The 144,179-nt window shown below is 40.0% G+C and overlaps 3 protein-coding genes across 4 annotated transcripts; 2 read left to right on the top strand and 1 right to left on the bottom strand.

Moving 5' to 3' along the window:
• Window positions 1-14,042: 14,042 nt before the first annotated feature.
• On the bottom strand, window positions 14,043-99,684 carry OXCT1 (3-oxoacid CoA-transferase 1). The gene is made up of 17 exons (XM_063424032.1): window positions 99,359-99,684; window positions 95,769-95,877; window positions 94,354-94,444; window positions 83,134-83,269; window positions 78,795-78,944; window positions 76,988-77,094; window positions 70,676-70,736; window positions 55,187-55,294; window positions 52,529-52,640; window positions 51,965-52,059; window positions 51,234-51,282; window positions 48,004-48,076; window positions 47,125-47,200; window positions 32,136-32,225; window positions 27,290-27,370; window positions 25,188-25,289; window positions 14,043-17,833 (listed from the first exon to the last, which is right to left on the bottom strand). Exons 1-17 carry the CDS (start codon window positions 99,428-99,430, stop codon window positions 17,798-17,800), a joined length of 1,548 nt encoding a protein of 515 aa, XP_063280102.1. The 5' UTR covers window positions 99,431-99,684; the 3' UTR covers window positions 14,043-17,797.
• Window positions 99,685-113,932: 14,248 nt separating this feature from the next.
• On the top strand, window positions 113,933-117,680 carry RIMOC1 (RAB7A interacting MON1-CCZ1 complex subunit 1). Its single transcript, XM_063422826.1, has 6 exons — window positions 113,933-114,254; window positions 114,524-114,624; window positions 115,014-115,160; window positions 115,568-115,699; window positions 115,904-116,018; window positions 117,263-117,680. Exons 1-6 carry the CDS (start codon window positions 113,966-113,968, stop codon window positions 117,550-117,552), a joined length of 1,074 nt encoding a protein of 357 aa, XP_063278896.1. The 5' UTR covers window positions 113,933-113,965; the 3' UTR covers window positions 117,553-117,680.
• Window positions 117,681-117,763: 83 nt separating this feature from the next.
• Window positions 117,764-125,632, top strand: FBXO4 (F-box protein 4). 2 transcript variants are annotated; one of them, XM_063422825.1, is made up of 7 exons: window positions 117,764-117,941; window positions 118,097-118,290; window positions 119,912-120,132; window positions 121,113-121,185; window positions 121,696-121,874; window positions 122,734-122,909; window positions 123,911-125,632. In XM_063422825.1, exons 1-7 carry the CDS (start codon window positions 117,768-117,770, stop codon window positions 123,998-124,000), a joined length of 1,107 nt encoding a protein of 368 aa, XP_063278895.1. In that variant the 5' UTR covers window positions 117,764-117,767; the 3' UTR covers window positions 124,001-125,632. The 2 variants fall into 2 exon arrangements, with proteins under 2 accessions (XP_063278895.1, XP_063278894.1); XM_063422824.1 differs by having other exon boundaries at window positions 118,055-118,290; window positions 123,911-125,629.
• The last annotated feature ends 18,547 nt before the right edge of the window (window positions 125,633-144,179 follow it).

Raw genomic sequence — 144,179 nt, forward strand, 5'->3', positions numbered from 1 at the left:
GACCAGAAAATACTGAAATGTAGACATGTCAAAACAGGCTCTAGAAAAAAATCAATCAAACTGTCTTCTCTCTACACATTAATGACATCCTTTCCATCAGCAAAAAATTTTTCCAGCAGTGCCCCACACTGTGGGGAAATTGCAATACATGAATTTATTTTCTGAGTAGGTTATTTAAAACAATATTAAAGGAAGACAGAGTCAAATTGTTACATTTCTTTCCTCTGAAAGATTGAAGGTCAATCTTCTCTAGTGTAAATGTTTTAGTCTTTAATGCATCTATTTTCTTAAGATTTTTGTTTTCTTTTAAAATCAGATAAGCCCTTGGATAGGATAGCCTGATTTTTGCAGATAATGCTGCTCCAGGAAGCAGGTTTCCTTTGCCCCTTTCCCATGTTTTTGTAGGACTTCTGTCATGAGCAACCTCCTGCAGCACCTGCCCACCAACATGCCTGTGAGCTGCGGGTGAGAGACAGAAAAGTGATTAATGGATATAGCTTCCCCGTAGTCCATGTCTAAAGGCAGACACCCTGCCAGACAGGAATACAGCTCCAGTTCTGCCCACTTTCAAAAACCCGAGTTTATGTGCAGACAGTCCTGTTCTCAGAACAAAAGTTCTTGTCAAGCTGGTCACATCCCACCAAAGGGGAGAGCAGGCCAGGTTTGGGGCATGTGGCCATCACTCAGGAGCACGGGAGGTTGTGGAAAACCAGTAAAGTGACTACAGAGTGAGCAGAGCCTTGGAAGCAAAGACAAACTTCAGGGTGCAGCAGGGACTAGAGGGATTTTGGTGGAGGTTTTGTTTAGTTGTTTTTTATTTTAAACTCTCATTTCTAGTCTGTCTCACTTTGAGGTTTTTCATCAATCTTTCAGTTTGCTGCTCAGGTCCTGGAGTTCAAAGCCTTTTGGTGTCCTTGGCAACTGTGGCAAGGGAGTGGTGCTGCAGCTGCCCTCAGAGCTGGCAGACCCATCAAGAAAGGGAGAATCCATCCATAGACCATTCTATTTTCTTTCAAAGGAAATATGAGTGACCTTAAGAAACAGAAAGGTTCTAAAATCTCATGATTTGTAATATTACAGGCTCTGGGACTTGGAAAGGCATCTTTGGAGGTCTAAGCTTGTCTAAACCCCCTGCTCAAGCAGGACACCCAGGGCAACCCAGGTTGCTCAGAGGAGCATCTACTCAAGTTTTTAACCTCCTCAGAGACTGCACACCCTCTCTGGACTGCTGAAGGCATGAGGAAGGAGCTGATAGGCATGATATCACCATCATAGGTATTTCAGTTTCAGCTTTTCTAACATGTGGCAATGCAGAAAATAGTTTCTCTCTCTAACCTCATACTTAGCACAACTATAAAAGTCAGTTTCCACCAATTTCAGATGTGCTCAGTCAAATATATTTTCCCACTAAACTAGTGAATCAGCGAAATGTTTAGCTTGGAAAAGACCTTTAAGATCATTGAGTCCAACTGTAAGAGGCATGGATGAAAGACTACAAAGAACAAGAAAGTTCCTGTTGCTGTGAGCAATCCATAATTCCTCTAGTGTGAAGGTACTTTTGAGCAGCATTTGGTGCCTGTGCCAGGCCCCAGAGCAAGAAGGGAAGGCTGCCTTTGCCTGTGCAGGCTTTGCCTGAGCATGTCATCCTGACCAGTTGAGATTCTGGTTGTAGGTTTATTAGCAGACTACACACAACACCTTGTATTTTGCTCAAGCTTGCTCTTTCCAAATATTAATGCCCCTGTGAATTATCTTACAATGAGACTTCAATGCCAGCAAACACTTGTCACCATACCAAGCACGGAGAATCAGCTAACCAGCTGACCTCCATTGCAGGGTGTGTTTCCACCCCAGGGTCTAGCAGGAGCACTCAGGCACTGTTCCATTCCACTGCCATTGCTGACAGTGTGCTGACAGTGGCTGCAGCCTCATTGTCCTCCCCAATAAATCTGTGCCTTCGGTGGAAAAAGTCTGTCAACTTCCCCACAGCACCTCACTGTCCCTGGTGCCACACAGCAACGCCATGGGGAACCACCAGCGGAGATTTCACAGACTGCTGCAGCAGCACTCCCCCAAACACTAGGAAAGGCATCTAACACTGCTCCCAGCAGGTGCCTGCCATTGTGCCCCATCCCCACCAGTCAGCTCAGCCCCTGGGAGCAGCTGCTTGGATGGTGCAGTTCTGGAAGTTTGCAGCCTGGAAGTCAGTGCAGAGTTTGGGCATGGCCCTGGCAGTGTGTGCTGTCCAGTAAAGGCAAGACCCTCAGGTGGTGAGTTTAGGTTAGTCTTCCTTTCCCTTGGCTTTTTCACCTGCAGAGGAAGGGATGCTTGCAGGAAGGACAGCAGGGCCTGACCCATTCATCTTGCTACACCTCTCCCTGGGGCCATTCCAGATCAGCCCTACTGGACCAGTTCAGTGTCACTGAATGGTGACACCCTCATGTTACACTGCTGGTCTGCTTGACATGCTTGACATGCTCTCCAGTGTTCATTACCTCACTAACTGCCTGGGGGCACCTGTGAGCCCCTGTAGGAGTACACCAGGTAACAGCACCCTCTCCTTGTTACCACTCCTGGATGTGCAGGAGTGTGCAACTCCTGATCTGGAGAATAAAGTTGCTGACATTTAGGCATAAGTTTAAAGAAGGATCTTTTCCCTGTCTGACACAGAGGACAGCAGATGCTTTCTGCAAGGGACCCCTGCAAGACCTGGAAATACCAGTTTCCCTGGGGCAGCTCCTGCTGGTTTGGTTTGCCAAGCAGTCAGTTCCAGGGACTGGGGAGTAGAGGCTGGTGGGGAGCAATAGAATTTGGGAGAGTTTGCCTCTCTCTTCACAGGCCACTGAGGCTGAGGCAGGCCCAGTACCCTCATTAGATCCCAGCACAGTTCAGCTTTGCTGGGATCAGTTAAAGCTGATGCTTTAACCTTGGCTGTGGTTTTACTTGATCCCCTCATGTTCAAGGGAAGTTTTAATTCCAGTTTTAATTACCAGGTGTGGTGGAGAGTAGAAGTTGCAGAAGGAGACACACAAAGAGACAAATGAGAGAAAGAATTTATGTTATCTTAATTTGAATATACCAGGACAATACCTGGTACCTGACCCTCAAGTTATTCAGTTACCTGTCCTGTTTCCTTCAGGGATGTTCTACAGAATTCCTTTGAAGAAGGCTATTTGTATGTATTAAAATAAAGGAAGCATTTCCCCAGTCCCTCCTGCTCTTACACATCCAGCAATTATGGGCTGACATCTAGAGCTGGGCTTGAGTTCGTCTAGGTTCTAAAACTTACGGTTTTGGCTTTCACACTTGCAAACCTGTTTCCACAAGTCTCTTACTGTGCAGTAACTCACCTTGTGGATCTATATGAGCCCATATTTCTGTGAAGAATAATAAGAAAAATTTCTTTTTGTTATTGCTGCAGACATGTAACACCACAGCATTAGCTTGCTTCTCCTGGAGACATTTCTGAGCACATGAAGGGAGTGAAATCACAGATAACCCTTCCAACTGCTGCCTTTTATAAACCGAAAACTACTTAGTAAAAATCACCCATTACCCCTGAGATAAATGAAGACTGAGAATTTAAAGAAGAGAGGCTGAATCTCCCTTAGCAGGGATTCAGTGAAAAGCAGCCAGTTACCTTCACCAGGTGCCTGGGGTGTTGTACCCTGGGCCTAGGATCACTGCCCTGCTGTGGAGTCAGAGAAAAGAGTCGGTGAAATTCAGCAGTGAGAACTGGAAGGGAGTGAGACCAGCACTGCAAAGTTAGCCCAGTGTGTCAGAGATCACTTCAAGGTAGAAAGGGAGCAGCTGAGAAAGTCATGAATATTCCATAAAACTTTGATTTGCTTCCATCAGTCATTGTTACAGTGGATGCCACCCTACATGTCACCAGATGACATTTTTTTGCTCTGGCTGTTAACTGCATTACTGCAGGACAGTGCCTACCACTGTGAGGTGCTGATAAGCTGTACTGAACCCCGACTACTTTCATGTGAGAAATCAGGAGAACCGTGTTTTGCAGAGTTTTACACCCCAAGATGCCCATCAGCAGCTAGGTCCCTTTCAAACTCCATACTTCCTCAGTCTTAAGCTGTGCTACTTTCACCTTTGTGAAAGTACACTAAGCTTCATCGAGCAATCATGGGCCTGCTCATATTACTTCACTGATCCTGTGATAAAAAGATTTCCCTTTACTCCAAACACCACCCACAAATGAGGTACTCACAGGCATCACTGTCTGCTCAGCTGTGGACAGGTCTGCTCTCCATCCTGGTGATGGTTTCCAGCAAAACAAATAGCTCTGTTTATGTAAGCAGAGAGGCTGGCTCACGAGGCTGGTAAATATGTTAAGAGATGGAAGAACATGAGTTTGGTGAAGAAGCAGCATATCTTGTGCACAGCATTCTCCTCATGCATTTGGGTTGGCAGTGAATTCCCGAGTTCTAGTCCATTAATGTCAGGTGCTGACAGTGCTGCCAGGAAGGAAAAACTCAAGAAGAAAAATCAAGTGTGTAAGAAAAAACACAAAGTACTTCCTGTGAGGTGTTTCCTGGTGTCCAGACAATGATGTGATGTTGACCCCTTTAGGTGTCTAAACACTATCCAAGCTGTTTAAACCTCTTTCAGAGTGTTCGGCCAGGACCTCAAATCTCTGAACACGTCACTTTTGGAAATGTTGTCCTGAGTGGGATGCACTCTTCAAAGAGAGCCCAGCAAAGCAGGCAGGAGGGAGAGGGGCTGGAAGGAACCCAACCAGTCTGTCTGTCCTACCACCTCAGCACAGTGTCCAGCACAGGCTGTCCATCTGGAAAGTCCCTTTGCCCCAAACTAAGCTGCTCTTAAGGCTTCAAAACCTCAGCTACTGAATCATTACTTTCAAAGCCCAAAAGACTGGTTCTTTGTCAATGTGGAAAGAAACCTTTAAAAAGCATTTGTTCCCCTGTCTTGTAAGAGTTGATCAAAACCTTGCCAGCATTGGGGATGGAAAACTTCAGCATTTTTTGCTCAGTTATCTGAATCTTGAAAGCTGCTGTCTGGTTAGCCTTTGAAAACAACTTCTCAGAGAACATCTGGAAGCTGCTTATTTTATTTTGCAAATACATTGAAAATAAATGCTTCTGTTGCACTAAGGAGGAATATTTTTATCTTTTTCTCTTTAAGTGGATTTTTATACTGAATTGTTTTGTTTTGCATTTCATTGAAACAAAATGTTCTAAATAGTGGATTTAAAATTAATATTTATCTCTTTTATATATATATCTTTTGTGAAGGAAATTTCATGGGTTTGGCTTCCTTTTCGTTTTGCTTTGAAAACAAATAGCAACAATCTGTGGCTTTCCCAGGAAAAGGAGTACTGAATTTCAACTAGAACTGGTTAAAAAATCTCAGTTGTTATAGTCTCGGGCATATGAATTGCAGAGTTTTCTCAGTATCTCTGCAAACACTGATTTTTTTCCCCATTTTTCCTGAAGTTAACAAAGATTAGTGAGCTAGCAGAAGAGGCTAGGGAAGAGTCTAATTTGTCGCTTCTTAATGGTACAGATGTAAAACATTATCTAGATCCCTATTTACAGCTAATAGCAAGATAACATACCCGAGAGACAAATCATAGGCTCTGTAAAGTGCATGATAGCTCTGAAACACAGCACCCCACAGCATTCAGCAAATAACAAAGGCTTGCAAAGGCATTATTAAGTTTATTGTTAGAGAGTAATGATGATGTGAATGGACACAGGACTATAAATAATATAATTTCATGAAGGGCTGCCAAGATAAAAAATTGAAACCAGCACCACTGCAGCACGATGGTGGAAGTGAACAGGAGTGAAGCCCTGCTGAGGGTGATGGAGGAGGGTCCTGGACCAGCTGCTCTAAAAGCTGGTGGGAGGGTGCTCAGCCACTCCAGTGACCCTTACTTAAAGGGAGAAAAACAGTCTGAAATCCCATTTGTTTGCCTGCAGTTCTTGTTCCCAGGCTTTTGCCAGTATTGCACTTTCCCTGAGGGGGAACATTTCTTTTGCTGAAGTGTTGGCTGGAGTGGCATGAGATGCCAGGGTGGAGGGGCCCCAGGCATGCTGGGGTGGGTGGGTACCCAAAATCAGGCAGCACGGCTTCAGCAGCAAAGCTTTCATCTTGGATAAAAGGAAAAAAATCGTGATTTTTTTTGCATTTCCTGCTGAGAGCAGTCTTGTTTGCCAAACCAAAGCACCTTCCTCTCATGTTATCTTGTGGCAGAGCAGGAAACCTGCCCTGCTGATAATTCAGGAACATGTGCCTCTCCCCATGCTCCATGCAGCACTTCCCTCTGGCCCCTCAGTACTCTACACAGCATGATAAAACCCAAGAAATAGTCATGTAATATCCTCATCTTTTTCTAGGGTTATTTGAGGATTTCCATTGTGAGCAGCCTGGGAAATGGCCTTGAACAACAGCATCCTGTAAGTCCCTTTAGCCACAAACATCAGAGAAATGACCCTGTTGTAGGGGTGTGGGTGAAGGTTGCACTGCCCCTTGTGCCTGCTCTCTTGGAGCTGGTTTACCCTGATCAAAAGAATGTTTGCATTGGAATACAACATTGTTTTCCAGACTTACCACCCTGTGAGCTTTATTGTATAATTAATTATGAAAAGGGCACTTTATAGGGGGGATGTACAGATGGTCAAACCTGCTTTATACTCAGTAACAGATGATGTGAAGGTTAAGTGAAAGGATGAGCTTCTAATGGTGCTGTCAGATGGCAGGAAAAATAATAACTTTTCTGGTAAAAGGAAAACTACCACTATGGGCCAAAAGTTTCTGTTTAAAACAAGATTATTTTCTCAGCCATGAGCACAGCAAGAAACAAATTCTTCTAACTCTTCTAATGTGCTTGGGAGTAGAGGAACTACTCCTCTCCAAAACGTGTGAATTTTAAAATGAGCTGGTTCTTCTAGATTGTCTTATATTTTCCTTTGTCTTTCATTGTACCAAGATCCTCTGGGGAGTATTCCAGAGCCCGATTAAAAGCCAGAGTCCAAACTAAGCACACACAGAGCACTGTTATCCCAAGCCCTGGCCTCCAGCAGGTCCTTGCCTGGAGGCTCAGCTGCCCCAAGGGCAACAGTGGCCTCAGGCTCACACCAGTACCCTGGATCTGGCATCATATACATTCCCCAGTTTGTAACCAGAGGTATTTATTTTCACCTGACCAAGAATAACTCATGGGAGTTATTCTCTACCATCTCTACTACTGAGGTCAGATCTTGCCCTGCCAGCACTTCATGTGCTTTGCCAGTACTAACAGTGTCCAAAATACAAATTGATATAGTTTATGCTCTTCAGTGATCTAAAAAGCTCTCAGACTCTGAAAGCTGCAGTTTGACCTACTTGCTGTCTCACTCTTCCCTCATCTTAAGTGGCCACAGGATTTTAATAAGATGTGCAGTGGCTTTTCCAAGACAGGCAACAAGATAGTGACTTGGCCAAAGAGATTTTAAATTATCCTTAAATCGTCCTGTAGCATTTCTAGCCCCACGCCACTTAATACCACTGTAACATCTTTGCCTACCATCTTGTCCCTCTTTATGTTACACTCAAACAGATGTGTGCATGCTGACCATTCTGTTTGGATCATGTAGAAGAAGAGGTATTTAAAAAAAAATCTTGTTATAAGAAAAAAATGTTACTTTTTTTCCACACACAGGGAAAAGGGTGAAAAATTCTGTGTTTGTACATGACTGGGGGGAAAGAAAAACAGTGGAGGAAAGATGTGGGAGAGCCAACCCTGCCTGTGCTTTCTGGAGATGGTTCTTAGCTGCAGGGATTTTTTTGTTTACTAGGATTAGCAAATACCTCTGCAATCTTACTGTGAACACTCAAAAAGCAATAAGAGCCCTCTTCTTTGAATAATATCTCAGCCACAGCTTCATGTCATGCTTAAGCTTCTAATGTTTTCTGATGCCTTAAAAATGAGTAACAGCAACAAAGCTGGCAGAAGGTGCTCGTGGGGGCTGGCTGGCACCCTGCGACCAAGAACCTCACAGCTGAGGCAGCAACCAAACCCTGGGGCTCACACCACCCCAGCAAATCATGCTTTGGGAAGGAATTAAGCTCATGTTAGGCCATCAGCTTATTTCATCTATGAAATAGCAGCTTTGCTTCTCTGCAGTCCTGGCTTTAGTGCCAGGAACCAGTTAAGAACTGACCTTTCCTCCTGTTATTTCAGTGCATTTGGGTATTATCCTTCTGTGGGTGAGCATGTGCTGAGTGCACCATTTCCAGCTGCACCCCCACCACTCCCCTGGGTAATTGCACAGAGCCTGAGTGCAGGACGCTGACCCCTGCCTGCTGTGACACATGTAACCACATTCCCCAGCAGGGATGGCAGTGCTGATTTATTCAGCAAACCCAGTTATCTTTTTTCATTTTCCAACTTAAAGATTCTGTATAACTTGTGGGACTCCAGCTGTATTAATTTTTATTATTGAAGGCTTCATCTGCAAATAGTGGTGTTAGAGCTTGTTTCCTCTTCTCTGGCCCCAGTAATTATGAAGATGAATGTCTGCTGCTGGGTTTGATTTGACGAAGTTCTTTTAAACTGTGAAACACTGTGCAAATATACAAAATTTGGAGGGATAAGTGGCAAAAAATTCACAGGAAAGCCATTCTCTTCCTAGCCCCTTCATTTGCTAGATTTTTACAGAACCTGTTACATTAAATCTGGTTTAATATTATATTGTTATTACTAGATTATTTCAGATTATTTTATTATTAGAATATTCTAGGCTTTTGTGCAACCCTTCCTAATATTTGAAAGCCAAGTATTTAAAACGTTTACTGTGCACTCAAAGATGAAAGGCCATACTGGGGAGCAGTAATCCTGGGATCCTTGGGCCACAATCTCACTAAATTAATACACATTTAGTAGTTAATGCTTAAGTAGCTAAAATAGCTCTGCGCAACCTCCATTTCCCCATGCACCTGCCCCAGCTAAAGCATCATGCTGTGCATATTCTCTTGTACTAAGAACTGGGGTCCCTTTGGGGTAAAATTGTCAGGTACTGCCAAAATTTGTCATGTCAGAACTGTCATTCTGTATACAGAAAGCCTTCAGATGTGCCCACCCAAGCCAGGGTTCAGCTCTCAGCACCTCTGGGAAAAGATGCGAAATCTCTGCAAAGCAGGCTGAAGGGTCAGCCCTTGTCTCCTGTAGGGGAGACGTGCATTTCACAGCACTTCCCAGCTTTCCCATCCCACCATCCCTGGAAAAGCAGTGTGTCCACACTGCAGATTCCCTATCTGCTGGTGGCTCCTGTCTGGCTGCCACAAAGCCCTCTGAGGTCACAATGCCTGTTGTCTGACTTCCTCTAAGCTTCACCTGACCTTCACCTCTAAGTTCACACTACTCGAGATGCTCCTGGAGGTCCCCAAGTGCTCTCTTAAATCCAATTAAATTTGAACAAAATTATATGTTTAAACAACATGTGCACTTGTTGAGATCACCACAAAGATGATTCCATCCAAATCAAAAGCCAGGAATCATGACCTTGGTGGGTGGGTTTGCTGCCCCAGGACCAGCAGTGCCATGATGTGATGGTGCTAGCTCCCCAGTCTCTATATCCCTTTCAGCTCCACTGTGAAAATAATCTGCTGAAAATAACCCTGCTGAGTTAATACAGGGAAAGTTAAAAACCTCCATGGAAAAAAGGTCTCGTGTTGTTGCTTTCTCAGAGGGATTGTTTTGCAATAGGTCAGATAGCTTGTTTGGTAGAGATACACTCAGGAGTGATTTGGATAATTAATTATCAGCCATGACCTCTCCACTTTTGAAGTGAAGTTATCAGTGATCACCCCCCCTTCTCAGTTTCTCTGTGACAGGTTACCTCCAGGCTTTTGTCACTACAACACAGCAATGTTTTTTATCAGATTGGATGAGTTTTGCAACTCCACATCCAAAGTGGTTTGAGGGTTTTTCTGTACCTTTATCCCACTCATGAACCAGTGATGACTTTCCTGCACAACTGAGGAAAAGTACTTGGGATACTATAAACTGGCTTTTGTGAAGCTGTGGTTTATTTTATATTGATCTGCAGCTTCTTCTTCTTGCTGCAGCAGTTAACATGTCCTAAAAATGCTGAATTGCTCTTAATGAGAACATGGATATGCTGTTGCAGAATAATTTCACCATCCTTCAGTTTTATAGCTAGCAGATTTACGCAGTTGGCTTTTTTTTTTTTTTTTCTCCTTTTCCAGACCAAAGGTTGCCTGAAGAAGACAAGAATTTGAAAATGTTGGTATTAATCAATATAGCAGCAGAAAATCAGCAATACCAGCCAGTAATCCTGAAGTATTAGCACTATAATGAGAAGCATCCCCTGGTGGAACTGAGAATTCCAGCAATGGTTCTGCCGTGCAGGTCAGAAAAATGGATTTGTGCCATTTCAGTCCCAGATCTCAGCTCCTGCCTACTGTTCCATAGAAATCCTGAGCCATCCTCAGCCCTGTGCCCCACCACTGTATAAGCATAGCCCACAGGGCAAGCATCTATGATCTGAGAAGAGCCATGTCCAAGCCTGTTGTCTTCCTTCTTTCCCCAGCGGGCACAGCAGTCAAGAAAATGCCCAGGGCTTGGGTAGCCAAGCCCCTGGCTCTTCACTCAGATCCATCCTCTTCACTGGAGTTCATTATTTTATTTTTTCAAACAGAACAGCCATGTCATCTCCAAGTTGAAATAAAATTAAAAACAGAGAGGAGAATGTACCATGAATCTGGTTTGGTTTTTTTTTTCTGCCAGGAGATGTGTGAGTGGCAGTGCATAAGAAATTGTCCAGAACACCAGAGGTGCTGATGCTCAGCAGTGGCTCTCTAGCACCACTCTCCAGCACCATCTCCGCCCCTGATGTCCCCTCTGCTATTCTGGTTTCAGTTCCCCTGCTGGCATGGTTCGGCAGAACACACATTCTCCTTCCTCTCCTCCCCCTTATAACAAGCCCAGGCAAACAGGAAAACTGATGAAATTTGAGCAGTCTTCCTTGAGCAGAGGGAGCTACTTGCTTAGGATTGGTAGGGCGCCAGAAAGAGCAGAGCATGGGTGATGGGTTTTACTGGAGCAAATACAAGATGGAATTAGACAAAAATGAGTGGCAAGCCAGAGTGTCTGATTAAAGTTTATATTTTTAGGGATAGTCTTGGACAAGACAGCCTTGCCTGCAATAGCATCACATAGCTTGCCTCGTTTTTGGACAAATCTGAATGAAAGTGTTAATTGCTCATACAGCCAAATTTTCCAAACGGGAGGAAACATGATTTTGCAGGACACAGGCATCAGATCCAATTCATAGTCTTTATTCACTCACTGCTTAAACAGATGATATTGAATTCATGTTAAATTAATGCATACTTTCTTAAGTGGCATGAATGTGTTGCTTCCGCAGCTTGCCTTTGTTTTTTGCGTGGTAACAAGTGAGTTTGCCATTCATGGGTTTTTTGTTCAGTGTCTGTAAACTAATTCTCCTCCTGGCTGCAGTTTTTGCTCTTCTTGAAACAGGTTTTCCTTGCATTTAGAGAAGTTTTCAATTCTCTTTTCTACCTGCATATTATGTACTTTCCAGCTGCAGAATCAAAGGGAATATTTAGGAATTTATCCAAATAGTAAAAGTAATTGGCATGGGCATCTACAGGCAAATTTGATCAATTTAGACAATCCAGTCTTTGAAGGGAAAATCCCTCTGTGTACTGTGCTGAGATGCCACAGCAGTACATTGCTTGACCTGCCAGTTCTTTAAGAGACTTCACAGTTTTGCTGCTTGCCTGAAACCCCTTGCAGATAGGTGCCTACACACAGGGCAGCCAAAAAGGATGGGAAGTGAGTTGCTTACCCATTTGAAAGCTCATGTTAATAATAGAAGAGCCTTCCCCGAAGGGTAATTCAAGTCTTGTCACTACTGGGAGAATGACTTGCACTCTATAGGAACATCTGCTTTTTCTTGACATCATTCACAGCCGTGTGGCTTTTGTCATCCTTTCTCCAATAGAAGACATTATTCCCTGGAGCAGCTCTCTCACCCAGATTCCCAGGTAGCATGGCTCATTAGGTGTTTCTCTGGGACAATAAACATGTACTTTGAATCCTACTGGAAAGGGTTAGGAGCGGAACCTTTGTAAAAACTCTCCCTCCTGGGTTAATACAGGGAAAGAAACATCATCACAATTTTTCAAAGAACTGGGGCTGTGCTACTTCTATGTTGAAAACAGCACAAATCTACATACATGTGACAGCCTTTAGCAGCTAGGTGGGTGGACACTGGTTTGTGAACCTCATACAGACACAGGTTTGAGAGAAGCATGATGATCTGCACTGCACCAAAGGCAGCATTTCTCACCTATGCAACAGCAGCAGGGGCAATGCCCAAAAGCACTACAGCAGCTGTAGTCTAACCATCTATCAAAGATTTACACAAATTAAACCATTTTTCTCTGTATTGCATACTCAGGGGACAGTTCTAAGAACACAGAAATAAAAAATCTAGTTTTAGACTCTACTGCTCCCACAAATAAGTAATGTTCTGCTTGCTTCTGCAAGACATTATACCAATAAAATACAATCAATAGAAAGTATCATGGGAAGCAGATGGAGAACCCAATCACCTCGAAGGCAAGGATTTCTCCCATGCCCTTACTTCTTCTAAATGTTTACATAAACATGTGAACCAGGCACAGCAAGTTTTCATAACCCAAACACAATAGCCACTTTCATCTTTGCTGGAGTCTCAAAACCTAATGTTATGTAAAAGATGTTATATAAATAAATTCAGAAAAGGAATTTCTTCCCATCTTGGTGTTCTCTGAAATTCTTCCACTTAAAGCTGCCAAACACATTGTGGTATGGGTTTGTTAAGATCCCTGGTCTCCAGGAGCAGATGGCTATGTACAGAAGAGGGTTTCTGCTCTCAGAAGATTACTGCTGTGCAGCAAACAAATGATGTCCTGGCCGAGTCCCCTCCCAACTCCCAACCTCCTCACTGGTGGGGTAGGATGAGGAGCAGAAAAGGCCTTAGCTCTGTGCAAACACTGCTCAGGAGAAGGGAGACATCCCTGAGTTATCAACCCTGTGTTCAGCACAAATGCAGAACACAGCCCCATACCAGCTACTGTGAAGAAAATTTACTCCACCCAAACCCAAACCAGCACAATAGGCAAAATGGAAGTCATACAAGGTACCACAAAACTACTTAGATAAGTCTGTAAACAATTTTCTCCTGTGTCAGAGGAAAACATAACCTTCTGCATTTGTATGAGTGGATTTCAGAGCTGCAAGACTGCTGTATTATCTCCGTGGGTTTGGCACTTACCTTGTAGCCCCCTTCACAGGGATGTTGGATTTTGACTACAAATATAAATTACTGAAGAGTTTCATTTCAGAGAAAAACATCAGGGTTTTTTTTAATGACTCTAAACATTTTTCTTCACATTTATCAACCTGCTTTCTGATGATATTGAAGAGAAAACGATCCTATGACACATTTATACATGACCTTATGACAAGTATGGAAGGACGACTCCACTACACACAGACATTTTCATCCTTTTGCAATCATTTACTTTATCATTCAGTAGGTGGTTAATGGAATTTGTCTTCATGTGTCATCTAGTACAATTTTCAGAGTGCAGCCACACGCTAACATTGATGATTAACATCTCAAATGTGATCAGTTCTACAGTGGTTTTAATCAAAACGAAAAAATCACTTCTCTAAGGACTACATATGCAGTCCATTATTTAACTTGACTGAAAAACAAGTCATTTCGAAAATGAATGTGATAATTATGTTTGAGATTGACCCAACAGAGACATCAGTGAGAAGAGAGAACATGTAGAATCCAGCTGTTAACTGATTTTCAAGCTTCATTATTTCTGTTTATCAAACCCATCCACATTCAGACAAGACCTTGAGGTGCTGAGGTGTGACATGCTGGTGTGAAAACAAACTAAACTTTTACTTCTCCCAAAAGCAGAATAAAACACCACAAAAAATGGTAACAGACAAATAGATAGACAAAACCTGCAATTTTAAATCTTTATTGACTGTTTTGCAAATACATAGGAAGGACTTTGATGTTTAGTTTGCAGAGTTTACAGCACAGCTATGATTTCTATGGTTTTTTTTTCTTTTTTCAGGGACAAAAAAGCAACAAAATGAAGTAAAGTTCAGTGTGATAATATAGTAGAATCATCATCCTCTTCAAGACAAAGAGTATCAACTGTCCTTGTCTTGTGAAGTGCTGTCAAGCAGGGAATGATTTCAGTCCCAATAAACCTTCATCCCTGCAATACTGACTATTGCAACTACTGCTCAGTGTACACCTTATCTGTGAACCACACATGTGTCCACAGACAGGTAAATACTTATGACTGCTTTAATTTTTGCTTAAGAAATGAATTTAAAAGTTTGATTCAAAGCTAGTTACAGTTAGCTTGTGCGGACTCATGACATTTTCATAACAATACCAGTATTTTACCACAATCTTTCATCCTCAAGATAAAAAAAATTCACCTGTGACACACATATCTTGTCTCCTGTTGCTACAGCATCATTGCTGTATGTGGAGAGAGCCTGTTCTCCTTTTATCCCCAATTTTCAGCACCATGTACTTTTGCTCTCTTGCATTAAAACTGACACAAATAAGACACAGAACTCAAATGCACAGCACATATGACAGTTTTCAAGTACTTTATCACACTCTTGATCAGGTGAGATCCCCAAGTTGAAGAGAAACAAACAACCTCTTGCACAGACCTTAGCTTCTTATTCCTCACAACATCCCTGTGAGGTAGGAAAAAAACCATCCCCTTTTCCAGCAACACGAGACAAGGCAGAGAACACAGCTGTCATTCCACAAGGCAGTAAGTGGAGAACCAGAAAAGCTTGAAATCAGAGTTCTTGGGTCCTAATTCTTTGATTCAGAAACCAAGATGCTAAACACCTAGATACTACCAGGTCATTAGTCTTTATATAGCCATATATTAATTACAACAATGGCTTCTGTGCGTGTACCAGCAAAGCAGAGTTCTATGGCAGAAGCAGTGTACACCTGATCCTGCCCTCAGACACTTCCCCTGTACTTGACAGATGTGTAAATGTTTACTGTAATTAACTAATCAGTCCTGCAACTAATGTAGCATAGGTAATTGCAAAAGATCAACATTTTCATTTATAGATTTCTTTAAGACTTGCCCATCTCTTTAAATGTTTGTGTTCTTTGGTCTTTTTGGTTTTGTGGGTTTTTTCCACTATGGATTAGTTAACAACAAATGCCTTCCTCTGTGTAATAGTTCTTATAATTCTCCCCTAAAACCATCATCCATTTTGAATACTCTGTACAAGAGCTTTGAGTGAAGATGAACAAAACGCTTTCAGAGCCTACACCCATCCCCTCAGAGTAGCTCTGCACCCATCTCTAGCCCTGAAGGCAAAGACAGGCACCTTTTGCTGTGTACAGCAGCACAAGGGTCAGAACTGTCACTGAAGTGTCTTCATGGATTAGGGAAGAGGCCTCTGGGCTGCTCCATTCAAAAGTGAAACTGTTTACAGTGAGCTAAAATAGTCAGGTTTTATTATATACAGATTTTTAATCTTAAAACCTCCATGAGCAGAATTTGAGTCCACCTCTACAACAAAAACATGCTCAAACTTAACTTATGTGGAATGAATGAGTAACACAGGGAATACATCTAAACAGCCTAAATAGAGAAAACATGTGAAAACTAACATGAAGTGTTAAGATGTCCTGGAGAATAGTTTCAAGTCTTTGATGCAAATTACCTATCAACCAAATCACTTGTATATGTTAATCATGAAATTAGCACTGGTCTTTGTACCACATATTTCTTTCCCAAAGACTCAGCATCAGGTCTTGCCTATAGATGCAGGGTGCACAATGGCCTACCACCCACTAGCAGCTATGAGTTGAAGTCACAGCTTAGTATTATGGGAATACTTTTGTACTGGCATAACAGTGTTTACAAAGGCATTTTGTTTATTTCTTTCTGCGAAGAAGGGTAGCCTGTTATGGTACTGACAAGAGATTATCAAAGAACTCTTTAGGGTAAGTGCAACTATACGATATAATACCTCCATCTGAAGCAGTTTTACTGCTGTAAAACCTACGTGTGGATCAAGACAAATTTTGTAACTGTTTCATGAAAGAGAAGCATTTGGTATTTTAGAATAGAAAAATACTGTATAAAGGCTAGTACAAGAGCTAAATATTGCATGATTTTTCTGTCTGGTTGCCCAAGAAATGTGCTACATTCCTTCTCCAGCACATATTGACTATGGTGAATCCCTTAATCACTTAGTATTAGAATGCCTTTTTATGCCATGTGCTTAACATGCTTATTACATGTATGATAGGCATTATGTAAACTTCTTCTTGTGCATCTACATTTTACTTGGTTTTCAGTCACTTAATATGCTGCAGTCTTGATGTCACACACTATGTCAGGAATTATTTTAACTGAAGGGTTTTATATGCTTCTATTTATACAAATTACAGAAATGACAGAAACCATTACATTGGAGACGACTCTGTATTTCAGTAAATGTCGATTTCCAGTGAATTCATGCTCTGTATAATAAAAACGTATTGTACTGATTTGGTATGTGAGATTCAAAGCTGTCAAACCTTATCTGTTTGCAAAACTAACAAAACATAAAAATGGTTTTGTAATTAACAAGGAAAAGAAGGCCCTCATCAAAATGACTCTGAGATAATGTCTTTTCATTTTGATTGTCTCAAGTTATGATGAAATTGGGTTTCAAACTCTTAAGATTTAGCTGGTGCCTTGATTGGCAAGTGGTGCATATGGCTTTTACCCATAACCATCTGTATTCCCTTCAGAAGAATCTTCCATGACCTTCCACAACCAAGAAAGTGTCCACAACCTTCTCTTTCCCTGTTTCTCTATCAGACACAGGAAGGACAGACCTGACTCCAGAAACAATATTCATTTGCCTTTGACTGGGACCTGGGGAGAAGCATTATATATGGAGAATAAGAGCAGTTCATGCGGGAAATTATGCAGCTACCAGTAATCTGCATGAGGACAGACACTTTTTCATCTTCCCCTTCACACTAGCCCCATTCTAGTTTGTATGACTGAAATATGAAGGGTCACAGTTGGACTTTGGGAGGCATAGGCCTCCCAATACCAATAGACACACACTGTGGAAACAGCAGATATATTTAGGTCCCAATTATTTCCACTGGTTTAAACAATTTTGTTACAGACGGATGAAAAGGTTCAGGAAAAGGAACATCCACATTCCCAGTATCTCTCTACAGATACAAATATTTGTTACAGATCACTCCAGAAAGAAAAACCCACATCTTCACAGGAGAATGGACATGATAAGTGCTGTATTTCCAGTGCAACAGATATCAGGATACACAGAGGCAATCATAGGTTTTGCACATTTTTTTCTAATTCTGTGTAAAAAAACCACTATTATTGGCAGAGAGACTACAAGGCTTTTTTTTTTTTGCTTTTTTTTTTTACAATGATCATTAACATTTTACTATAACATGATTCAAAACTTAGAGAATCTATTCACCATTCCATTAAAGTTGAAATGTTATGAAAGCAGAATACAATTAGGCTTATAGTCACAGCCTGAGTTTATTTATCTGGAAACTACTTCAAGAGCCCTTAAAAAAAGAAAAGGAAAAAAACAAAAGTAAAATTGCAAGACAGTCATCAGTTTCTTCCATTTGGAAACAAGCCTTCTTGTGAATTAAGCCCAGTCTGTAATTCCCATTTAAATCTGCCTCATCGGTATTAGTTTCGGTGAAACCTAGCAAAAAGGGGGAAAAAAAACCACAACCGTTGTCATACAGATAAGATGTAGCAGTACAACCCACCATTCACTTCCATCTGTATCAACTATGTACCACTGAAGACTAGAGACACTGTACTTATTTAACCTGCCATATTTGCAGTATGTCAGGGATAAAAACTACCACAACTAAATTTTCTGGTGCAAGAATACAAGATATGTGTGGTGCTAGTGTCTAGACTTCAAACTTCATTTATTTTGAGATAGGTAATTGGTGTAAGAATGCAAACATATTAAACTTGGACAGATGAATCTGTACTTGCACCCTGCACAGTCTTCTGTGCAGAAACAGTCAATTTGAGTTTTGGAACAAGCGTGTTAGCAGGGGATATGCAATCAAAGTTATTCATATACAATAAACACTGCACCTGTTGTATATGAATATATTTGATGGGATTGTTTGATGATGATATAATACAATATCAGATTTATATTTCTTATTTTTTAAATTTCTTTCTTCCATTCACTTTCAATTTTGTTTAATGATTATATAGTTAATTAATTCCAATTTTGCTTTTTTAAAAAAAACCTTGCATTTTCCCATTTACATTAATTTTTATGTAAGGACAAATTTATGTATTCTATTGTTTTAATTCATTCACTCACAAAATTCAATTAGTGATATTATAAGATGTACAGCAGATCAAATATAAGTAAGACTAAATAGGAAGGTAGATGAGGAAAGAAGGTGTAAATAGGAACACTATTTACAGAGAAGACTTTGTAGAGCAGCAGTGGTTAACATTTGCTTGAGCTCTCACTCCAGGTCTACACAAAACCCCTGAAGAACAGGTCTCCACAGAAGATCCAAGCCTCTTTAATGATCTTCTCTTCTTCATCCCAATGCCCCAGGATGAAGATAAGAAATAACTCATGTGATGTTACTCTTTCAGGATGAAAAACAGTTTTGTGGATAATGTGGCTCCTAGCTGATTAACATGCCCCATGGAAGCATCACCTACTGCATCCTCCTGCCTCTTTAACCCATCTTTTTCAGTTATCAGTACTCAAGAAGCTAACTCATGAAAGAATAATACGTAAGTCCCTTTCCAAGCATTAATGCCTCCTTCTTTTAGAGGTACAGGGCTGTATTTTCTGTACCTTTTAGATTTCTATGTGATCTTTCCTCCAGCCACTATGTATCATCATTTATAACCTTATGAGAATAGCCACTGAGGAAAAGTTAGTTCATGAAGAATGTGTTCACTGTATCAAATGCTAATGAAATGTCTTCTGTAGATGGCAACAATTCACTGATTTTTTCAAAGTTGTGTGTGAACTAGAAATAATAGGTACAATGCATCAGCATTCCTGGATTAATTCCAGAAACATTTCAACATTTCAGAGGCCAAGTTACTATGTGCCTCACTTTATTTGGCCTATTTCTGCCACAGCCAGGGATGGTTCCATTGAAATAAGCTAAACACTGGAGGCTGAAGATAAAAGCACTAAAAATCTGTATTCTGCAAACAACAACAAAGGCAATTATGGGAGATATTTCTATTTTTTCTTATGTTGTAGATTTCAGTACCATTAAAACATCAAGCATTTTACATTTGATGAGCATATTACATTAAATGTGGTGTCTGCACATCTGATGCTAACAGCTGTCATTTGTGTGTAGCACTATCCACTTCAGATGGGTCTGATGCTCGTGAGTCTGATTTGGCATAATGTCTGCTCAACGTAATGGAGGTGGTGAGAGCCCAGCACCACTCGGAACTGCACCCAAATGCAACTTTTGCTCTAACTAAAATGTGATTAAATAAGAAGAAAAAATGCCAGTGGAACAAAACAAGTGGTCTGCGCTTGGAAAACAAGGAATAATCAAGTCTGAAATGTATAAAGCATTTCAGGACTCCCTGTGTCCACTGCTTGGAATCATTAGAGACAGTCAATCCAGTATCACCCTGTGCTAAGAGCACAGCATTTATACTGCAGACCTTATTCACAGTGCGCAGCTTCAGAGTTGCTACTTTCTTATGGTGCCTCCTAAGCAACACATTCTTAATATAATTTCACTTACAGGAAGAACTCCTAATCTTGGAAGTTTCAAATACTTTGCTAATGTTGGACAGGTGTTCTGGGAGGAGTTTGCCTGCGCAGTCCAGTATGTAGCCTCCAGCTGGGAGACACCTGGGCTCTAGGGCTTGCTGCAGTTCAAGTCTGTTGAATCTCTGATTCCCAACCCCAAAATACCCTTTTCAGCTACACAAACAGCCCTATGTTTATTTCACTGGATTTCTATGTAGTGAACATGCCTTCAGATTCTGATTCTGCATAAGGTTGAATTCTGTTAAGTTCCATTGATCTTAACAAGTAAGCAATAGCAAGTTACTGTTCAAAAATTTAAAATTAGCCCATCCAAGAAAAAAAAAAAGTGTAGTTTTTAAATTTATAAATGTTGCTTAACTTTTATTGATACCTATCTTTTTACTTCAGAGAAATGCCAACCACAGCTCTAACATCAAATATATATGTATATATATGATACAGGAATCTCAGTGGTTTTTGAAGGAGGGGTGATTGATCAGGGAAAAAAACCCCACAACATCTATTTAAAAATCAACTTAATCTTGCAACAGTCTCAAAATATTCCTCAAATGGAAATGTTCTTCCAGAAAATAAAATCTATATCCTGTATCATTATGAACTCAGTGGTTGTACTTGGACACACAATTCCTTTTTAAACATATACTAGCCTTGACAGATGCTTCTTCTATACTCCATGTTATCTTTGAAGAATATTTTGAAAAAACAAGCTTTAAGATTAAGGAATAAGAAAGGTTGTGGTGGGTATCTGTGACTTATCTTGATTATTTTCATAATTAAATACATCTGCAAAAGTATGTTCTTTCACGGTCTCATTAATGGTAAAAGGCAGTACAAGCCCAAACAGATTGCCTGCCAAGGTGATCTATATGCTGGGCTACAGCAAATCTTATTTAAGCATGCAAGATAAGCCAACATTTTGTCTTCACAGCACAGTAAAATTGAGGGCGGATTGTTTATTTTTTAAATGATGCCAGTCTATAATGAAGATTGTTGACTCTAAATCATGTTTCCTTTGACATTTTGTTTTGTAAATGTTCTTTAGGAGATGTTTTTCCAAGTAAGTAAGCAGGCTGTGAAATGGAATTGTATAGTCATACGTGTCTCAAATATGGCCATATAGACTATGAAACTCTCCTCTCCAAACAGCAGTAGTCTGCATGGGGTGAGACAGATACACAGCCATCTCTTAAAATCTCATTTCTAGTGAACTTAGAGAGACATTTGTTTTAGTTCAGATCATACACTGCATCTACAGAAAAAAAAAGCTACTAGAAAAAAGGAGTCAGCTCCTCATTTTCCCCTGATTAGTTCTGTTTCAGACTAGGAAAATATATGATCATGTTTTTACTGTGGCAATACAATATCACTAAAGCTCCTGTCACTGATATAAATAAACCCAAGATGTCTTACTCAGTGAACATAAATAATCACAAGCACAACTGTTACTCTTGCAAGAAAGCCCGAGGCAGAGTTTTGAAATGTAAAAAAAAAAAGGACCAAGAATGCTGCAGTCTGAATAACTGCCTATCACTGTCCTCAAATTCCTATTTTCTGAAATTCAAAACTGAGCAAAGAAGCTCTAGTTGTTTGCTGTATATGAAATTCAGGCCATCAAGGGTGCAATATTACACAACAGCAACCCAGTCTTGCTGTCAAAGATTTCAAAAGTTTTGGTAAGGATTTCAGTGACAGCAGGACTGGGACACTATGGCCTGGAAACATTCTTTACAGGATGAGGAGGGAAGAACGAACGAAAGAACGAAAGAACGAAAGAACGAAAGAAAGAACGAAAGAAAGAAAGAAAGAAAGAAAGAAAGAAAGAAAGAAAGAAAGAAAGAAAGAAAGAAAGAAAGAAAGAAAGAAAGAAAGAAAGAAAGAAAGAAAGAAAGAAAGAAAGAAAGAAAGAAAGAAAGAAAGAAAGAAAGAAAGAAAGAAGGGCTACTGTTCTTCCATGGCACAGGTTTAATAAACAAATAATTAAGGTTCATATCATGCTTTCAGTCTGCAGTGCTGTAGGGACTGTGGGCACTTTTGTAAGGAGCCATCAGTAAATCATGCTGACACACGCATGTGCTGTGGCATAGGTAAGAGGTACATACTTTGCAAATAAGAATTGCTTTGCAAGCATTTATGCAAGACACTGCTTTCAAGATAAGCACATGTAAATGCATAAACCAAGAAGCATCTACATTTTGCATGCCCACAGCTCGTGATTTCATGCATGACTGCAGCAGCTGAACAACGTAGACTGTGCTGGAGTTTGCTTTCTGGAGAGCTAGGTGCCCGTGAAGGGTCCCTTCCTGATCTTGGAGAGACATATCCCAGGGAGTCAGACAGTGTATTGCTCCAGTACCTCTCATCAACTCCTAACTTCAGGCAACATTAAGATTTGAAGCTTATATCACTCCTTTGTAACTTCTCCAGGAAAGCACTAAGGAAGAGTGGGTGGTGTTAAACTTTTCTTTGAACGCAATTGTCTTGCCCTATCATACCTGCTGCAAAGCTTCATCTCATAGCCCACTATTTTAGACTTACCACTTCTTTCTCTGAATTTTTTGTTTGCTTCTGCTTTCACTGCCTTGAACATAGGCAGCTTGTCTTTATTCTGGGAAACATCACTTAATTGAAGAAGTATCTCTTGATCATCTCAACCAAAAAAGCCCCAGATCCTTTCACACAAACACGTTTAGAACAAGTAAGGAGTGTTTTCAATGTCTTCTGAAAACCGAAGTCCTTTCCTGTAGTTTATATCTATTTAAATGCTTACTAAACCTTGCATCTTCAAATTCATAAGAAGTTACTCTCCAAATTAAATCCAAAAGAACAAAATAAAGTGACTGACTGTGATAGATATAAACCTACAAAGTTCATTTTTATGTTTTACTTCTGGATGCTAGCTGCTTGACAGGCAGATCAGCCCAAGAAAAAGAAGTCCTGACTTTATCAAAGTTCTAAAATATTGGTATTTTTTTACTAGATCAAAGTCAAAAGCTGAATGAATCATTTTATTTCCACACAGAACTGCTGTATATGGAATATACATATGTATATTGGTTCCGCTTTAAAAAATAATAACGACTTTCTTAAAATATTATATGGAAAGTTAGTAACCTAGCATAGTCAGGTTCAGCGAAGTGATTCTGTAGCACTCTGCTTGCAGGCAGGCCACTAGTCTTTAATCCAACATCTTTTTCTCAGATAATTAACGGTACTTTCAGCAATGAACAGACCTTTATTTAATATATCTAATGAGAACCACACATAATTGTATTTACTTAACAGAAATGTTCTCTTATGGACATGGGAAATAAATGAAATTTCATTGGTTCATTGCTCAGGAAGTTTCCTTACTACCAAGAGCATGCTCAAAGCCTTAGTAAAAAACCCTTGCACATACTAAATGCTCTGTGGTCTGTCAATTAGGTGCCATAACCATGCCATGAAACTCTGCAAAAAGGAGTATTTTACTTCATTACTAAATATTCCTGAACTATTTTTACAGTACAATTTGTACACTGTCATACTTGCTGCCCTTGCCAAAGGAGGGTTGAACTGCCTAGAGAGACTTCACAACAGAAGAAAAGATTTTGAAATGCTGATGTAGGGACAGGCCAAGAAGAAACCACACATGCATTCGGTTACACTCTAGAGTGCTACAGCCTTCCATTAATAAGGCAGTCTTGTGTCTGCATTAAGTGAGACTTAAGAATTAATGTGAATGTCAAAAGGCAGGGGCTCTCTGGATTAATGCAGAGCATAAGTTCCATTTGTACAAGGCAGTCTTAGAGCAGTTCACTGATTGGCACTACTAACATGGATGGGACAACTGTAGTCGCTCTTGTCAACAAGACTCACAACTACACCTAAAGACAGAATGGAAACTTAGCTACAGAGACTTAGGTGAACTAACTTACACCGTGAAAAAATAAATATTTATCCATTTCTCAGAGATTAATCAGCTCCCATATTCAAAGCATAGATGTTTCCTTTCTGTTGGGATGCATCTCTCCCTGGAGAACCCAGAGAGAGAGAAATGCAGGGATAGAATTAAAGCCTTTAGAGAAATTAATTAATATATTAAGCCATGTAAATATGAAGTAGAAGTTTAGATTTTAGTTTTAAGTCAATATACTCTAAGCATCAAGCATCTATCAGCCAGCACAAGACCGAGAGTTCTGAGGCCTGGCAACTTAGCTTTAGACATAAGAAAAGCAAAGTAGGACATCACTCACAGGTAGAGTGATGATAGACAGAGCAGGTACAATTTTTACGTAAATGAGATAGAGCTTTTTACGTTAATAGATATGCTATATGTGTAGGTTTTGATACCATCCTTCATAGTTTTTCATAGTTTTACATACTTTCAATATTAAGTTTAGATTGGTGCAGAAAGAATGTTTTAGAACTGTGTTCTTAGTTGATTGGGTAATTATAGACAGGGATATGAATATGTGTTTATGGTTTATGGATAGAAATCCCCTGGTTTGGGGGCAATGGTATTGATCCATCGATTCTTTGATGATCTATCCATCCTCCTGCCATTTACAAGAGAGAAAGGGGCTTTGCTGGAGAACTGCTGCCAGAACTTTTTCAGGTATTATACATCACTTAGGTTGCTGCCAGGGCTTTTGCTGTTGCAGTCGCTGGCACTGAGAATGCTGCTTGGGAACGGGTCTCTCTCTCTCTGCACTGGGAAACTGCCTTTGTTCTGTGATTGGGACACTCCCTCCCTCATTCCTGTGGGTTGGGAAACTGCCTCTGCTCTCGCGACTGGGACTCCTTGTCCATCTGTCACTGGGACTCCTTGTCAATTTGCTTTTCCCCATGGCTGGGACTCTCTGTCAATTGGCCGTTACACCCCACTGGGACTTTCGGCTTGATAACTTTAGTAAGACCACGTGCTTAGAACTCTTGCCTTCGAGACTGATGCATTTCTATAATAAACAACTTTGTAATAACCAGAAAATGCTCTTGGCCTTTTAAGACCCTAACCCATGAATAGCTCGATACCTTTCCACTTGCCTTTTTACTCTTAAGTATTTCTCCATCTCTCCTAATTCTCCTAGCTTCTGATGCTTCTGACATCATCCCGCTATTATCAGCCCCAAATTACCTTTCATTGTAAATCCCACAGTAATCTATTCAGTCCTGACCTATAAAGATGAAACTTACTTCAACTACAAGCCCTCATGTGATAAGTATTTGTGGAGAATATTTGTTCTGACTCCAAACTGTACTGGTTTGTAAAATTACTTACTGCAAAGTCACAGCCAGTGCTTTTCTTGATATCATCCACTGTCAGTCCTTCCCAGATTTCTATGAGGGTCAATCCCTTCTTCTTGTCCACATCAAACACTGCCTATGAAGTTCAACAAGCACATAATTATTTTATTATTAGAAGATAAAATGAGGATGCAAATGCAGTAACATTGTACAAAACGGTGTGCTGAAGTAGATAGTATTCCTTCAACAACCACTTCAGATTAAGTAAACATTTAAGCATTAAAAGATGCCACTTTTCACTCCCATGACTGACCAGTAAAGATTTCTGCTGCATTTATTTGTACCGAGAAAGATAATCTATAATGTGTTCGAGTATCTAGAGTCTCGTATATGTTAGTTTTGTGGGGAAAAAGTACAACTGCAGGAAATGTGGACCTTGCCTGCTTCTCCAATCTGGTGAGAATGGGAGGTTCTAAGGAAAGGGCTGAGATGTTCTTTGCTGCAAGACAACATCCACCAAGAGACCACAAAAGAAACAGGGGAAGAGAATGTCTCTCCCCCATTATTTTATTTCATTTCATTTCATGGCAAATAGAGAGATCATCTTTGACCGACTATAAGGTTCTCCAATAGCTATTGCATACACAATGCAAATGCTAGAATTTTTAGAAGCTAGCAGTTGAAGACAAGATTCCCTGCAGTATTTTTAAAAGAAACCCTGAGAGGAAGAGGCTAAAGGAGCAAAGGCTGTTCTATCTGATGTCTTCATAAGTTATGCAAACCACCTCTGAGACTTAAAGTGCATCAAATAAAAATACCTGCAAAACAATGTGCACTTTAATAGTGCCTACCAGAGGGAGATACACAGGTTGCAAGCTAGTTGCCAGGGAAACCATAAGGTCTAAAGTAATTTTCCTTAAAAATAAAAGCTTAGTAGCAGAAGACCAGAGAAACTTGAACTTGAAATGAAAGTGAAATCCTAGGTTCATCACAGAAGTGTCCTGAAGTGTAGTTGTCCTCTGGGCACATGAAACTCCTTTTTATGGGAGTGGAAAAAGACAGCTTCTTTAAGTCTTAAAAGAGAAGCTGAGCATAAGAAACATTTCAGGATGCTAGCTTGGAAACAGAATTTGCAACACTATCTAAATTTTGCTGCACATTTGTATCATTTCCTAATAAAACCATAAGATATGGTAATTGATGAATATTAGAGACACTTCTACTTGTTTATTTTCTATTCTCTCTAGTTCTCATTCCCTCCCATTTACTTTGTATCTTACATTTGTATGTGGCCAGTTGGTAAAAGACTAATTAAAAACCCAGAAAATGTCCATATTTTAATATATTTTCCCTTTGCAAAGAAAAATCCTTTAGATGTAGCAATATCCCACCATGAGAAGGCAAATTCTTCATCAGCACCTTTGATGCATTCTATTTGGCATGATAAATGGCTCACAGAGAGACTAAGACCTTAAAAACATAAACACCAAAAATAAAAGGAGTATGATTACAGCAAAAAACCCTAAGTCACTTATCCTTTGCTGAAAAGATCCACTAATGTACTTTGAGCAATAGCAGTATGAGATGCTCATATGTACTTCCACTGGAGAATAAATTGCTTCAAAAAATGGAATCAAGTAAGGACAAAAAGAACTAAAGCTCTGCTACAGCCACTATTTCTCTGAAATAGTATGTAGTATACATGAAAGATGCCAATTGTCCAGCCTATGTGTGCTCTGCTGGAAAAAAAAACCCGAAACAAAACAAAAGAATAAAAACAAACAAAAAAACCCTACCAGAAGCAAACAATAATATCCCTTTGCCTCCCAAGCTGTGATTGCAGCCGTATTTGAAAATCTGCACAGCAAATTTTCACTGGGAAAACAAGGAGATACACATTTTTCATGCCTGTCATACGTGACATCTTTGTTCTGAAGGCATCTAAGCATACAGTTCAGTATGCTAGATGTCAAAACTTTAAAAGGAAAAATATGAATCCCAAGTCTTCTGGATCTAAACTCCAGGGCCATCTTTTCCCTTCAGTGGTAACAAATGCTGAATATTTGCTAAGCTTTGCAATTATTATTAGGGATAGAGGACAAGATTATTAACAAAGAGTCAAGAAAAATACTTTACCTTTTCTGTAATGATGCGGTCAACACATTGTTTCCCAGTAAGTGGTAAACTGCATTTTTCCAAGATTTTATGGACATTGCCCTGTGTTTAACAACATTCAAATGTGAGTTTTTTAAGAATTCAAATATGTTCATGAAAATCACAGCTGTAGCCATTCAGTGTTATTTAAACATTCAATGTGCTTAGAACACTCTTTGAATTCACTTCTATGGGTGACTAGTAAGAATCTCACTGTACCACTGAGCAGACTCCTGAGTTTAGAAGTCCTGCATACTGCTGCTTAATAATCTGCCCTTCCTGATACAATGTGAGGACAAGAGATACATGGAACCTCATTGATGACACATGAAGGACAAAAATTAGGGAACAACATTATAAGCAATGTATCTCCCTGTTTTATCCTTTATCACAAAAGGTATGTGCAGGATCAGCCACACACAGAGGAACTTCAAATCCTCAGAGATCAAGTGCAGTTATGCTCTCAAAACAGTAAATCCAGTTTATTTACCCGTACTGTCTCTGGGAAAGTCCTGGTCTTTTTTTCCTTTTTCTTCATTTTTTAAAAAAATTAGTTCAAAAATGGCTCTAGATAATACTAAGTTAATGCAGGCTGCAAGAGCTCTGGCAGGATATAAGGCAGATGGATCATCACATTTTGGTCAGTATTTTTTAGTGTTTAACAGAAGCAGCATTAAGTGCACACTTCTCCTATTATTCCATGCCCTTTTTTTTTTTTCCTGGCTAATTGTCAATTTTCAGTTATGCATTTCAAATCTCTGAGAGTATAACATGTCTCATTCAACCATTTACAATTAGCAGTTTACCTTGATGCTTAATCAGGGGCCATCTCACAGCCAGTCTGACTCCTGAGTGATAACGCAATGAGAAATCCATGTGCTTTTGAATCTATCTTTCTGTGTGAGGAACTATTTCTTCATTCTAGTTACTTTCAACTCGTCTACTTATACCCTGTCCATCTTGAGAATGTCCTTGTGCCATTTGCCTAAGAGCCAAGATTAATCTATGCTATTTGTGATATCTTTAGTAATATATCAGATACACTTTTCAGCCCTGTGAAATGAAGCGTCTTCCTGGTACCCAATTGAGATTGAAATGCATGGACATACAGAGATGACAGCTTGAATGGCTCCTGTGACCCTGAGAACCGAAACATTTGAGCTTCTTAACACCTGAGCTAAAGATTATTGTATTACCAGCTAGCCTTAAAGATGAAACGCATTTCCTGATCTTTTCAAAGTTTGGACCCAATGATCTTAGATGGCTTTTTCAACCTAAATGATTCTGTGACTTTTGGAAGACATCCATCAGGGCACTATAAAAAGAGCAATTTAAACAGAACTGCATGATTTTTACCATCTGAATGTATTCATATTTATTCAGGATTTTTTCAGATAAAGAAAAAGACTATTGTGTAGATACATAAAACCTTAGGTGTTCCAGTCCGCTTTAAATAAAAAATTCTGCTGTTGAAGAACAAAAATGTCCTTAGTCTTCCACAAAAATCTTCCACATTAAAATCAGAACTTTTCGCAGCGTGAGAAAGGAGTTTTCAATTCAGTGATCCATGTTTCAGTCATGCCCAAATCAAGTGCTTAAAACCTGTCTCCATTCTGTTTTTCTGAACAGTGTAGACAACTGATTTCACAACATGGAACAATTACCAGCCCTTACTTTACTGTGTTTTGGATAACATGTCAATGACGGTATGGGGGTAAGAACTTGACTTCTAATTCTCTCAGGCATTATTTAGCAAATTAGACACAAATGCATAGGAACTGTTTAGACATTAAATAACAAGCTCATATTCTATTTTTCTTTTATTCGTGGCTATGAAAGAGGAGGTAATTTAGCAAAAAATACTTTAAGAAAAACTAATGAATTTGACAGAAGATCCATTTGCCAAGTATCTCTCAGTGGCCTAAGCAAAAATTGAAATATCCTTCTGCAGATATGTCCTCTTGGTTCCTGATATGCTGTAATTAACAGATTTTCTGAGGCAGAGACTGCATTCAGGCAGCTGTATTGAATTGTCATTGATGAACTGAATCTTATAAAATAGTTTAGTCCCTTCTAAATAGACTTAATTCCTTGAGATTTTTGCATCATTCTGCTATCATCCACAACTTCATTAGCTGGCTGTGGGAAGTGTTTCTTCTTGTTTTAACTAATTTTAGTCAGTTATCCCTACTTTGTTCACAAGGCAGTGGCAATTCTGCATCCACCTTCTCCATTCCCTCATCATTTTGTGTACTTGTCTGTACCCTTCCTCAAGAGCAGTTCTTAAGCTGAAGATTCTTCTACAAAGCTGATTTCACATCTATCTTCTGTACATTTTGGTTTTCATTACATGTAGAAACTTAAGTAATTAAAAATGTATTTAACCTGGGATTGAGCATATTCGTTTGTATTTGTAACATACATCATATCAGAGTTTTAAAAGAGTAAAGTTCCTTGAGTATTTATTTGAGTGGTAAGACAAGTAAGTTACTAATTCCACCATCATAATTTAGTGTAAATTATGTTCTGCCTGTGCTGCAAGGACTTAGCCTATTTCTATGTTTAAAAACTGCAACATGTGTACTGAAAGGAGAAGGGCTATTAAACTCTTAAAAAAATTACTTTAATGTTTAATAAGCCTCACTATTAAAAGAAAACAAACAACCAAACTTGAAAAGGATTAGAAGATCCGTCACAAGATTATAATTCAGGCAAACTAGCGCAAGAACTACCTCTTGCAGCACCATTTGAACATGTCCATTGAAGGCACTGCCCATACCCCATGTCTTCCACTCTATTTCCATTCATCAAATCTTGGCTGCTGTTGATTTACAGGAAATTTTCATGTCTGATGGTAGATTTCTTATTTATTTGGAGAATACGGTTACAGAAACGTCCCTTTACAAAAGAGCCAGCAGACACAAGAGACTCAGTACATGCAGGCTTTTCTTTCATTCAGCAGCACACTGGGCTTTGAGCAGGGCAAAGGACTTCTCTGATCAGACATTCAGATACAATAAGTTTTCGATAAAATATTTGGTGTAACGAATTGAAAAGCCATGAACAGAAAATCAGCTGTGGAAGATACAGTCACCCCCACAAAAAGCCTTCTGACTCTCAGAACTGGCCTCATGTATAGCCCCTGGCTAGATTTACTTTACTATTAAAAAAAAAAAAAAAAAAAAAAAAAAAAAAAAAAAAAAAAAAAAAAAAAAAAAAGAAAGAGCACCTGAAAAGTCTAACAGCAGTTTTGATCTCTAAACACTAGATTTCTATATAACATCATCTTCACATCTGAGCAAGCAAGAGCATCAATATGAAAACCCCAGAAAGTGGCTAGGAAAGAGGAAAAAGTGCCATTTAAAAATAAGAGTAAAATAAAATTATTACATATTGTTAATTTGGCAGTGCCTTCACACAAAAGCAGAAGAAATAATTTTTGAAAACCTGTAACTGGCTCTCCAGAAGCACACACCAGGTGCACCATGCACAAAAGTGCCCAAAGTAGGTATATATATGTCAAAATAAATAATTCTATGCCTGACCTGTTCATAACAGTGAACCTATCTCTGTTTTCATTCTTTTCCTGTTTCAGTACTCCTACAGACAAAACAAAAACAACTCAGCAAACAATTTCCAAACATTGTAGTACTTTTAGGAGAAAAACTGGTTTGCATAATTATATTGTGTGTGGACTCTAAACCTCAACCAAATTCCACAGTAAGTAGACATTTAGCATAAATATTTATTCAGATCACATTAATACCTGAAGTGTGTGTCTGAGCAAATGGATAACACCCTATGTTACTACAGTTTTTGGGAGGCTGTGTGATAGTGAACCAAGTCATAAAGATGAATTTATTTTATACTTTAGTTCACTTATTGATGCATATGAACATGAAAACTATCAGGTTAAACTGAGCCCTGTTGCTCAAAATGTGCCCCTTGAGATCACAGTTTAGTAAAACTATTGTGAAACTACTATATTTTTCAATATATATTTGGTTTTTTTCAAGTGAAAATTAATTCTTTAAATCTCATTAAAAAAACACACAACCGTTAATATATTTACTGACATATTTACATATTTACTATAGTTAACCATGCAAATTCTGACAAGAGATATTTCTTTGAACAATACAAAATTAATTCTTGTAGCAGACATATAAATATGGAAAAACAGAAACACAAAAATTAAACAAAAAGTAAATTTTTAAACATTCGGGATAGAGATTTTTCTCCTGTCTTAGAAGTTTCAAATGAAAAGTTTCCTATGATCTTTTGGAAGGGACTTCTATCTATAGCATATACCTATATCACTGCCCCCACAAAGAAGTCTCAAGATTAAACACTTACACATAATAATGTAAGGCAGCCTGCATCTCATTACGTCAAAATCACATATTCTATCAAGCTGCCAGTACCAATGTCACTGGCAACTTCAAAGGTAAACATCTTTCCATCATGACAAGTATTTAACCATGGGAAACCTCGTTTTTCAAATTATTCTGAGGCAAAGAGTAGAGTAGCAACTACTATAGCTTTGGCAATGGCCACCCTCATTAAAGATGCATGAAGTAGCTAAAAAAATGTGTGCAGCTTTTAAACATGAAGTTAATGTTTCATTTTTTCCCCGTGGTGAATGATTCACTGACGAGAGGAAAGGAATCATATTAACGTAGCCTCCAGTTGCATCACCATAATAGCTAACAGCAAAACTGTCAAATCCTCACAAAGCAGCAGAACGAATATGTCCTTTTTTCCTGCTTATTTTTTGTCTTTTATGCAGCACAAAACACTGATTTAGAAAGAAGTGGCAGAGCCTTACCTTGGCTGAGTGCTCCATGGTGACAACCACTTTGGTCTGCGCACTGGATACAAGGTCCATGGCACCCCCCATTCCTTTCACCATCTTACCCTAAAATGAATTTTTAAATAGAAATGTAACTTTTTAAAATTTTTTTAATATATAATATTGTGGCTGCAAGTGACAGCACAAGATAGCCAACATTTTCTGCATCAAAAGCCCATCTATTTTTTAACCACAGTATTCAAACACTAACAGAGTGAAAAGAACTGTCTCGTTCTCAGCTCTATATGATGCCAATAGGAGAAGAGTGATGAGTAGAATAAGCAGAGCCACTGCCATGGCTGTTTCCTTGGGGTGTAACCGAAATCTGAGTAGTATCATTGGCTTAGTGGAAGCACTGATACTGAGGAGCAATGAATTTAGTTCCAATGATTTTGTCCCTGGAAAAGCAAAGGATACATCCTCCTGTTGATGGATATGTCACTGCTTCCTCAAAAGAAATCTCTACTTATGAAATGCAGCAACAAGAACATCTGAACACTGTACATGCACCTGACAGTTTAGAAAGTCTCTTGCCACTTCAGTAAGCCATGCCTTATATCATTATATCAGCACAAATCAATCATTTTTGTTCCATTCCACACATCTGTAAAAGTCATTTATGAGTATGGACAAATATTTAAATGTGGCTCAGTATTCACTTCTGTTTGTCCCTCAAAACAAGCAACGCTTTCAGCCTCTGGACTCATTCTTCTCTAAAAGTGTGTTACAATTGCATCTGTTATCACAGCAGGTGTCTTGTGGCTTGGTGTTCAGCTACCTCTATTTTTACTTTCTGTAATGCTATGGTATTCAATCCTGCCTGCTTCCATAACCTTAGACTGGATGCATCTGATCTGGGAAGATAAGGAGGTCCAGAACTGACACATTACTGACAAGTAATGATCAGAAGTACAAAGTTCTGTGAGTATGAGCAGAGCAACCACTTTTGAACAAGCATTAGACCCCAATAACCACAGACAGCAACAACCTCACATACCAATCCAGAGTAGCCAAGCAGGAAAGAAAGGGGAGTGAAAGAGAGGTTAGTAGGAAACATGACACAAGGAAGCCAGTAAGGAGGGTGAAGGGCCTTGAGGAGAAGCCATATGAGGAGTGGCTGAGATAAGGTCAGCCTGGAGAATAGGAGGGGAGACCTCATTGCAGTTACAACTTCTTTGAAAGGGGAAGAGGAGCAGAAGGCACTGATCTCTGTGGTGGCCAGTGACAGGACACATGGAAAAGGCCTGAAGCTGTGTCAGGGGAGGTTTAGGTTGGATATAAGAAAAGGGTTTTTCACCCAGAGGGTGCTTTTCACCCAGGGTACTGGAACAGACTCCCAAGGAAGCAGTCACAGCACCAGCCTGACAGAGCTCAAGAAGCATTAGGACAATGCTCTAAGGCACATGGTGTGACTTGTGGGGATGGTGCTGGGCAGGACCAGGAGCTAGACTTTCACGATCCTTGTGGGTCCCTTCAAACTCAGAATATTCTGATTCTGTGGTTTTGTCAATTTTACAGATTAAAATAAATTAATTTCTGCCTCAAATGGCTTGCATTTGCTTTTGAGTGGTTAAATGGACAGTAATACAACATTTACTGTTACAGATATAAAGCCTAAAATGTTACTAAACGCCTGGAAAACTTCCTAGTACAAAGTTTTTCTCTTGTGCTTGTTTTATCAGCTATGTGATCCAATACTCCACAAGTATCAGTACCTATGGTCCATGATAAAAAAACATATGTAAGATACTTGTCTCATTAAACTGCCAGACCAGCTACTTTTACTCTCTAGATCATTATGGTCTCTTATGTAATGAAGGTAGTTGTAATGGTTTGACATGATCTCGTTTTTGGTTGCAGGGGTGCCACAGAGGTGGCTCCTGTGAGGAGCTGCTGGAAGCTTCCATCATGTCCAGCAGAGTCAAACCCTGCTGGCTCTGAAGATGGACATGCTGCTGGCCAAAGCTGGCCCAGTGAGAGAGGCTGGTAGCACCTCAGTGATGACACATTTAAGAAGAAAATCAGAACAAAGTCACAGGATTTTGCTTCCTGTCAAAGACAAGGAGGTGAAAACATGTGAGGGAAAAAAAAAAGATACACCAAGGTCAGTGGAGAGAGAGGGGCAGGAGCTGCTCCAGGCACCAGAGCTGAGATTCCTCTGCAGGCTGTGGTGAGACCATGGTGGAGCAGCTGTGCCCCTGCAGCCCCTGGGGATCTGCGGGAATGCAGAGATCCATGCACTCTCCATGGGGATCCATGGGGATGCAGAGATCCACCCACATCCCATGGGGATCCATGGGGATGCAGACATCCACGCACAGCCTGTGGGGATCAACAGGGGATGCAGAGATCCACCCACAGCCTGTGGGGATCCACAGGGATGCAGAGATCCACCCACAGCCTGTGGGGATCCACAGGGGATGCAGAGATCCACCCACAGCCTGTGGGGATCCAGAGATCCACCCACATCCCATGGGGATCCATGGGGATGCAGACATCCATGCACAGCCTGTGGGGATCCACACGGGATGCAGAGATCCACCCACAGCCTGTGGGGATCAACAGGGGATGCAGAGATCCACCCACAGCCTGTGGAGATCCACAGGGATGCAGAGATCCACCCACATCCCATGGGGATCCACAGGGATGCAGAGATCCACCTGCAGCCCATGGAAGAGGTGCCCATGCCGGGGCGGGTGGATGCCTGGAGGAGGCTGTGTCCCATGGGAGATCCAGTGGAGAGAGGGTGCCCTGCTTCCAGGCTGGAGCAGCCTGTCCCTGGAGGGCTGCACCCCATGGGAGAGAGCTGCCCAGGAGCAGATCTGGGAGGGCTCTGTGCCCGTGGGAGGGACTCAGGCTGCAGCAGGTGCGGTTTGGCTGCTGCTTGTGAGAGTGGAGCCACGCTGGGGAAGTTCACACAGAGCTGTCTCCCGTGGGAGGGACCCCGTGGCCTCACAGGGGAAGGATTCCTCTCCTGGAACAGGATGGACTCCTCTCCTGGAGCAGCAGAAGAAAATCTCACTGATGAAATGACCAAAGCCCCCATGCCCTGTATCCCTGCACTTTTGGTGGGAAGGAGGGAGGGGCTAGGGGGAAAAGGTGTTTTAAGGACTTATTTTACTTCTCATTACCGTCCTCTGATTCTGTTAGTAATAAAATTTCACTTTGCAACTTTATGTTGAGCCTGTTTTGCCCTTGAAATATTTCTCCTGGTCCTTGTCTCACTTATGAAGCCTTCACTAATTTTTTTGCCTTCTCCCTCCTCTGCCCAGCTGGAGCAGGAGAGAGTGAGCAAACAGCTCTCATTGGTGCCGGGTGTTCGGCCAGTGTCAAACCACAACAGCAGTATTCACACACACACACAAAAAAAATTTCCTATTTTCCTACTGCTGGCATAGTGAAGAATAAATTGCAACTTCCTAAATGTATAAACAAGCCCTTTGGCATTGTTTTGTCAGACTAATATTTAAAATTTATCACATAAATTATCATTACTACTAAATATTTCTTCGCAAATACAAATGTGAAAAGCATTTATCTCTGTCCTTAACTTCCTGGCACTGCTCAGATCCTTCTCCATCCTGCCTGGAAAAACACACTTCTCACAGGGACTACAGTGACCTGGCTGCCAGAAACTCCATGACAAGATAATGCAGAGTAGCTGAAGATGACATATTATCTCCACAGTAACTCAGAATATGTTTGCATTGAGAATCAGGCTATCAATACATCTATCCTGATAATGCCATTAACTAATTTTCCAGGCCTTTTCATCTATTAACTACAGAAGAACTACAGCAAAAAGTGAATTCCTGAGCAACTAAGTGCTGATGAAAGTCATCAACAAATGTACTGCTGAAGAAGCTGTCATACATAACTGAGAGAAGAGACACCATCCCTTTGTGCACAAAGAAAGAGGAAAATGCAAGCTGAAGAGAAGGACTTGGGGATTTTAAATTGCTTCATCTGCTCCTCCTCTTTAGGAAAACATATTCATCACTATAGAGTGGTGCTTGGTAAAGCAAATCAATTCAGCATTAAATGCAACTAGCCAAGTAATTGCATGTTTTTATTTTGAGGAATAGCCAAAGCAAAAGAGACTTACATTGCTCTCAGTGCACCTACCAAACTACCACAACTTGCATTTTCCTCCACACCATACTGGAAAAGGGGACAGCTGCATCCTAAATTTGAATTAAAATATTCAAGACTAAAACGTGATTCCAAAAAGACACTTCACACATTTTTGCCCTACCCTGCTCCCTCCATTTTTTTATTTAGGGTGATTTTTGTTAGTTCTTAATTACAATGGTGCTGCTAGCTTAAGAAACGTCCAGAAGGAAAGACTTAGTGAATTGGTAGAGCACTGGTAACTGGAAGTACTGTAATAAAACCCATTTCATCAGACAGAACTTGAAGTAAGAATAAATGATTTTTGAATTAGCCATGGGAGGTCCAGAGTTACCAGTTATTTACCGGAGAGTTGAGTAGAGAACAGACACAAGCTGACAATTTCCTTGCTGCTTCTCAGTTACAATACAAGGTAGAAATTATCCTTTTCCCATTGTGCTTTCATGAGCAGTTTTTTCTAAGTCTCAATCCAAATAATACTGGAGTGTAAGACATGGAAATTTTGGACCCGATGCTTTGGGTTTTCTTAACTGAGATAATCAGCTGTCCTGCTTCTTTGTGTAGGTCATAAACCTGCACACTACTAGTGGAACTTCTTATAATGCCTACTTATTGCAAAATGAATTATTTTGTCATTGTGGTAATGGGGCATCTTTAAGAAAATATGAGAGAAGAGTATGTATTTTCTCATCTAATGCGCTTATATCTGAACATTATTTCAGTGGTCAAAATAAAACATGAAAGAGCCTGAGGAATTATTATAGCCTAATAGTAATTCCTAAACAGGAACCTTCATGTTTGTTTGGTCACATGTGGCACCAAAGACGACCTGGCATTCCAGCGGAAACTTGTCAGTACTCCAGGTGGGCCAGAAAGTCAAAATATTTTTCAACAGAATGTGACATCTTGCCTGAGTGGTATTTCAAGCAAGCTAGAAAGGTGCTACAGCAAGCAGGAAACAATTTATAAGAAAATCCAAGCAAATAAACAGATAAAGAAGAGATAGCTGAGGAAAAAATAGACAAATTCGGGAGCTTTCTAACACTATTAGGGTCTTGAATCCATGCTGGTGCCTTAAAACCTTCCTCTATATTCCCAAGGGGAAGGACTTCTGTAACTGAATTTTATAATTACTCCCAACATCATATGAAAAATGCACCTGAACTGCTATGCTTCAGTTAAAATAACATGATTTTTGCAGACAAACAGGTATTGCATCAACAGTACAGCACAGCTGATGCTAATGATGAGTTCAAGAAACAACGAAAACTTGTCGTAAATGCATCTTGAATTATTCCATTGAAAACTGAATATCAAAGCACAATCAAGGTGAAAATGTACACCTGCTTGGAAAAGAATCAAGTCACTTGCCTCCTAAGAGTCCTTGCCCATGTTCCTAGCTGCTTTAATACTGTATTAAAGAAACAGCATTCAGTCTGAAATTTCTCTTTCTTTCCATTAGATCAAAGAATACATGTGCCTTACACTATGCTTAAAGTTAGTGAAACTGCTGTTTCAAAAAGTCTTACAGAAGATAACAAGTGCTTCTACTTTAAACTGCAAGCTTCCCATTCAACCTGAATTTTTAGGCATCCCCCTGAAGACTGAACAAGATGCCTATGATGAGAGAGCAAAGAATTTAAAGATGTCAGCATTGTCTCTCATGGCCACAAAAACAGACAAGGTGTCAGATATGAAAGGAAAAAGGTATGAAAGGTGTCCTTATGAAAGGAAATTATTGTATCCTGCCACAGACAGACAGTAAAATCCACAGCAATTGGAACAGTATGAGCTTCACAGAGAAAAGCAGAAGCTAAGGTAATGCAGTGGATACAAGATACTGCCATCACAACCATCAGTCGTGCTAATGCTGCAGTCAAAAGGATAAAATGAAGGCCCCATCCAAGGTCTCTGCTCTGCCCCTCTCTGCAGTACTGCTAACATGCTTCAGTCACACAGCTCTCCCTCACTGTATAGACACTGCCAGCACAGATGGGTCAGCATCAAACAGTGAAGGAGGTCATCAGATCCATACACAACAATCTCATCAGTTGTTGTGGGGTTACACCTGGTTGGTTTGGGAAAGTGAGTATTAGCTCAAAACTTTGTTTTATAAAAGAAGAAAACCCAAAGCAATCAGAAGGTAATATTAAAAAATAGATGCTTCATAAAAAACTTCATAAAAATATAGATGTCTCCTTTGTTCCTTGCTAACAGTCCTGTCCTGTATTTAAAGGACAGGTATATTTTTAGTTGATTCTAAAACAGAAGTCACAGCTCTTCCAGATTTCACTTTCCATTTTTCCAGTGAAAAAGACTGGATGAAGATTGCATCAGAAAAAGATGGACAAAGCCCAAGTATTTTGAATTATACTTCCTTGTTCTGTTTTACAGTGATTTTATGTCCTTCCATATGTCCCACTTACAGGATTAGTGTAATTATACTGTCAACTAGGACAGCTAGTAGATTTTACTTGGAGAAAAAAAACACAGTGCAAAGTCATTAATAGGATTTTCAATCAGGAGAGGGACCACAAAAAGTTAATACTGGCAGAACACAGCAAAACAAAGGACACTCCATGTGCACAACAGGGTAAACGTATTTTTTTAAAACATACAAAAAACCCCTAGTTGTTTGTCAATGTTTACCACGCTCGAAATGACCACACGGAGAGTTGAAAGTTATGAGAGAAAAACAGGGCAGAACCAGTCTGACCTTTGTTTATTACATGCTCTTAAATACTATTTGAAAGGTGACCATGGATTGGAGAGTGGAATTCCCACCTCTCAACCACATTGTTCAAAAGGACTGTCACACAACCTCTCCTCTCCTTGGAGAAGAATGTGAAAACAATGGTAATATTTACAAACGCGATCTCCTTGTTTGTATGAGAGAGCATGAGAAGGTGAAAACCTTCTACTTTAATATGAATGCTCAAAACTAGGAAATCTCATGGTGACAGTTGTGTGGTTTAGCCATATAAGAAATGGCCTGGTTTTGAAGAATGTTAACCAGGTATCTCCTAAGACACACACAAACACATAATGAAAAGCAAAATTAAAAAGTAAGTCTAATTTCTGAAGGAATGGAGAATAAGTTCTTGAATGACTTATTTTTCTTGACAAAATTTAATAGTAGGTCTTCCCTAAAATTTAGCATACACAAATATGTGCACTAGCTGTATTTAAGTTTTTATTTTCCATAATCAGAAAATCAGGGCTGCATGAAACGTGCAAAGAAAGTTGGGTAAATTTCATTCCTTTACTCTCCCATAAACCTAACTTGAAATAACCATTGGCAACAGATTTGAATGACAGAGTAAAATTCAAATGAATATACTGTGAAGGTGCATCTCAGGAGCAATGCAAAACGATCTGTGACATACTTCATTGAAATGGATTTGCTTTTCAGTGATGAATGTTATTTCAGTGTAATGGGACAATTAAGCTGTCCATTTACCTTTGCATACCATTTCCAAAACACACAGCATAGCATGCAAAAATTAATTTTTACTGCCAACATAATACTGGTCTCATTTGAAAGTGATGGTTCCATATCGTAGTAACAGTTCTCACCACTAACCCACAGATCAGAAGTCCTTTGACATATGCTTGTATTTTTGAGACAGGCAGAATTTCTTCAGCTGCTCTCATTATACAGAACGCAGAGCTGCCACTTCCCACACTGAAAATTTAAGAGTATGAATACAATACCAGTAGGGAGCTCCTACATTCCTTCCATGCAGTCTGAAGAGAAATAAACATGAAGAAAAATTGATAGAAAAAGCCCTCAAAAAGGTAGAAGAAGTAGAGCCAACACAATACACTCAGTCTCTCCTCTTTAACTACAGGGCTTTTGCAATAGTGATAATTTTGTGTTGCAAAGGCTCTGTAGAGCTTTCAGGCACATGTTTGCTGGGAGATAAGCAGTAAGCTGATATATTACTGTAGGTGTAATTTCCAGATGTGTGTCTGGTAAACCTAATACGTCATACTAAACCAATGTCCTATTGAAAAGTATATTTCCAAGCAGACTCTGGGTAACTGCAAGTCCCATTCTTCTCCTCTGTTGAACTACTGAGGTAGCCCTGCTCATGTCCCAGACATCAGACAACTTGATATTATTACTGAGAGAAACCCAGTCATTGAGCATATTTAACTTGCATATTTTCTATTCATACAGATTTTAGCCCATTTGTAGTCCTTCACAGACTTTATAGTTAATAGGTAAAATACTTTTCTTGCAATACTGTACAGCTTGAAACAAAACACTGAGTTTAATGCATTCAGTGCCACTAATGTACTAGGAGAACAAGGAGAGTGACTAGACCATGTGCTTGGATTCAAAATGAAAATATGCCTTGTGCAAAGACACTCCTACCCAAGCAAAGTGACAAACAGGCTATAGTAGGGCTCCTCAGAGAAGACCTACAGTGGTCTCAGGCATTCAGGGATATGTGTCCTTTCTTCCATCACTAGAAATGATAATTTTGTGTAAGAAAACCTCTTGGTGTGGAGCTCTCCATTTCCAGGTTTAGCACTATAAATAGCTGAAGGCAAAATAAACCAAAAACTCTCATGCAGACACAGAGTAGGCTGGTCTCTGCCAATTTACTTTTACATTAAAAATGTTTTTACTAATGAGCACAAAGCATCCAAAACTGTGCAAAATATGTACTTTGAAGCTCTTTAGAAAAACTAACAATAATGTAAGAAGTATATTCCTAATGCCTTATACTAACCTCAACAGACTGTAAATTAAAAGATTTTGAATTTGAATAGGTTTCCTTATTTCTTTTTTTCAGATAATCTTCTCTGATAAAGCTTAGGGGTTTTTTTAATATAATTTTATTTAATTTTTAGTATTTTAATCCCCCAGGTTTGGCTAGTACAAGTGAGAGCATTACATCTCAGGCTGCTGAATCTAAAATTTAAGAATTTCTTTTTCCAAGGAATGATACAGATTTATGTATCCAAATTGCACCTCCTGCACAAATGACATCACTCTCTTCTTCTCTCAGTGCTAACTGCACTACCTTAGCAATCTAAACATGAATTTTAGACTCCAGATGAAGAATACATAAAGTTTAAGTTTATTTTCTTAGTTTGTATTGTTTGTATTGTAATCTCTACAATATATTGTATTGTAGAGAATAGGGACGCTAAATAGTGTCAGGTTCTGTACCATCTCTGAGGCTGCTGCTTGTTAACTTCTGGACACAAGGCTTTGAGTCTGCTGCCCTAGGAAATGGCCAGCTTCTTTTGTACCTTTGAATGTATCCTGTCTGCTTTTGTGAACTTACACAAATCCAGTTTATTAACTAGTCCTCTTTGATGGTGGGCACTAAGTGCTATATCTACACATCTTCTAAATACTTCCAGGGATGCTGACTCTACCACTTCCCTGGAGAATCTGGTCTAATGCTTGACAACCTTTTGGTGATGAAAGTGTTCCTACTGTCCAATCTATATGTGCCCCGAAAAAATTGGAGCCTGTTTCCTCTTGTACTATCAATCATTGGGAGAAGAGGCTGACCTCACCTGGCTACAACCTCCTTTCAGACAATTATAGAGAGTGGTAAGGTGTTCCCTGAGCCTCCTTTTCTCCAGGCTGAACACCCACGGCTCCCTCAGCTGCTTCTCACAAGACTTGTGTTGTAGACCTATCACCAGTTTAGTTGCTCTTTTGGGGATATGCTCCAGCACCTCAAAGTCTTTCTAGAACTGGGCAGCTTTCTAGCCCCTCTGCCCCAGCCCGTGGCCCTGCCTGGAGTTGTTGTGACCCAAGGGCAGGACCTGGCACTGGGCCTTGTTGAACCTCACACCATTGGCCTCAGCCATGATCCAGCCTGTGCAGATCCCTCTGCAGAGCCTGCCTGCCCTCCAGCAGAACACTCTAACCCAACTTGTCACCTGCAAACCAACTGAGCTACACTCAATGCCCTTGTCCAGACCATCAGTATAGATAATAACCAGGGCTAGCCGCAATACTGAGCCCTGAGGAACTCTACCAGTGACTGGCCCCAGATGGATATAACTCCATTCAGCACCACTCCCTGGGCCCAGCCACTCATGGTTCTTTATTCAGCCAACTGTCCCCCCATCTAAGCCATGAGTAGCCAGTGTGTCCAGAACAATGTTGTGGGAAATGATGTCAAAAGCGTTACTGAAGTCCAGGCAGACAATATACACAGCCTTTCCACCATTCTCTAAGCCAGACATCCTGTCATGGAAGAAGATCAGGTTGTCAAGCAGGAACTGCCTTTCCTAAACTCATCTGTCTGATCCCCTGGTTGTCCTGTATGCCCTGCATGATGGCACTCAGGATGATCTATTCCATGACCTTCCCTAACACTGAGGTCAGGCTGACAGATCTGCAATTCCCTGGATCCTCCTTCTGGTCCTTCTGTAGACAGCTGTCTATCTGTCAATCTCCAGTCACCTGGGACCTCACAGGTTAACCAGGACTGCTGGAAAGTGACGGAAAGTGTCTCAGTGAGCACAGTCACCAGTTCCCTCCGTATTTTGGAGTGGCTCCCATCTGGTCCCACAGACCTGTGTGTGTCTTAAGTAGTGTGGCAGGTTGGTGACCAGTTCTCCCGAAGCATGGAGGCTTTATTCTGCTCCCTGTTTCTGTTTTCTAGCTCAGAGGCCTCAGTCCCTAGGGAACAACTAGTCTTAAAATAAAAGGCTAAAGCAAAGAAGGTATTAGGTCCTTCAGCCTTTTCCATGTCTTTTGTGACTATGTTTCCCCCTGCCTCCAATGGAGGATTTCTTAGCTGTTCTTTTGCTATTGATGTATTTATAGAAGCACTTTGTACTTTCTTCTATGGCAGCAGTCAAATTAAGCTGGACTTTGGCTCTTCTGATACTCTTCCTCATGACATCCTTGTAGTCCTCTTGAGTATGCTACCTTCTCACAAATGATTTACTACATAGTTACATTTCTGATGTATTAGATATATATTTGATATATATCTGATGTCATGGACATTTCATCCATTTTGTGCTTTCAGATTCATCAAATTCCAGCTGCAGACACCCTCCACTATTGTTTTAATCCTTTTTCTGCTGGTACAGCGTGTCAGCTGTATCAGTAGTCATATTAGGGTTGTTTAATGTTATGGGTTGCTCAGAAATGCAGAGTAAAAAGGCAGAGGCCTTGGTGTCACAGGGCAACATGGCAGAAGTTCTGGTGTTTTGTTTTGACCTATGTCCAGCCTCTGATCGTGTCACAACAACCAACATAGTTATGTGCCTTCTCTTAGGAAGGATGGGGAAAATAAAGTACTACTTCGTGCAAGCTGCAGCTGTAATACTTTCTAGTAGACTTGGCCCTTGCAGAAGGGGAGCAGAAACTGTTTCATAAAAGCTTCTATTCTTAGGGTTTCAAAAAGACACTAGCTGAAAGGAACTGAAAGCAAGTACATGCAGGGATATGTTCAATCACACAACTTTTAAAAATACACGTGTGACAACTAATGCTGCTGCTCTGTACATGCCGGGAAGCTGCCCTACTGGCAGCAATTTCTGATATTAACTTGAGACACACAGCTAGGTCACAAGCGTCCTGCACTTATGAATGAACTGTGGCTCCATCCAGTAGCAACCAGCAGCCATTGGTTATCTGCTCTGGCCTATCTGCTCTACTCCATGGTCATGACCTCTGTGCTTCTCTTCAACCTCTCTTGGCTTCTCTTCAACCTCTCTTGGCCCACTTCTCACAACTGCATTCTGTTCCCAAGGGATTCACAGAAATTTGCCTCCTTCTCTTATTACTCCTCAGAAACCCTCTTGTTAGTTAGAGAAATAGCAAAACAAGGAAGACAAAAAGCCATTAAGTTGTAGTGCTTAATGGAACAAAATTACCAATAAACGTCAGTATATAGGGAGTAACTTCTGCCTAAGCAAACAGCATCATTTACTCCATGTTCTTAAAATATTCACACCCTCTTCTTCCTTCACTCACGGGATTTTTCTCTCCATTAAAAGTCAGGAGATTAAGAGCAAAGAAGGGCTGTAATTACTGCAATGAGACTTCCTCAGCTCAGTTCCTAGTAGTAAGTGCAAGCAAATACACATATGCACACACTAGGGCACAAGTGGTATCAAGCTCTTATGGGACAGAAAGGACTGCTTCATAATGGTACTTAATCAAAACATATAGAGCTATTATTTGCCTTTGAGATAACGGCAAATATCATCAATACAAGAATCCCAAAACTACAGTGTGTAAGAAATATTTAACCAAAACTAAATGAAAAGTGAAAAATGTTAGACCAAACTACAGCTTTAAGTTTCCTTACATAATAAGTTTTCAGCAAAGTCAATCTCTGTGTCACCCACACACAAATCTTGTAAAATCTTCTAAAAAAGAAACACATCTTGCTCATAATTAAATTTAACTGACAATAATATATCATCTTATTTACAGGAAAAGCAGGGAAATATGTATATCTATTGGGTTGGTTAATCCCATTTTAAAAATCTGTACTGTAGAATAGAAGTAACACATCAGTAAAGTAGATTAAGAATCATCCATCCAACAGATCTCCATAAAAGTAACCAAAGAGGAATCACTGCTGCTTAGAAAGGCTCCTGGTTGGATTTATGAAGTGTCATATTTATTCACAAGTAAATACAAACTCATTGCAGAGGAAATTTGCAAATAGACAAAGATTAGAAAGAGTGGAAAATGACAACAGCAAGAAGTAACAAGGATCCATCTGATGTATACTGGAGTATGTAGTAACAAGGTACATCTCAAACATAACAAAAAGTCCAACAGTATTGAAAGTTGTACTTTCCTATTTTGAAAACTGTGCAGTCCCAGGGGCCTCCACCGAGGTTATTGTGCCTCAGCCACCGAAGGGCTGAGGCAGACGAGGAGAAACGCCCCTCTAGACTAGGGTGAGGAAAACCTTCCTCCCATGGGCCTTCGCAGTTACATCTTAATATCTCTTAGGTTTCATTGTTCTACTGGTTTCTTAAGTTTATGTCACCCTGCTCATCCCTCATCCATCAAATATGCACCCCTCCTAGAATGTTCTTCCTTCCCTTAACCCCCATTGGCACTGTATTGCTGCAGTACCCCATCACATTATCCTGTTGTTCCACCCCATTCCTATTTACCCCCCTGCATCACTTCCCCTTATCCCTACTGGACCTTGACCCTCAGAACCATCCCATTTGTCTTGCTTATAACCCTGTGCCCTTGGCCCCCTCCTCATTCTCATCACTGATTCTATTCAAAGCTGTTCTCATCCCTGAACCTCTATTCTCTGCCCCTGGACCCCTTTGCTATGCCTGCCTGTGTTCCTGAATAAACAGCTTTCGGATATTCAAACGAGAACCCCTCTCTTTGCTGCTTCCTCAGCACCATCACAGTTGTGCCCTTACGATCCTGCGCTCCCGGCTCAGAGACAGGAAGTTGTTCTTTAGGACCCTGTGACCGCCTGCACGCAGTAACAGAAAACATACCTGTTATTCATAAATTTGGTGTTGAACAGAACTGAGAGGCAACTTCATAGGTAAAATATGCAATACGAGATTAAAAAAACCAATCTTTTTGATACAGATGAATGCAAAACTAAAATATCTTTTAGAGAACATAAAGCAGTGAGGGAAGAACATGTAAATCTGCACCATTTTGAGAAAGATTACAATCAATCTTAGCTTCAATGTTTCAAGAAATGCACGTGTAAATGCATCTTTTTATTAGTACAAAATGCCGTCTTCATCTTTTGATAGTTCAGATCTTGAAAGGTGCATTTCAAGCTAGCCTTCTCACTCTCCACAGCTACTCACACAGACACCTGGACTAGCTCTTCACATAACCCTTTCTCCCACATCTGCTTGTATGGCTCCAACATCAGACTCTGACCCCTCTCAATAAAAGCAATTTATGCTCCGGCCATTGCTCCATGACATCTATGCTCAAAGGTCTGCTGTAGAAGTCACAGACTACTGGGTTCAGCTAACGCTTCTCCAAGAGACAACGACATTCATTTGGGTTTTTTCCTCCTCTAATCATCTTTCACTGTTCCAAGGCCTTTAACACTGCTCAGGCAGAAAGAAATACTTTAAACAAATAAGAAAATTTGCCTCTAGACATCTCTGATACAAACCATATCTGAAAGTACCATATTGAAAGCCATTGAAAATATCAAACTTTCCAATAGTATAAATAACAATAGAGAGTTACTAATGTTCTTTAATGTTAGAGCATAAAGAATGGCTTAACGCGTTAGAGCATAAAGAATGGCTTAATGCTATCAGCTGCTTAAATAATGTTGGAATTAGCTTATATTTCTATCATTGAAACCTGAAGGTCTGTTAGGCTAAATACAGTATTATTGCTTTTTTCTTAATGTATTTGAAAGGGCAATGCTGCAATCTTTTCACAGAAACACAGAGAAATAACGCAGGCTTTTTTAATAATTTCATAATGAACTACATGGTGGTTTACACTTTCCTTCAATTTACTGCACCAGGTACAACCGTACAAGAGTCGCCACTGTCAAGAAAAACCATCAGTCCCCAGAAAAAAAACAGTGACATTTGAATGGCACAGACATAAAAGGCAGGAAAAAGGCTTGCATAAATAATGTTTTGCTTTTCACAGGGTGCAAGCATAATTTAAGAAGGCTGACTTCTGATAACAGATTGCTTGCTGCCAGCAGCATGCAGGAAAAATACACATATCCTCTATTTTAATACTTTTAGATTCACAACCCCCATTCTACTTCTGCCCTTTTCTCCTTTGCCTGGTCCTCAGCTACATTTGTGTTACCCTAAACACAGTACACTGACCGTAGTTCAAAAACCTACTTACAGGAATCATCCAGTTGGCCAGGTCACCGTACTTAGACACCTGCATAGCTCCAAGCATGGTCAGATCAACATGGCCTCTGGTAACAGAAAGTGTGTAATTAGCATATCACGTTCAAGTAATAAATTTGTGTATGGGCCACAAATCTTAACAAGCTTTTGTTCATTCTCATTACATCAATTTAAAAAAGATGGCATATGAAAAAGGTAGCAACCATTTGTCACACATGTTTTTGGGGTTTTTTTCCCCCCTGGATGTATCACTGACACAAATGACTCTTTATGCCTACTGAGCCTCAAAAATGTTCCTACTTTTGTCTGGTTTGGTTAATCGCATGCACAGTCAATAATCTCTGAACTCATACTTTTTAGTGCACTCCTTAACCTATTTACATGCACCCATTATCTTTTCAGAGCCATTAGGATTTAGTGCTTGTTTGCATCCAACCTCCTTTCTGAAAAACAAACAAAAAACAGGTGCAGGCATTGAATTTCCATTAAGGAGGTGGAATGAGGATCACAGTTGCAAGCTGAGCAAAGAAAATATACTGAGTGCAAGTACAGATTAGATACTTGGAAATGACCAAAAAATACTTGTTAAAACATCATTATAAATGTGTTTATAGATGGCCAGGTGGTGGTAGGCACAAACATCACTATGGTATCTATTAGTTAAGTGGTTTTTTTATTTCCAATAGCTTGATCTAACCCTCTGTAAACCATCACTGATTAAGTCCGTGATAATTTTATAGGTTGTTAAATGCTAACCACATTTGGAAGAAATACTAATGAGTTCAGCCACTGATGCAGTTTATTCTTTTCCTGTTTCAAAAAGATCTGTTTCCTTGTTTTCAAAAAGTTCTTTTCCTGTGTTGTTACATACCCTCTTATCATTGCAAATGATTCATCGCTAGAGAAATAGGAAGAACCTGGAAGAACAGTGACTGTCTCCTTACCTGTAAAAGAAATAAGGTACAGTATGCATTGTTTCTTTGACAAATTAAGTCACGGCTATTTACCAAGAAATAAGAGGTTTTTATCAAATTCCTTTGAATTCTGTACAACTACAGACCTGATTACACTAACTACATCACATGTAAACCTAATCAATCCTATTGAATTGTGAAGCAGTTTGCTAGAATTTCTAATGGTAGGACTGCCTGCTGTTTGACCACCAGCACTTCCAGGCAAGCCATCACAAACATCAGAGTGTATGAAATATCTATGGACTTTAGCTTTCTGCTTCATTCACAGAAAATGTGAGAAGTAACTGTCTTTTGAAACAGAGAAAGATAAAGTCTTCAGGACATGGAAAGGCTGCAAAGAAAAGCAAGCAGATCACACTGAACAGTTTATAGTGCTAATTATGAAAAATATAAAAAAATAAATGACAGGTGTAGTCTGTTCTTGCTTTTTTAAAGGTCACAAGAAAATGTGCTTCTGTGTGCTGTACTGTGGTCTGAATAATGCTTGAGTCAAGCAATGGAGCACACCTGGAAGTGTCTTATTTTGACTTTGTTCAGGCCCCTTTACTTCCTCTTCTTGACAGCTCTTTGAATCAGTCTAAGCAACAAACATTTACACAGGGTGCCTCTGAAAAGGCAGAAAAAACACAGATGAAGGTGAAATAATAAAAAAATTGTAAACTTGAGAGAAAAAAACCCCTGAGATATTTTAACAACATGTAACATAGTGGAGAAACAGAATAGCAACAAAGGGGAATGATGCACCATTACAGGGTTTCCAGAAAACAGGAAGAAAGACAATGAGTTTACCTAAGAGAACACGAAAAGGGAAAGAAATGGCACAGAAAACTTAAAATAGAGATCTAAGATATGTGCTTTAATTACTGAACTTATCTGAGGTGTATTTTATCGCATTTGTATGGAAATTAAACAGAATAGTATAGAATTAAGGGGATACAAGTGCACACTTCACAATAATTCACTATACTAACACCCAGACCTGCTGAGACAGCCCAAATTATCTTTCCTTACAGGGCACCCACCCAAGGTATTGAGAGAGAAAACAGGGTTTGCAGGCAACAACATGGAGAGAGAAGCCTGGCATAAAGTAACAAGATAATGATGAGAAGAAAGACACACAGGCTAAGAACCACAGAATAATGTAAAAAGAGCATCCCATTACCCACTTCTTATAATGCTCTCAGGAGTCAGTACTTTTAAATATTTCTGCTGTAATACTGTAATCTACCTTTCAGCTGCAGTCAAGATATACCTCAAGTGAGACATTAAGAAACTGGGACAAACCAAAAAACCCATACATATTTCAGAACAATACAATTACATTCACAGAGAGAAATTTGGCAAAAGCCCAAACCAGGTATATGTTTTAAGAACCTTATACTGGACTTCAAGGTTGATACTGGATCATTCCAGTTAATGAATGAGAACAAGATTAATTTCTATTCCTCTGCCATTCAGCTTCTGTTTTCTTTACATGGTTTTACAAATTTGATTGGAAAACACCTAGAATGGTCCTAATCCAACCATCTGAATGTTTCAGCCATTATAGCAATAATTATTTTGGTGGTAGGTCTGATGTTTGTCTATTCCATGTCCTGTTTATTGCAGCTTCAGAGGGACATGTGAAGCTGCTTAACACTGAATTAACAATATTACAACAATCTAATTTTCATGTTGCATTCTGACCTGTAATGTTAGTGTCACCCCTTCCAGATTAACTCTTAAAAAATATCTATCAACTATAAATAACAATTCAAGTTCATCTCAATTTCCATGTTAAAGTACAACTTTTTCAGAGAATTTATTAAGTTCTTAAATATTTTTTCACTCCCATTTTGTTAATATGTTCATTTCTCATACATACCCATAATAAAACTTTAGTTCTAATGTGCATGCATATAATTTCACACATACCATTTTTTTTTCTTCTAAATATTTTTTTCTTCCAGTGATTCCTCTGACATAGTCCTTCATGCAGTTCTCGAAACAATTACATATATACTGCTGAAATGCTGGACTCAATTTCTTAAATAATTTTTCATTTCAAACAAGAAAATGGCCTCAAATAACTCCATATTTGAAATATAGTAACAGAGGCAATTACATAGCACTGTGATAAGTATCATTTATCTGAGCCAAGCAGCAAATGTTTCAAGTCAGTGAACAATTTCTGGACTGATATTAAATTAAAAATATTTTATGTCAGTGTTTTATCTCTTTTGACTTTTCAGAGTTTAATTGTACTTGCTAACAGCTACTGAAAAAGGTACTGTCTATATAGATATGTATGTAGACACCCATACATGTATTTGTATGTCTGCATGTGTATATTTGAATAAAAAATATGAAATGTGTATATTTTCCATATGAAAAAAAAACAAGTCTAAAATGTCAGGTCTATAATCTATACCATTAATATCAATAACACAGTTACAAGGCCTACTTCTGTTTGTCACAATGCAATATTTAGATGTATTTTTACATGGAGACGGCGAATGTACACAGGCACAACTTTTCCATGAAAAGAATAAAAATCAGACAGGTGCACTAAATCATAAGAAACTTATATCTTTACACTGAATAGAATCTTCTGAAGTGGAATGCCCCAAAACAGCTGGGCAACAACAGTATGTGAGACCTGCCATTCCCTGCTAGAAGTGGCAAAAGTAGCTGCCCACGGCAGTGCCCTCAGTGTACTGGGCTCCTGCTGGGCAGCTCTCTCTCCCTGCCTTGGCTATCACTCCCTCTCTGAATGCAAATGAGTTATATTCCTGGCTAGGAATAAACCAGGTCATGATACACAGGATGCTTTAAAACATCTCCCAAGCATTAATCATTGAAAACCATTTTCTAGAAGACTCAAGGTGAAAAGCAGCAGGAAAACAAACCCGTATTCCCTTACAGGCTGCACAAAACAATCTCACTTCTGAAAAGGATGCTTTGACCATTTTCTGATGAGCCTAGAAGAGAGTCTCTCCCTGTAGAAGATTGTCAATTAAAAGAAGACAAATACATTAATATTTATTAATCAAATAAAACAGGACTCTAGGTTTAAATACTATATCAAAAGAAAATTTTTAAATTAACATGATTATTCATTTTCTATTAATTAAATTTAAGTATTTACCTGCATTAATCAGATCTGGATCTACTTCATTTTCCAGTGGATAAGGACCCTGACAACAATACAGATGTACATCAAGCTTTACAATAAAATACCTTTAAAATACGATTAATAATTTCCATATCTCTAATGCTTATTACCAAAACGAGATCATGGCAGACATGCATTTTTAAATCTTTTTTTAATCAGAATTCTATTTTTTATCAGCAAAAAACCCTGACATTACAAGCCATTTTATATCAAGTATAAATGGATGGCCTGATGGACATATTCTTCAAGGATGTTAGAATTACCATGGTTAAATAACCATGAAGTGAGAGGTTTGTTTGATTTGGGTTTCTTTTTGTTCTTAACCAAAGTGACAGACATTTCTCAGAAAAAGGTCATAACTGCAACTTCATAAAGTCATACAATAGTAAAAGTAATATTTGCTTTAAGCTTTATTTTAAATTATGCTTGCTAAGGTTTACAATGCTTGGTCTTACAAATTACTGATGGTTTTGAGTACAGAAACACATGTACTTAAGGACGTCCTTAGCAAAGTAGCACCATAACCATAAAATGATCATTTCCTAAAAAATTTCCCTGCAGCACAGTGAGAATTTTATGATGACATAATAATACAGCATATATATTTTTAGTAATTTAATAATCAAGTTGGAGGTGGGCAGGAAATAAAACCCAGCCACAGTAAAATGAAAACACTATAATAACTGACCAAGACATATTCTTACCAAACCCAGGACTCCATTTTCACTCTGTAAGTGAACAGTTATGTCTGGACTGATGAAGTTACTGGCCAACAGTGGGATTCCAATACCCAGATTAGCTGAAAAGAAGTGGTTAAGGCAGAAACACTTATTGCAAACTAGTAAAATTTTGAAAAATTACTATTATACTATGAGTTGATTAGAACCGTTCCCTTCACAAGCATGTTTGTTTTTACTTAGATACCTCATGCTTGTGATGAATTATCTTGGCATTTGGACTGTCTAATTACATTCTGTCAAATCCTTTACATGACAAAAAAAATCAACAGTGCAAATAAAGCTTCTTTTCCAACTTTTCCATGAAATTCTTACAACACATTGAACTACTAACAAAGCCACCAGACATAAAAACTCCATGTATTTTATGTCTTAGCATACCTTCTATTTCAATTGGGTGTTAATAAAATAAGAAAATCACAGGGTCTGGTAAAGACAATGAGCATGTTAATCAACCTGTTCTAAACAAACCAGAGGGGTTTCTTATTCTAGTCAGCAATCACTTTAACCTATAGCACAGCTGAAGGATACCATACATGCCATCCTCAAACTCTAAAGCAGCCCGTTTGATGATCCTCTCCCTCACATTGTCTCCTTTTTTTTGTTTGGCTGTTGAGTCTTCAGGCTTTCGGATTGATAAGCGCTGCAAAATAAAAAGTAATCCTAAGATTACTTGTGTATATTTGAATAAAAAGCTTCAAGACAAAAAGCTTGATTTTGATTGCACTGAGATACTTGATCTAAGAATAAAGTTATTTTTTTCATCTTCTACAAAAGAAAATGACCTTCTATTTCATGCATTCAAGCTTAGCTAAGCCAATGGAGTCCTCAAATAACACAAATGACAGCCTTAGTGCAAAATATTATTTCTTTGTCTGTATTGCCAAGCCAGATACATAGAGAAGCGGTGAGGAAGGCACCAAGCACTACTACAAATACTATCAAGTCTGAGATTCATTACCCCAGAGATACCTAAATAAATTTTGTTAACACGTCAGCCAAAAATACAAATACTGCACTCTTTCTGTATTCATTCAATTCAATGAGCTATTCTAGATTTATAAGGATGAGACAGACAAGTGCCATTCATCTAAAGATACCAGGAGCCAAGAATCAAAACTTTCAAACATATCTATATAATGTTGCACACTCCATGAAGTTGTTTCCTGATATTTTCTCATCTTAAGTTCATGTTTTGTAAATCACATGTAGGTGAAAACTCCACAACATTCAAGAAGTTCCTAACATCTTTCTTTTAAATTATTGTCTACATGGATTATGTTCTTTGCACATCTCTCCTACGCATATCAAATTCCTCTGGGCAACATCATATCCTGCACCCCCATACATCTTCATATCCTCTCCTACTTCAGGCTACAATTAACCCATCAGGAAAACATCTCCCGTTACATTTCCTCACCACAAAAGAATTTTTGCAGAGTCACTTTCCCCTTAGGCAGTCAGAAACAGTCAGTATCAATCCTCTTCAATTTGCCATCAATGTCCTTGTTATGCTTGGCTATTTTCCCTAGATTTGCTTCACTTGTGGATTATGGATAAAGTAAGAAAATTACAGAGGGTTTCTACACAGCAAAGAGAAGGCTGGATAGAAATTATAGCTGGTGCTAGAGAGACCACTTCTGAGCCATATTAGGCAGGAACTGCTATTTAAAGCCGGTAAGAATTATGATAGACTAGCTTCTCCTTATTTCTTATACTCATCTTCTCTCAACACTTACCATACTCAGTGCTTTTCTGTGTACAGCCAGTTCATTTGTAAAATTTAACAGAAGAGTAAATGAATCTGTCTTTTCCTTCCCATACCTATACGTAGTGAGAGGTGCCACTACCAGAATTACAAAATTGCATAATAGAAATTAATCTCTGTTACAATTTTGCTTGGTAGCTTTCTCCCTCACCCCTGCTCCACTTTTTTTCTGAACCATATAGGGAAGGGGACAGATGACTAGGTAGGTATTCATGACTAAACAGGTATTCACTTCTGCAGCCAAGACGTAGCAGAAGTAATAGTTTAATAAATGAAAAAAAGATTTCTGTCATAAAAGGTAAAGAGCTTTTCTGGGAGATAATGCAGCCATTCAGAAGCAGAAAATAGGCCATTAATTGCAATCTAACCCAACAAAACCAGAGGGAAAAAAAATGGTTTGACACATCTGTTTTCAGTCAATTACTCAACAACATGCAATATGCTTTTGCAGAATGAACAGATGGAAAAAGATGCCTCTTCACCTTAGCATTCACAAAAGAGTATGCTTGGAGAAAAGGTCTTGTACAACTTCCTAGGATTTTGTGACTTGATTTTAATAACAGAAGTTTAATTATTGCAATTCCTTTCTGCACTTTTTTTTCACAGATTTTTTTCCTTCTGTCATATATTTTCCCTTCTAACAGCTTTTTTGATGACATTTTGAATAATTCCAACCTCCAGAGTCTGGAGACACAGAAGAAATACAGAATTTTCAACTGCACTTGAAAAGCATTGTCACATCACTAAAATGACTACAGCAACATAGCCTGAGTGTGGCAAAGCCACAGAAACAACAAAGAACAATCACATAATCAGAATTCTCTTGCGTGTTTTCAGTGGTGCAATATTATTGCAGCAATTTCAATAGCTACTGACATTTACTCAGACCAGAAAGGCCACCAGTTAAAAAAGTTTCTGATTAAAGAAAAGGGAGCAAAGACTTCAGGACCTTTGCAATATAACATAATTCAATGCACGGCACAAAAGGGACTGAGGCTGGCCCTAGGTGCCCACATTAAAAGTTGTCCAGTGGAGAAGAATCTACTTATCAAAGTCAGATCCTTGTCTGGGTGTTCCCCTTGTTCTATCTACAGCAGATGAACTGAGAGAGGGAAGAAGAATTTAGTAGCCTTTTCCACTAGATTTTCAACTGCAGTAAAGTCATTCAGGGCTACAGGCAGTTGCTCTAAATTATTCAGGAACTGAACCACAGAGTCTGAACTGTAAGAAAGAAGGCTCAATGCTCAGGCCCCCACCTAACTACGTAAGCACCTACATAAGCTCTAGTTTTTAGCAAAATTAGATGGGTCTTTCTCACACTATTTTCTCACTGCTAAGACTTGGCAGCTAGACTAAAATCATGCACATTTTAAATACACGCAAGTTGAAATACGTTGTGACTGAGAAGCTCAGCTACTTACTTCAATTCTCTTCTCGAACTTCTCTCCTTGTAACAGACGATCAACATAGATTTTGGGAACATGAATGTCTTCTGGAGCAAATGTTCCTATATCAACAATTTCTTCTACCTACAGAGCAAAAAGGAAAAGGGAAAATATTTAGAAAAATATTCAATTAGAGGTTTTAACATCAATGAAGTTTTGAAATGAAACATTAAATATATAGCAGATCATGTCAAGAAAACTAAGCAATGGGACAAAATAGATATAGTCATTAAAACAGGTTGATTTAGATGCTTATCTGTTCTCTTCTTTCAAAGCATATTTCTTCACACAAACTGAAGGTAATTTATGTTCTAACAGGCCCATTTTTATGGCCAGCTTGAAGAAATATAATGTCTACAGTTACATCAGAGTTGTTTGTAACTACAAAAATTTTCTGCCCAAACAGAGGAAAACAATATGCTAGTAACAAAGTACCACAGTAAAAGGCAGAAGTATTAATTTAGAGGATACAAACACATAACGTGAAAGTTTTCCATACTGTACTCAAAATTAAAATTTAAAACATTTGAACTCTAATAATGGATTGCAAGAAAGAAGATAAAAGATGAAGATCTAGAAGTCTTCACAGTTAGTGAAACAGAGATTCAGCCCAAAATGACACTCATCCATACATAGTAGATTTGAAATGTCACGTATCAGGAGCGCCACAGAAAATAACAGTTTCCTTCCTTCTAGGCCTGAGTTGGGGGTGGATCTATTTAGAGACCCTGCTACAGACAGATACCTGCAGCACAGATCCTCAGCCATGTCTGGTGCTTTCCCAACAAGTCTGAGGTACACAGAGCACATCTCACTCTGCCACAAAAGAGGCACTAATGTTAGTGTTGTTTGCAGTTGCACCCAATCACAGGGAAAACGTGTAATGTTAGAGCAGCAGTCAAAGATAACATACAACAATCTACCACACAGGACATAACAATGCACTCCAAGATGAAAAGACAATCTCCAAACTGCTTTATCACCAGGGATTCATTAAACTCTTAGGAATGTCCAAAGCCTAATAACCCCAAAACAAGACCCAAGGTATGGTAAGGGTAAATCTCTTAGCAGCTGCCATCAGTGAAGCAAAATTAAAGAGTTTAAAACTCAGTACTACTGGACAGTATGATCAATACTAAAATCCACAGTACATGTGATAGACACTTTCCTACTGTGCCTTGAAATGTGACAATAAACAAAGAAACCAACCAATCCACCCTAAAAGCAGGAAAGGAAGAAAAATAAAAAGAACCTAAAGATCGCAGGATCAGGTTCAGATGGTCCCTAAAAAAAAGCCCTGCGTTAAAGAGACAGAAAGGATCTAAAATCTGCAAGGCAAACATCCTAAAACAAAAGGCAACAGCTACAGCAACACCAGGCTCAGCACTCACAGAGAGCAGAGCCCCAGATCCAGAAAGCCCTTACCCACAAGGCGACACAATAAATTCAATATCTTGAAAATTCTGATTTGGGTATTCATGAAAAAATGCTACCGTTTCATTCATCTCACTTGATGGTTCAAATTCTATACACTCATTTTAAGATTAATATGGAGACTAAGTCAAACACAGGGTAAAATTAAAAAAACCTGAAGCACAGAGCTGAAGCACACTGCACTTTTGGTGCAGTGACTACCACCAGAACATCCTCAAAAGGGAGGAGAAGCAGGAGACAAAACTTTCTAATGAAGCAATAGGCAAGCAGATGATCTGCTTGCTACCAGCAGAATTCCCAAATTCACCCTTTCTAATTAAATTTGTCTTCACTTATCAGACGAAAAACTAGGCCTGGGGAATACTAATTGCTCCTGATTTGAACTTTCTCACAGAATAACTACATTTGTTTGCTGCTGCAGCTGAGATTATAAAACCAAAATCTTGGCACAATTCAACAAACTCGAACAGAATTATGCTGTCAGAAAACTTGACACACTGAGCCTCTCCCCCCATGGAATATATAGAATAAATTATTCATCCAACAATAAATTGTTGGATTTTGTTATCAGTCACGCCATTCTGCTAATTGGTTTGTATTTTGCCTCTTGGGACACAGCAGTCTGCCTGATAGCTTTTCCTCTATTATTTCCAAACACTATCCTAAATGAACATAATACTGCAAACTGTATTTTGTAATAGGGATTTCAGATAAGCCTAAGGATCCCCAACGACTGGAACACCTTTCCATGTTCTACCATTATGTCAAATAAGCATCGAATGTAACTAAAATTAAATATCTCCACAGCAGTAAAAAGGAATTTTGAAAATGAATTAAGAATTTGCACATGATGTATGCAAAATTAACTGTCTTCCAGTTCTGCAAGCAAAAGAATCAGCACATTTACAAGGAAAAGAGAGAATTCATGCAGGGGAAGTACAAACACTGTCTGAGCGCTCCAGCCTCTCTCCCAGGGAACTGGATGATGAGGCAGTGTACATGGGCTGCCCACCATCAGCACTGGCAGAGAAAAAGCTGTGCCACCTGAAGTGACACCAGGAAATCTGACAGCTATGGGAAACAGCACCTCAGTGCCTGTGGCCACTGCAAGGCATTGCCTGAGTATCTTCCTAGACGAGAATGATACTGCAAATTTAATAGTCCCATCACAGGGCGTATTCACTTCCCTTTCAGTTTCATATTTCTTTACGAGTCGGCTCTGCCACCTCTGTAGATGAAGCCTCAAGGAGAAAGGCAGGAGTGCATCCATGTTAATAATTCAAAGTATGTGTGTGTTTTCCTCCTGCTCTACTCTGATTCTACCTATGCTTCTGTTCTTTCATTTCTGTACTCACCCTGCCTCAGGCTTTATTTTGTAACATACAGAAGAATTTTTGTAAACATCAAAAATCATTATGTGTCATTCCACTCAAGAGACACCAAGTCTGCCAAAGCACAGGGAGGGAACTAATCAGGGCAGACCACTCCTGTACTCCTTGTACTAAGAAAATCAAAATCCTCTGCTACCTTTTAGATTGCCTTGATCACATGCACTCATCTTAAACCTTCATTTCATCAATGTGTAAAAAGACAGAAAATATTTACATCTTTGTAAAAAGTAGCTATGGGAGACCATGAGGGTTGACTTCCCTCCTCTGGGAAGGCTCTAACGCATGACTCAAAAACCCTTTCATTGTTTCAAGCATTTCACAGTACTGGAGGTTTCTTCCTGGGGATAGTGCTCTTGCAAAACTTTTCTGATTGCTGACAATGGGAGGAGGATGAATTAATTCAGTCCTTTCTGAACACTGGTTTATCTGTAAGTACACCCAGAACATAAAAGCTGTTCTTCACTATGATTCACAAGAGCCTTCTGCCATTCCTTTTGGTATCAGCACTCACAGAGGCAGTGGTCATTTGCTTCACAATATCACTTTCTTCTGTAATTTACATTTATCTTTCCTTTGTAAAGGATTTTGAATTCCTTTTCCTTACAGAAATTCAGCTCTTCTTCTAGTTTTATTTCAGAATTTCTGAAGGCTTCCAGAGAGAAAAAGGGAACCTTGACAGTTATGGACTTCTAGTTAGAAAAATGAAAAACTATGATTCCTTATCAAAAATTGGTAAGGAAATAATGACAAACTACTTATGCCAAAACACTCAAAAATAAAAAGGTCTTTGATTTGAGTATGTTCCTTTTAAATATTTCTGCAGCTTAATAATGTACTTTATGATATGTTAAATGTTTTCAGCTGGTTTAGTTTTGAATCTCAGTTTTCATAAAACTAAGCTATAATCAGAAATTACAATATAAGTCCTTACTACAGAAAAAAGATTCAAAAATGTGCATATGAAAGAAAGAAACAGATGAGGGTACAAACCTATGCACTTTTAAGTAGCTTATTTTTCCACTAACTTTATTAAATCTCTCTATCGCTATCTTAAGTATCTTAGTTCACTGCAGTTCTTCAAACTGAAATAATGATAATTCCTAGCAGAACATTAGTAAAGTAAAACATTACAATTGGTTAAATGTCCAAAACAAGAGGAATGAAATAAAATTTAGCCACTTCGATGCTCAAGAAAAACTCATCAGTACATATCTTCAGTTCACTACTGGAAGAGTCAGGATGTCACATTCATTATACATTTATAAAATCTTAAAATTAAAAGAAACTTAAAATACGTAAGGGCTACAAGGGCTGTAAGAATAAATTTTATGTGTCTGCATTCAAGATCACAGAAATTGTGATCAACCATTCATGATAGTTAATGATAAACAAGAGGTGAAAAAAGCTAGTATTGTTTAGATTGAATTTCACAAGAAGCTTTGATATTTTAAAACTACGAAATACATTCTGGAAACAGTTCACTAGAAATTAAGAACACACTATACAAACTTCCTTAATTACGGAAAAAAGCAAAACAGGTTACTGAATTCTGCAAGCAGGGAAATGAAACAGAGGATCTTCTGAGTTCAGTTCTTTCCTTTTCAGACAGACCATGACATTTCTACTCCTATCAAAATCCTACACTAATGGAATGACAGCCAGTCAATATCCATCCTGAAAAAAAGACTTTCATAACTTTAAAATCAAATAAATACTAAATAGCCTTATAAAGGCACATCTTGGTCAACAATTATCACATTATGATAATATCAGACTTCAGATAAATGTTTCCATAAGCATACTGTGGGGCAAGGAACAGTAAAAACCAGTAAAGTTCATACTTTTTAGAGAACCTTTCACACAATGAGCCTGGTCTGCATCACAATGAAGGTCCACTTAGCCAAACAGCCCTTCTTCCTAGCAGCAGGATGTTAAAAGGCAGTGTGGTACTTCTGGTTATATTCTCCCAGCTGCTAGGAATGTGACAGTTGCAAGACGTCCTTAGTCAGAGGCTGGACATACACCACCATCTTCATAGCTTCTGACGAGCCAGCAACTAATTGTTTTCTTAGAACCCAAGAGATTCTATTGATACATTGCTTAAATTTAACTATTATGAAAAACATTTCTTATTACCTCTTGTCATTTCACTGTGTGCTCCCTTCTCTGTGCCATACAGGAACAGTACATTGTAGCTTTTTATTTGTCTGGTTCATGCTATTGAAGATCTTATGCACCTTTATGTGTTTTCCTTCTTTCTAGTAGATTGTTATCCTCAGTCATCACCACAGAAAAACAGTGAGATCTGTTGCCAGTAGGTTGTATCTGATGATTAGGAAAGTAAAACTGACATAAGTCTCCTACATTTGTCTCCAGGTTTTTTGTCATGTGGCTACAGATCCTCCTAAATCAGGAGCCCCTGCTAGAATATACTCAATTCACTTTTGTTTTCTCTGTTCTAAATCTCCTCAATTACCACCTCCACTTGTAGTTGCCTCAGGCTTAATCTCCTTCCACACTTCTCTGCACCTGCTGCCTGTTTCCTCCAACGGCCCCTTTCCATTCCACGCATTTGACATCTTCCTCCATGCTGACAGCAGAGAAGAAAACAGACAGAAGTAAATTACCTGCTCTAGGTACTCACACACAGCAGCTCCAGGATGAATACCACAAAGGAAAGAGGAAGCATACTTGATTATCTGCAAAGGTTATGTATATATAAAGCTATGTGCATGTACGGAAGAATATGAAAAATTTAACCACCACTCTCTGAGGAGGTGCTGCCATACACACAGAACTCCACTTCAGAAATCTTTAAGCTAGTCACATATTAGCACAGTAAGGACACACAATACTCTTAAGTTTCAAGAACATGTTCAAAGTCTGAAGACACTGACATTGCTCAAAGAAGTTCCTCCATTAAATTGATGGGCTTGTTTGTTTGATAACTTGCACTAGTATGTCTGTATAAATCTGTATCCACTAAAAAGTGAAAGTGAAGTTTTCTTATCTCCTTAACTTCATTCCTTTGGATTTTACTCTATTATTTTATGGTAAAATTACCTGAATTGAAAGCATGAGATATTACTTCAAGATCCAGCAGTCCAGCAGCCCCGCCCCAGCATTACCAATCAAACCAGGCTCCTACGGCAGGCACACCTAGGCAGTGATTCCTTCTGAAACCCTGTGGTTGCTCTGATATAAGTCATCAGTGAACTCGTGCTGGCTGTGATCACATTTTTTGACTTCTGCTTTCTTGATGAAATGAGGTGATAAAGCACCCAATTTGTATTCAATACGTAGGTTCTTAACACAAAATAAAATATAACCATCCATGTGGGATTTATATAAAATCATATTCTCACATCTGGAGAAGGAATTTGGAAAAACATCTTTTTAGATAACATGATGTAATTATTTTTAAATGTAGAATTAAATAATGGGAGAAGAGCCAGAAGACAACAAACAAAACTCACATAATCAGTGAATATAGTCTTCATTTACTAAAGACAAGTTAATAGCAGAAGAACCTGTTTAATCTCTCGGAATAAGGGGACTGACCGCATCCCAAATACTTCTACTCCAGGACAGAATAGATGCTAAGAATATTAACTCTACTGGAATATAATTTAACATTTTTGCAAATGAAACACACCTTACTTTAAATACATTATTGCTGTATTTTGTTACATATTTCCAAATTGCTTTGGATTGAAAGCCTTTGAACTTATTAGAAGGTAAAAATAAATAACTGACATTTTTAATTAAAATTATTCACATTTTACCAGCAATAACGGAACCCCTAAAAACCCCAACCATAATCACAACAAAAGATTTTATTTTCTTATTCGTATCAGAGAAATGATAAATCAAAAGAGACTAGAAGAGTTCTCATACCCTACGCATTCCAAGAAATGTAACTTAAAGGTCAGGAGATAAATTTAAGCTTTACTTTCAAAAATGAACTAAGTGGAATTTAAATACTGAAGTCAAAAGTAGAAAAGTAAAATACAAATTAAAAATAATAAATCAGAGATTTAATTGCACTATCCAAGAGGTGATTTTTATACTTTACAGTCTAGTTATGTCCAACTAAACCCCTCTCAGATTCAAGGAATATCTGTAACTAAGGATCAGACCAGAGCATGCTCAGCAGAAGATATATAGCAAGGTAACGCCAGTAAAACAATTTCTTAGTTAATTATGTTGCTGTTCTCTCTGGTAAGAAAAAGAAACCCTGTTACCTTCAATAAAGGTAACAAAAAGATAACTTCATACCAAAATGACATGTTCTAAGCATACATCTGTTAGTTCTCCTTATTTCAGAGGTTCATTAGAGACAGTGGTAATTTACAAGCAGTTCTGAGAACTACTTGACATGCTACCACTTTGTTTCTCAACAAGGAATTAGTATGATCCATTTCACCTTCAGAATCATAGCAGACATCCCACACCCCCAAAATATTCAAGATAAATAAATTTCTCCACAGTTTTGAGAAAGAGGGTAGTCAGGGTACCGTTCAAGGAAAAGTTTGAAAGAAAGAAAACAATTGATGTGGTTTAGACACTTTTAACAGAAATGTAGGTATAAAGAGATTGTCAGTAACAATTTTTAAGAAGAAATAAAGTTTTCTTGCACTTAATCATTATCCTTCCTAAAATCTGCCTGGAAAAGATAGCAATAGACATATATGGAAATTGAAAAAAAAACCCCAATAATAAACTGCTTTATGAAAGCACTTTATTATTATTTGAATCTGGCAGAAATTTTTAAATCAGTCCTTCAAACTATAAAAATGGAATTTTTTGCTTATCATAACCTAATGAGAAAATTCTGATTTCACTAGTAACCCTGAAACATTGTCTTGAGCACAAGTGTTCCTTATCCCATTGGTTACAGAGCCAACTGGCTACATACCTCCCCATTCTAATTAGGATTATTTCACAGAATCACCTGAGTTGGAAGCAACCCACAAGAATTATGGAACGAAACTCTTAAGTCAATGGCCCATATGCACATCAAACTCACAACTTTGCCATTACCAGCACCATGCTCTGACCAGCTGAGGTAACCTGCTTGTGTCTTTGGCTTTCTCCACTTCTTTCAGCAAGAAGAAATTTGAAAAAAATACATTTGACTTATTCCAAAGGTTAACAAAAACGAGGAGTGTGCTTGCTTCTTTTATAATAAAATCCCAGGAAAACCTGTTCAAACATGAAATTGCTTTAAGATTTGTTTAGTTACTGCTTTCTCTAGATGAATCAGTTGATAAACTAAGGATCATAGTATCTAATTCATGGGAATATAAACGGGAGTGGATTTCTACACACTGGACACCCTGAGTGTGAGTTCTTTATAACAGAATTTAATGACGTTTTGGGGATAAAACAAAACAAATAAAAACAAACAAACAAACAAACAAAAAACAAGACTAGGAAACTGTTTGGGACCCAGAAAAGGAAAACTACTCTGTCGTCCTTGTTCATTCTTTTACCATAGTCTGCAGCCTGAAAAACCAGCATGATTTAAGTCATGATACCAAGCATTTAAGCATGACACCACGTCAGTCTTGGTATCTCAACCCATTACTTCTCTTTAAATATTCACCTTTTTTTACTGAGTAATTCAATACATTTGCAGGGGAGGGATGCTACAAGAGTTAAAAGGATGCTGCTAAAATCTGAGCTACTGATTCAAAAATTTTCACTCCAGCAGGTTATGAGGCTGCAGCTTTTTAAATCTCATATATTGATCATCTGAAAAGACATATGCCTCATGTCAGAAGTAATTTTTTGGAAGACTTTCAGTTTAGATGTTAAATCTTTCTCATTCTATACTAGAAATCTTCATAAGAGACATTAATAGCACAGAAAACAAATTAATGCTTTAAGATACCAGAATATATGCCTGTAAATTCCTTGAATCGTGCCTAAAACTCTCCCATCTTTTCAGTGCTACAATAATGCATGATTTTAAATGCAATGACAGGTAAGTCACTGATTGATTTATACATCTTAAACCAGAGCTGAAAAGTTAGGGTATTGTAAATTTAATTTTCAAATTCTCATGACAGAAGACATGAGCACTATTAGTGAAATATAGTTCAAATGCACAGCCTATGAGGCTTTCTATAAAATGTTATGAAAAACTCTCTGAATTTAGCTTTAGAAGCAAACAGAGGCTTTCCATCAGTTTATCCAGCATACTGACTTCCTGGCAATCTGCAGTATCTACTGATCAACCATGAGCTTGCTTTTTCTTGTTCTTTTTGAATGCCAGAGTTGTTCTTAATATATATGACAAGGATAAAAGGAATTCTTTTCATTGAAGAATATATTCACATCTGCAATGAACTTATGAAGCTGAATGCTGAGAAAACTCATGATATGCATTAAAGAAAGTATCACTTAGAAAGAAACAAAATATAAGAGACAGATAAAAGAAAAATAAATTCAAATCCACCAATATATTATGAGTAGGTAAAACTACCTGAACAGCAGTTAGCAACAATTTGAACTGCCATATTCATTATTTGAGCAAATCTGAAGCCATTTAATTAGATATTATATATAAAAGAAAAGCAACTGTAGGGAAAAAAACCCCAGCGACCAGAAAATAAAAGAACAGTAAAAAAACCAACAAAAATCCCATCCAAACAAAAAACATCAACAAACCAAATATAGCAAAATTAACTATTAAAGAAATTTATTCCCCTGAAAATCACAGAATAGAACAGCGTCACAGAATAGAATTTGCTGTGTTGGAAAGTACCGATTAGGGTCATCAAGTCCAACTCCTGGCCTGGCAGAGGATACACCAATAATCATACTACAGATCAGAAGCATGTTAACTAAATGTGACAAGAACTACCATATTAACTCTCTTCTAGCCCAATACAACCTACATTCCACTATTTTTCTAATCATTTTAAGATGGTCTGCATCACAGCCAAATAAATGTTTTGTTTTTCTATTATTTTTTTAATAAGCACATGCACACACAGAAGCAAGAAACAAATACAATGAAGGGAAATAAAACCAACAAAAGAGTAGTCAAGTCTGGGGGTGGGATTTTTTGGCAAACTAAAATTGTTGTGGCCAGGGTGTGCAAATGTTTCTAGGAGCTGCTTTTCCAAAACAATACCAGTAGTCCCTGAATTTCAATTCCAATCCTTCTCTGAGATGCTCTTTAACTGTCTATGATTGGCATCATTATAGCCACCAAACTGGTTGTTAACTTTGCTCAATACTGTAGGAGAAAAAGCACTAAACACTTTAGCCTTCATTGTAATTTGATAATTTTAGTCCCTTCATTGAGTGGTGAAGTATTCTTGGTCTCCCAGTCCACTGTGTTTGTATTCCTACAAAGATTCCCTGCTACTTCCAAGTATTCTTTATTTTGTACTGGGCTGGATATTTCTTAGAAGCTGAAGCTTTTTGGTTTGCTTTGGCTTTGTAATGCCTAGATTCAGACATCTGGCCTTGTTTCTCACTTTCTATCATGTTTCTTCTCTGTATTTGAGATTACAATGATTGTGATCAAGGTCAAACTTCTACTGCTCTTCCAATACTTCCTCCATGTTGGAAAATTTTATTCTCAAACTCATTAACACAGTCTTTCTCTTAACTTAATTTCATGTTTCCCTTCTATATTTTCTAAGGATCATGAGCTTGTATTTCAAAGTTGCCCTCCCACAAGTGTTCATTCAAATCTTTCAACTAAGATTCCTCTGGGAAAGGTAATTTTAATGTCTATACATTATATTTGGGTTATCCAAATTCAGATCCACAGGCATCCCTGACTCAGGATTTAGCTAAGGCCTAGGCATGTAAATACATTCATGCAGTCAAAAGCCCCAACTAACTACCTACAAATTTAAGACACAACTTTTTCTATACTTATTATATATATATATGAAATGTACTATATGAGCACACTATGGCAACTAGAATTCTACTGTTACTTGTGCCAAAAGCAGCTGGTAATACAGCAGGACTAAGAAGTTCAGTGCTCATCCTGTAACAAATGGGATTCTCACTGCAGATCCATGGGACTCTCCTTCACAACCACTGCCTAAGCACACACAGACACATCACTGAGCAATTAAATAGTATCAACAAAAGCTATAGCAACACAAAAGCTCAGTGGTTGCAGCATTTGCACAGAAGGACTTCAATTCTATGTTCTTCATCCTGATCTATGGTTTCATAGAAACACACACTAATGTAAAGTCTGTGCCCATCCCAAAACCATCCTCTATCAGGGTTCACTTTGGAGTTCCACAGCTCGAGCATCCAGGTGACAAAAAGATTCTATTAGATTATTGTTTCACTTCAAAGTGGTACTTACAGGCTTATTTATAGTAAACCGTCACTGTGAAAAAATCTTGAAGAATTCCTCAAAACAGAGCTGTGCATGTGAGGAAAGTTTTGTCATTGTTAAAGCATTTGGAGGAATAGACATGAACACACAAAAATGGTTCATTTCCAGTTTCCCCAGTAAAACCAAATGTCATGATTTAGCAGAGATAACAGGATACAAATAGCTTATTTCAGTCTGATTCTGTCCCTTAGTGCCACACAGTTCATTGTACCTGAGAAAATGGTGCTCACTGATGTGGCTGTGTTGTTACTAGGCAACCAGAGATAAAATGCGGGGCTTAATGATTTTTATTTAATGCATTTTTATGAGAAAGTACACTCTCTTTTTTCCCTCCCCTGATATCATTTGAGGTGTAAATGCTATTTACCCAAGGAGATATATTTAGCCATCTTCTGTGATCTGAACAAGAAAATTATTCAAACTGGATATTCAAACAGCCAGTCAACAAATATTTCTAAACATATTGACCATTACCATGACCAAACACTTTCACGGTGGCAGTGGCTGAGATCTCAAACCACTTAACCAGGGAAAAATATTCAGTAGGTCTCACAGCAGAGAATAACAGAACAGATAAGAGCTCAGTGTCATTTGGGACATGTTACAGACATTTATGTACTCTATTCTGGCAGAAAGCATGAGCCCAAGCCTCTATCAATCACATTTTCCCATTCATGACACCACATCTGGCAAGGTCACACCTTGTTTTCTCCTGTGGCTTTGGGTAGCCCCAATTCCCTACAAAAAAGAGGTGTCATGACCAAAAGCCCCAGCAGGGCTCTGTTCAGAGGTGTTTCTACAGGGAGATGCACATTTTAAGAAGCACCCTGTTATCACAGCCCTTGCTCTAGAGGTGTAGGCACACATCCAAGAGGCCTCGCTCCAACTCCAAGTTGCCTGCAGTTCAATTCCTATCATAAAATTCAACGCCTCTGTTGAGGGTCCTGAGAGCAGTGACACCTCCTCAATTCAGCCTGACCTTTATTCAGCAGTGCTGGAAGTATTACCACATCTATAATACCACACAATCTCTCAAGTTTCTTCACATGCTATGCTCCTCCTTTCAATCTTTACCAGGGCTGGTGGCTTGTATGTAACTTCTGACCATTGAGTTTCTTTGTATCGGCCAAGTTCTCAACACTCCCATCTTTGCTACAGGAGCAGGAAAGTGTTTGTAGATCTGAAGAAAACATGAAAACCTCAGGCTGAGTGTGTGTGTGAGAGCTCAGGTTCAAACAAAACTACAGGTCTGATCGCATGCTTAACTTCTTCAAGTTCTGCAAGCTGAAGTGAGAATCAGATGAACTCCCTGCATCCTTTCACTTTTATGTATAAAGGCAAAATAATATTATTTAGCATTTGTCTCTGTAAAGGTTAACTTCCAAATAACAGGAATCATGCAATTCAGTTGAAGATTTGATTTTGACCTTTAATAATGGATCACCTTCAAATAAAGTAGAAATTCCATTGGACTTAGCACAGTTAGATTTCTACAGACAGTTATCTGTTCCTCAGATAACCCATCCTTATTATCTTGATAGCAGGTTCTCCTCTCTCTCACTTAGATAAACAAAAGAGATGAATGCAACAGTTAAAAAAATTTCTGCAGATCAGTAAGCACTTGTTGCATTTCATTAGAAACTTACAATTAATGTATTTCTAATCTCAAAATTAAAGTACTGAATGGCTACTTCTGACCATTTCCCTAATCAAAATAAACAAGGCTGAAAATTTAACCTGGCATTTCAAAAATCAGTAATTCTTCACTGTGTGTCCCAAACATAACAAGTAGTACAGCCTGACTTCCTCCTTCTTCAGATGCCTCTATGCACAGCCAATCTCACTTCTCACAATACAGGAGAATTTTTAAGCAAACAATAGCTATCAGTCTGTGAGAAGTGGGGATTTTTTATCTCTTATCCTTTTTTTTTTTCCTCTTATCCTTCACATCCACAAAACTTGTCTGCCTCTGAATTGTTACAATTATTAAGTGTCTGTACTTCAGATAAGAGTGTGTAAAACACCACACAGACTAAAACTACAGAACAGCAGCATTAGGTAAAGAAAAAAAAGTCTTCCACTGTGTATGCATGTCAGATTTCACAGCTCCTGTAAACTTAGCAGGACATGTTAACAAATGTAACTGATCACCAGTTAACTTGCTTTTTTCAACAAGTTCACAGATACACTGAGACTGCATTTCCAGCAGTTTTTATTTCATTAGTATCTTACTATGCTAAATGCCATTCCATATTTGTACCAATGATCAGAAGCTAAAGTAAATATCAGGAAAGTGGGAAACAATCCTGAAAACCCCAGTTAATCACTTCATCTTTGAAGACAAGCTGGGCCTGTAGCTATTTTGATGAAAAGGAGCAGGGTTGGCTTCAAGTCCCTACTCCTAGAGACTAGAACTGTCTGCTTAAATTCAGTTAAATGTTCAGTCAGTGAAGAATAGAAACACAGCTGGGAACAAACACCAGAATTTAGCAATCACTGCTGCCAGGACAGTATCTGAATTACTACCCTAAACAAACTTTTTTCTTTTCCCTGTAAATGGGATTGAGAATTTCAATCCTCAGCCTTGAACAACATAAACTAAGGAGTTAGGCAAAACTCAAATTTTTAGTTGCTGCAGTTCCCTATTGATGAGCTAAGACAGCTTATAGTGCTCAGTACTAGAGGATGTACTAGACACCATATATCAACACCTCCTTCTGATTCCCTGGGTTTTGACTCTTAAACCCAAACAACGCATTCTGAATTCCACTTTGAAAGAATGACATTTAGATTTTAAGTCAAGGACAGTTGAAAATACTTGTCCTAAATCTGTGGGTTTGCATCCTCATCTAATTTGTCCATAAAAAATAGAATTGTGAAGTAATATTAATAATGCATTTTGCAAAAGATTGACAGTTTTTAAAATGGTACTGAAAATGCAATAATACTTGAAGTGGACACAGTACACAGCAGATCTACTAACAACTGATAAATGGAATTACAGCAAGAGCAATCTCACATCAGTTGCTCACTGACAAGAAAATTCTACCCTATCACACGTGGATAGAAGACAGAAAGAGAGAATGAGATGGAATGTAGGTGGAAGGCTTTGATCTACTTAAATTCTTTAAATGCCAGACTGAACAAGGTGTGAAGGACAAGTGTCTAGAAGGAAAAATTCTTTATTTAATTTTTAAAGAGAAAAGTACTTGAAATCTTTTTTAAAAACAAAACATGAAAATGTTTTGCTGCATTGTCACTGTAAGTTATGTGGCAAATATCATGGTATATTTTGTGGTAGTTCTGTAAGGCACAAAGAAATAACTGAAGTTCTCAAATGTATTATCCAGAGATACTTACATAAGAAATACATAATAAATATATTTTCCAAATAACATCTTATAAACAAACAAGCAAGCAAAAACTCAAGCCAACCCCCAAACAAAACAAACAAAAACCCTGAAGAAATAAAAGCCTCTTCTATAAACTATTTACTAGAAACAGTCTAGAGGAGTTTGTCTTGATCTTACTGCCAAACTGTATTTAGGTTTATTAGGCATATAAAAAAACTAACCAGAGAGTGAAGAAAAACCTAATAGAGCAGCCTATCTTTTACATATTGCTATGCCTTAGCAACTCTCCAGGCACCAATATTTTTCCAGTGTAGGCTGCTTCATGTTTTTAAATATTATCATTTCAGACAAAGAAAAAGGGCAGAAAGATTGGAAGAAAATTCTAGATGAGCTAGTCCATCCTCTTTCTCAAGATACAGACAAATATCTGTATCTCATTATGGACTGATATTTATGTAATTTACTAAATTTTAGAGACCACAACTGTATTGGCTATATAGTTTGACTAATCTATGTTGTTACACAGTCGATTTTATTTTCAAGTTTTGCATAAAGTCTTATGTGAATCTTCTCAAGTACAGCCTAAGCCTCTTTTCCTCTTTCATCCACACGTTACTTTATTTAACAAATTTGAAGACTCTTGCTTTGTTTTCCTCTCAAAGGCTGATCACAGTGAACTTGAAGTCCTGGTCTGCATCAGATGTACAGCAACAAAGGAATTAATCACCAAAGCAGAGCATAGTGTCAGGAGAATGCAGTCCAAGGAAAGAGGTTGGACCACTGTCCCTGATTTGAAATCCTGCAATGATCTGAAATCCCCCCAGCCTATCTCCAGAATACCATGCAAGATAAAGGAGTATGTTTACTATACCGGCATAGGGCTTACTATGTTTCAATTCCCTACCTCTACTACAGTTGTCTTTGCAGCTTTGCACATAGGTTGGTTGAAGTTTCTTGCAGTTTTCCTGAAAAAAAAATTAATAAATATTAAAGGCTGTGATAGTACAATGAAAGACTGTTCAGAAATAAGCTACTAGAGGAATGTCTGTATTTTAAGCATCACAAAGCTTTTTGCTGGAGAACTAATAAAAAAAATTATAAGGGAGAAAAAAGTATTATGGAATTGCATAAGATGCATCTGAAATGAAATAATATTTTCCTACATTAGAAAATATTTATTACAGCTCTTTTGACTTTTAATCAGCACACCATTTAATTGAGATTGGGTATGTTACTGATATCTTCATTTATTGGATCCAAAAGCAGCAGCATGCTGGACTTTGTACAATGCCTTTATTTCACTGCACAAAGAATGAAATTAATCTCTACAGGGAACCAGCACCAGGCCTAACAACCTCTCAAGTATGCTTTCCTGACTCAGACTAAGACTTGGGATAGCACTTTCCCAGTAGTAAATGCAATCCAATTCTCTTAATTAAATATATATATATATAAAACCAAAAATCCCCTATGTTAGTTTTGGCACTTACTGTAAGACTCTGGCATTCGCTCAAAGCATTTCTGTACCAAGGAAAAAGGACTTCTAGAGAATAATAGGAACCTATGTATACCTGTGTTGGGAACTGCACCAAGACCCTAGTAGGCACAGGGGAAACAAGTGACCTGTGGCAGCCACTCTGTGTGTTTCTCAGAAACCCCCAAACAAATCTGTGTGGCACATTTAATAATTAAGAAGTATTATGAAGGTTTTAGTGGTGTTCCACTGCTAGCGTCTCAGCATTTTTCTGTGCTAAAAATTTGAAAATTTTCCATCAAAATCCCTAAAATCAGGTTTCGAAGTAAGACATAACCTCCTTTCCTACATCGTTTTTCCACAGAAGCATTTCCTCCCCGCCCCGCCCATCCTTATTTCGCAGACTCACAGAATCATTTAAGCTAGGAAAAAGCCCTTAAGACGATGGAGTCCAGGAGCTGACCTGCAAGGTGCTCTCCCCTCCCTCCTCCCTCGGCGCCAGGACCGTGCCCGGTGCCGCAGCCGCTCCGAGCCTCGGGCGCTGCTGCCACCGCGCGGCGCCGGGGGCAGCACGGCAGGGACAGGGCCCGACACCCACAGGCCGCTCGGACAGCATTCCAGCGCACATACCGACACCATCAAAGCTACACCCTAAGATACATATCTCGCGGAAACGCCGTTTTATTGGCAATATACAGAAGCTGTGAAGCCTCTAACAAAGGGTCAGCCCTGTCCTGGGGGCCATCAGGCACAGGATCACCAGCCGGGCAAGGGAGGGGATTGGCCCGCTCCGCTCTGCAATGGGGCGGCCTCACCTCGAGTGCTGGGGGCAGATGTGGGTGCCACAACATAAAAGATACTAAACTATTAGAGATTGTCCAAAGGAGGGTCACACGGATGATACAGGGCCTTAAGAGGAAGCCAAATCAGGAGTGGCTGAGGTCACTTGCTGTGTTCAGCCTGAAGGGCTGAGGGAAGACTGGGGGAAGACTGAGAGACCTCACCGCAGTTACAACTTCCTTGAAAGGGGAAGAGGAGGGGCAGGCATTGATCTCTTTTCTGTGTGATCACTGACAGGAGCCGAGGGAATGGCCTGAAGCTGTGTCAGGGAAGGTTTAAGTTGGACATCTGAAAAAAGTTTTTCACCCAGAGGGTGGTTGGGCACTGGCACAGGCTTCCCAGGGCAGTGGTCAAGCACCAGCCTGACTGAGTTTGAGAAGCATTTGGACAATACTCCCAAGGCATATGGTGTGACTCTTGGGGATGGTGCTGTGCAGAGCCCGGGGTTGAGCTGGACTTTGATGATCCTTGTGGGTCTCTTCTAACTCAACAAATTCTATGATTCTATTAATATCTTCTGCCCAAAGGTCTTCTTGGTAGCTATACAAACCCAAAAGAAGAATATAATAGTAAGAAAAGAAAAAAAAGAAAAAAAACCCAACACAACATGAATTTATACTCTCCTCTGAGAGACAAATACAGCACAATTTAGTAGTGATTCAGGAAAAACTACCCTAAACTAGGCAGAGTAGCAAATGAGAAGAAAAATAAGAGTTATAAAAGCTGAATTAAAATAGCTGAGAAATGGATATTGTCTCCTATGTAACTACTTTTCTGAGCCAAACTTTCTCAAGATTGCAGTGGCTTCTCTGCCAGCAAAAAAAAATGAGATAAAATTATTTTTACATAAGGAAAAAACAAAAAACTACAAGAAAACATTTCAATACTAATTTGAGATTAAGAAGAGCTAATGGTCTCTAATCTGACATAATTTATAAAAGCTTCTGCCATTTAAACTGTTGAGTTAGTAATTTCAGAAGTAGCAGTCTTTTACAGGATTGAAGGTTTTATTTCTAAAGAGTACATCACCCAGAAGGAAAAAAACCCAGAACTTATTATCCAACACAGAATAATGTTAAGGGGTTAGGAGCAGGAAAATCAAAAATTTTCCAGACAAAGTTACCTTTTTATTTTATTTTCTAGAAATTTAGACTCAGCTCTACAAAGTGCCATTGTTCCACTGGACTTCTACACTGACGCAAAGGCATGATATCTTTTCTCCCAGAGGCAAAAGATAGCAAACTAGTTCATAGGAGACTTAACCAACAAACTACATCCACTTCATACCTAATGATTCGAAGGTGTAGAGATACCTCAGGTATAAGCTGAATTTATGTTTTGCAGAACCAGGTGAAGCATGAAGAGATGACCTGACATGACTGTGACAGAAGAGGCTCTGATGCAGGTTATCCCTTTAACATTTCTGCTTCTTTGTCAATAGTCTACTTGCATCACCAACAAGCCACATACTTGCTTGTGACGTCTAAGTACATGGGGCTAGAACAACTAGCAGAATGGTACCAAATGAAAAGAGCGGGGAGCCAAAGGAGGCAGACAAATCACTTGCCATGATACTTGAAACGTCATAGCAGTCAGGTGAAGTACCAGGTGACTGGGAAGAGGGAAAGATGGTTCCCATCTTCAAAAATGATATAAAGGAGGACCCCAGGAACTACTGACCTGTCAGCCTCACATCTGTGCCTGGGAATATCACGGCGCATACTCCTGGAAGCTGTGTGAAGTCACAGGGAAGACAGGAAGGTGATTCAGGACAGCCAGCAAAACTTCACATTGGTTAGGCAAGTCCTTCCTAACCAATATAGTGGTCTTCTATGATGGAGTGACTATATCAGTGGTTGGGAAATGGCTATAGATGTCATTTATCTGCACTTCTGTAAAGCTTTTGACATGGCTTTATAGCCCCACATCATTGTCTCTAATTTGGAGGGTGATGGATTTGATTGCATAGACTGGTAGATGAGGAATTGGTTCAACAGGCTAAAGGTTGATGGTCAATGGCTCAGAGTCCCAATGGACATCAGTGACAAGTGATGTCCCTCAGGGGTCTGTACTAGGACCAGTGTTATTTGGTATCTTCATTAATGACACCGACGAAGGAATTGAGTGAACCCTTAGCAAATTACAGATGACACCAAGGTGAGTGGTGCTGTTGACACTTCTGAAGGATGGGATGCCATCCAGAGGGACGTGGACAAGCTCAGTCCAGGCTGGGCATGAACAGACCCAGAGCAGCCCTGCCCAGAAGGACTTGGGGGTGCTGCTGGGTGAAGGGCTGGACATGCCCCGGCTATGGCACTCACAGCCCAGAGAGCCAAACGTGTCCTGGGCTGCATCCAGAGCCCCGTGGGCAGCAGGGGAGGGAGGGGATTCTGCCCCTCTGCTCTGCTCTGCTGAGACCCAGCTGGAGCTCTGCATCCAGAGCTGGGGTCCCTGCACAGGAAGGACAGGGACCTGCTGGAGGAAGTCCAGAGGAGGCCACCAAGATGATCAGAGGTCTGGAGAACCTCTCCTACAAGGAAAGGCTGAGAGAATTTGAATTGTTAAGCCTGGAAAAGAGAAGACCTCAGCGTGACCAAATTACAGCCTTACAGTACCTGAAGGGAGTATTCAACATAGATTGACTTTTCACAAGGGCACATGATGACAAAACACGGGAGAATGGCTTCAAATTGAAAGAGAGGAGGTTTAGGTTTGGTATTAAGGAGAAATTCTTTACTGAGAGTGGTGAGGAACTGAAACAGGTTGCCCAGAGAAGTTGTGGATATCCTATCCCCAGAAGTGTTCAAGGCCAGTCTGAATGGAGCTCTAAGCAACCCAACCCAGTGCCGGGTGCTCTTGCCCACAGCCAGAGGCCAGAACTGGATGATATTTAAGATCACTTCCAAACCAGGCCATTCTGGGATTCTCTGACTATCCACAGAAGCAGTGGTGCTCCCTGATGTCCCTAATGAGCAAGGCCACAAGAGAGGTTAAGACCTTTGTTAGACAAAAGCTAACCACTGCTAAGTCGTAAAGAATAGTCCACTGAGCATGAAGATGCCTGACATGAAAACCACCACAATATGCTGTATGGAACAAAAGATCTAGGGCTCATAAAGTATAACTTTAAAAGAAACCAAAATCAACAGTTTTAAAAACAGCTTTATAAAGAAGTTGGTGCCATTCTCAATTCCCAGAAAACAGTATAGCTTAATGTATGAGAAAAAATTGATGCCAGCCTGTGGTCCAAGTAAATGTACCTAAAATACATCCTCTGTATTTATAAAAGCTCTTACCCTGAGGGTGATTAACGGTTTGGCAGACACTTACACCATTGCTACTGGCTTCACACAGTTGCAGGAAACACACTATAAATAGTACCACACTGCTGTGAAAATGGTAGCAGATGGCAAGTTATAAGATGACCCTATGTTTCTCTGTTCTGTTATCAGACAATCATGTCTCATCCAGAAACACAGGAGGTCACTGCTCATCGTAAGCAAATTCCTTTGAGCTAGCAATATTCTACATGGAATAGGACACCAGATGATGATCAGTTTCCATCTTTGGTTAGTTACAGTTGAAGGGAGGAGTCAAGATTTTTAGATCTTCATTCCAGATGGAAGTAGTATCTGTTATCAGCTGTATTGTGTGAATATGGGAGACATAATGAAGATTTCTGAAAGGAACAGGAAGGAAAGGCATAGAGAACAACATGGCATAAATGAAGAGGGTAAAAGGAGAACACAAGCAGTCTGTTTTTGTGGAGAATGAAAGAACTTTCGAGAGATATCTACTATGCATTAGTAGAATACAGGATACAAGCACAGAGAGTAGAGGCTCAGGATCAAACAAAGATAAGGCTAAGGGGGAAGAGTGTTTCCTGTATTCAATGTACCAGAGCCTAAGGAGAACAGTTTAGCAGTTATCGAATTTATCTGCATGCACACAAAAAAAGTTCAGCTTTCAATCAGAAACCATATTGTCTTGACAGTGGCAAGTCAGGATGTCAAGATTTGAGCCAAATAAAAACTTATTTATTAATTTTCAAGTATTTTAATGTGGTATTAATCATGTGCATCTATAAATATATATACACACACATACATACATAAAGAAAAGTATTACTTTACAGGTATTGCTTTATATATTTTTCGATTGCTTTTCCAACTCCTTGTTTGTTCTAATACAAAGACAGACTCTCAGTCAGCATGTGCATGTAATAAACTGCAAGTGATAACTACAACACTTACCTTTTCATCTGATAGCCATAAGACAAACAAATAAAAACCAGGCATTAAACATAAGCAAACCTCTCTCCTGCTTCAGTTCAGGACAAATCAGAACACAAACAGAGCAACTCATATAAAAGATTTTCTCCGTAGTGCAACATTAAACTTTTCATTGCAAAGATGTTTAAATTCATATGATGCCTTTCCCTACACCACTGAGATGAAATCAACTTTAAATACAGTTTTCTTTAGAGAGAATCAATTTTCCCATCACTGACTGGCCAGAAGACTGACTCAATTACTTTCTCTTCTGTCATACATGAACCTGTACTTCTTGGGTTAGCCTTTAATTGCTCAAGAAAAAGAACCTAAACTAACATGAAAATTGAAAGAAAGAGAATGTCGCTAAATTTCTCAACAGTCACCATAACAACTTTGGTCAGCTGTGTCTCATTTTTAACTATGAGTGCTTTATTTCATAGCTGTGTTTGAATTCTCAAAAGTCATTAGAAAAAGCAATTATATTTTGGTGTTTTATAGCAGTGTAATTTGACAGTAGGGAAAGGCAATATGAAAGAATGTGAAATCAGTAAAACACAGGAGACAGGATTCTCCTCATTCATTACCTAAACTGTAAAATAATCTTTTCCCACCAGTAAACAAGTCATACCTGAAAATTATGTTTCCTGCACGATCAGCCTTCCATGCCTTCACAAGAGCAAAATCTCCTGTAATCGATTTCTCCAGAATAAAGTGACGGCCATCAAACTCCCTCACCTACAGAAAAAAGTATAAAATTGATATTTAGGTTTCTTCCAAAAGATTTTAATGTGTAATACTTATTTTAAGGGTTAATTTTGCAGACTATTATATTTCAATTTCTTTTTGTACTCCATAATATTTGAACTGAAAAACTGTACAATAACAGAGAGGCATGGAAAGGCTATAAACCCCAGTTTTATCACAGTGTCATAGTGAAACATCATGAGAATCAATTTTCCTCCTGCTCCATCTACTGGAATTAGACACGCTTTGTCCTGCACGTCAGCTAACCAAAAACCAAAGTGCTAAAGCAGAATTACTGAAAAAATTTATAAGCACTGCCCATCATCAGAAACTCCAAATGCAAAATTAAGTCAATTCAAGATAGACTACGCAAATCATTTCATCTAACAGGCTGTTTCATTTGGTTTTCGCTGCATTTTTCACCAATATTTGCAATGAATGATACTGTGCCTGAAGCCATATTATGGAACAGGGACAGAGCTAGTCTTTTAATCCTACAGAGATGAAAGACAACCTATCTTAGCAATTTAGAAGGTAAGAGTATACCCAAATATTACTTGATAGGTTTTTAAAATTGCTGAAAGGGGAAGGAAGTATGAGAAAAGTGTATCAGACATCAGTTTGCCAGTGCCATAAAAGGAGATCTAAGCCTTTATAAAATGACACTTCTGTGCAAAATGGATGTGGAGAATGGAATTGAATAAATCATGCTAATCATGTTATTTGCACGCCACAATTATTAGACTGAGGAGAGTAAGAGAGATTTTCCCACAAATGTCAAAAGAAAAGCAGATGAAGAAAAATGTTATTAAAATTGTAAGCTATTTAATGAACAAAACAAATGGTAAAACATCATAATGATGTATGCAGCAAAAAAAAAGGGAATATAAAAGACTAAGGCAACGCCTAGATACTGCAAATAGTTGTGTATAAAATATATGAAAACCATGGGTTAGGATGGAATTACCTTTACCCCAAAAGCCTTCTTGAGGTGAAATTTAATATTGTATGCAGCATAATTGAAACACACAATATTAGCCCCATCCATTTCTTCAAGAAAAATTATGGCACTGAGATATCTCTTCCCTTCTCCAAATTCTACATCCAATTTCAAAATGAAACCCTTGTTTTTGCCTTTGAAAGCCACAATCTTTTTATTTCCTCACAGTTTTAAAAACTGAAACTAAATTGCATTTCAAATGTAGGGAAATGCATTTCCTGGAATTTGTGTCAGCTGAGCTCTTCCCAGTTTAACATGAGAATGCCCCATTTCTTCTAAGGCTGAAGTTCTGTGTACAGCTGCACAGCGCAGTATTTAAAGAGCACCTGCCCCACTAACAGGAGACTGTTCTCAAACAGCTCTGCGCCCTACAATGGCGTGGAACAAAATTTTGTTCGAATACACAGCTAACACGAGCTGAGAATGGTTAAGTGAAGGCTAACTCAGCAAGGCTTTCACTTGGACCAGGTCTTAATGCTAAATCACACTAGAACTGTAAAAACTTCACATCACAGAGGACAGCAGTAAGCAGTGGAAACAAAGCTAATGTGTCTGGTACCACAGACATCCAGTTAACTGAATACAGTAAGGTTAAACTTAACTCCTTCTGAAACTGCTGTTTATGTTGTAAATATGTTAGAAATTAATTTTTCAATGCTGAAGGCTTCCTACTGGCAATCAGACCTCTTACCTCTCTTGGCTGGCTGGCAATGGCAATGGTGCCATCTGTGTTGTACTTGATGGGTGCACCCCCTTCCTGTACCAGCGTCCCATAGCCAGTACTGGTGTAAAATGCTGGGATTCCTGCTCCTCCTGCTCTAATACGTTCAGCAAGTGTACCCTATGGGAAAACATATTTAAGCAATCATCAATTGGGAACAACAAATCCAACTTTGAAGAATGGCTTGCATGAACTCTATTTTGTATCCTGTCATTTGTAGCTTTTCCTTCTGTACACAGTAGACAGACGTGATCATCTATTTCTTCCTCAGATTTTAGCTTTCCTATGTGGGACTACTGCTGGATATGGCAAGAAATGCTTGACACACAGTCATTAACTGCTCAAGATGACACTGTCATACAAACACCTGCCAAATACCAGGGCCCAGCACTTGGCTATGTCTCCTCTCCTTCAGTTTATTTCCCAACCCATTATTCTGGAGAATAGCCCAGAGTTCTTTTTTTTCCCACCTGGCTACATATCCTAGAAGGTTTTTCTTCTCTAGCAGTCCTAAACATTGATATTCATTCTTCAGCATTCTAAGAAAAACTTCAGAACCCACTCCTAGTGAAACAGCCAAGCATGGCAGATGGAGAAAGGAAGTCTACTGATCTGGATTGTCCCTGCCAAGAATACCAAAAAGCTAACTAACAGAGCAGGTTTTATACCCTCTTTGACCACCCTGTCTGCACTCTTCTCTATGTCCAGGCATAGTGGAGGATACTAACAGCAAAATTCCTCATTCTTCTTAATTATAGACTTATGGCCAAAGATGTGTATTTGCTTTTCATTAGTGTCATTTCCTGCCTTTTTTTTTTTTTTTTTTTTATTCTCCTGGAGTAAGACAAGAACATCATGGTCAATTATCCAGTTTAACAGCCTCTAGAACACAGATTTTATTTTCCCCAGTTATCCTGCAAGAAGCACAATGGCTTCTGGTTTTCAAAATGGTGGCAAGAGGCAGATGCAAACCATGCAACAATATAGAGTCCTGTGTTCTGAGAAGCCTTAGCATTTCAAGATCTCACTGTGACCTCTTCCTTACTGTGTGACAATAATACGAAAGTCTCCCATTTTGCCTAAGGTTATACCAAACTATTTCAGGAAAGACTATTTTTCTTGACACAAATATCTCAATTCCCCCACATCTCCTATCAAGTAATTAATTCACCTTACTGTTTCCCATTATATGCTGCAGACCCATTATTTCCATGCCAAATCTACATAGCTTATCTGGTAGCCCACAGAGCCAACTACATGTCTAAGGAGCTCATGGTCCTCCAGGTGAAAGTACTGAACATTAACTAGGAAAGAAAAAATGCATTGTGAGATTTGTGACATTTGAAACATCAGACATGGCAAGTGTCTGGCTATTTTCAAGTCTGCAGACTGGGTATAAAGCGAACTTTTCCACTCATGTCTGTAATTCTAAGAAACGTTCTCTCACAGCATCCTCATAGGCAAGCTCAGGAAGAGTGGACTATATGAGAGGGCGGTGAAATGGATTGAGAACTGGCTGAACGACAGATCTCAGAGGGCTGTAATCACAACACAGGATCTAGTTGGAGGCCTGTCACTAGTGGTGCCCACCAAGGGTCAACACTGGCCCCAGTATTGTTTAACTTATGCATCAGTGGCTTAGAGGAAGGGCAGATGCCTCCTCTCATTCACTGCTGACACAAAGCTGGCAGGGGTGGCCGATACCCCAGAGAGCCGTGCAGCCCTTCAGAGGGACCTGGACAGGCTGGAGAGATGGGCAGAGAAAAACAATCTGAAATTCAGCAAAGGAAAATCCAGGGTCCTGCAGCTGAGGAAGAATGATCCCATGCACCTGTACTGGCCAGGGACTGACCAGCTTGGTGGGGAAGGACCTGGAGGTCCTAGTGGACAACAAGCTGACCATGAACCAGCAGTGTGTCCTTGAGGCCAAGGCCAGGGGTATCCTGGGATGCATCAGGAACAGCATCTTCACCAGGTCGTGGGAGCTGACCCTGCCCCTCAACTGAGGCTTGGTGAGGCCATGTCTGGGCTGCTGTGTCCAGTTCTGGGCTCCTCAGGACACGAGAAACACGAAACTCCTGGAGTGGGTCCTGGAGGGAAGGGTAACAAAGATGGGCCTGCAGCATCTCTCTTATGAGGAAAGGCTGAGGGAGTGGGCCTGTTTAGCCTTGAGCAGAGGTGACTGAGAGGGGACCTTATGAGTGCCTGTAAGTATCTGAAGAAGGGGTGCCAAGATGAGGCAGCCAGGCTCTGTCCAGGGGTCCTGAGCAACAGAAGAAGATGCAATGGACAGAAACTGATGCACAGAAGTTCCACCTGAACATGAGGAAGAACTCCTTTACTGTGACACTGACCACACACTGGAACAGATTGCCCAGAGAGGTCATGGAGTTGCCCTCACCGGAGCTACCCAAGCACCATCTGGACACAATCCTGTGCTGTGTGCTCTGGGATGACCCTGCTTGAGCAAAGAGGCTGGACCCGATGACCCACTGTGGGTCCTTCCAACCTGACCCATACTGCGACTCTGTGATTCACAAGAGAGGAAGCTCAAGATACAACTCTTAATAAAAACTTACTACAGTTGTTTTCCCCAGAAACTTATATAAATAGCTGTTTAAAGCTCAAATTTTATGTGTCAGTTCTGAAAATGCCACACCTGAACATGTTGTAGGCTTTAAAGTTAGAGCATCAACTTCAGAGAAGTTGATCTCAATAGAACATAACGGGTATCAATGATTTTAGGATCTCATTGCATTCATGCTATTTGGGTAGCTTGGCAGTGCTAAGATAGTGCTAAGATAGTAAAAATATGGTGCTTAAAAAGCCAGGTTTTAAATTTCCTCATAACAGTATGCACAAATTAACGTCGTTAAGAATTGATGAACAAGTCCAAAAAAGGTTTTGTCTCACAAGGAACTAAATCTCCGAATTTGATTCCTGCCCACTAGATGGCAGGCATTGCACATGCAACGTCCCCAAAACCTGCCACCAAGGTGGGAATGGAGCCGCTCCTTGACTTCCTTCCCTTTATATGGGGCCACAGTTCTGAGCATACTTTATGCCTTCTTCTACAATCTTATATATATATATATATATATATGCTTCAGATTAATACAATTTATTATTAATTAGTCCCATTAAAGGAATTCACACAACTAACAGTCAATTCTTAACAGATGCATGACCCTCAGATGTTGTATTGGCTTTGCAAGGTTTTGGTAGCTAGAGGGGTGATTTCTGGGTGAGTATGTGAGAAGCTTCCCACAGTGTCCACAAAACCAGTGCCAGCTGTTCCAAGGCTGAGTACATCAGCAACAGTGGTAGTGCCTCTGGGACAGTGTACTGAAGGAGAACCTCCTGTATAGATGTAAGTCCATCCAGAGCAGGGAGGACTGAGAACGTGTGAGAAGAACACCTCTGCAGACACCAAGGTCAGTGAAGGAAGAGGGGGAGGAGATGCTCCAGGTGCCAGAGCAGAAATTCCCCTGCAGCTCCCACAGTGAGGCGCCCCTGCAGTCCATGGTGGGCCACGTGGGAGTACAAATCCACCTGCAGCCCCTGGAGGATCCCAAGCCCAAGCAGGTAAATGCCTCAAAGAAGGCTGTGACCCCATGAGAAGCCCATGCTGGAGCAGACTTCTGGCAGGACCTATGGCCTCATGGAAAGAGGAGCCCATGCTGGAGCAGGTCTGCTGACAGGGCTTGTGATCCCTCAGGGGATCCACGTTGGAGCAGGCTGCTCCTGAAGGACTGCACCCTGTGGAAGGGACCTGTTCTGAAGCAGTCTGTTCCTGAAGGACTGATCCTGTGTAAGGAACCCACACTGGATGGTAGAAGAGCATGAGGAATCCTCCTGAGCAGAAGGGAGCTGCACAACATGTGATGAACTGACCACAACCCCCTATTCCCTCCTCCTGCTGTGCTACTAGCAGAGAGGAGGTAAACTGTGAATAAACTTACGGCCAGGAAAAAGGGAGGGCTGGGGTGTTAAGATTTGGTTTTACTTCTCTTAGCCTACTCTGATTTGATTGGTATAAACTAAATTAAGTTCCCCAAGCTGAGTCTATGGTGCCCACAATCATAACTGGTGAGTGATCTCTCCTTTTACTTATCTCAATCTGTGAGTCTGTTATATTTTCTCTGCCTGTCCAGCTGAGGGGAGTTGAGAGTGAGGCTTTGGTGGGCACTTGGAGTCCAGTCAGGGTCAGCCTACCACAGATGTCAAGTGCCTTTTGCACATAAACAAAACATTTGGATTGCAAAACAATTTTATAGGAGCACTTAAGCATCTTAGAGACAGTCCTTACCTGTGGTGTAAGCTCAACTTCAAGCTCACCAGATAAATACTGGCGTTCAAATTCTGCGTTCTCTCCAACATATGATGACACCATGCGTTTTATCTGCTTTGTCTGAAGCAGAAGACCAAGTCCAAAATTGTCAACACTGTGAAAATGCCAGACAATACAGTTTTGTTGTAAACAAAGCACTTGATAAGCTGCAATGACTTAACAAGAAGAAATAGTTCATCTTCCCCACACATAAAGATTTGAAGACAAAAATTAAATTCCAGCTTTTAGAGGGTAAAGCATTAAAGCTGCAATTAAAATTAGGATTTCAATGTTCAGACCTCATGTCTTCCAAGACACAGAACACATCCAAAACTTCTGTTTAAAGTAATTTCACATGTTAACAGTTAAAAATATCAGCTTGACAAATGGTGTTATTTTACATACCTGCTCCTTTAAAAAGCCTTATCAAATTAATAAGTCAGACATGGCTTTGAGTGAATAAAGTCATATTTTTGTTTACATTCCTGCTTACTAGGAAAATGACAAGTGATTGCTTAGCAGCCCAAGGAGAAAGGTACATTTATATTTACAATACTAGTTTTTATACAAGGTAAGAGAATGTATTTAAATTAGTAAATAATTTAATCTCTTACTAAATAACTTCCTACTCCAACAAAGGATTTCAGCACTACAAAAAAGATTTTCCTGTCTATTTCAGCTGAAACTGAATGCCAGAGATGTTATGCAACCTTTTTCTTGTGCCAGTGCTTCTAAAATTCTGATATCCTTCATGATGTTTGCCATGCTATCTTGTGTACTATTGGATTAGGAACATTTTTCAGAAGCTCCTGCAACCAAGGTTGCTCTGTAAAAAGTGCTACTTCAACTCAACGAAATATGAGGTTAATATATAAATATGGAAATAAACATGATTGATGACAGATGATATTATAAAGACATGTTTCATTCACTTTTACAGCATATTATGCAAGATGCCAGCAGACTGGTACATGTGTGTGAAGCTCCTCCACATTTATGTTGGTCTCTGCATTGTATAAGCAGACAACTCAGACCTTCCAATCCCTCTGCACAAAAGATGCCATGATCCAGAATTACCTCACAAAAAATGATGTATATCTGCCATGAGTGGGCTCAATTCAATATGACTTAATTATCCACACAATGGATAAGAAGTAAGAAATAAGAATTTCAGGATAAGAAATACAGAAAAATATTTAAATAATCCTTTATGATATCAATTATTCACCACTTTGTAATTAACGCTTGCTTACAATACATGAATCCTCTTGAAAACACCTTCCTGAAGAAGAGCTCCAAAAAAAGACCAGCTTAAAAAACTTCACTATTATGCAGTATTCATTTTCAAAAATAATAGCGGTAATGCTTGCCAGCCATAGCACAGGCTGCAGTGATGCAGGGGAGAGGGGCTGAGCAGGACAACACCAGCTCCTCATCTCCAACCACAATACCCCGAAAGCAGCGTGGACAGACATGCAGTCCCAATGCCTTCGCAACTGCATGCATCATAAGCACTATTTTAAGGGTAGGACTATTTTAAGGAGATGGCCTACTTCAGTGCATACTCAAGCATTTTGGAAACTAGATGAGAGGAAGTGAAACAAGCTTCTCTGATCTGGTTCTTTGAATTTATTCTATGCTATCTAGAAGAAACAAAAGAATGTGATGTATGATAAAAACTTGCTTCACTCTCCAACTCTGACCAATTAAGAAAAAAGTTAAAAATCTAATGGTGATGCAACTTCCAAAGTATGCTGGTGCCAAAGCCTTGGTACTAAAATGTGCGTTGCCTAGAAACAACCTGTGTTTCTAACTCCCCACAAGAAAAAAAATCCTCCAGTTTGAAACTAGAAGAGCTGAGAACAGAGAAGAAAAAGGAGTCTTGTGGGCAAAAGAGATTACAAAAAAGAATTTTTAAAAAGCCAGAATTTCCTGTATAGATTAATTCAAAGCAGGACAATTCCTCTCACATAAAAACCATCAAACCCTGGCCTCTCATTATAAAAGGTAGTAAACAAATGTAAAGACCAGCCAACATCTGATGGCAGTTAAACATGTTGGTGTAACTACAGCACTGTCTGGCAAAAGTACAGAATTTAAACAAAACTAGTGCAAGAAACAACAGGAACCTTCCTGAACTGCTTGCAAGCCAGAGTTTGCAATTTCTGTGCATCATTCAGGTGGTTAGAGCTGTTCTTATCATTACAAAACTTGAAAGTTACCAAATAGAAAAGAACACTTCTGCATGAAGACAACTAAATACTATATGCACTGATGTAAAAAAGGATGGCAACAGAGGGTCAGGAGCAGATTTGTAATGGTTAAAGAAATTTCTGCTTCATTTCACTAAGATCCATAATCCTTCCTCCTATGATCTCAGAAACAGCTACTGAAGCGTATCGTCCTTAACAGATTTTTGCATATCATCCAGCAGGATTCCATCTGGATACACTTGGATTCCCTGATCTACTACTGTGAAGTGTCTTCTATCAAATGAAACTCAGTGGTTATGAAGAAATTAAGCAGAAAGTTGCACAAAGGTTATTCTGTCACACTCATGCCATGTTGTTCTTCACTTCTTAAGTCACTCTTTCCTTCTCTTCTCCTCAAGTGTACCAAATTTACTCAAAAACAATATTGCTGTGAGGATCTGTTACTGAGCACACAGGTCATATATATTATTTCCCCAGCACAAGAAGAACAGAATTTCACCTTTCAAAAGTCATGCACCAGGAGGCTCTGCCTGCCTAGAAACACAAAATTACTTCAGCCCCCACATGTATTTAATCTTCAGAGCGGCATCATAAAATCCTGTTGCCATTACTCATATAGGGTTTTTTCAGACGTACATTTCGTTAAAGAAAATACACTACCATCAATCTCTTTTGAGGATGCAATCTGTACTCAGGTTTCCAGCTAAAATAATCCTCTTGCTTTCACATGCATCAGTTTTCATCTCCCTCCAAAAACCCATTTTGAGCACTTCAGCCTATGTTATGGTTCTCATTTTTTTCTCTTACATGTCAGTGTCTCAAGAAACATGCATTTCACACAGAAAACTCTGTTCTCACTCCTATTTTCCCCACCCTTTTATGTTCATGTGACATCTCCATGCCAGATTACAAATTTCAAAAACCCTCTGGTTTCTTTCAATATAAGAGTTCTATGGCAATTTTAAGTTATTAGTTCTCCCTTTCTGTATTTTTTTGCTTTCTTGATTGTGTTGTTTAAACACAAGAGCTTTTTGAACTTTTCAGCTTTTATTAGATTTACCCTCAAAATGTTACCCATAAAATATTTGCCTTGCAGGCAACGCTCCACCGAACAGCAATCATATCAAACAGCAACCACAAAAAGAAAGAAAGAACCTTTACTGAGTGCATAAAAAGGGCACACCCATACACCTTTTCCAAAAGTTGGATTCAGTCCTTTCAAAATTAAAACAAAGGTAAATGCAATAAAAATGTGTTGCCCTAGATAGAAAAGAAGAAGGTGTGGTAGAAGTTGACATATGTTACGTGTGCAGCCAGAAAAGGAAAAGTACACATTAGTGCTAGACAGTGAATGCATTCTTTTACCCTCGGAAATATTTGGATTTCTAGAGGTTTCCTCATTCTGTATTAAGATGAAAAGTGAATCAACAGAATACATGAAACACATATAGGAAAAGAGATCTAATCAGACATTCGTCAAGGACATCGGTGACCCAAGTTCCCCAAGCTACTGATGCAGACAAGAAAAATTAAGGAGCTCTGATTGTCTAGCAACACATTTCATTCCTATTGTTTTGTCCCTCTCAGACCTACAAAAACTTCCTGCCAAAAACTATGTCTGCCTTTTCTAATTTAAAAAATTAGCCAAATATGACTCCCAGACAGATCTAGCCCACACATCTCCATTACACTAGAAGTAGTCAAAGGCAACATGTCAGTATTTCACTGCAGATAAACAATAATCTGCTGGTCTCAGCCCTTCTTCTTTGGTGGCTCAAGTATAACACATTCTACAGCATCACATGGAAGAAGAGATTACCTAAGTTTCCAAACTGATAAAAGCCTCACACACTAACAAGCCCTCCACAGCCTGATGAAACAGGAAAGAGAAATTTGCATTCTTATGCAGAAAAACAAGGCTACTTGGAATATTACACACTCTGGCATAAAATATACAATGCCTTATTGTTGGGAGGGGAGGGGTTAAGTAAAAGGAGACATCACAAGACAGTTGCAACTCTCCTCTCTCTCTGCCTTTGTAAAGATATTTGTTTCTAAAAAATGTGGGTGTGGTCAGAACAGACTGGGTGCCCTTACTGGATGGAAAGCAGCATCAATTAGAATGAGGGTCTCCTTCCAGATTTCTTAAAGAGATAGCTTCCTCTACTAATCGTTCAAAGATTCTCCAGAACCTGATATTCCTGGGAGATTACACATGACCAGGAATCATTAGCTATGAAATACTGACATGAATATCTTGACTTTTGGAGAATTAAAACATGTTGGCCAAGGAGCTAACATAATACACCACCTGATCTTTCTCCTCTCATAATTTGGGGACTGGAAAGATAGGAGGGTAAAACTACATCAGCTCTGAAGACTACAGACTGAGAAGGAAAAGCATGCAATAAGAATCCTGGGGCAAGGCTCCACCTCAAGCAGAAACTAAAGTTTCTTCAACTAGCTGTTGCTGCAAACAATGCACATAAATGGTTGGTTCTACTCCTGAAAACATTTTATGTAAAGATACCAGTCAGCTTCTGGAGATAAGCAGTCTTTTCAGGCATTCATCAGCTCGAAGTGTTACATAATGAAGCATGAAACTTGATAACAGATGGACCTGTTCCAGAGCTAGAAATTTTCTTGGCAACAGACTAGGAGTGGGGAAAGGAAACAATTTCCTCTGAATTCCTCTACATTTTCCATATACATAGAGGCTGATTTTATTTGCAACATCAGCTTTTCAGTCTTCAAAATTATTTGTTCCAATGTTACATGCCATTATAGCTTCTCATAGATCCACAATTCCTAAGGAAGACCAGATATGCTTCCCAGCTAAAAGGAATGCATCAATCACTACCTGTGTGGCATTTCTTAGTACCGGAGACTAAAGCTTTCAGGCTCACAGAGGTGCCTGACTATAGCATGAAACTTTAACAACATGAAAGTTGCATGGATAGAGGTAGCACCTGAGTTCTTAGGGACACACATTCTTAGGTCCACAAAAAAAATAGTATAATCCTGGCAGCACCAGAGAGATCCTTAAGAGCCTTTGTGCGGAAGGCTGCTACATCATATTTGCCAGAAGATACTGAACAAAAGTGCAGGCACACCCAGGGCAAAATTAATGTAGACAATCAGAAATATAACAGTTCTTTATAACTCATCTTCCCCAGTCAAACAGCTGGCTCATAACAATAAGACTATGTCTCACAGTAACTTCCCCATGTGTTACATTGTAAGGTTACTAAAGAGCCAGCTCAGATGGTATTGTGTTTCTCCTTCTCTGTCCCTCACTTCCAGAAGGGTACCAAGAATGTGAGAGCAAGATGAGGAATAGGTGTTAACTAAAAGAGAGAGAAAAGCACAGAGATTCAGCTCACAGAAAAGTAAATTATTCAGAGGCATAATGCTTCAGAAGACAATGGGAGCGACAGAGAGAGGGATGAGAGAGAGTGATGGGAGGGAGGGATGGGAGGGAGGGAGGCAGGGAGACAGGAAGGAAGGCATGAAGGCAGGAGGGCAGGAATGCAGGAAGGCAGGCAGGAAGGCAGGAAGGCAGGCAGGAAGGCAGGCAGGAAGCACATGGTTACAGAAAATCACAAAGCACTATGTGCAAACTGTGAGCATTACTCTCCCTCTACTCCTTCTCTGCAGTGTCTGCACTTGTCCTTCTGCCACTGAAGTATTCTCATGGAAACTCTGTCCTCTCTGCTCTCATAAATTCTCACAGCAAAATGGCAGTATTATTCCTCCACCATTCTCATCCAAAAATGATGCTCTTCTCCTGTCATAATGATGGGTGCAGTTTCTGAAGAGAAGAAATACTGTACATTGCATGGTTACATCAGCAGCAAAGTCTCCTCTCTCCGTGTTCCTTTCTAGTATGAAATGATGTACTGTGTTTTTATGATAACAAGTAAAACACCTCCATTCAGAACTTTTAAAATGTACCATATTTTTCCTTCACAGGGCAGTTATATGATTTAGAAGTAATCTTATAAATATGTACATTTCATCATGAATGCATCACACTTCAAAAGTCACCCAGCCAAAAGGTAGATTTAACTTCATTGTCGCTTTTCTATAACTAATTCCTCAACCATGCTGAGTTCTGTATCTAGTTTTTTCTCATTTGTCATCAAAACCTGAGAGTTATCTCCACAGATGATTTCTCAATAGTTCCACATAGTACAAAGTTAGTACAATTTGCCCTTCCAAAATCCTAAATAACCTCCACACTAAAATTAGCCAGATGACCTAGGCAGATTTTCAGGGATTTGCAGTTCACAGTGTCAGCAATTTAAAAGCTGTAATAAAGCATCTGATCGGATTCTTTATAAAGAATGCAGACAATAAAAAAAAAAACAAAACCAAAAACAAATTCAAATAATCAAATTCACTGAAAATATATAGTCTCCTGATTCTGGCAACTTGCCATGTGCAGGATTTTACATAACTCCACTCTTCTCTCTCTACCAAGACAGCTAAGAGTCACTGGTGACCTTGTTTTTCATTTCTGAAAGTATATTTAATTTGGGATATTTGAAGAATTTCTTATGAATAAACAAAAATTACACACACAATGTAAGACACTCTGAGAGTCACCTTGATCCCATCTCTGTGTACATACAATGCCAGTTCCTCAGACATTTTCAGTTACATTTTAACTTTCTGAATCAAAAGATTATCAAATTTGTTCCACTAAATCCACCTAGTACCTAATACTATATGGAAAAGCTTCACAGCCTTCTGTGACTTTAAAATGCAATTTCCACATGATGGTATTTTTTTATATACACATTTACATTTGAATATGTTTTTAATAAGTGTAAGTAATATAAAGACAGACAGATAGACAGATAGATAGATATTTTAGTAACAATAACAGTGGAATTAAGCCACATGAGTTACATTCAACAAAAAACAGGGAATGCATGGAAAAGGCCACAAACAAATTCTGGTTTTAACAGAAACTTATCATTCAAAGAAATGACTGAAAAATGATATAATATTAATATTTAACTTACAGAACATTTATCGAACCTGTATTAAATCCAAATTATTTAATCGCTAAGAATACAAAGATGCATTTTGTGCTTTAGAATATGGAGTGCAGTAAATTTACTACTGCATCTGATCCCATAGAGTACCGTCTTTTGGGGATTTGGGAACTACAAATAGCCCAAACCATCAGGAGTATTATGCTTAACAGAGCTAAGTAATGGCATTTAGGCATTATGCTCAAAACTGCAAATGCTTATCTCAGAGTCATCTTTTCCTTCCTAATGTACAATATTGTAATATTAAAGACTTTCAAAAAGAATACAGAGACCAAAGGTTCAAAAAGCTGATAATGCCTTATAAGAACACAGTGATAATCTGACAGATGCTGTCAATCTCCTTTCAGATGATCACCCAGGTGATAAGCAATTAAGATCTTAACTGTGACTTCTCTATTTTTAGTGTAAGTGAAAACCTTTTGTTCAACACTACAGCATTCAAAAAAATGCATTTTTGAGTCTCAAATTAGACAAACCCCAAATTAGATAAAACAATCAGATCACACACAAATAAAGGGCTTCATTTTCACTCTGCAAAATTCAGCCTATTAAGGTGGTAGATACGATGAAAATGCTGGTTTCAGTATGTGAGTAAGAACAAATTATTTATCCATTTTAAGCACAAATAATTACAAATAATAATTTCATGCTCTTTCTTTAGCTTTAATTTTAAATATTTGGCTATGTTGATAGTTTTTGTTGCAACACAGGTCCTAAAACAACAGGTAGCCTGCATTAGGAAAGTCTTAGATAGGCTGAACCAAAACATCCAAGTCCCAAGTTCCAAGTAACTTGAAATTAGTATGCAACAGGATGCCATGAAGTTACATGGGGATGAGTAAACAGCCAAAAAGGTATGATTTGATATTAGTATCAAAAATCAGAATATTAGTATGATATACGAATCACAGCTACGTTGGGAAATTACTGAATCAATGTTTACACCAAGATTTTAAAATTTGATTGATTGATCATTCATTTTCTTTTCTTGTTTTTATATACATTTATTAATTTTAATACTGGCAAATGTGGAACGAACAAAATTAAAACAAAAATGAAGAAAATCTGTAATAAAATGGATTTTGGTATCCTACTGAGACAGAATACTCTCAATTCAAAGGACTTACAAAAACAGTGTTTACAAAAATGTGTGTACAAAAATAAAGTGTTTACAGTATGAACAATATAAGCAAAACAAGTTATAACAGAAGGTGTGAGAGATTGTATTTTAGAAGCATACCTATCTATCGCAGTTATCTTGCACTATTGCCCTGGTTCACAGGCTTCAGTTTCCCCGGCAGCAAGTTGTGTAAATATGAGAGGTACTGGATATTTGAACTGCTTCACTTTCAAACACTTTGCCTTGTTTGGCTTGGCAAAAGAGTAACTGCTCTTAAAGGTGCTGTTTCACTGGGTAGCACACAGCATGAGCACGAGCATAATGAGCAGCGGCAGACAGTAAGCTGAGCAGTGTTACAAAGAGCATCCCATGCATGACTGTAGAGCCTGTCATTGGAAAGCCTTAAACAGGCCAAAATCAGGATTTCACCAGCCAGCAATTACATGATTTGAACAAATTTTTGCAGCAGGAATCTCCTCCCAATTACACTGCAGCACAAAATAGTAAGTAGGATGTGAACTTGTGAACATCCTACTCCTTTGAAGTTAATTTCCAGAGACTGCCAAGCATTTCTAGACTCTGCTGAACCTTGTTTCCAAGCTAGAAAAGTTGGCAGGAACGCCTCAGGACTTTCTAATCACTGCTTTCCCTTAGATGTAAGCGAACCGCTGTCTCCATTGCTGCTATTTTTGTTATAAACAGACAGCTCTGTAACATTCAGTGGTTCTCGCATACTGAAAGGCATGTGACTTAATCCATGTAGCTGCCCTGCTCTCCAGAACAGGCTGTCTGTCTGAGCACTTGGCTCCTTCCCTGCTCCAATCACAAGCTGCAGGACGAGAAAACCTGACCACAACCAATTACCTCCTGTTTGCTGGAACAGCTGGAGAAAAGAAAGCAGCTGCAGTCAAGAAACTGAAACACATCCAGGCATCAACTGCAGCACAAGGTCACCACAGGAAAGCACACTAAACCTTACCAATTTGAAACTGGCAAATTACTCATCCCACAAAGTGCCTGACACTTCAACCTTACAGGAAAAATTCATTCTTTGAATACAACTACTGTAGGGTATATGATTGCTGTGTTACTTCAGTTGTAAAGGCATTTATTAGTGTTGCAATATTTGACAATATCACTGTACTTTTGGATATGATATTAGAAGATGCTAAGAAGATGCATGGTATTATAAGAGCATTCTTTTTGACAGGCTGGTTAGAAGATTAGAAATGGTATCAATTGCTGTGATGAGAATTCTGACTTTATTTCTGATGACAGCTGTGTTTTAACCTAGTTCCCAGGTTAAAACATTTGCAGCAGGCTAAATTCCACACAGTAGTAATACAGTAAATAAAAAGATAGATGAAACAGTTATTTTATTATTAATTAAATTTCAAAACAAATTACCCTGTTCAAGAGAAGAATAAAACTTGCATTTCTACAAATCAGACTTTTAGAAAAAACTCTAGATACCCTTGAGCATTTTCAAATTGTTACATTGTTCTGTAAGGAACTCTCCAGGCTTCCAAGGATGTTCATACAAAACTAGTTTCAAGAAAACAGGAATTAAAATTTGCTTTCCTGCCAGCAGCCAAGACTTTTACAGAAATCACTTCCGTCTCAAAATCCAAAGAATTTGCAGGAAAGTTAACATTATTTCAACAAAAGATTGTTCTAACCTATAACATCAGCAACTATATTCAGAATACAATACAAATTGTCTTCTTTTTCATCCTATTCCACAGTGCTCCTCTTTGTACTTTTTCTCATATTCAGACTTTCACCTGCCCTTCAGGAACATCTGTGCAATCTCTCTATCTGCAAATATATGTTTGCTACTCAAAAATAAGACTATGACGAAAGTTAATGATCTCTACTCTAGTACTTGATCTTTCCACTCAAAGTTATTTGTGTCTCTTTATTTCTCCTTTTCATCATCCAGCAGAAATCATTTCCCACAAGATTCTAAAGAGCTTAAGAGCTTAAGTTTGACTGTGTATGTACCACATACCAATACATATCATCTGTTATCCAATAAATGTGCAAATAATATTTTGCATATTAATATTTTTATTTGATTTCATTTATATTTTTATCAATGCACTGCAACAGAAGTGGTTGCAGTTACTTCTCTATATGGAGATCATTAGGTATTGCAGAGTTTACTACAATGAACAGCTTGTGTAAAAACTAGCTTGAATGAGAAGATGAGAAATTATATGTGAAAGAAGTACTCTCAATTTCAACCCCACATGAATTTCTTAACATTAAAAAAAAATCTAAAAATAAATCAAAAATTTGAAGACACATTAAAAAGACTCTCTATTCTTTAATCTTAGATATTCTCTGCTGGTTTTCTGTTGCTAGGAGTTTTTTTAAAGTAACAGAAATACAGTACGAGAGCCAGAAAGCACTGAACTTTTAAAAAAAATCTATCCCTATTTGGAACTTCACAAAAACACACAAATACACACAAAATCACTGATACTACATCTAAAGCCTCCAAGTTAGACTTTCCAGTTACAGTCAACCAGTTAAATATACACCAATTTAAATATAAATACTTATAGTAATATAATTGCAATTCTCTACAGCACAACAACTGGTCCCTGACAAAGTCGAACACACATTCAGTACTGAACTTCCTGGGGCCTTTCCAAAAATAATACTTTCAAACCAAGCTGTCTGATTAATATGAAAATTATGTTGGTGAAAAGAAAGATTTTCTCATATATATCAGCATTTTCACGTAATTGGAATCTTTAGTCTGTACTTATTAAACCACAGACATATGACTACCTACCCTGCATTGTTACTGACTGCTGTTATTCCCTTTACTCCAGTCTTCAGTAAACCCCCAATGAGGTTTTCAGGAATCCCACACAATCCAAAACCTACACAAAATAAGAGAAAATTGATTATGTAACAAGTGTTTGAAAGAACATAAAATGTTCAGAAGTATGGGAATTAAAAATCTTTTCTGAGTAGAACAAGCTCCTTAGTTAAATAAATCAGCATTTCTGGAAAGAGTTGCCCAGTAGTACTAGAATCTTCCATTTACCACACACTTCCCAGTTTGGATGAAAGCTCTTTACCCATCAGAGCGGGCCTTTAGAGAAGCACTCCAAGGCCATGGCTCTCCTTATGTGTGTCCTCAACCATGTACTCATTATTCCTCCTTCTCTTTCTACCTACTTAACCTTCCTATCTTTGCTGCACATCCCATAGCTTAGCCTGTAATTGGGTGATAAAACTCTGGGAGTGTGTACACCCTTGGGAGGATATCTGCTTGGAATCACAGTAATCTAGATCTCCACCAAGGCAGAAGAGCTTCACACTCCCACCTATTATGCAACATTCCAATACATCTAAAAAAAATATGTCACACTACAAGCACTATCTTTTCAAAGAACCACAAAATCAATTAGGTTCTGAAAGACCCCTGTGATCATCAAGACCCAGCTATCTTGGGCTCAAACATTCTTTTCTTCACAAAACAGTAACAACAACAACAAAAACAACAAAATTCCTGCAGAAGGAAGTTTGCCTCGTTACATATCTCCATAGAAGTGTTTTACAATGTTACATTCATTACTTCTGCAATATAAAAACAACCTAAGAAATAAATAAATCACTTTTTTTAAAAAAAAATGCAGATTGAACAGCATGAAATTGTGGAAAGCATCTACAATATCCAAAAGCTCAAGTCACAGTGAAAGTTAGTGTGATGCAACTTCTTGACTCTTCTGGAAATGCCACATTAAGTGTAACATAGATAAGTATTATCTTCACTTCCTAACACAGAAACAGGTTAGGCAATCCGTTCAAGGTCACAAAGACCCAGAGACAAGGCAGACAAAGGATGCAGAGAATGCTAACATAAAATAATCAAACCAAATCATGTTTATTCACCATGTGAAATAACAATGCTATCTTGAAAATTTCTAAGCTCATTTTCTGGATTCAAGAGTCCAATTTTTGCAAGTAGGGAAAAGAACCTATTTTTCTGAGGCTTTGTCCCCTTTCCCATAACACAACCTGGATTTTCTCACTGAAAGAGTATGCCCTTCATGAGCAGAGTAGGAAACCACTTGTTCTAAAAATCATGCAATTCCATGGATTCTCAAATTAGTAAATAGTTAAAGAAACAAGGTAAATGAGTAAAAAGTATCTCGTCAACATAACATGACTGCATCCGTAAAGTATTTAAATATTTACCACCAACAAGTATAGTTGCCCCATTGGGTATATCTTTTACAGCTTCAACAGGATCAGTGTAAAATTTGGTGTTGCGATGACAGCTGGTAGAAAAATAGCATCCACAAACCTGCAACAACAATAAAAGAGACAACTGAATGAACAAAAGGCATTACACAGTAGCTTTGTAAATGAAGACCATGTCTCTGGCTAGATGGGGGAAAATAGATACACAAAAAAATATCGCTACTATAAATACTAAAAGGGGGGGGAGGAGGGAGAGCAGGGGGAGGAGGGTGGGAAGTACAGTGCAGGTCTCCAAAACCTTGGAATTCTCCCAGAGAATCCCATCTTGAAGTAGTCACAAATTGTGCCTTTCTGAGAACAGATTCACAAATGTAATTCCTCAGCACAACTTGGAGCCATCCACAGACTTCCTAAAACTATATATTGCTACATGAGCTTCAAAGACAGCCACACACTAAACATAAACAGAAACTGCTGAACAGTGCTGAACACCACTACAAAATTTGAGTGAAAGCCGCAGAACAATAGGAAGGACAGCATTGTACTGGCAGTATGGTAAGCAGGGACACCCTTCCACGGAGCAAACCCTCCCCCAGTTTCCTTGTGGAGTCTTGGAGCTTTCTAACACAGTCTTAGAGAACCTCATGTTGTTGAAGAACAACCCAGAATCAAGGAGGCTCCAAGAAATATAGAGGGCAAGATGGAAATCAGTACAAACCCTACCCCAAACCTGGACCTCACAGTGTAAAGCCATTACACAGTAGTCATCATAACTTATGTATGTACTGTTATGTACTTAGAGCACAGTTACATTTTTCTCTTTAAGTATTTACCGCTAATACCATGCATTAATACTACTCAAGTATTTGTTCAGGCACCAGTAGAAAAACTGACACCTAGGAGACTCAATAAATTCAGAAAATCTGGAAGCTAAACTACTACCTACTGGTGTTTCAAGTTCTAGCTTGATAGCAGGAATGAAAAAATTTATATTGTGAAAGAGGGAGAAAAATTAATAAACAAACAAGGTAATCTACACATTTTGAAGACAATAGTCCAATTCTTCCCTGAAGAGTTACCTTAAGAGTTACCCACGGTTACAACCAGGACAACAAATTTTGGCTCAGTTTCAATATTACACAAGCTGTTCTCTTTTTATCATTAAAGCTGCAAGAATTTATTCTGACTATTAAGGAAACCTTTCTGAATGGAAGCTTACCTCCTTCCCAGTGGAGACACTGATGTTTCTCTGCCTTGATGGGCTCAATAAAAAATCAGTATGTGGGTCATAAGAAACAATGTCATGTGAGAAAAACTGCAACAGCCTTCTGCATGCCAAATTATACTGTGAATGTTTCTCCACTGATCCATGGTACATGAAAAGTCACGGAGTCAGGCACAGTCCCTTGAGACTTCCCTGAGGGAAACATTGTGCCCGTCTTTAAAAGGGTATAAAAGGATGATCCCAGGAACTACCAACCTGCCAACCTCACCTCTGTGTCTGGGAAGGCCATGGCACAATCCTCCTGGAAGCTGTGCTAAGGCACATGGAGGACAGGGAGATGATTCAGGACAGCCAGCACAGCTTCACTAAGGCTGCCTGATGATCATCATCATCAAGCCCTGCCTGATCATACTAGTGACCTTCTGTGATGGAGTGACCACATCAATGGACAAGGGAAGGGCTACAGACTCATCTGCACTTCTGTAAAGCCCTTGACACAGTCCCCCACAACATCCTTGTCTCTAATTTGGAGAGAGATGGATTTGATTGCATGGATTTAGTAGATGACAAATTGGCTGGATGGGCACATCCAGAGGGGAGTGGCCAGTGGTTCAGGGTCCTGATGGGTATTGGTGATGCATAGTGTTCCTCAGGGGTTGGTACTGGGATCAAGACTGCTTAATATCTGCATCAATGACAAAGAGAGATGAACTACACGCTCGTCTAGTTTGTAGGTGACACCAAGAAGTTGGCCCATGGGAATTTCATAGGGTTCCACAAGGCCAAATGCTGGTGCTGCACATGCATCAGGGAAATCCCAGGTCTGAATACCAACTGGGAGAGGAACTCCTTGACTAACTGGTGCTGCTCATGGGTGAGAGGCTGGACATGCCCTGGCCATGAGCACTCACAGCCCAGAAAGCCAAAAGTCTCCTGGGCTGCATCCAGAGCTGTGTAGCCAACAGACTGAGGGCGAGATTCTGCCCCTCTGCTCTGGTGAGACACACCTAGAGCACTGCATCCAGAGCTGGGATTCCAGCACAGGGAGGACAAGGACCTGTCAGAGCAGGTCCAGAGGAGTATTAAGTCCTGGCAGCCTTGGGAATCACAGTACAACACGGCTGCAAGAAGGGTGGAGGGCCAGGGCTGGAGGGAGGCCAAGCCTCTGCTGTGTCCCTGTGCTCATGCACAGGAAAATATTTCAGAGGCTACTTGCTACATTTTGTTTAATCTTCCCGACTGTGTGCAACAGTGGTGAACAGAACAGCATGTATTACACAACTATGCATTTGCAGGTTGGATGTCTCTAATGAGTGTATCTTCTCTTGTGCACTTCTATCCTAAATATGTTCCTCTCCTGGTCTTTTTCCCACTCACCCCATTGTCTGAGAGCAATGGGCTTTCAGGGGCCTGAAGCACCAGGGATCACCTATGCTTCCCTGCACATCGAGGCAGCAAGCTAAGACCTCAGGAACTGGCAGCAATTCTGGCAGGTTTAAGAAAGTAACATGGGGACAGATGAGCTCCTTCCTAGAATAATCAACAGAATTTAAGTATCTAGAAAAGCAAAATTACGACTTAGTAAAACCTGAAAGTGCCAAGATTTGTCCAGAAGGATATCAGGAGTAGAAAACACTGAGCATGAGAAGTTGAGCTTTTTCAACTAAAATAAATTAAGGAAAGCCACAGAAACACTTCTGGCTGAAGAGACAAAAAATAGTAACTTTGCTATGGTTACATGTGGGCTTGAAACCATTAAATCTGTGAGGTTTGGCAGAAGCTTCCCATAGGAGGACAGCTGCATGGCTGCACAGCACACGTTTATGGATAGCAGTAGATGGCGGGGCTGCCAGAGAGCTGTGCACACCTGCTGCCCTCCTCCAGGAGAGGAGGCGGTGAGAGCAACACGGGCATACACAGCAACACACTGTAACTGTGCTGCCTTTTGAAATTATGGGGATCTAAATAAATAATAATAATAAATTAAATGTAAAAACACGACCAAAACCCCTCAAAGCCAACCCCCCGTGCCAGTTTCTCAAGGTCACCGCATCCCCACCCGCCGCCGGGCCCGGGCCTGCCGCGGGGCCGCGCTGCGCCCTCCCTCCTCCTTCCCGCCGCCCGCGGGGCTGCCGCGGGACAAACCTCTCCAGAACAAAGCCATCGCTTCTCCGCGGGGCGGGAAGCGCCTCTCCCGGGGCCGCAGGGCGGCCGCCCACCCCGGGGCCCGGCTACCCCCCGCCACACACGCCCATCCCGGCGCGGACGGCTGCGAAGGGGGTCCCCGCCAAGGTCACCCGGCGGGCAGGGCGAGGCGGAGGGGCTCGGACCCGCCTTCCCCGCGGCCCCTCGCCCTCACCTCAGCCCTGCGCACGGCGGGGAGGAGGATGCGGCGGCCGAGGGACGGCAGGAGGAATTTGAACGCCGCCATCTTCGCGCTGCGCGGCTGTCGGGGAGTGGAGCGGCGTCGGGGGCCCGGCCGGGCTGGGGCGGCGGCTGCGGGAGCGCAACGCGGCACGCGAGGAGCAGGGGCGGCGGGACGGCGGAACCCGCGGGCGGAGGAGGGCGAGGGGCTCGGCCCTGACGTGCGCTGACGTCGGTGCGCCCGAGGCGGGGCCGCCGACTGAGGGGGGCCGGGCGGTTGAGCGCCTCCGGGCTCCCCTCGGCCGCCGGCTCCGTCTGGGACCCGGGAGAGCTGTCCAGCCGCCCCGCGGCTGCCCAGCACAGCCAGCCCGCCCCGGGCGCTGTCCCATGGGAGGAAGCAGCCCCCCGCGCCTCTGCCTTCCATTGATACTCCGCTCCATCGTCAGCGGGTTTGTTCACAAAAACCATCATAACCCGCGCAAAACAGAGGTGGGCAAACTGTGTCAACAACCACTGGCATACCAGTGTTACGATTTACAATCACTTCAGCAAACAAGAGCTTTTCCTGTTTTTCCTTTCTTTTTTCCTGTTTCCCTTCCCACAATTTCCACAGATGGACAACTCAGATGTGCCATCGCAGCTGTTTCCCCCGAAAAGTTAAGATGGCTCAAATTTCTGTGTTGTCTCCTTGTGACTAAGGACAAGCAGCACAAGAATTAAGCAAAGGGCAGAGGCTAAGTGGTTAAGTTTTCACTGCATAGTCCTCAGGGTGACCCAGACTCCAAAAAGCACATGGTCTCCACAGAGAGCCGGGATGCTATGTTTGGGTGGGAAAATGTTACTAGAATAGATGTATACTTGTTGAAGCAGCAGCCACGTGATGTGAACTGCTGTCCCTTTTGCTGCTGCTAGAAGGAAAATTTAAAGTATGCCTCTGCTATTATTTACACTTCCTAAAATATCCTAAATGCATGCCATAACGATGCCTAATGCAATAGAAGGAATCACAGAAAAAAAGTGTGAGAAGCTGTTTAGAGGCAGGAAAAGAGAAATTCTCCTCACGCACATGACAAGAGGTCATACTTCTGGCAGGTCATACTGACCCTTGTCTTGTTTCCAGGCAGTTTCCAACGCAGCTGCCAGCCTCACTGTAATTTGCCATTGTGGTAATCAGCATGCGGAAGGATAAGTTACAAGCAAAACTAGGTCTTCAGAGTGTGCTGTAGGTCTACAAAATGTTTCTGCAGAACCTACCCATTTTATCCAGAGCACTGGTCCTGCCTTGCTGGTGGCAGTCTGTGGCCTGTGGCATGCCACTCTCTTATATAAGCATTTTGAAAAGTGCTGGTTCCTGTACTTACAGTTCACATAACAGGCAAACCTTGCAGATACCAGTGAAATGTGGTGGGAACACCTTCACTATTGTGAAGGATTTTAGTAGTTTTTTTCTTTTCTAATTATTCACTATATGTAGCTAGTCAGTTAAGTCTGGGACGGTTCCAGGTGAAAAAAGCTACAAATTACAAGGACATAATGAACTAAAACCAAAATAACAGCAGAGTTTGTATTCTTCCAGGATTAAGCATTAGTATAAAAGTTTCTCTGGATTTCTAAACCTTGGTTCTACCTAAATTTCATATAAACAAATAAGTAAATTCCTTAAATCATGTTTCCTTTCATGACAAACTTCCCTAAGCATAGAAAAAGTTGTCTAAAGAAAGTTTATTCTCTTCAGTTCAGTAAGCTATCTTCCTTTAAACCCAATGGTGTACACTCTAGAACTTATCAAAGTGTTCAGCATTGAGTATTTGTTATATACCCAGCTAGCATTTATTTTGCATGGAATTTGCACTTTTTGGGATTCCAAGAGTGTTCCTCCTTGCAGACTGAAGGAAGGGGGCTAACTGCATGCAGTGGGTACAGTGATGAGTATTAATACCTCCTTGGAACATCTATTATGCAAAACTGGTTACTCTACTTACATAGTTTATGAATTAAATTTTCTTTATCAGGTGCTACAGATTATGTTAATGCAATTTAAAAAATTGCCAAGTTCACATGCAAGCATTTTATTTTGTCTGAGAAAAGCTCCAAACATGATTGGAAGAGTAGATAAAATAATTTGTTCTGGAGTAGCTTAGAAAGAACAGTAGATCATCAACTTTTTTTTAAGATGTCTGAAAGCTTTTCACACAATGAGAACTACAACTAAGCAGCCACTGTGAAACAAGTCTCCAAAATAATCAAGAACTTTTCAATATATTACTTTGTTTAGTGAAGTAAAACACATGATGACAGTAAATGTGAGTCAAAACACCTTCCAAATTCAACACCGTTTACAAAGGAGGAGAGTTTTGAGCCCTTGGTGCCCAAAACAAGTTAGCAGGTAGACATTCTGGAGCTACCACAGGTTAATCATTATATATACTGTATAAAACCAGCTTGCTTATACTACTACCAAGCATAAGATGCCAAAGTCAGCACACCAATACAGTGAAATAATTTTGTCCAAAGAAGCCATCAAAGAATTAGCAGATAGTTTGGAGGTTTGATTAACCTGCATAGAGGGAAGAACTGGAATTCTAAGGTAAAGAATTTTGTTTCTCAATGATTTTTTTTTCTTAAATTCATTTATACTTGACCCAGGCTTTAGCTAATTAAAATTTTGCAATTTACCTTTTTTTTCAGACCTACAGGAACTTGGCAGGAAAATTCAATTAGTGAGGCATGAAAATCATATATGGATCCACAGAGAAGGGAAAGCTCATTTAACTATGCAGCAACTAGAACACTCAGACAACACCTGAACTTATCTTCAATATAGTAATAGGTCCCAGTTCTGCAACAAGAGTTTGGTGTTTCAGTACCTTTGATGATTACTCTAAATACTAAAGTATTATTTATATTATTCATTTAAGAGCACTTGCAACTCATCTTTGAAAAGTGCAACGAACCTGATTCCCTTGACGTGGGATGGCAAATCAAAGAAAATTGAAACATTATTTCACGGCATCCTTATACTCCTGTAAGAGTGGAGTGCTACAGGGAAAACAGACAAAGGGAGGATACAAAAATTGTGATATTGACCTAAAAGCATTAAATAATTACAAAAATGATGAGAATATAAAAATACTTATGAGCTCTGTGCAATACATTCAACAATTTTAAGATCAACTCAGCACTTACAGGATATAACTAGGGGAAGACAAAAGGGCTGCTAACTAATGATCACACTAGGAAACCATGGGAACTTGAATATTCAACTTACAAGATTTCAGTGAAAGGATGGTCACTGCAAAGAAAAATTAATATTTGCAAGTCTAATTAAAACTATATATGTTGAGAGTCAGCAGGGATGAAACAAATGAAAGTTCAAATATAATTAAATATAAATACCAAAGACAAAATTAAATTGGAAAACAAACAATAACAAACCTCCCAAACCCTAACTATCTAGATAGTTAAGCAAATGAGAGAAGCACAGACACAAGGTTTTTGAAGGAAAACATTTGAACCTGCTGAGAAATCTCTTTGCTAACTTTTATAGTCCTAAGCTTATGGTAAAGAGGGATAGCAAACTATGGAATGATAGTGAAGCTACATAATAAGGGAGAACCAACACCCATTTGGCAAGAGCAGTTCTTTATCCCTGAAGAACTTCTAGAGCAAATAATATTAAGTCCTCAAGTATTTTTGTTACAGTGAACATTGCAGTAGAATACTAAAGCTCATGTAATTAAGATTTTTTTAAAAAATGTAAAAATTTAAAATAAAACTAAAAAAATTAATCCACACCAACCCCAATCAAAAAAAAACCCACTAACTGGATGAGTTCTATACAATGAAAAACTATATTTAAAGGGTTTTTTTGTTATTCATTTCATACTTGTTCAGTTTTCCTTATACCGGACTCATACTTCAGGTAGAATGCCCTACTTTCATATGAATTATACGGAAGCTTCTATATCTTGTCAGATTATCATATCATTATTACAAGCTAAGATAAGCAACTATGCAGAATTTCTTAGAAGCCACTGAATACTTTATACTCAGCAAAATTTCAGAATTAAAATTATCACAGCAAATTATTAGCCATGACAACACTTGAGAGATAGCCACTGAAATTCAGCAGTTAAATCAACTGTTAAGTAGTTACTGCAATTTGGTAGTCTTAAAAAAAATGACAGAACTTCAGATTTTCTCCCCACTGCAAATGTTGCCTCTCAATTCAAAATCACAATACTTTACAAGGTCTAATTATACAGCACTTAAGGTGTCATTTTTCTTTAAATAGAATTACAGAGTCTGTTACTCAGCATGACCCTTGGCACTTCTATTCATGAGTATATATTGCTCATTTAGTAACTGGTGTTAATATTGTCTAAGTAAGTTACGTGCAACAACCTTTGACAGCGACAGTCAGTAGATCTAACAGTTCTGCAGAAAGGATAAGTGACTTATCATTCCTTTACAGCAGGAGTAAGGAAAGCCCCAAATGTCTATTCAGCAGATATTTGCAGACATCAGCTGCACAAGTTCTGTATGTTTGTGTATTGATACTTATGGAGGATGGTATAAATGCCTATTCAGAAAATGCTACTACTCTCTGACTCCTCCGTTTGCCAGGAATTTTCTGCTGCAAGAATGCAACAGAACTGGAAAGTCTTTCCTCCCATACCCTCTGGTGAAACTGAAAGAATGGGGTTTTTTACACTCCATACCAGTGGTGCTGTAAGGGTAATCATAGCAAAAGTGACTACAGAAACAAGAAACTGTAATCAGGAATCCTGAGCAGCTGTCACACAGCAAGTCAGTTCATGTTTGGCTGCAGCACTACTGTAACAGGCTTTTCTGGATTTTGCAATGCAATGTTACATTATTAAGCTGCAGATTGTTCTTTCAAATAAAAGTCAAGAGCAACAGAATGTACCATAAAAACAGAACCATGTAGACTTTGTAAAACTGCTAGTGAACAATTTTATTCCTTCCATTTGATACACAATATATAAAAAGAATACAGAGCCTTAATAAATTTATGCAGGTATTCTTTTGCACAGGTTGTACACAGTAAACAGATCACATGCACACACCCTATCCCACACCTTGCTAGTGCTATACAGTAAGTCCACAAGGCAAATCTGCCAGAACTGTAAATGAAGAAAGGCAACACCTGCCAGGTCGGCAGGTTTTGCCTGCAACTGTGGTTTCCTTTTTGAAACTTGGACTTTGCCATCTATTTCATGAGTGTGAAGCTTAATTAGAAAGCACCATTTCTTGTCTAAAAGAGTCTAGCATGCAAACTCATTAATGTAATCTAAAGCCTTTGTAATTACTTTATCATCTACTGACAAGGGACACAATTATATGCATGCACCAAAAAAAAAAAAAAAAAAACAAACCTAAGTGTCAATCCATCTTCCAACTGGTTTGGATGCTAATTGTTTTGCCTAATTCTTCTAGTCTGTCCATCTGCAGAAGGACCAGCTGACTGGAGTTCAGAACAGTTTCCCCCTTACAGCTGGCAGCTTATCAATGGCTTGGTTAGTCTGAACAGTCTAAAACTTGCATGTCTAAAAGCAGACAGTCCTTTACAGTGACATTTCATTTCTCAGTCACAAGCAAAGTAACAGAATTAGTAAGGAATATAACAACTTGTACACAAGATATATGGTAAAATATGCAACTTTTACTGTTTATTTTTTGGAAGGTGATTTAAAATGGACTCCTGCAATTCACTCCTGCATCTTTTTAAAAGGCCTCTGAGAATCCATTAGTCTTAGAGTACCATGATTTCCTTCAGCTATCCCCTGGTTTTGGTAAAGTAAATCTGTCTGATTTTAAAACTGGTTCTACAAATACACACTCAGAAGGAGCTCTGAAGTCTGCTAAGCCTAAGCAGCCGATTCCCTGCATTTACAACCACACAGTTGCTTATCGCAAAGCTCTTGGGTTTCTTGCTCTCAGTTTCAGCATATCCCATCAAAGACCCTGATAGTTTGTTTCAGGGGCAAATTCGATGAAGACTGCCATGCTCTAGTTTTCGAGTTTAGCTGTTTCAGTAAACACAATCATTTCACACTGACATCACTTCCATGAAATGTCCGGGTGAAAAGCTGGACGGTGCTGAGCGCATTGGTGACACCCCGTGGCATGCTGCTGAACTCTCTGACACGAATGGCTTTCGAGGTCAGTGACACGCGTCTTCTCAGCACCAATGCCTGCCCTCACTTAAGACTAGCAGGCACTAATGAAGCGCTACTTCTGTAGCAAGTTTGGCATAGAGAACATTAAGTAGCAATGGAAACCAGTAATACTGGATTTAAACTAATTGCTATTTGGAATGGCAAAAAGGTCTCAAGACTCCACGTAATTTTAGAATGTATAATTCACATGACTAGATCATTTATCCAAGTGATAAACATGATCGTTTTTGCTTGTAGCACATTTATAACATTAATAAGTTCAAGTAATCACTTGAAGAATTTCCCTTAGCTTGCAGATTATGCTCAACAGGAATCAGAAAATTTGTCATCAATCTTGAATTTTTTGTTTACCTCACAGGGTAAAATCTTGACTCTCATTGTCATAGTTTGCCACTTCAACAGTTGCACACTATAACAGAGGAATTACCTGATTAAGTCATCAAAAGAGGTATGTTTATATTTATTTTCTTACGGATTCAAAATATGGAGTATTTAGTTGCACAGAGGCTCAAGAGGGTACTCTTGGCAGTCACACTCACAGCTAGCAGATTTCCAGCATGCCAACCAGAACACCACAGACACTTCACATCCTCCTCCACACTTAATGTATAACAAACATAGACTTCTTGCTCAAGCGAGGGCAGTGCATCGATTTGCATAGCTGAACATCCAACTGTAGTACTGGAAAAGAGATTGGGAGGCTTTTAACACACATGAGATGTACAGCCATATTAATCTGAAAGCTGCAATCATATAAGCACAACTTAAAAGTCAGTGTTGTAGACCAAAGTAGCTGATTAAACTAATTTTCTTCCAAGAGTAATGCTTGCCAGACTAAGGCATGACACCTGTCTCGTGTACATCTCAGGTACACATTTATTCTTATCCATTGTATGACCCTTTCAGGAATGTTGATGGGTTGATTTGGGGTTTTTTCCCTCATGACAAACCCCAGAAGAACAAGAAAAGCTTTAATGCTGAGTGCTATGTAGATTAATACAACACCCCAATTAGTGGATTTAATTTTGCTATGATCCAAGGGAATTAACTATAAAACCTCTTACAGAGGCAAAATACTTCAGTAAAAGCCAAATAAAGATTCTCTCTGGAAATGCTACATATAACACTTTCAGAAGGAAGCTCATTTTCAGACATTCAGATCACCTTGATGATTCAGCTGCACACTAGGTCAGTGCAAGAAATGGGCAGCATTCAGTCAAACAAGAGAGCTGATGTTGTGACCCAAACCATCACATGACTCTAGAACTAATACAATTAAAGATGAGAATATGCAGTAAACTGACAAGAGTCTGTTCGACCAAAGAACATTACTTCTGTGTTTCCTGTAAGTCAACTGTGAAATAATACCGTAAATTACAGTGATCCGTAACATTTGGAGACTGGGTTGAAGACTGATGTAAGCAAGTTCTCCCAGACCAACACTGGCAGAAGGCAATAAATGAGATGTGGAAGGCATAGCATTCCTCTGGATTAAGGCATACAGTGTACGCACCATTTTTTATTCATTAACCATGTAATAGAAAAACCCAGGTTTCCTTGCCTGTTGGAAGTAAAACATTTCATTACTTACAGAAGATGGTACAGAAGATTTATGATTCCTTTTTAAAAAGAAATTACTTCGTATCTCCCTCAAAAAGCAGGAAGTTCCTATATGTCAGTCTTTAATGCTCTCTCTTCCTGGGAGGTCACTTTAGAAGACAACAGTTCCAACATCAAAGTTCAGTGCATGCCACTCCAACAACCAGATATCAAACTGCTAAATTACCTTCTATGTTCAGAACCCATTTCAAATCCAGTACTACATTGTTCCAGTAGCAGACTGTAAGAAAGCCACTGATTCATATTTTGTCAGGGCACCACCTGAACTATAAACAAAATAGAAAGCATGTAGAACAAAGAACAGCCATATAAGATCACGTAAATAGAAATATGACACACCTGCATGTTCTACTACTCATTGGCATTCACATGCCTCTCCAAAATAAATATATTTCACATCTATTTACACAAAGGTAAAATTCCATTACATTAACCCTTATTCTCTGATTTTACTTTTGGAATTGACAATATGAATATCAAATGCTCTCACTTGCATATATTTCAGACTAAATACACAGCCTACTTTTAAAAGGGATGACTGAATTTGATACTGCCCTTTATAATATCATGAATAATGACATTATGAATAGTCCCATGACATTATTCCATATGAGTCTAGACTCTGGAAATCATTTCATAGTTCTTAATGCCACAAATATGAAGGAAATATTTGGTAATGATTTTCCACTTCCTTAGAATTATTATAACAAATATTATAATTATTATAATAAATTCCAGTTTTAATCCCCTTCCCTGATGTCTTGGTTTGAAAGACAGGTATCTGCTAGGGAGAGGCAGGACCTCCCTAGAGATGGAGAATTCAAATCCCTTCCCTCCAAATTATTATTATAATTTAGAAAATTAAAGGGGCTTTCAGGCAGAGGTATGGGGATAGGAATAACAGTTCTTGACTGGTATGACAAAGCAAACAAACAACAACAGCTACAGCATTAATAATAAACAGAACCAGGAACCTCGAGGGCTTTCTTTCACAGAAAAGCCTGGGGCAGTTTGAGCTCGGTGCCCCTGCAGGACTCCGAGAGCACCAAGCTGGAAGGGTGGAAAGCCCTGGGCTGGTGGATGAGATCAGATGCTTTGGGCTGGTAGCTGGAACGGCAGGGATGTCCCAGCAGGGCAGGGCAGGGCAGTGCCAGGGTAAGTAGCAGAAAGCCTCAACGCAGCGCCGAAGGAACAGCAGTGGGGCAGGGCCCGCCCAGCAGGGCAGGAGGAGGAGAGCTCAGAATTCCTGGGTACACGAGCAGATGATGGTAGATTTCCCAGGATGGGATGGGGTGGTGACAGTGAACTCTTCCGACAGCAAACAGCAGCCTGACCGTCCTCTCTCCACTGCTGAGAGCAAGAGAGATAACCTGCCCCAAAACTAGCATTATCTCTCCCTCTGAGAGAAACTCCCAGAGATCCAAAAACAAAAGACGTAGCCCAGTTCTACCCTCTCCTTTGGCCCCTTCTTTGTTTTGGTCAAGCACTCACAAGTACCCAGTAGCTAGTCTCCTAGCAACTTATGGGGAAAAACTCTGTATGTAAAAAAGAAACAAATCTCAACTCGACACCTGGTAATTGCAAAGCCATGAAATGAAAGGCAGAACATATATCTCCTTTTTTAAACTTGAAGAGTGTCTGAAAGGTGATTACCATACTGTTGACCATCAGACATTATTACAGATATTATTAGCTACAACAAACACATGAAGCTCACATACAATAAATAAGGACCTCTGTTTCATATTTTCTGGGCCTAAATATTTATTTTGCTTATATTCAAGAGCAGAAATATCTACTTCAAATAATACAGTGATGAAAGACAGGTGGAGGACCAAATATTCTGCAACACATTTTAATAAATTTAACTTTAGTCAAGTATTTTTACAACCAACTCTTCTTGTACTCCTCAACTAATTATTCATCCTTGCAAAATAAGGGAAATACTAATTTTTTAAATCATAGCAATTCAGTGTCATTCTAAGAGGCTGTACCAAATACATTCTTGTAACTTCTGCCAGTTTCTACAGGACTTGAAGTATGCTAGACTGCTTTATTTGCTACAAACTCAAACTAGACAAATACATCTGTATTAACATCCATGATACCCTCCTTGTTAGTTTTAAACACAAATTTTGACCACAGACTCTAAAACTGTTAGGAATCTGCTAGATAAGGGATAAATCTAACTGTTTTGAGTCTTGTCTGATCAGGTCTTTTCTATCTCTCTAATTCCATTAATTTTTTCCATTACTAACTACTTCCACCTTCACACAACCTTGGGGTTTTTCGTTTGGTTTTGTTGTGATGTTGGTTTTTTGTTGTTTGTTTTTTGTAACTTTAGGAGACAATTCGTAACTAAAACAAGTAAGAAATCCAGTGATCAACAGGCTTTGTAACCTCTGGTCAGAGGACTAATTTGGTGGAAGCAAATTATCTTTCTTTCTAGAGATCCAAACGGCCAGAAGTCAAAAGGCTGAGGGGTGACCTCATAGGAATCTGCACTCTCCTAACCAGGCACGGGGAGGCAGGGGAGGGAAAGGTGCTAATCTCCCCTCTCTGGTGACCCACGACAGGACTTGAGGAAATGGAATGAAGCCCCATCAGGGGAAGTTCAGGCTGGACATTAGGGAGTTGGATTTGCTGATCTTTTTGGGTCTCTTCCAGCCTGAGGTATTTTGTGAGTCTGTAAACATACACAGTTCACTTGAACCTACCAAAACTCCTCTCTTGGCTACTTTTCCCAAGAATTTGTATGAGGTTATTATAAATACTACTTATTTTAAGTATCACAGTTTAGGAAAATTTGCACAATTCAAGAGGTCTTGAAGCAGCTAATAATGATAAAAAATTATCAATCACTGCTGTGCAAATCTACATTTCTTAGACAATACTGTATTTTTGATTAAAGCTAAACACATTTCCCTAGTTCAAATAATATTAAATACACAAAGGAACAACTCTCTTGTGTTTAATCCCTGTTTCTTTAACTTTCAATATAAATAATATATATCTCAGAGCTACTAAAGCTGAGTAACTATGTATATTCAAGACATTACTTATTCTAGTATGTTCCAAGTTTTCAGGTGTTTGGAGATGTCGGGCTAGCCCAGTTTCACAGTTACATATATCAGGGTAGTTAGCAAGTGTTGATCGAATAGCACAGGGCAAAAATAATTCCCAAGTGTATCATTACAACTAACATGTTCAGTTACACACTTATAGCATACACATTTATACACACAGCCAGAAGACAAGAAGAGTATGTGGTTTGGAAGGAAAGAAGCAACAGAATCCAATGTAGCAATCTACAGAATCTACTTTACATTTGTACCATGTATACATATATGCACATATACACACAGAGATATGTGTGTATACAAACCCAAAATATCAGGAGAACTGTAGTTCAGGCAATGCCCCTGAAGGACAAAATCATATTAGCTTTCCCTCTTCCATCAACCACACTGTTGACACACAACAACTCTCTTCCTGTTATTCTTCCATCAATTTAGGAACAGAGCATATCTCTAAACAGCAAACACCTTACCCCATCCATGTTGATAACAGTAGCCTAAAAACCAGGTATTGCTAGGCATTGAAAGAGCACAAATTCCACCTGAATTCCCTCACCAGAGATCATTTTAACATAACTGTTACCTAGAATATGAAGTAAAACATTTTTTTTGCTTCAGCAGAATTAATGGTGTCACTCAGAAAGTTTCTTTTTAAAACTGGAAATATTCAGAAAAATATATGATGCACCTTCATGTGAACCTCTTGAAATTTGAATGCTATGTTTTCCAAGCTCTGAGAAGAATGGTGAGAGGTAGCAAACCCCAAACCAGTCCACTCCTCTTGAAATATCTGACAGGCATTTTATTCAAGCAGATTCTAAGCAAAAGCAAAAAAAGAGGCAATTGAGATCACCATTCCCTCAAATAATCAAACACTTTGTTTTTCACTAGTCTTCAGACCAAAGCACTTTACAAGGTGTGAGGAAAAGACCTAGCACAGCAGCTCCATGAACTACAAAACAGAGCTTGGGGGTTTAATGTTCAAGGGAATACAGCTTGGGGAAGGGATGGGCACAAGGCTGTTCAGAGCCCAATCCAGGCAGGAGGGAGGCAGAGGCTGCCTGGAGCATGGGCTTGCCAAGTGCAGTGGGGAGGCAGCACCCCATGCTGGTTCAGCCCAGACCCTCTTCCAGGCTCTGCAGTCCCTCACTCACTTGCTAAGAAGTTCTGTCATCGCTGTTCCTCACAAACCAGCTCTCAGTGGGAGTATGTAGGGTATGAGAGAAACAAACGCCATGAAAAATGCCACTAGAGATGTCTTCTGCCCCCTCATATATTTCATGATAAAATCAAACACTACAAATCTTCCAAGAAAACATGTGTCACCACCTTTTTTAATCTTTGCTGCAGCTTCTACTTTACCAGCTTGGTATTAACAGCAACACACCTCTTACATCTCAGCAACTGATAAAGTCAAAACCACTTTCACTGGATATTTACAGAAAGAGCAGATAATAATTTCTGGGAAAAAAGTCACTGTACATACATTTAGCTTTTAAAATGGATACAATTAAGATGCAGCAGTGCCTGAAGCATAGGAAGAAAAAATACCACTTCCTTTATCAGATGAGTCAACATACAACCATGGTGCTTTGTTCCAGTTTAGGTTGTTTGGGGGTCTTTAATTTTTTTTAATTTTTTTTTTCCAGGAGACATCTTGAAGGCTGGATGACATCTCCTTCACTGTTGAGGGCTGATGCATGTGTCCACTTGACTAGGTATGAAAAAAAGCAACACTTAAATCATAGCTGGGGACTGAAGAGGAGAAGTAAGGACCAAGAAAAGGATCTTAAGGAGGGGATGTCTCAATCTCAGAAGCATTTTTCAGTCCCAAAGCTGACAACATGGAAAGTGGTATATTTCACTTTGGCCATGAAGCACCATCTCCTCCACTCACAGGTTAGCTACCAGAATACTTCTGGTATTCTTAACATGGCTGTTCCTTTGATGAAAATTGTATCTGGGTATCAACTATGCAGGAATGAACAACAATCCATATCCAATCAAAACACTGATTTCTTCTATAGATCACACCATTTGGGGAAGAAAACACTTTTTTTTTTTCTTTTTCGGTTCTACTTTTTATGTTGTATTTAATCTGTTTGGCAATTCTTTCATAAGACATAAGACAGACAACAGTAAAAATAACTCTGCCTGTAAGTAGACAGCTTTTCACTTCTAAAGTACTCCAGTAAAATACACTTTTTTGGGGAAGGAAGTGGGGAGGGGAAGGCTTGGTGAGTTTTTGCTTGGTTAGTTGGTTGGTTGGTTGGTTTTTTTAGGTACTTTGGTGGAACACAAGCAATGACAGATTGAACAGCATATAACCTCAAAATAGGAAAATGTCTTTAGTCAATTATTCTTTCAAAATAGTCAAGTAGATAAAATTCTGACTGTGTGAGTTTGTTTTGCATTACTACAATAGGCATTGAGGTATTAGCCTTTTGCAGGCAGGTAAAGACATGGAGAAGACTAGGGAAACAGTATAGTGAAGTGTAGCGCTTTTATAATTAGACAACACAAAATATTTGATGATTGACTGTCAGATAGTTAGATTTTGTTAAAAATAAAAGGAAGACTTACAGTTTACCCCTCATTTATAGAAACTACCATTTATGAAGTTCATGAAAGGTATTATTTAAAGCTGGACAAAATGTTGGAGCAAGTGCTTCATTACTCTAATCAAAGATATGTGGTTTCAGGATGATTTAATGTATTTTTTGCAGCTGTATGTCTGTATTTTAAGTAATTAAATATTAAAATGTAGGGTTTTTAAAAAAACTTTTATTGAAAAGTAAGTGTGAGTTTGATCCTCGCTGTCTTTGTTCCAGTTTGTTTTCTGGGCAACACCTATTTTGTAGTGAGGGTGGAAAGCATTGATTAATAGCGACAAAACCCCAATCAAATTTTTGCAGCAGAAGAGGACCTGGGGGTGCTGTGCCAGCAGCTGAACATGAGGCAGCAGTGCCCAGGGGGCCAAGAAGGCCAAGGGCATCCTGGCCTGGCTCAGCAGTGGTGTGGGCAGCAGGGCCAGGGCAGGGATTGTCCCCTGTGCTGGCACTGGTGAGGCCACAGCTCGAGTGCTGTGTGCAGGGCTGGGCCCTCAGTGCAGGACAGACCCTGAGGGGCTGCAGTGAGTCCAGAGAAGGGCAGGGCAGTGGGGAAGGGTCTGCAGCACCAGGGCTGTGAGCAGCAGCTGAGGGAGCTGGGGATGTTCATCCTGAGATAAGCAGGAGAAATGGAGGCTTGGGGGAGACCTTGTCACTCTCCACAACCGCCTAAAAGGAGGCTGTGGCCAGCTGGGGGTCGGCCTCTTCTCCAGGCAACCAGGAGAGAAAGGAAGAGGGGAAGGAGAGGAAATAGTCTCAAACTGTGCCATAGGAGGTTTAGGTTGGACATAATAGTATTTCACAAAATAGTTCACGAAACATTGTTTCAAATTGCTTCACGCAAAGGGTGATTATATCTTGGAAAGGGCTGGCTGCCCAGAGAGGTGGTGGAGTCACCGTCCTGGAGGTGTTAAAGACTGGACATGGCACTCAGTGCCACGGTCTGGTCGACATGGTGATATTCGGTCATAGGCTAGAACCAGAGGTATTTTACAACCTGTAAATTGATTCCGTAAGTTCTGTAAACACAGGGTCACGCTAGGGACTCTCCCTAGGGACGGACAAGGCACTGCGGACGCCACACGCGTCTGTTATGAAAGAGCTTTCACGCCCACACAGCCCCAGAACTGCAGTCCCAGCCGTCAAGGGGCAGAGGGCGGGCCGGGCCGCGGTGTCCCGGTGCGGTCGGGACCCGGGTATCCCCAGCGGGCCGGGCGGCAGCGCCTCCCCCGCTCCCCCGGAGCCCGGCCGGAGCCGCTCCCCTCCCCGCGCGCGCTGCCGCGCCTGCGCGGAGGGCCCGCGCGGGCCGGCCATGGCGGTGGCGGCGCTGCGGCCGCGGGTGGCGGCGCTGGGCCGGCGGCTCGGGGCGCGCGGGGCCCGCGGTGAGCGGCGCGGCGGGGCGGGGCGGGCGGGGGCAGCGCCGCGAACGGCGTGAGCGCTGGGGAGCATCAGAGCCCCGCCGCGGGTGGGATTGGTTTTATCGTGAAAGGTGCGGTCTGACACGGTGACTGGCCTGCTTAGGTGCTGTAACATACAGCCGCTCTTGTAGATGCCCCAAGGACGGATGATAAAGCCGTGTGAAAAAGGAGAGTAAGTAAGGTTCCTGCGGGGTGCTCATCGGTGCTAAGGGAGCGTTGTGTTCTTCCCTCAGATGCCTTCTTAACAAAAGGTTCTGCCAATCTGGACAAATTGAAGGACCTCTGCAACGAAGGGAAGGAACATCCTTCCACGCTTTTTCAGCTCTATACTCAGGTACTTTGTTATGGATATCGAACTCGCTTGCACGAAAATCTGTGTAGGGTGTGGGAGACGGTTTGCTTTGTAAAAAAGAAGGGTGGGGCAGAAAGGCGTCTCTATTGGGGTTGTGTGGTGAGCGTCTGTGGAGCACAGAACTGATTTTGATTTGGATAACTTGGAGTCGTTTGTGCTGTTCATTTGGGGACAGAAGGGAGGTTGGCTGTACATTCACCATCACCAATCCTTTAGTACTTCTAATTTCCACCCTTTGTAAGCTATATGTTAAAAAATACCTTCAAATTGTAATGTTTTATAAACTAATGCGTTTTCTATGTTGCAACACACCACCGTTTGATTATTTTGATTATTTTATTTCTACTTTGTATATATTCTTGTCTTCATAGGCTGTCCTAGATATTACTTTTTTTGAGGAAAACCAGCTTGTGGATGAAGATTTTCCAGAAGAATCTTCTGTGCAAAAACTTAAAGAACTTATTTGTGTTCTTTCAGAACCAGAAGACCTAGTGAGGGAGTGCAGCATAAAAGAAGAAGTGAGTAGCCAGAGGGTGAATTACTTAATTATTTAAAACAAAAAAATCTTAAATGGGACACTAGTAATTGTATTTTTGATGGGCATAATTTAAAGTCTTTTGAAACATTTTCAATTCTTTTTGGTATTTGAATAATGTTTCCTGAAAATACTGTTTCAAATGCCTTTTTGTGTGCTCAGAGTTTCTCTTGCTAACATTTCATGATGAACAATCATGTTAAGGTGGCCATTAACAATTTTATTTGACCTACAATATTAGGTTAGACTAGGCTTGTCTCTCTGAATGTTGCTGTCAAGCACAGCCCCTGAAGTAAGAGATTTACACAGTGTTTGCATGTGTGACAGAGCATATGAATAGTTCAGATGGTTTATTTTTATGTTAGACCAGTTTGCTGGATTTTATTTCAGCCCATCAACATCCTTGGTGCAGAGCTATTAGAATGTCTTTACTGGAGAAAAGGAGCCCTGCTTTATATGTACTGCCACACAGCAAAAGAAAGGAGTGAATGGCTACAAGAAAACATTGCCACATTTAAAAAGGTAAAGGAGATGAAAATGTTCTATGAGCTTGTGAATACATCTTTAAAGTTTGACTCTTCACTTTTTAAATATGGCTGGGTTTTTTATTTTGTTTTGTTTTGATTTTCGTTAATTACGATTTGGGGGACTTCATAGGAAGAAGTATTTCTGCCTGTCATTAATTTAACAAGAATTTACTTTTTCCTCATTTTTAACTGTACTCAGTGTCTTAATGATGGAGTTCATTACTTGATGAAGATGCTTAGCTTTAGATGCCCTCTTCAGCTAGATGAAGATGTTTCACTTCAAGATAAAGACACAGCTAGATTACTCAGTGAAGGTAAAAACCCCAAAAAACAACTCAAAAACCTTTTTAATCCACTCCTCTTAATAACTTCTTCACTTTATGAAATGCTTTTCTGTGTGTTTTTATTGTTTGACCTAATTTATGTTCAAGACTTGACACTTTTTAGAAAAAGAAGATAATAAATGAGGCAAATGAGCAGGCAACAGTGCCCCTCCTCCCCTTTCTTTTCTGACTCATGAATTTTAGGAGGTGTCAGTGCTCATTTTCCCAGTGTTTTATGAGAGCACTGGAGGGAGGTGAACTGAGGTGATGAGTATTTGATGCACAGTAGTGTTTTACACTGGCAGTGTTTATACACAGTATTTTACAGCCATCCAGTTCACAACTGACAGATGTTTAAGGCACAAATATGACTGCAGAGGGTGCCAGAGGGTTACATATTGGTCTTCCTTTTTAGCTCTAAGACAGCATAGGTACAAACTCGATTACAGACTTCATGCAGGTAAAAACTATTTACAGAATTGGTTTGATTTGGCAAATGTTCTCTGTCACCACTTTATGTAGCTTTATGTAAGTTTCATTCCTATTGACGGTTTACAGGAAGATCTTAGGGCTGCATCAGTGTGTTGCAGGTAGGGTGATACAGCAGGAGGGGATTTGTAAAGTAAAACAGCTGGTGCTGAGGACATGATGTCCACATTGAGCACACTCAAAAACAACTCCACTCTGACTGTAGCAGGATGCAGCACCTTCTTGTTATATTTCATCTGAAAGTGATATTGCTGCTATATAGCTCCATAATGCAAAGTCAAGTTGTAGGTTTATTTAGCAGGATTTTTCTTTTTGTGGAAGACACACATGTGCCTTTGAATTCAAATACTAAAGCTGCTGCTTGTTAACCTAAGATGACCTCAAACAATATCTTTTAGGCTTAAACTGTGGGAGGCACAGAAATATGTACAGTCATACCTGTGCTAAAGTGGCTGTAAAGATATACTGAAATTCTATGAGATAATTAGGCAAACAAAATTATGGAATTAATATTTATATGGCAGTATTAAAAGATTTTAACATTATGGAGGGCCAGACTGGACAGAGAAATGAGCATGGTCTTGAGTCAGGTTTTCTTCTGGGCATTATATATTTCTGTAATTATATACGTACACTGTTGTTTTGGATTTTTTTCCCCCAGTGTTACTGAAAAAACCTTAAATTCACAAGCTGCATACTTCCTTATAGCAGAACAATAAAGTACTTGATCTGAATTATTTTTGCAGGTATATTTAGTGACACTCACTTACTGGCAATGATGTACAGCGGAGAAATGTGCTACTGGGGACTGAAACACTGTGGAGAAGGGAAGCAGGAAAGCCTTGAGTCAATAAATCCTGTGTCTGACTGTGACCTGGGCAGCAGTTCACAGAGCATATCGGTGGATTTCCAAGAAACGGGGAGAAACATGTTAACAAAGTATGTGGCCGTATGTGAGGGACCGTTAAAAGGTCAAGGGTGGAACACGACAACTGCAAAACAAATGCTGCATTACTTCGTGGAATCCCACAACTGAGACCCCCTGCGTTGTCTGTGCTAGAAGAAAACTCGTGGCGTGAGAGCGCACTCTTCTGTGACTGACTCATTTTCTTTTTCGAACCGCAGTGTATGCTTCTGTCGCATTAAAAACGCGCATTCCAAGGCCCCGGGCCGCGGTCCGAAGTGCAGCGCCGTGTCGGGGTGCGGGGCGCCGTGGGCGGGGCGGCGCCGGAGCGTGCGCGGGGCGGCGCCATGGCGGCGGCAGCGGGGCCGCGCGGCGCCGGCCTGGAGGCCGCGGTGCGGGGCGGGCTGCGCGCCCTGCGGGAGCGCTGGGTGCGGGGCTCCCGCCACGGCGGCGCCGCGGCCGCGCCGCGCCCCGCGGCCCCGGACGGCGCGGAGGGAGAGAGCGCCCTGCAGACGCTGCCGGTGAGCGGTGCGGGGACGGGGGGAGACGGGACGGCAAAGCCCTGCGTCGCACCCCGTCCGTCTTCGCCGCTGAATTCGTGTGTCGTTAAACCGCTGCTCTCGATGGTTTTCAGATCGACGTGCAGCTGAACATCATGTCCTTCCTGTCGCCCCAGGATCTGTGCCGCCTAGGATGCACGAGTTGTTACTGGAGGGCAGCTGTGCAAGATCCGTTGTTGTGGAGGTATTTTCTCCTGCGAGATCTCCCCTCTTGGACATCTGTTGACTGGAAATCACTTCCAGATCAGGAAATTTTTAATAAAGCCTTTTCAGAAGTCAGCGACAATGCACTGTATGATTACATGGCAGTGTAAGTATCTCCATATTCTCTCACATGAATTCAAGTGTGCCTGCAGTACTAATATTCAGTCCACAGGCATGTTTCGTATTTACAGAAATAAAGCTCTTCAGTAAGCTGCTGTGTAAATTTTGATGTGTCTCAAAGCGATTGTTTATTTTGGAAATACAATTTCCTGTCACGCCATGGTCTGGTCAGCTCTTTCTGTTTGGAACTCAACACGAATGTAAAACATTGTGAAAAAGACAATGCTAAATCTATAAAAAATGAAACCTTTTTGTAAACCGTGTCTATGGTGGCACAGAAATACTGCATACTGTTGATCTTGATAAAGAAGTGTTCTTTGCTCTCAGTGCCACGGCAAGTATCTTCATAAAAGCACCAAGAACTCTTCAAACTACAGGAAGTGAAATGAATCTTTTTTTTTTTTTTTCATCTTATTTGAAATACCTAATAATAAAAAAGCACACGGAATGTGTGTGGAATAGCAAGTTGTATTGTTTTAGCTCTGATTGTCAAAGGCTGTAAGACAAAGACTGGTTTCAGCTAGTATAGTTGAAAAGCATAGCAACACAATAAATATGTTTGGATGACTCTTCAAAAAAGTAGATCATTTTGTGGTGATTTCTTCTCTAAACTTCATTCAGTTCTCTTAATTTGCAGTAGTGGTCTGTGGATTTGTGCGGGATTTTTGATTTATTTGCAGTTACATTTTCCAAAGGTGATCCTTAACATGTTGCTTTGTGGTAAGTGCACGGACTTCTGCAATCTCTATGCCCTTCATCCCCTTTTAACAGATGTGAACAGTACACCCAGAATTTGATGTGCAAATCATATACAAATTTTGAAGTAGGATTTAAATCTGTTTAGGTGTGAATCACCTATTTGAAACCACCTGTCACTGATTTCCATTGTGTCCGCATGCACTTACCAGTTTTGGTGATCTGAACTGAAACATTTCTGTGTGGGTATAAATGAGCCCTCATTTGATGTTTTGTTGAAGAGTTTTGTCCAGCCCACCGTGACTCAAGAAGCAGACTGAAGTTGCTGTGCTAGCATGTCTATCTGACTGTTATCCTTCTCCTCAATTACCAGTCTTTCCATGCCTTCTAGCATCCTCACCAAGCAAGCGTATAAGTTTGCAGACAACATTTGTCTCCTTCCACAGCTTGCATACTCTGTACCTACAGGGAAAATGTTTTTTTTTCAGGTGGTTACTTGTTATAAACACAAAAGCAGTCTAATTAAGGCTTAAAGTGCACTCACAAAGCTAATTTTTTAAATTTTATTTTTAATGTAGCTCTTCTGCTTTGATGTTATTTTACATGTATTGTATATTCAGTGAGGATGGGGTATATGGATTTTTATTTTATTTTTAAATAAACTGAAAGATTTGTAGACAGAGGTGTACTAAGGTCCAAAAAGACAGTATTTGGACTTCAAAAGAACTGAAGCTTTTGCCTGCTTTGTACTGGTGCTTGAAACCATCAGTTTGGAACTTTATAATTCTTGACCTATGCTTTGAGTTGTACCAGTAGCAAAGCATAAAAAGGGTGGGACCTAAATTAATTTGTTTGATTAATACCTCTTCTGTATTTTGTGTTTAATTTCTAGTTGCATCTATTTTACACAGATATAAAAGGAGCTGTCCTCAGGGTAGAAGAAGTTTGAAATCGAGCCGTCCCCGGTATGGGGCTGTGACTTCCTTTTTGCAATCACTGGTCACTCAGGCAGAACCTCGCTTTGCTATGTTTGGGCCAGGTTTGGAAGAGCTGGACAACTCTTTAGTACAAAAGATGATGACATGCCCAGAAATTCTGCTGGTAGCTGGCCTACCTCATAGACAAATTCATGGTAATGATAGTTTTGGCTTTTGGCCTTCTTATTTTGTAAATAGATGTAACACAAAAAACTTCAAGGTAGAAATGAAGGAAAGGAATGATTTTTTTTTTAATCTCTAGAATTCAGTAGAGTCATGGTAAAAACAAACCATTTTCTCTCTGATTTGTTCAAAAGCATAAATGCAGTGAACATTTGAGACAAACTAGTAGCTTCAGTGAATTTACCATTTACAATTTTGACATTGTAAGAAGAATCATCTTGCTCCTTGTATTTCTGTTTTCATGCAAAATTCCATGTTATTGCTGCTGTTGTAATTGATAAACGCAGGCCGTTCTTTCAGTACTGCTTGCAGTAAGTGGCTGAAAAATACACTTATGATTTTACAGGAACTCAAGGCTGATCCTTATATGATGTAAATTTTGCTTAGAAGAGTGACAGGAGCAGATGAGGGATTTTTTTTTTTTTAATGTTTAAAAGAGTAGCTTCGAAAGTCTAATTTAACTTCAGTCCAAGCCAGAGGCAAAAATGTGTTACTTTTTGACTAATGGTTATTTTAGCATAGCAGAACTTGAATAATTAAATTGTATTTATAGGAAGTGTGATAATTATTTTTAGTAGGTTTTTTATTTCTCATATATCCTTCTCAATGCAGCTTATCATAAGCAGACTGGAGCCTTTTCTATACCAGTTGCAGTTAATAAACACAAGTCTGGCTCCTTTCTTATCTAGATTTCTAGGTTCAAGTCTAATAACCAGAAATACGGAAATGATTTTAATACCATTGACTTGATTTTCATGAAATTAAAAGTCTGATCGATTGGAGCATGTATAAAGTTTAATTGTAAAACAGTAAATTTGCTACCCCTAACATCTAAATATCTAGGTTTGAATATATTTAATTTTTGGCACCACTGGAATTTTTTGAACTACCACTTAATTTTATTCAGTAACCAAATAGCTGTAAGCTCACAGATTCGGTTTTTTCTCTGTAGGAATTGGATCAGGAGTCAGTTTTCAGTTTAACAGTCAAAAATTCAATATTGTGACACTGTATTCCACCACAAGGTAAGATAAAATCTGTTCTCTGCCAAACAAAAAGTACAGTTTCTCATTTATTTCAGACTTTTCTTCATGTTCTTGTCATGTGACTTTCATCTGCACTTTCTCATGCATGGATATCCTTTATAAATTGAAGTTTCAGTGCATGCCTTTGCATTTCCTTTCTTTTTTCAACCACTAAGTTTTCACATGGAAGTAATAAAGCTTTTCCAAACAGTATATGAACTAAAGATGTGTAACAGGTGCATTATAGGTGGCTTCTATCCATCTTGGTGACTTGAGTCCTTTTTGAAACACTCTATAAACTCATCCCAGACTGTGATTCCATAAGCATCTTGCAGATTGCTAACCATCTCTGTATGTGCACTTAAGAAAGAAAGGAAGACAGGAGAGGGCAGGGAAAAATGAAACTTTTTCTGGGTCAGCCCATTTTCCTGTCCCTTTCCTGCTCCGCCTAGACTTTCAAGATTCAGTTTTGGCATTCTCAGTTAACCTGACTACTGAAATATCTTTCAGTGTGGAAAGGAGGAGAGCAAGGGAGGAGCAAGCTGTTGCTGTGAATAAGATGTTTTACCAAGAGAACAGTACAGAAGGGAATCAGCAAGCCATGCACTACAGTGTAATAGATCAAGTGAAAAAGGTGTGCGAAGTGGTTGATGGATTCATTTATGTTGCTAATGCAGAAGCTCGGAAAGGTAAGGGGTTTCTTTTCATTTATATCTTGTGAATAACTGAAGTGTTTGATTACAAAGAATATGGAATACATCAAAATCCATGTTCTGATGCTTTCAAAATCTGCTATTTCTTCATGTTTATCCTGTTGAAAAGGTCTCCTATCTTAGATGTTCTCTCATCAACCTGTTAGGTGTTATGGTCCTTTGTTTTATGGCACATACTGGTATGGTTGCTATCTAAATTACATGTGGGAAATTATCTGGATTAAAACACAAAACAAAAATACAAGCAAAGACCTTGGGTATGTGTAGGAGAAACTTGAAAATACATTGTTTGTGCTGTAGTAGCTTGGATATAACCTTCACCAGGAAAACAATAAAAAATGCAATTAGTCTAAATCAGTTTAGTCCTGCAAGATGATAATCCAAATAACAATTAGGGTAAATGTCTTTACATTTCTCAGCTTTGAATAGAGCAAAAGGCTAGCTCAAAAAAGAGACAGGCAAAAAACTTTGAAGGGATAGACTAAGAGAAAAGTGTATTCAGTAGGGAAGAGCTGCTCACTGTGCATGTATATTTCTGAATGGCTTATAATTTTGATCTCTGTGAGGTACTCAGAAAACACTCTGATGTTAGGACTGGAATAAGCTGCCTGTAGAATCTATGGAGATCTTTAAATGTCATCAATATCTGTGTAACATAAAGGCAGATAAGTCACTCTTGTGATAAACAGAACAAGATAATTTGGCCCTTCAGCCCTCTGCATCACTGTCTCTAAAATTAAAAAAAAAACCCAACAAAACTAAAAATGAAAACACCTTGTATTTATACTTACATATTCATATACTTAAGACTTATATATTAAAAATTGTTTCCTAGAGCATGATCGTCAGGAGGAGCTGGCTCGTATTTTGGCAATGATTGATCCAGCCCTCGGGCCTTCCAACAGACCTCTGCTGGTTTTGTCCTGTGTGTCTCACGTTGGTGTGAAAAGAATTCCGTGTGTTTACGTGGCACATCAGTTGCAACTAAATCGGCTGCATCAGCCCTGGATGGTACTTGCTCTTAAACCTTTATTTTCTGTTTCTCTTTGATTTAAATTTAATTTCGGCTCTCAGATTCCGTAACTCTACCTACCTAAGCAAGTGTGCAGCTTTCAACACTAGTACATAAGCTTTCCATTGAAGTGAAGGATTTAGTTTCTCTGGTCCTCTAAGATGAATCACTAGCCTGTCTGAACACAAAGAGCTAAAGTGCCTTGCCCAGAAGCACACAAGAGACTTCAGATGGAGCTAGAATGGAAGGAGAGACAAATGATGGTCTTAAAGGGAATAAGGAAGCTTCTTTAAATTTTGTGAGTCACAGCCTTGGACACAAGATAGATATTTGGTACATTTTTTTACTGTCACTGACTTGATGTCTTCAGTTTTTGACAGATCAGTGTTTTACCCAGGATGTGAGGTCCTGAACGTGTTTTTTTATGCTTGGCAAGTACAGTATCCATGAGCATGGTTCAGCCACACAATTAATTTTTGTTGAGGTTGTGTAGCTGAGAAATAACTAAATAAAAAAAAAAAACACCCCAAAACAACCCTGATTTGTTTTCATAAGGAAAATGCTTATAGGCTTTATATGAAACCACAATTTATAATAGCCACTGGATGGGATATTTCAAAAGTCTGAGTGTTAATAATATGCATAGAAGTCTAAAGCTAGCAGCATTTTTGTTTTAAAAGTTACAAGAAGAATTTTAAAGTGGATTGCTTTCTGAAAAGTACGTGGAATGTTCCAGAATAGCTGATGGAACAATTGAAAGAAAATCACTCTGATACCAACAGTGAAAGCTTTCCTAATATGTGGGGTTTCTTTGTTTGTTTGCTTACTCCTATAAAGCTGTTTTTGTCTAACAGAGCTTTACAATGGTGGTAAAAATTTAGATTTGATATGAGTGTTTCTGACTTTTACAGATCAGACAGAGTAATATTAAAATAGTGTTAGATCCTGTTAGCTGTTATCTCTAATACATTAACTTTTGTTTTAAACTTCATTTTCACAGATGCAGGACACTGTAGCTGCAACTTTAGATGGATTGCTAAATGGAATTGAGTGGCTCTTGGAAGAAGCAAATTGTAAAAGTGCTCAGTAATAGAATTAGGCATTGTTGCATTATATAAACCTTTTGGTGTTTCCAGTTTCAGCTGAAGTAAGACTCTTGTCCTTCCTGCCGCAGTACTGTCAGAAGGGAAAACTAAAAGGCAAACCTGCATATATTTCACTGCACATACTTAAATCCTTAACATTTTTCTGACTATTGTCCTGAATTAGAAGTACAAGTCAAATTGCCTGGATTCCAGCTGCAATGAAAAAGTGATTTGGAGGGACAATCTGAGTGTTTTGTTGTTTTTCTCTCCTTTCAACCAGAGGCCTTTAGAGTACAAGCTTTTCCAATATATCTGATATATATCATAAATATATATGTAACACTATGTTAGTTTATCGGCACAGCCCTATAACGCATTTAGTAAATATATTCAGTGGAGATCTTTTGAGTGACACTTCCTGACCAAAGAAAACATACTGTACGTTGTTCATTAGGAGATTGACAGAAAGACAGTAACTCCTGATTTCAGAAAAGTGAGTTCCCCTGTATTTTTCTAGAAAAAATGCCTAGACAAAAAATAGGGGGGGGATTTTCAGCCCAGATCAATTGTCTTAGAAGCAAACAAACACTGCTGCATATGAACTGTTGTTTCTTTGTTGTGATTGTACTTACTAACCAACCACGACAGACTTCAGCATCTTTTGCTTTCTGTTGCACTGATATCATTAGTTTGAACTGGATATGCCTCTGATTCATGAACAAATGTTAAATGGGATCATTCAGGACTTTATTGCACACATAGACTATAAAATTTTCCAAATAGTTGTGGCCATTTGCAGATGTGAATTACACTTGTCTTGAAATTTTCTACACAGTTGCAAATAGTTTTATGAAAAGCAAAGCAGCATTTTAAAGCTAGAATTTTTCATATTGATGTCATTGGGGATAGTCATAGTCTTCCACCTTTTTATGTTTTTATTATTGAGTGAATGTCCAGAAACTTCACCTGGATTTCTTGCCTGAGCATTTATTTGCTTTATTCTGGGCTTCTTTTTCTTTCTCGTATCTTCATGAAAATTCAGCTGTCTCACAATTTTTTCTTGGTACCTCGATAAATGATTGCATGGCGCACGTACAGCTATAACTGCTCTCAATCTGGGATACTTGACTGATGATCAACACAGCTATGTAAAAAACATTCCATTTAAGAAGATAATTGGGATTTTTTAATGAAGTAGAAAGTATCTCTTTTTTTAATCTTTATGTGCAATTACTTCATCTTTCTAGATACTTTTTTATGTATCCTAATCAGAGTCACATGGGAATTTCAAGGGAAAATTCAAAGTAATATACAATATTACAAAGGAATTGAAAGGAATATATAATGAATATTCTGTGGTTTACTTTTTTTTTTTTTTTTTTTAATAGTATATGTGTGTTTGGGCCTTTAAAATAGAGCAGATGCAATGGATTTATGAGTGTTTGGGGTAAAATTCCATGCTTTGTGACTGGGTGTATGTGATTTTCCTCCTAATCGCATTGATTTCATAGTGGTCTGTATGTAGGGGATTGCAGCAATCTGATTGCGTTAGCTACTACGAATTTGGGGAGGTTATGGAAGATCCTCTTTTTACTTTCTTCATAAGAAATAAATAATTTTTTAAAGAATGATATTTAGAGTCTTGCTGTTTGTGTTAAGCCTCCTAAACATGTGCACGTGTGCTCACACACTGCAGTCATAACTGTCATAACAAATTACCATTGTCATCAGTAGTCATTAATGAACAACGTTATTGTATGTTTAATTAACATTACTCACTGTCATTTCAAAAGGTTAGGATAATGTAGAGAATGTATTCTTAAAGAACATCAGTTAGATTAACTTAAAGCTAGGATACCTTTCAGAATTACAGGGTGCAGTCTAGAAAACAGTGGGAATGAGAAGTTTGTCTAGTCACAGAGCTCCATGATTAAATGCTGTGGATCAGCACAGACAAGGAAGATGAGTATGTACACTGTCCAGAGGAGCAGCTGAGCTGCACAGAGATGTGCTGTGGAAGAGACAATCAGCTTCTTGAGTATACCTACAGCAAATGATTACAGATTATTGCCTTTTAGATTTGACAACTCCTACTTAAATTCGTAAGTCTGCTGAATTTAGAAGCATAGAAATAATTTAAGCTTTGGACTGTCATTGTTAGAAATCCAAAAATAGTTGGGTATGGAATATTAGAACATGACTTAAGTGTATGTTAAAACGTTTTAATGTAAAAAGAAAACTACTTTTTAAAAAAATCCTATTGGTTTAGTATTTATCAGAGTAGATGCAATTGTGATGGGTTTGTGAAAAATCAAACCAGGATCTGGATCCCAGGAATCTAGCTCTCCTAGGGATTAAGGATTCTAACAGCAGCAGGAAAAAATAGCTTTCCTGCCCACTGAGGCAGAATGTTTACCTAAACAGTGGTCACAAAATAAAAGATTAAAATGACAATACATGTGATTTATAAGAAAACTCAGTTCCTGAGGCTTCAGCTGAGCAGCTTTCCAAAAAAGAAAGTGAGTATGGATATGATAATTTTCAAATCTTTGAAACTTTGAATACCAAAAATGCCTGCTGCCAGTCCCAGAGGAGTGCCTGGGGGCACCTGTCAGGCTGTCAGGGCAGAGGCAGCACACTCTCACTGGTGAGATGTCTTGCAGGTTATGATGATGATGGAGCAGCCCTGGATCTAAGCAGGAGTGTCAGGACCTGTTGTGTTATTTGGTTTGTTTCTGTTTTCTTTCCTGTGAGGGTTGTACCCTAAGTTACCTCCCTTTCCACAATGTCAATCCTATTCCCACTTCTCCCATTTCACTGTAACCCTCCTTGTCAGTCCCCGAATCTCCTCCCTGGTACCTTGTCTGTCACTTGGCTCTCCGTCCCCTTCTCTGGAAACTTCCATAAAGGGCATCGAGTGATTGGTCAAGGACCAGGGGTCCCTCCCACCAAGTTCCTGAAAGGTTTTCCTTGTTGTCAGTTATCTCCCACTTCACTCCCCTTTGGTCCTCTATTGGTGGATAGTTGGACCCCTCCCTTGTTACCGCCCCTCAATAAAAGATACTGCTCCCATTGTATCGGGGCTCCTCAGAGTTGTGCTCCCTGAGACTAGGAAGTCGTTGTGGTTCCTAATAAAGCTTAGGATTAAGTACCCTCCAGACTGCCTGCTCCCTTCCCTCACTGACATCAGCCATGTCCTCCCAAGGAATGGGGTAGCGCCCTTAGCTGCTCCTCTGAGGAGTGTCCCCTGCAGTCCGCAGTGTCGGAGCTAGCAGGGGGACATGGAGTGGCTGCTCGGTAGACGCTGCGACAAGGACCCTTCTAGCTGGAGCTTCAGAGGGAAGCTCTGGCTCTCTGTGTCCTGCAGGATGGCACTGCTGATCTGCATCAGCACTGATGCTGTCCAGGCAGCATCCCTACACCCTTTGACAAAATTGTTCCAAGTAATCAATTGCACTCCCTGCTCAGAGGTGTAGGAAGCAGGTGCAGTTATAGAAAAACCTATAGGAAAATCGAAATGCTTTTCAAAGACTTACAGACAGGGAATACGCTGCCTCTTAATCTGGTGGGTATTGTCAATATCACTTTGTATGGTAGCATGAACATCGCAGCTAAAAAGAATAGATGGAGTTGCTCAGGAAGATGTCAAGAAATAACTGCTGGCATTATTGCAAAGTGATTGATGTCTGTGATTTAGTGTTTTTCATGCCACTCCAGCATTAGTGGTTCTGGATAAATTGCTTTCCTCAAATACACAAGTAGAAAAATAGCATTCTTTGTTCAGCTAGAGAAGGTGATATTATAGCTAGAGCCTGTGCATTAAACATCAGAGGATGTCTAAACAAAGGCTGCCCTCAGTCTTAGGAGGATGAAACTGCATTCAAGAATGTAGGTAGTAGGCACAGAGCAGAGACCCAGCATTCAACAAAACATGATGGGTCTGGATAAGAGAGATGTTTAAGAACCAGTGGGATTAGATACCTTCTGGACCAGCTCATTTCTGCTCCAGCATTACCGTGTCTGTTCTGAGCAGCTGTTTGCAGGTACCAGTCTGGGCATTACTGGCCAAGATTCCTGGGCAGTCAGTCTCTTAGGGTTCCTTCCTCCAGCCTCTTAAATGTCTCAGTGACCCTTTCCTGGATTCTCTCTGGTGTCTCACATAGTATGGGCTTAAAACTGGACACCCTGCTCCAGATTCAGACCTATAAGTCCTGGGCAGAGGGGAATTGAGCACTTGTGCTCAATGTAGCCTTTATCACTGTGTGGGCATACTACTGAATCCAGATTCCCTGGTCTACGAGGACCTCTTTGCAGAGCTGGTCCCAAACCAGTCACCTGTCCTGCACATGTAAACAGACTGCTCCCTACTGGAGACAGGACTTTGCATCAGGATGTTTCTGAATCACAAGTTAGCCCACTGAATGGGCTAACAGTATTCTCACTTGCAGTATTTCTGGCTGTCCTTGCACAAGGAGCCTGCTGTCTCTGGGAACACCAGCCTTCATGTGACAGCATGCAGAATCAGTCATCTAATGGGAGAAAAAATGGCATTTTAGTCTTTTTCTGAAGTCCGAAATCAATCAAGCCATTTGCTTGAGAAAGTTGAACAATACTAGTCTTAGAGTCTCAAAATTAATTTCTCTGCAGTGTGCAAACTACTGGTAGACAAGAGCTGTAAGTATGAAACTCTGATACAGTTCCAGAAATAGATTTCACCCAGCTCTGTGAAGTGTTTCACTGTGAAGTAATTCTAATGACAACCCAGAAAGACCTACTATATTAATGATTTTTTAAAATTTTACTCTTTACAAAGTGCTAACAATAAATCACACTTTTCTCACATAAGAATAAAGAAACTGATGTCGTTACACAGTAGCTGAGGACTGAGGGCTGTACTTCTTCATCCGTAGTGCTCTGTTGACAAAGAAATACAATTTTGGTGTGACATCTCTCATGTTTTCCACACAGACTTGAATTATGAATTCAGTTAATGCCTGATTGTTCTAGGTTACAATGTAAGATCTGCCCAAAGTATGTATTCTATCACCATCTTCACGAGCTGTTGAAACTAGGTGGGGCAGTGTTTCCCGTGCCCTGCGCTATCACGGTGCCTATAGAGAACACAGTCTCTCTGCCTGCCCAGGCTAGCTCAGGCACTGATGGCAGACTTGAGGGTCAGCCAGGAGAGACATGCAGGTCGGCAGATCCCTGTGGATTCTTGCTTCCCAAGAGTCCATGAGAGGCGGATGGAGAAGTGTAGACGAAGACGGAGATAAAGAAAGGAGGAGCCAGCCGAGTAAACAAACAGGGAGTTTATTAAGGGGTCAGTGAAGACCTCCTTACCACCTGTAGAGTGCTTGGGCTGAGCCAAGGAGGCTCCTGTGACATGATGTTTTATACACAAGTGGTAGAAGGTGTGGTAAGGAGGTTGCAACCAATGGGCAAGAACACGGTAAGAATGTTGGGGTAAGAACATGGGGTAACATTACAGAATCCAATCAATGAATACAGGGAGGGGTTCACATCGACCATAGGGGAAGATCGACAAATAACTCAAGAGTTATATATATCTAGGGGAATTCCAAGATCATGCCAGCTGGGGAAAATGGGGTACAAAGAACATACCATTGTACAAACAAACTGTCTAAACTTAATGGAACTTAAATTCACACCACCACACCTCCCTCCGGACTATCTTCTGTTAATGGGCCATTGAGGTCTTGCGACATGACCATGATTCACAGGTAACTCCCTCCAGGAGCTATCTCTGTTTAATGGGCAATCAAGGACCCACTGCATGACTCATAAAATTACATCATTCCATTGTGAGATGTTCCACCCAGGGGGAGGAGCCAAGCATTCCCACCTGGATACAATCTGGGATTTGGGACAGCACAGAGGCCCATACCCACTGGATTCCCAGAGGACAAGAGCTACCAGACCTTTCTACAGGATCACTGCTTCAACAGGACTGCTACCACCGCTCTAACTAACAGGGTGTCAGGTTGTATTCTGACTCTGTCAGTGGTCTTTGGTACTATTGCTTTTATTTTATTTTAATTTACCTTTTTTCTCTCCTGTTAAATTGTATTTCTGACTTGGAGTCTCTCACTCGCTTTGCTTTCAAACTAGCACACAGATACCATGGGAGACTCATTCCATAAACATGAACATAAAAGGGCTATTCATCAAGAACAAAACCAAGCCTTTTTCTCTACTTGAATGAAGCTATCTTTTGTAGAAGGTTTTTACACAAATTTCTTAAATGTAACTAGAAACACCAGTTGCTTAGAACTTTCTCTCATAAGACTGATGGTGTTAATAGCCAATTCCCTTAGAAATTCAACTGGTTTCATCTTAAATTTTGTGAAGATTTAAAAGAGTGTCTATACTTTTCATTTATATTAAATAAATAGGTTAAATTTGATCTGCATATGTGCTGTACATTAAATTTGGTGGGATAAATTAAGTTTTTTCTTGAATCTGAATAATGAGGATTTAATGAGTTACCTGAGAATCCCTTTAAGACTATAACCTTCACACGTCCAGACCTTGGACAGTATGGCATAAGGATGCACTGACAAAGCTACACGTTAAGTTTCTTTGAAAAACCACAAGCTATTTGCAAGAAAATATATGAAAATTACAGGTTTAACTAAAAAATAATATTAAAAGAATCTTCTGGTTTGGGGGTTTTTTTCCAAAACTAGAGACTCAAATTTTGAAAAAAAATATATATTATTGAAAGCAAATAACCTAGTTACTTGATTACTGCTACATTCCTTTAAAACAAGAGAGGAAACTCTAAGTATAGTCAATACATGGTTGAATTATATGCTTGAATTCAAACATTTTTCAGTCTTTCGTTGAAAAGAATTAATGCTAAGCCAGTATCAATATTGTTCTTTTTAGCTCAGACTTAAACTGCTTTTAGACTCACTATAACAAACAAAAAATTTCTACCAAGTATTTATGTTTAATAACTTTTAATAATTTATTAACTTACTTATTAACTTATAACTTATTAAATTTAATAATTTTAATAACTTTTAATAATTTATGTTTAATAACTTGATTTTATCTGTGGTAAAAATCTTTATATAAATCAGTGGATATTCATACACACATTTTGACCCCTCACTATTCTCTGATCACTTGTTCCAGTCACAACTAGTTAATGACATTGAAACAAACTGAAAAATAAATTACTGAAAGGACATATTGTAGAGATCTTTGGGGTGTCGTCATATGCCTAAAGGGTTAAATAATTTGAGAGCCCCAGCTGAAAAGGAGGCATTGGAAACTGCTGCTACAGTACCCAACAAGATTCACGGCAGCCAATTAAAATCAACAACCACATAAAATTCTGGCTAACATTCAATAACCTGATACTGATGTTTCCACAATCTCTTTAGGTGTCCCTACTGCCACCTGATTGATGTCCTCAAGCCTAACATACTGAGCCAGCTCCTGTCTTACTTTTCCCCCAGAAGTACCTTCCATGCATCTCTGGTCTCTTAAGAATTCCAGCACAGCAGTTTCCTTCCTTCTCTCTAGTCTGTGCACCAGATTAAATTAATTGGCCTTATTTGTAATTTGCTGAGCAGATGATTGTGAAGTCAGGGATGGGAGAGAATGCAGAGCTGTGCTTCAGCTGGACCATGTGAGATCCTGCACTCAGAGGTGCAGCTATATGCCAGGAATCCTATCCTAATTCAGAATTCCTTTCTGGGTATATAAACTTACCCCATATTTGAGCACACAGAGTTGCATACACCAAGAGAGAAGAAGGTCTTAGAATGTTTGAAACACATACACAGAATTTCAATGGTTGTGATGCAATATGCAGTGAAATCCATGAAGTCTGATCTTGTATTCTTAGTGAAAATGCTTCTTGGAAACTTGTGTGTATTTATATGTTACTAATTTGGTTTTATTTTGTGCACAGTGGAATAAAGATAACTGGATATTGGAATATCAGTGTTGTCACCGTATTCCCTGCAATAGCCAGAAGGCTCAGGTTGCTCCCATGTGGGACTTGCAGAGGTTGTCAAGCTTCATATTATCTGAGTGCAGGTAGAAGTTAGTACAACAATTAGGGCATCACTCTTCAGAATGGATATTATTTTCCTGACACCTCTGAAATACCTAGCCAGACAGCCTACATTTAAAAGTTGTCTCTGAGATAAATGAATCCAGAGTTAGATGTTACAAAGCATGTTTAAATGTGTTAAGATTGTTAAAGATGTTAGGTTACATTTACCTGGTTATACTTGTACTCCCAGTTCTCAGTTTCCCAATCCATTGTACTCCCTTTACCCCAAGTTGTGTCCCCAGTTCCAGGTTCTGTAATCCCCTGTTCCCTATATCCCTAGTTGCCCTCCTCCTCTGTCAGGTAACGCCTCCACTGCTCCCCGCCTGCCCGTCAAGCTGCCGATGATCCGGCCCAAGGCAAAGACCATAAAGCTCCCATAATGCCCTGCTTTCCCGGAAGTCCAGTTAGCCCCAAAAACACCCCAAAACAACGAGCCAACACCGAATCCAAGTCCACAGAGGCCACCACCAAATCAGCAGGCCATCAAACTACCTGCTAGAGTCTCCTGCTTCCTCAAAAAGAAAGACACCCCTAGACTCTATGCACCAGAGTAGGCATTCCTGGGAATTCCCGTGAGGAAGGAATCCCCGACTCTGCAGTGTGAGCGGCAGGATCGACTTTCACCTCCTCCTCTGCGTTGTCCCCGTGGGAGCAGCGGCGGTATGCGCAGCCCCTTGAGCCCTCACCCCAAAGCTGTCCTCAATAAAGGCTTTTCAAAAGGAGAAGTCTCCTGGCCCTGTTCTTAACAGTCTCCAATTAGATACTGAATTCAGAAAAAAATAGCTGTTGTTGAAAACCTGTGAGAAGTTCCAGTCTTATTCCAATGTAAGAGTACTTTCATTTGAAGTGGGTCAAACTTTGCCAGAAGGACATATCCCTGTTGGAGTCCAGGGCATCCCTTTGGCTGCCCTTGATATTCCGGGACCCGACACGGGAGTTTGGGACCCTGGCAGGGGGGTCTGGGACCCTGGCACAGGGCCCAAAGTGACACTGTCTTTGATCTCAGCCCATGGGAAAAATTACCAGCATTGTATGAAGAACTACAGACCCCAAGAGTTTGATGTAAATAGTAGTTAATCACCGGGTGCTAATGGGGAAGGCAAGATGGAGGAATCAGGATGTGGCCCTGTTCCTTCTTCCTTCTTCTGGTCCTTGTCCTCCATCTTCTGCTGTGGTAGGTCACAAGGGATTGGTTTAGGACAGAAGTGATATGTCTAGTATAGGTAGTAGGTATTGGTAACAGACTGTAAATAAGAAATACGTTGTGGACAATGGCTGGGTCAGAGAAAGGGTACACAAGGTGCAGCAGGCCCGACCTGGGGGGGAGTTGCCTTGTGCTCTTGCTGCAGCAAGGACCTGTGCTGGGCACAGAAGGAACTTAGAGATAAGAAACAATAAACAACCTTGAGAAACCTGAGATGGTGAACTTCAACTCCTTCTGCTTCTGATACAAGCATTCAGTGCAAAAAAATTCTAACCAATATGCCGAGGTCGTTGTACGGATATAAAGTCTCTAAAGGTCTTACAGCATTTTAGTATCTAAGCAGAGTGGTTTATTTACAAAGCATGTATCTGAAGGTGCGAGAGTCCTAAGAGCGGCCTTACAATACAATCAGTTATAAACATAAACAAGCAAAGTCCAAATAAAACAATAACGAAAGGATAGAAATCTTAACAAACTAAAGCCTAATAAAACTACAAGCAAAACATAAAATTCCTAACAAGCAAAACTCTAGTAAGACTATAAACAAGCATAAATCTGACATTACAGCCTCTAGGTAAATCAGCCTCCCATCTCCTGACCCCAAGCAGGATTTTTCAACCGTGGGGTCACAATAACAGAAAAGGATCACAAGATCACAGATCCCAGACAGGGGTCCTGGCTGCGGGGATCACAACAACAGAAAGGGGCCCCAAGATTCAAAACCCATGCAGAGCCCTCGTTCACAGGGTCACGATGACAGTGAGGGGTCCCGAACCGCACAGAGTTCCCATCCGGGGGATCGCAGGAGCAAGGAGGGCTCCCGGGGGTCCCGAACCCTTGCAGTTCCCAGTTGCAGTGACAGGAAGGAGGTCCCGGGGTCCCGGGCCCTCGCAGACTCCCCAGCAGCCCCGAACAGAGTCCCGGGGCAAACGCCACAGGGGGAAAGGGAAGGGATGAGATCGCTGGGGCAAGGAGGGGTCCCCGGGGTCCCAAACCCTCGCAGGGGGAAGGGACGGGACCCCAGGGCCCAGATCCCAGGCAACAATAGATGGTACCTTTGGAATCCCATTCGGCTCCCTAGCAGGGTTCCTTCCTCAGGCTGCAGGAGGTGGAGATTGGATCGATAGATCAGATTGATTAATCGATCCACTGACCGACTGACACAGAGGCTTTTTATCCCAAATTACAAAATGCATATTCCTATTTTTTATCTACACACTAACCAATCTAGGTACAATTCTAAAGTTCGTGAAACTATGAAAATCAGCATCAAAACCTACGCACATAGCATATCTATTAACGTAAAACTCTATCTTACTAGCATAAGGTTCTACCTTGTACATAAAATTCATAACTCTATCACTAGGCCTAAAGCTCTGTCCTTGTACACTAACAACTAGGACTTAGGGCATGTAAAACTTAAAGCTGAGGGTTAGATTTCTACTTTATGTATCTAAAGCTTTATATATTCTAATTTTTCTAAAGGTTTTAATTCTGTCTCTGTACTTTTCACTCTCTGCAGAGGATCCATGGAAACATGGACTCCAACACCAATATATCTCAGGAATACCAACACGAGATATCCATTTTCTGGGAAAAGAGAACTAGCACACTGGTGTGGAAGCCTGTGGACCTGCTAGGGGACTTCCTGGGGTTATGCCTTGGAAGAATGTGCCCTAGATTTTAACTTCTCCTATGGACATCATGTTTAACTGACATGCATGCTATCAATCAACATCAAGTGTCACACCCCCCAGTTGGCCCACTGGCTGTTATACCACCAGTTTACCATATATGGTCAGTTTCTAGCAGTTTCGCTGTTTTTTGTAGCCTTATTGGTTTGTACCCCTGTTGGTCTGCCATAGTTGCTTCCCTACTGGTCTCTGTAACTACTCTCCCGCCTACCCCTTCCAGTGATTGGCTGTTACCATTGGCTCTGCCCCCTTGTACCCATATATAAGCCTGGACACGCTACCTGTCTTTGTCCCTCGAGAAAGTGAGTAGGCGGAACAAACTACTGCAGGATACCCACACAAAGACCCTTCCTGCCTCCATGACTTAGATAGTCAACTGCAGTGTCTGAGTGTGGTGTTTGCTGCCTGCCTGGTGCAGCACTGGTGCGGTGTGTTTTTATTGTGTTCTTAACTGAAGCTTAGTTTCAGTAGTCAGTTCTGTAACCCTCCTATATTTTGTATTGTTATATTTATCTCTCATGGATTGTTCCTTTACCCCTTGTATAACTGGTGTTGCCAATTATACAATTATATTTTGTGTCTACCTTCCCTGGACCCGCCCCTCCCTTCTCCTAGCAAATTGTCAATCTCCCCTTGTATGTACTCCTTGTACTAGAATGTTCCCCATCAATCCCTAAATCTTTGAGGCCCCAGTGGTTGGTTCAGACTGTTCCCTTCCCTCGTATTCCTTCATCGGTCCATGTATTGTACTCTCTGCCTTACATCCCTCCCCTTTGTAACCCTTTTTGGTTGAAGATTGTATCCTTTCCCAATCCCTCCCTTGCATATAAGCCCCTGCAAGTCTGAGTTCAGTGTCTGTCTGCCTCTGACTCTCCGGGGAATAAAAGCCTTTGGAAACCACGCAGCAGGCCTCTCCCTGTTCCTTGCCCCTGTCCTCGGCGCTCTCTACGTAAGCCGCAGAGCACCGTGCCCCATAGCCACACCTCGGATTGCACGGCTCTCTGGGGCCCTCTCCTGCCCACGGTGCCGGGAGCTAACTGGGCTGGGAGAACTCCAGCGCCGGGACAGAGCACCCTCCTCTTGGAGACGCTTCAGGAAGGTTGCAGCTTTTTACCATCTGTCCATGTCACTACACACTGGATTTATATTCTCAGATAAAGTACTGTAAAACAGTCCCAGAGTAAATTCACAGAAGGTAAGCCTTAAATGACAATGTCTTGCAGGATAAACTTTTAATGTATTTCCAAAACAAAGATGCAATTAGCTAAATCTTTGAATTAAGTCTTTTTATTTCTCCTGGATCACTGTTTGACACAATGTGACGACAAGGCCTCTGTGAAGCACACATCCAGGCCTCAGCAAGCTTTGGGCCTTGCTTGCACAGTACTTTAGCTGCAGCACATCCCAAAAAGATCCACTAAGGGCAGTGTTTGTACCTTTATGGCACTGTATGGTTACAGCTCATACTGTCCATCCCAGCTGGCAGCAAGCCATAACAAGGAGTGCATAACAATGCAGCCTCATCTCCTCTGAGGTTCCAGACCACTGGACCCTCCCAAATCCTGGAATTTACTCCTGTTCACATCGATAAAGAGCCAGAACCAGCTCCTAAATAGAGCACAGATGTAGCCTGAGTCCACAAAGATATGTTCCTGCTATCTGAAGTTAAGAGCAGATTAGGATCCTCTGACTCACTTACATAGATCAAGGAATTGCTGAAAAGTCCCCCCTGTATTGTTCCCAAGGTTTCTAAGGACAGGTTTTCATTGCATGACTATTCAAGGATACTTAAGTAGGATGGTGAGATTATCTAGAGACCCAAAGTTCCCATACAGAGTCAGAGAGAGATCACCAGAGAGCATTTTAGAGATTTTGTGCTACTTTAGCATGTTGCAACAGCACTGCTCTTTAGAATTTCGAATATATTTAATTCTTTTGTTTGTTTTAGCTCTTTGAGACAGACTGAAAGTTTGCATAAGTAAGTGGTCCATTTATACTCCCAGGTTATACTCTGCCTTTGTCTGGATACTGGTAATATTCTGTTCTGCTTGTTGCTATCAATCGCCCACAGAGGTCACAGTGCTGTTCCCTTGGCAAACTGTCCCACAGTTTGCAGAATAAGAGGTTCCTGTAAAGACTGTTTATTTTAAAGCTTAGTTAATCAGAGTGCATTTCTGCAAAAGATGTAACAAAGTCAGTGTTATTAGTCCTTTAATATGCCTAATGTGCTGTAGAATTTGACTACAAATTCAGACCCTTTAAGTACCATGTGTATGAGAAGAAGGGTCATCTAACTCAGTGGTACTCACATGCCTGAAATTTAGCATGTGAGCCTTTGCAAAACGAGTCGTACTTTTCCTTTAGAAATTATGAAGAAGATATATATATATCTGTGTGTGTGCGCATAGATATAATTCATTAAATTTGATTCTTACTCAGTTGAAGTATTCTACTAAGGCTGATGCTGAAGTTCTAGGCTTGTTTGATTGTATGGACAACTGTTGTTATGGTTTTCGGACGGCATGAACTAATGACGTGACTCTCGGTGTGATGCAGAAATGAGAGCAATCTTTAACTCTTCTAAACTCTCCTTTTATACAGTACTTTGGTACAATGAATATGATTGGTAATTCAGAGACTACACCCCTTTGTAAACATCCTTTGCCAGTAAATACCTTGGAAAAACACCACCTGCTGATGGTTTTTACTTCCCAATAATTGGTTTGGTTCCTCCTTTATTTTTTCCCTGGCCACTTTCTCAGGCTTGTGTGAAAGTATTATATGAATAATTTCACACAAGCACTGCTGCTGCCTGACACCTACAATTCAGACCATTGTCAGTACCCACAGACAACTGACTGTATGGCTGATTTCAATGTCAGAAACTGAGGACTGCAATTCATCTAATACTGTGCTCACTTCCCCTCTAGATAAACACCCTTTGCTTACTTTGGGGTTGGTGCAGTGATTTTTCCCTCTTTAGTGAATTGCTACAAGCCTGCGATTCAGATATTGGTGTGACTCAATCTACAGCATAATGAAGAATATCCCTAACCAGGACAAGCTAGAAGAACTTGATTTCATAATTAAACAAAAATTAATTATAAGTTTCAGTCAAAAAATAGACACCCATCAATACCACTGACAGAGGGAAAGGCTACTATTTACTTTGATTCAAGAACCAAATGCATTTTTACTGATCTATGCATGGACACCTCCTCCAGAAACTGTAATTCTCTTCCTTACTTCCAACCCTGCTTGAAAGGGGTTTGGCCAGAATGAAGAGAGGCATATCTCATATGCTTCATATCCTGGTTGTTTTCCAGTTCCAACAGGTTGTTTTCCACCTGCATTTTCCTCACTTTTCTCCATTACCTGTACTTCTCAAAGTTGCACTCTCCCTAGGTTTTCCAAACTTTCCAGTCTCCTCTCCCTTCTCTGACTGCTCATCATATCTCTGTTTCTTCAGCATCAGTCATTTATATGAGGTCTTTGGATTGGTCATGGTCGGTTAGTCTACCATCTCTAGTAGATAGATGTATCATCCACAGTGACTGGACATGACCTGTATTTTCCTGGCCCACACCATATTTGTTTTTCAGACATTCTGAACTACTCCCAATTTAACTTTTAACCATTTTTAATGGTTTATTAACGCTAATAATTTCTTCTCCTTGTCCTTTTCTGTGTGGCTTTTTTCTTTTTGCATATTTTTAAAGCCTAGCTCACCTATCATCTCTTTATCAAGGTGAATCTTGGTTTCTCTTTATCAAATTCTCTGTACCAATTTTTTTTTTTTTTTTTTTTTTAATTTCTGCAGCACCCACTGTTCTCAGCCAGAGGCATGTAAGTAACTTGAGCAAGGTACTGTTCAAACAAAAAGCAGGCAGACAGATCTTACCTTAGTGCAGTTATTTAACTGTAAGGTAAGAAACACATGTGGGTAAAAGTAAGTGAGAGTGCTTGGGCTGGATGAGGGTGGATGACTGCACAGTAATACAGGCATCACAGTAAAACAAAACTTTTCAGAGATTTTTCAGTATTTACTCACTTCCTCTCTGATGTTGTTTCAGGTAAACAATGATCTTCCCTGTGTCTCAGGATTGCCCATTCCTTCCTATCCTCACCGCGGCTTCTTTCATTTCTCTAACAAAAACAGATTGTGTGAACTCTCACTGCTGTTTATTTCATTTTATTATGAAGAATCAAAGACTCTTTTCCCTGTTACTTCACTAAATCATGGGAAGTGAACAGAAGCTGGAAAATCTGTCATGTGAAAATATAATTTACTTAAGTCTAGTACCTATTACCGTGAGCCTAGCTAGATAAGGACACTCAGGAGACAGAGGTCTGGGTTCAACAGAGCAGCAGGCAGGAGAGCCCACCCTTAGTTTATTCTTCCTAGTATATACTTCTCACAAGTTGACCATGGATTGGAGGATGGCATTCCCACCTCTCACCTACATTGGTCAAGGAGGCTGTCATTCAACCTCCCCTTCTCTTGGAGAAGGAATCCATAACAAGGGCAGTATTTACAAAACACAATCTTGTGTTTACATTTATGAGCCTGAGAAGCTGCACACTTCTACTTTAGTATGAATGCTCAGCAAACTAGGAGAATGCATGGCAACAGGTACCTGAAAAACATTTTTGGCAATGTTCTACCTGAATAGATCTTTTACAAATTCTAGGTCCCACTCTTTTGATGGTCATCAGTTTCATACACTGAAGAGTCTACTGCCCCTTGAAAAGAGTTTGTGAGTTTCTGGACCATGCAATGGTTCTGCTGGCTAATAGGAAATAATAAAAATTGAAGCTGAAACCTAAAATGAAAACAGGAACTGGAGGCTGGGAGAGAAACTGGATGGTCTAAACATGTTTTTGTGGTGCTTCTCTTGCAACAACTGAATTCTTAGAATTTAAAAGGGAAACAGATGTATTTCAATGCATGTCGGAGTCTCTTGGTTCAGAATCAGCTCTCATAAAAATACCATAATGATAGTCTCAGTGTTTGCTGCATAGGTAAAAAGTCAGGAAATGAATTCTCATTTCCAGAAAATATGTGAGCTATTTTTAAAAACTGTATCCTTCTTACAAGTAAACACCCAATAATTTCTTCTGGGATTTTCAGGGTTTTTTCCTATTTATTCTGTGAAATCCAGAAAAAGACTGAACAAGTGGTTTTAGTTTTCGTCATTTCCTCCAAAACTAACCAAATGGGACAAGGGTACAGAATATCCTGGAAAATAATTTTAGATTTGTGGTAAGAGAAGTTTTTCAAGAACACTATCCCCAGAAAGGAACCTCTAATACTGTGAAACTCTTGAAACATTGAAAGGATTTTTGAATCAGGCATCAGAGCCTTCCCAGAACAGGGAAGTCAACCCTCATGGTCTCCCTTAGCTACTTTTTACAAAGATATAAATATCTTTTGTCTTTTTCCACATTGACAAAATGAAGATTTAAGATGATTAAGGCAATCTAAAAGTCAGCAGAGGATTTTCATTTTCTAATTTCAAAGCGCAACTTCTCACAGAGTGCAGCTTCTGAGGTTTTTACTAGGCCTTTGCCAGGCAATCCCATCCAGAACCTAGAGAGAAACAAGAGTGCCTAATGTGTGTCCATTCCCTCTTTTCCAAGGGACCCAGCACATCACCCCCTCCATGAACCCAGGGCAAAACATACAAGTTCCGCTATGCAGGTTTTTGGGTCTTAAAAACAGTGACACAGACCGCATGATTGACATACAGGAAATGTAATATTATATATAAACATATATAAAAAACACCTAGGTCACTCAGAACACCTGCAAACAGGCACCATCAGACACATGGCACCTGCGACATGCAGGCAGAGGTGAGGCAGTCTGCAGTCATGGCCTTGTACAGCTGGGTGAGCTCTACCACCGAGATCTCTGGGGACAGGTGGCAGTTGTTGAACTTGTTGGGTTCAGCTCTCTTGATCCCTTCCTGGGCATTCTCCTCGCTCCCCTTTGCCTTTAACTTTACTCTGATCTTTGCTGTCCCAAGAAAGAGTAAGTGTTGGATTCTGTTGATGCTTATTCGTTTCCCTGAATACTCCTGTAGAAATAGATTTCCAAATACAGTCCTCAAATATGAGATAAAAGCACATTTAAAGTACTGCATGATGGAGGTTCTGCAGAGCGCTGCCAGGAGTTGCCTTGGCACTCCAGCACGGTGCAAAAATTTCATTGCCCACACCAGCAATACTCAAGGCAAAGGCCAACTCACGTGTCTCTCTTAAGCAGTTGATACATGACTATATACCCAAACATTCCTCCGAAGAGCAGCACAGCTGAAACTACTACAGATGCTAGGATGTGGTTCTTGCTGAGTTTCCACTGTCCGTGAGTCTTTGGTTTTTCCTCAGGAGCTGACCCTGGAAGGATAAATAATAATTCAAGAGACAATGTTTCTACTCTGCACTAGGGATAATCTCTCAGTGTGCATCAGATGCCCAAGGACTGTTGTCTTCAGAGATTGGTCCCTCTGGCTCTGGTGTTTCAGCACCAGGGACCAAGAGGGATCTGCTAAAGTCCTCATGGAGAAGACCCCAGTGTGTGCCAGGGAACAGCACTGCTCCTGTCTGCTCCTCTAAGCTGCAGGCCAGGGCTCCCTGATGGGCACCAGTTCTTCCATGGAGGGCACTGCAGGGATACAACAGAAATGCTGATCTTTTCCCAAAACAACATCTTCCAAGCACTCACTTCCTGAATGTCTTTCATGCTGAACAAGTAGGCTGTTATCTGTTACTGCTTCAGTTTCTTCATCTGAGCTTGATAAGCTGTTACTTTCTCCCATAGGAAAGATCTCCTTCTGCACAGTCTCATGATCTCTTTCTTTAGAAAGAAAATGGGACACTTTAAATAGAAGTCACTGTCACTTACCAGGAGCACAGTGCCATGGACCGGGCACTTTGGCAGGTGGCAGTGAGGAGCCTGCTGTCCCCGAAGACAAGAGGAATCCACAGCCAGACTTTCTGCTATACAACAAAAAACACAGACCCAAACCACCCAAAACTTCATCAACCAAATCCCACAGAAGGAGTCCCTTCAGGTTCACCCTCACACTTGGGGTCCAGCTCCAACCCATTCCTGACCCTGAGGTTTGTCAGGGACAGCCACGATTTCATGGGGTATCATTTCTGCCTCGGTGCTGTGCTGAGTGTGAGGCAAACACAGATCCAGCACAGGCCTTTTTCCAACATTTGGATGCCAATGTCTGCACACAGCAGCTCTGGCCAGTAATGGTACAACTGCAGCAGCAGCAGCAGGAGGAGATGCCCCTGGCAATCATCCGGAAGCAAAACTGGGAGCGGGCGCTGTGATGTACCATCTCCATGGCTCAGCCCAGGAGGTATGAAGTGGAGTGTTCAGCAGCAAGACTCTGCCTGAGTGCTTCTGGCTGTCCAGGATACAGCACATCCCTACAGGAGCCAAAAGCTCAGCTTCCCAGGTCCCAGGGCTAACAGAGTGGGATATACTAACCAGATGCAGCTTTCACCAGTGCTCTTAGAAGCCCCTTTGGAACCACAGGTATCTTCTGGGAATCCTTCCCTATTTTGGATTTATGAAAGAACATTTACATACGAAACATTTACATATTGTTCTGTTCATTTCCCATGAACAGAACAAGAAGTAGTCCTTCATCAGTAAAGTTCATCAAATAAAAACTGACTACTCACGTTTGACATACCAGCTCGGAATCAGCATAGAATCTGCCTGAGGAGCTGGAGGAGAACCCTCTCTGGCCTCAACTACAACCAAACACACACAAGAAGTTACCATTGTATGCAGTGCTGTCATGGTCACACTTCAAGGCCTGGATGAGGAAGGTCCTGACAGGGCATGCACAGGCAGGTCTGTATTCTCTCAGCTGCAGGGGCGTCTGACTGCCTTTGGGACACTGAGCTGGCAGCTCTCACGTGAAGTGAAAAGCCATGGAATACTCACACAACCTGTGGTTGGTGACCCTGTAGTTGGGTCAGCCCTGGAGCATGGTCAGGAGGGTGAATAACCAGTGCTGGGTGGTGGACAACCCAGTGCTGAGTGATGGCTAACCAGAGCTGAATTTGATGGCTAACCAGTGCAGAGTGACAGATAACTCAGGGCCGAGGTTCTGGGCCTGAACTGTGTCTCCCCACCTCCCTGCTCCTTAGGAACCTCTCTCCACACTGCACCCTGAAGCAGCTGCAGCCCCCCACAACTCTCCTGGTGTGTCTGCCCCACTGCCTACACCGTGGTGGCTTCCTGGCTCACCCAGGCCCAACCCTGGCCCCACTGCCACCAGCCAGGGCTGTGTGCTGGCCCCTGCCTGCCTACCTGCTCCCTGCCCAGGTATTGGAGCACTCTGGGCATTCTGTGCTTGCAGGGCCAGGAGAAATAGGAGCAGGAGGTAGTGGGTCAGGACCAAGACCCCCCGTGCTTGCAACATTGTGCCTCTACTGCCACTGCTGCTGCTCCAGTGTTGCCCAGAGTGAGCACTGAAGAGCACAGTGGGGCTCTGGAACCTCACATCAAACAGGGCTCTGTGATCTCACAGCAAAGTGGTGTCTGTGAACTCCCCAGTGTATGCTCATGTTGCCTGGTGAATTCATGCACCTTCCCTCTATTGAATCGCCTTATTCTGCACAGGCCTGTAAGGAGCACAGGTAGAGAAGGGTGGAGGTATTCTGGGAGGCAGCACTCTGAGGAGGAATGCAGAGGCACTCCTACTCCTCAGAAATCCCTATCAAAAGCCCCTTATGAAGGCTGCATTAAAAAACCCAACTGCAAGTGCTGTTCTTCAGTACCATTTTTGTCTTGGCAGCATTCTGGCAGGAAGCATGCTTTTCCTGATAATTCTGCTACAGTTTCATGACCTTTGAAGGCAGCACTTTCTCTCTACTCTATTCTCATGCCTACATGAATGTGCAGTGCTCAGGCATCTCCCAAGCGAGCCTGTTTTATTCCCTTTCCATTTCCAACCCTGATTAAAGCTCTCTCAAGGACCCCCAATAACCCCTGAGGAAAAATCTTTTTTCCCTTTGCAGCAGGTGTGGCCCAAGTGCCACCATCAGGGGCTTCGTGTCCTGTAGACCAACCCACAGTCAAATCCGCACACTTTTGCTGGGAACACCAGGATGCCAGGTGCTCATCTCTAGAACCTTCCTGTGTCTGGTTAACTGCAAGT

Source organism: Prinia subflava, chromosome Z (assembly GCF_021018805.1).
Source record: "Prinia subflava isolate CZ2003 ecotype Zambia chromosome Z, Cam_Psub_1.2, whole genome shotgun sequence".
Classification (NCBI taxonomy): Eukaryota; Metazoa; Chordata; class Aves; order Passeriformes; family Cisticolidae; genus Prinia; species Prinia subflava.

Coding starts and splice junctions, on each gene's coding strand:
- OXCT1 (XM_063424032.1), bottom strand. CDS start 99,430: ATGGCGGCGTTCAAATTCCTCCTGCCGTCCCTCGGCCGCCGCATCCTC. Junction 32,226..47,124: donor TGGCCAACTGGATGATTCCT/GTAAGTAGGTTT, acceptor AATTCATTTTAG/GGTAAGATGGTGAAAGGAAT. Junction 25,290..27,289: donor ACCGCATCATTACAGAAAAG/GTAAAGTATTTT, acceptor TGAACTTCATAG/GCAGTGTTTGATGTGGACAA.
- RIMOC1 (XM_063422826.1), top strand. CDS start 113,966: ATGAAAGAGCTTTCACGCCCACACAGCCCCAGAACTGCAGTCCCAGCC. Junction 115,161..115,567: donor AGTGCAGCATAAAAGAAGAA/GTGAGTAGCCAG, acceptor ATTTTATTTCAG/CCCATCAACATCCTTGGTGC. Junction 115,700..115,903: donor ACATTGCCACATTTAAAAAG/GTAAAGGAGATG, acceptor AACTGTACTCAG/TGTCTTAATGATGGAGTTCA.
- FBXO4 (XM_063422824.1), top strand. CDS start 117,768: ATGGCGGCGGCAGCGGGGCCGCGCGGCGCCGGCCTGGAGGCCGCGGTG. Junction 118,291..119,911: donor CTGTATGATTACATGGCAGT/GTAAGTATCTCC, acceptor TATTTTACACAG/ATATAAAAGGAGCTGTCCTC. Junction 122,910..123,910: donor GGCTGCATCAGCCCTGGATG/GTACTTGCTCTT, acceptor TCATTTTCACAG/ATGCAGGACACTGTAGCTGC.